Source organism: Eutrigla gurnardus, assembly GCF_963514095.1.
Source record: "Eutrigla gurnardus genome assembly, chromosome: 4".
In the NCBI taxonomy this organism is placed as follows: Eukaryota; Metazoa; Chordata; class Actinopteri; order Perciformes; family Triglidae; genus Eutrigla; species Eutrigla gurnardus.
Genome location: NC_139918.1, coordinates 28,451,957 through 28,573,852, shown reverse-complemented (window position 1 = coordinate 28,573,852; position 121,896 = coordinate 28,451,957). Strand labels below are relative to the sequence as shown.

Sequence of the window (121,896 nt, the reverse complement as noted above, 5' to 3'; positions counted from 1 at the left end):
CTTTGCTGGCCATTAGGGGGCGACTCCTCAGGTTGCAAAAATAAATCTGATTGAATAGAAGTTAATGAGAAAATGTCCTTACTTCTCACCTGATTTATTATCTCAGTAAACATTGTAAACATGAGTTTATGGTTTATAACCTCTAGTTTGAGACCATAAACTCATGCTTTAGGGCGGGGCAACCCCGTGATTGACAGCTCCCTTCTACACTACTAAGATGACTTTAACACTTAACTGTTAAGTTGAAGTTAGCAGCTTCACACCAGGTAAGGTTGCTTGTGTTCATCAGATCCACCCGTCGCTCCTCCACAGTCCAAATATGGTCACTTCCTTCACTGGTTGCAAAAAAAAAACCAAGATGGCGACGGGTCAAAATGTCAAACTCTGGGCTTCAAAACCTAGTCCACAAACCAACAGGTGGAAGTCACGATGACTACGACCTGTCCTCATACACAGCCTACGATGAAAACTTGTATCTCCAGCCTTTTGACATTTCAGCGACCGAGAACCAGGTCTACAGATCGGATCCTCTAAAAGCCCGAGGGTGGAGGTTGCTCTCTTTTATGCACCCTGGCAACGAAATGAGCTGTTTTACCTCTGAAGTCCTCCTTTCTTTGATCGGCTCTTCTACAAACTGCCCTGAAGGAAACACGTTTTACATAATCGTCGGCTTAGGTGAGAAGTGTTGTTGACGTTGCTGGTTTGCCTGAAGGACTCTCTCAAGGTTTTCCTTTGTATCTTGTATCCTGGTCTTGACCAGGACAGAAGAGATCCTAAATAACACCACTGTTATCTGTGTATGTTTGGTCATCGGAGAGCCTGAATGTTGACGTGTGATCCCTAAAGCTTCTTAACTCTTCACACATTTGTTGTTATCGAAGCTGAAGTCAAGTGAACCCTGATGACATCATCTGGGGTTATTTTCTTGACTTGTTAAAGCTCCTGCAGAGCCACATCACACATCACACAACAGATTTCACAGGCCAATAAACCGACCGTTGCCAACAATTCACAACCTTCTCTTCGGGGAGTTGCAGGCCGCTCTCCCGTTGTTACATTTAAACGTATGTGAAAGAAAAACCCTCGTAAACACGACTCCCGATGACACCGTTTATTGTGTAAAGTCAATTTTATTTATTCTGATTCATAGAAGCATTTTTTTTTTTTTTTTTTAGAAAATATACTCATTTTCAGGCCTGCAAAATTAGATTAAAACTGTAAGTGATCCACTGACAGACTTAAATACTCTAGCAGAGATGGGAAGTGCAATATAACACATTTCTCAATGTCAGCACACACACACACACACACACGCACACACACACACACACACACACACACGCGCGCAAAGCATACTCACAAACACGGTTATCAAATGATATATTATCACAAATAAAAACATGATTGTTTACTGGAGTTACCACGATGGTTAGTGCAGTTTCAAAGTTGGGTATTTACATCTCCACTCGAATAAATACAGTACAAACTCACTTTTAAGTAGTCACAGATTGTCAGTAAAAGGGATGACGGACAGCATTTTTCAAATATTAAATTATGTTTGCACAAATGCATAAAACGGTTCATGATGAGCGTTACTGGAGAGACATGGAACTACCGCGTGTTACTGCAGGTCTGAGCTTCCCCGACGCCTGAGAGAAGAAAACATCGCAACCCGACAGGAAGCAGAACGGCACATGCATTTTCTGCAACGAATACACGGATTAAAACGGAAAAATAAAAAGCAGCTGCTGACGCTTCGTCAGTCGAGTCCAGGCGTTTTTTTTTAAAAGCTCGTCTCTCTCCAGTCCTCTTTGATCCACTCGTTCCTTCCCAGCAAGTTCCTTCTAGTCCACTGGTAACGTCATAACACGTCTCTGTTGCCCAGCTGAGGACTCTCATAACCTAAGGAAGCAAACACAGGAGCACTTTGAATTGCTACTAATTCATATTTAGATTATGTTACATGTCACGTGCAGAACAAAGTCACCCGGACCTGCAGCCTCCTTTTAGCTGCAGAGCAGAGCGGATCATTTAGCTGATCGATGTTCATCCTACAGGTCATCAAAGTCTAAATGTGTCCCAGCGTTCGGTTTGTACTCGGATCCCTCTCGGTCGCTTCTTTGCAACGAATATGCTTCAAAATGGCAGTCCACAAACCAACGTCCGCTTTAGGACCGCAGCTATTGGTTATTTTAACAACCAGGTATTCTATCCATTCATTGAGTAAAGTAAATACACGGAGCAGGAAAATAACACAAATAAAAATGTACAAAAAAATAAAAATCAACATTCGTTTCTGCATAAATTGCACATCGAGTGCATTTAGAATAGAATAATAGAATAGAATGAAGTGCCATATTACATAAAACATTTTCTGAAATGCTAACAAATGAATTTGCATCGATGCTTTTCAGTAATGGAGTTTGTTTCTTGTTCTGTTGCCCCAAAGTGGTCACGAAACTCAATTTGTCTTTACTAGTATTCAGATTTCATCCTGAACAGCAGATGTTCTCTTACAAAATAGAGAACATGGAATCTCTCATGATTTTATATAACCTAGTTTTTATGTATCTATAGTTTTAGTTATGTGAAGCAGCGTGTGAGGAGATGCACATTTTTATATGATGTGAATCCAAATGAATGAATCCTCACTGTGATGGATAATCTGCCTGTTGTCCATCTGCCTGATGCATTAGACCAAAACGTGGACGCCCAGCGTTCACACTTTTTATACCACTGGCTCTGTGCCATCCTGTGGACCTTGTTATCATTCTCACAGCGACGGTAATTGAGCGCCGTGCAGCAGGTTTTTGATTTACAGGTCTGTATTACTGAGGTAATTGGCAGCGGTTTTGCCTGGTTGTTAGCCTGGAGTTCCACCGCCACGAGGTTTCCATCCTCGAACGGCTCGGTGAGGAAAACCGCTGACGAATCGGCCGAAAGCACGTCTGCCAATTATCTAAATAATGCAATATAGCATCAGAAAGGGAATCTGGATAAATCAAAGCAGGCGTGACAGAAAGGTGAAGGGTCCCGTGTAATAGCACACTTATCAAACTTCTGGAAAACAGCCAAATTACATCTTTACCTTATATTTATGATCTTTGGTCAGCCATTCATAAAACACCGGGACAAGCATGCGTTCCACACGTCAGCTGTGATTCATCCATGTGCGATGAAGAAAGTCTACAGTCGAGTTTTTGCACGTTCAGCTGTAAAAATACGCTTTTGATTTACTTTAGAAACCGACTTTCTTTCTACTTTTATTCAAATTAAAACTGATGAACCGATGAAAATCAGTGTTTTGCATTAAAACTGTGCAAAAGCTCAACGGGTGCTGGACGGGCGACATGCCACACACATTTGCAGTAAGTGAAACAGATACATACACCTGGTCCCAGCAGGGCAGTCCAGAGATCTGTTTCTGTACTGGGGGAAACGGGGCTTTTTCATGGGGAATCTGGGATCTGAGGGCCTCTCCAGATCGTAGGGGCTGTCCCGTTCCATGCCTGAGGGGAAATGGCATGAGAACACACACAGAGAGGGGGGGGGGGGGGGGGTGCAGGGTGGATACAAAAGCCAGGAAGCTCTACAGGCTTGGGAGCACATCAAATAAGGGGCTCGAGCTGCTTGCGTTTGATAAAAAAAACAACAAAGGCGTCTCGCCGTTGTTGTGAATTATGATCAAAAAAGGAGCAAGATCTGCATTCGCCTCACACAGAAGTACACAACATGCACGTTTTGCGTGTCAAACTGTGTGCACAACAGCTGGGGGGGGGGGTGGAGGGGGCTGTCAGACGTGCAGTACCTATGTCGAAGGAGTTGGACTTCCTGGTGTGATGCGACGCTGCTGGGAATCCATTACGACCTCCTTCCTCATCTGGATGGAACAGTCATAATAATCATCATCATCATAAACAGCATCATCATATTCTGTCCAAATGGCCTCGCAGACATCATCGTCATACATTATTCTGTTTGGATTCTAATAAGGTAGTAGCTCAGATATCAGCATCAACCGTGACTGGAGAGAAGAATAAACGAGTCATGCAATGAGGGGGTCGTCGCTGCAGCACCTTGGTTGACGGGGGCCGCAGAGACCGGGGGGCTTTCCCGCTCCGGGGTTCCCTCCTCTGGGATGACTGGCTGAGCGGGAGGCGAGCTCCTCTGGTCTTTGGTCGCTCCGTCACCTGGACTGACGGGTGAGCTTTTGGGAGAGGTCGCGACCTTTTCTGGAGAGGTCTTGTCTCTCGGGAGGTCGAGACACGGCTGAAGGAAGAACACATCATTTGTGCGTGTTATGTCATGGCGTCAGCGTCCGCTCCCCCCCCCCTGACCGTTTCACATGCAGCGCACGTACCTTATTGGGTGGAAGAGGACGCTGTCCCTCCGGCCCTCTCGCTCTTTGCCTTTCTTCATGCCTTCTTTCACTCTGCTCTTCCTCTCCTTGCAGCCTTCCTGCCTCTTCTGGGGAGACAAAACACGGTCGGACAAAGTCCTTAAAATGATCCATCAGAGCTTTAATGGAACATTTAAAGTAAAAAGAAAACCCCTTCAGCACAAACACAGAGTCCGTAGTTCATTCTGTAATTGGAAATGTTTAAGCCTCGACTGAAAACGCTGCCTTATAAAACAATAAAGTGGCTACAATTATGAACTGGATTAACATGTTTATGTTAAGTGAATCTTGTCATATGCAGATGGGATGATCACGGAAGAAAACAATAGCAGGAGCTACTATAAACTGTGCACATATTGCAGGTTCTTAAAGTTTACATTCCTGCAGCGTTTGTCCACTAATTCAATCTGATTGAATATGAATTTCCACATTGATTTTACGTCTGGCCTCCAGCTACTGTACTGATCTCTTAATTCCCTTTGAGCCGGAGTGGAGTTTAAACTGCAGGAAGACTTGCTCATTCCAAAGTGGACTTGAAACCAACAATAGCCCTGAACAATGACCCTCTCTCTTTGGGGCATTTTACCCCCCGAGACTAAGCCAATCAAATCTCTGTCCACCATTACCGTGATCTCTCATTAAACTCACCGACAGACTTGTTAGACTTGGCTCTATTAATGATGCTGATCTACGTTTTGCTTTTACCCGAGTATAGTTTTCAAAGTTATATATATATTTTTTAAATGTATCAGTGAGAACCAGTATTATAAGTTCTCATCTACTCCCTTTTGTGTACTATGTAGATGTGGTAATCCATCAATAATGCAACATCATTGTTAGTAATTATCATCGATCTTCACGTTACACTAATTATGACTGAGCATCACTATTTAGCTGATTATTATTCATCATGTTGTGATGCTCTAAACTTAAAATTATATAATTAGAAAAAAGATGCATTTATCAAATAATGCTGTCAATCTGTAATAATCATTTCCTCAATATTATAAAAATAGGTCAGATTTAGAAAGTCACGTATGCAGTTTGTATGTTTGTCCAGCATATGGCAACGGCTGTTCAACCTGAGCCAGAGCAATGAGAAAATACTGTCTAGGTTGCAGTACCTAAACTCTCCTGCAGGTGTCTCTGCCTCATGACGGCCAGACTGGGCTTGGTGCTCTGTGGGGGCGGCTCTGGCCTCGGCCCACAGGGGGCCAGGCCTCCGCCGCCGCCGCCGCCCCGCTCCCGGTCCTCCTCGGTGTCGGTCTGGGAGTCGGTCAGCGGTACGATCCTCTCCTGCCTCCCCGCGTCCATCTGTCTGTCCGTCTGCTGTTTGGAGGACGGCACGTGGCCGTTGGTGCGAGTTTCTGCGGGGACGTCTGAGATGGGGGTCGATCTGTCAGCGTCCGGGTCCGTCTCTTTGATGTCGCAGGTGCTGCTCTCGTCCGAGTCGTCGATCTCAGCCCCGATGCAGCTGTACACCATGCTGACCAGGTCTGTGGACTAAAGACGGAAAAAAGAAAGAAGAAAGAAAGAAGAAAGAAAGGAGTCTTCAAAGGAAAGTCATTCAACTTCACACGGCTCGTAATAGGCCGTCTAGAATTCCCTGCTGTCGATGATGATGTAATGACTCACTTAACTCTCCGGTCTGGTGGTAACAGTGGGGAGAGTGAAGGCTACAGTTAACATTTCATTTGCTAATTCCGGTGAATTCAATCACACAGAAATTTAATTATCCCTCATTTTCCCGGGGACGCCCTCGAAGACAAGACAGGCCTCCACTCTGAGAACCGGAGGGATTTGTTCGACTTGAACTCTCTCCCTCTCGCTTTGTATAAGTACCTTTGAGCAGGTATTTAAAATAGGTCACACAGTCCTCCAAACCTCCAAGCAGCACACTTCCAAACAGATGGAGAGTAAGAAACACAGCATGCATCTGTGCACGTTGAATCTAAAGGAAAGTTCCCTCTTTATGAGCTAGATAGAGGTAAGATATGGTACTGAATCAGCTGAACGTTTGCATTCACTTGACTGTTTGCGCTATTTGGAAAATGATACACTTGAGGACAGTAATGCACCCTTGGAGTGTGAATTTCTCACTGTACCTGTCTTTGGATGAGGCAGGAGGGACTGGCGGGCCTCAGCCCGTGAATGGAGACGCCCTGCATGGGCCGGGGCGAAGGCATGCTCCCGTTTGCTCCGAGAACGGCGCCCTCCGTCCTCCCGGCTTCCTTAGCGTGCTGAATCATGGAGTAGACGTTCTCCGAGGCGCTGCTGGAACACACACACACACACACACACAAACACACAGAGGAAATGTTGATGAGTGAATGATATTGATTCACATTTATGGGAGTTGAAGTGTGACGTGTGAGGCAGGGCGATGACGCGAGGAAGTGTTGGGTTACGTAACTTGCCCTTCACTTGACCTTTAGGCAACTGCGTCACCAGCTTTGAGCATCACTTTGAGTTAAAGTAAAACACATACGTAGCTCTCACTGAGCGTCCCCATGATTGCACCTCCTTTCAAAAAGGTGTACGTTTACAAAGAGCACTCCCCCTAGTAATTCATCTTTGTAATTTATTTTACAAAAGAAGTTCTCCTCCTCACGATGCTGCCGTCTAACCACGGTGCTGTTATATAACCTTAAGAGTATGCGATGCCATGAATTCAAAAGCGCAGTAAAACAGTTGGAGACAGCTAAATATTTTCTCCCATTAAAATATTTATGAAGCTATGAAGTGACGTTAATGCCTGGCGCTGGATTCATTTAACAGCCATCTCATTCTCCGGGCACTTAAACGTTACTCCACCTCGTTTCCACTCGGCCGCCGAGCCCATCACTTACTCCGAGTCCTGATTGGAGATGGTGGAGTTGCGGTTCTTGCGGAAACCGGAGAAAATGGACAACACGCTGCGTCTCTTCTTCCTCCTCAGCGACTGGCCCTGATGGAGGGACGACAGCTGGCTGGAGGGGAGAGGAGGAGGAGGGGTTAAGACGACAGTAAAAGGTTAATGCAAGTAGCCCTCAGCCATGATCAACAAGTATACTTTCTATGCAAATCATCATCGGCTTGAACCATGAATGAGCTGTTTAACAATAACACTGTTTATTAATTCTGAGTGAGCCTGTACAGATGGTGAAATATATTTGACAGAAGGCAGTATGCACAGTTTATGCTGCCTCAATGAATCTATTTCATGCACTGCTGGTGAGAATATAAAGAGGTAGGGAACTACTATGTCCATGTGGTTTGGTTAGTCGTTATTATTTTACAATCTAAACCAATGCTATATCCAAATAAAGTTGCTAATAAATGGCAACTTAAAGTTGACCTTTAACATGTTAAAATCATCATTACACCAACTTAAGCCTCAGCTGCAGCACCGTACAGCTCATAATGACAAAATATCGATTTTAAAATGAGAAAGGGGAGGAGCTTCGGTTGTTGGCAAAGCCTCTGATTTAGTTTGTTCATCTACGCCATTTCTTTTTTTACTAAGTATGACATATTTTGAACTTACTGTAACAGATATACTGAGCATGGATCTTATTTAAGACTCATATAAGGTCACGTAGGAAAACAAGCTGTAAACACAACGTTGACATATCATTTACCTTTTAGGTCAATATGGAAAACTTCTTAGCAAACTATAGAACATTAGCATGAGCATTTTTGAAGCTGACGCACCAATATTCACCGTAGAAAACGACATGAATGGGTGCTATGAGGGAACCAAAACAATGAGCTAAAAGATGCTAAAATGCTCCATGAATAATTGCTCATGAAAGCAAATAGTCGTGTTTCTTAAGTTACAGTTTTGCAAAAGATCTGCATACAGATATCCAGTCTGGACTCTGATACACAGAAAGCAACGAGGCTGGACAGTCAACAAGATTTATGATTTATTTTATAATAATGTGAACAAATAGAACACATTAGGGCTCCAATCACTCAGCATGCTGTCCATTCATCATTGATACATAATATGAGTAGAAAACCAAGAGAAGGACACTGAACGGTCCTGCTTTTAGTGCCTATTTTTGGTGCAGCACGCTGATAGTTATTTAACTTTTTAATTTGCAGACGAAGCCTACAGTACGATTGTGCAGCACTGTAGGTAACATTATGGATAAGTACCGTAAAAAAACATTTTAGCAGCCGTAGCATTTTCCCCATTCACTCCTCCAGCCCTCTGGATGAAATGATTCTGTTCACCTCATTACAATGTACGGAAACATTCCTATTTTATTTATACGGATCGTATTCGCATTCAACAAAGGGAGAAAAAAAACAAGCTTTTCATGATTTGCTTAGTATTTTGCAAAAAGGACATCTTTATGTGTTAATTATGAGAAGACTTTCCCATAATCGTGATGAAAATGGACCATTTAGGAAGACAGCGTGTGATGACACTGCCTATTTGCTCCCATTTCCTTCTTTGTCACTGACTGCGTGTCAATATTCATACTGAATGTCAACATTACCCAGTGATTGTAAGTTATGAGAGTTGTTATGGGGGGAAAACACAGCAATGTATAAAACCTGCATTAAAATGATTTTTGCCTACTTGTGGCCCGTGGAGAGGATTTATTATCACATTTCAACCTGACGTGGCAAACCGTTTATTTATCATCTTATTTCGTCATCGAGCAGACGCTGGGCCACATTAGCATTTGTTTGAGGCCAGCTGGTGACTGTGTGAGTGTCAAAACTGCAGGTTCTTTCATTGCTAATTCTTCATTGCGTCCCCTAGATAATAATGTGTTTCTGAGGGTTAAAGTGTGTATTCATGAGTTGTCGAACATATTGAATGCATTTCCTTTACGCAAATCCATTTTAATCTGCCTTTGCTGCAGCATTGCTGTGTGTGTGTGGTTATTTTTTTTGTTGCATGTTTCCGTCAGCTGTAAATTGTTGAAATAGTAATAATGATCCTGCAAAGTGGTTCTGTGAGTTACCTGTCAGGGAGAACTCTCTTGCTGTAGAAATCAGGCAGTCCATCCTCCAGCATATTGACTCCTCCATTCTCTGAGCTATGCTGCTACACACACACACACACACACACACACACACACACACACACACACACACACACACACACACACACACACACACACACACACACACACACACACACACACACACACACACACAGAGATAATAAACAGATAGCAATGATCAATCCTTTTAGTCGACAAAAAACTAAAAGTCTGACAAAAAGGTATTATCTTTTAAAATAGCTGGCTGGCAGAACCGAAGTCTGTTTATAAAACAACTCATCAACTGAGTTTGCATACAGATTTAGAAAAAAAGCTTTTTTTTTTGTGTTACTAACAAAGTCTCAAATCAAACAAGCTGCTAAGTTAGAGGCTGCCCCGCGGCCCCCTGGGAGATGGCGGCGCATGATTAACATTTGAGTCACAGAGACACATGCGACAGCTTCTACTTTAAAAGGAAACTTATTTTTGGAAAGTGCCACTGGCGTGGAAAACGAGATAAATAACAACAGTTCACACGTCGCTGTCGAGAAAGATAAAAGAAACCCTTGAGAACTAAAACATGTTGAGTTTACTTTCTCACCTCGACACCCAGCTGAGCTCTGTCGCTGCAGCGTAGATACAAAAGTGGAGTTAAACACAAACAGTGGCGTCCTTTAACGTCCGTGTGCCTTTTAAAAAGCAGCCACTACAAATCTCAAACATTCACGGTGGATAAACTACATTTCAGAGCTCACGCGAAAGGTGTTTCCTGCCTGCTGAGGTTCAAAGTAAGGTCAAAGGTCACCACCACAACTCACAGATTCTGGGGGAGGGTGCCCTGCTCTGTGTCTCCGCGGCGGGCGAGGCCTGACGTGGGTCACGTGACGCAGGGGCGAGCCGTTGGTGGGCAGGGTGGCCAGGCACTCCCATGATGCCGAGTGGGGGAGAGGGGCGGAGTGCGGTGGAGCAGAGGGGGTGGGGGAGGGGCTGGGCTCATCACCCAGACCTACGACCAGACGATACAAGAACAGTGTTTGTGTCACGTTATTACTTATCAAAGAATTCTTACATTACATGTTTCTAAAATAGAGAAATAAATATGAAGGTATATGAATCTGAATGGTCCTGTAGCGGCTCTGAGGCAGAAAGGTTATTAATATGGTAACTCTAGTATTGTTTGACCATCAGTTCAGCCTGAGAGTGGTATCAGAGATAAAAGGCCGTGTCATTACCTACAAAGGGTTAAAACTTCAATTTTAAGATAATACAATTAAGTACACAATGACTACTAGTATAAGCCAGAAACGTTATAAGCCAACTTAAATATTTAAAGACATTATCCCTCAGGCTCATTACAAATAGTTAATCGACCCCGGACTCTTTTCTTATTAGAGTAAATACATCCCGCTATGTAAGTTCAATTAGTGGAGGAACAAAAACTCACTCTGTCTGGTGGAGACGGGACGGATCCTTCTAGTTCTGGCGCTCCGCTTCTTAATGGCCATTGTGTCCTTTTGTCAAAGGAGATGAATGTAATCAGAACATAACTTATCAAACACTTTATCAGAATATGTTAACGCAGATGAGACAATGACACACAAAAAGCACAAAATATATTGCATTTTCAACATGAAATAAAATACCGTGAAAAAAACATTCACATAACTGTCCTTCACCATCAACACTGATAACATGCTGGGCTTTTATTTCAGAGGAAATGACTTGCTTAACAGTAGGATAAGAAGAACAACAACAAGGTGCGAAGGGAGACGGGGAATCAGCATCGTCTTTGCTGCAGGAAGCCACAGGGATTATGGGAAATGTGAGCTACGTCCCAAATCTTTTGTACTTTAAGCACATACTGCCAGATGCCCTTATAATGTATGTTCTGTTGCATGCAGTGTGCAAACATTAGGGACAAACTGCTTCCTGACACTGCAGCTCATTTACTCGCTGCAGAGGATCGTGGGTCAGAACAGCCAGAAAAGCAACAAGATGTGACTGAATGCAGTCGTACATCCTGGTACTTTTGGCATACAGGACTATGCTATATATTGGGACATGCAAACTTTTTTTTTGGCGTACTAAATCATGCTGTAGTATTGGAGCACATTTTTGAAAAATACTATTTTAATACATTATAAATACAAAGCATTGTGGGACAGATGGAGGTTTTCTTTTTGCAGCATATCATGTATTAGCATAAAGCAATAACATTAATGTGGGCAAGAAAAACAACAACACATTGTCCATTATTGATCTTTTTTTGATGAATTCATTCTACAAGTGTTCAGGGGACATTTTCAAATTGCTGATTTTCTCCCTTCAACAGCCCAAAATCACCATCCATTCACAGGATTTGCTACTGAGGAAACGTAGCAGCGTACGTTTCAGAAGCTGAAACGTTTTTCCACTTCTGATAACGAACGCTGCTCATTCACTGGGTGCAGATCGACCCATCGGTTTCCTCGGCAACGCTCCATAATCATACAGTACATGTGTGCCTTTTACTATAGACACTTATGAGCAGCGTGTTCTCAGACATACTTACTATTCCCAAGTTGACGCCAAAGTCCTCATCGGGGAAATCCAGAGACTCGACTATTCTGGAATGTCTGACTGTGCGTCGGCCCGTCCCGACGTCGTCCCAGCGCTTCGCCTGAGAAACCTGCCGCAGCTGATGCAACACACACACACACACACACACATCAGAACACATGCAACGACATACATCTCAGCACAATCTCACAGAAGGAGTGCGTCCATCTCCCTGTACAGAAAAAGCTCACTTTGCTCAAGTTTGCAAAGCCCACGGAGAATATGAATAAAACACTATCTTCATAATCAAAGCGAAGCGAAGGATGATAGAGGACTAAACTCGCACTGCAGCAACACAGAGAAAGGACAATGAGATGTAACGGCGGAGGAAGTGTATGGAATGCAAAACGAAGCGGGGCCGGCAGCGTTATTGCCAGAAGTCTATTTTTGCCTCCTCTTTTTCCCACTTGGAGGATTTAATAAACCTGCGGGATCTAATCGTGTCCTTAACGCACACAAATACTCATCATCAATTTGCACCGCCATTGATTCTCAACTAAATTGATCCATAATCATTGCAATTTTCTCGTTGACTTTTGGCATTTCTGGGGCCGACACCGCGGCGCTGATGCAGCTTGGTAACATCTTTATCGATAATGTGTGCCATCATAAAAACAAAATGCGTTCAAAGCACACTGATGTATTCCACAGCAGACACCATGCTTTAAAATGCAGTTTGTCCAGATAAATCAATGACTCATGGTGGTAAAGAAACACTGACTCCCAAAATGAAATGAATCATGATGTCTATGCAAACACACCGGACTGAATCAGTAAGTGAACCTGTTGAAGCAGCAGCAGGTTACTCATGGGTTATGCTTATATATGGAAACAATACAAATATGTTGTTTTTTTTGGTGAGCAGAAATAACATAAATTAGATTTGGAAACAGCGGACGCTGTTTTACAAAGAGTGGAAGCAAGGAGAAGAAGCCCCGAGGCAGAGAGGACGTGGGCATCCTGTCAATCACCGCTAAAGCCCTTCTGGAAGGGAGCTCGGATCGATGTAAGGGTGGTGCTTCTGTGAGTCGGCGTACATTTCCACAGATTTGATCTTTTTCCTCCCAGGACGCCTTTGAGAATGCAGATTTGAAATACACGTCTTCACTTTCTTCCCGACATAAGACAGGTGACCAGCAACGTCTCGTTAAATTCCCAGTCTGCAACATTTTTTGATCATATTCACTGAAGCCGACACTATGCTCCGATAGAACAACATAAATCTGTTTTAGAAAAAAAAGTGCCTCTACGTGCACGTAGAGCCTGTTGTTTGTTTTGCAAAGATCGACAGCGCCCGGATCATCCTGTCCAATCAGCACGCAGGGCTGTGTTCGTGCACACACAGAGCCCCTCCCCCCTCGGGTCGTTCCACTATCACAGGGGGGAGGTGGAGGGAAGTAGCAACAAGCTTCCAATTCCTGGTTAAAAACCGAAATAAGGAGATCCAAAATAACCAAGGAAAAGAAAACACCGGTGGAAAAGAAGGAAAAAGTGATAAAACCAGAGTCAACATCGGACCGGCGTTTCAAAGGTGGCGTGATCTAAGGGATTTCAAAGGGCACGAAGTCGAGGGGGAGGAGCTCGGTGGTCGTGGGGGAGGAGCCTGAGAGTTGGAAACATTCAAAATCTGACAGAGTGACCTCAATCCGCCGGACTTGCCGACCGGGACTTTAAAGTAAATGGACTTGCATTTATACGGTGCTTTTTCTAGTCTTTCCGCCCACTCGAGGCTCTTTGCGCTACAAGTCTACGTTGACACATTCACACACATTCATACACTGATGGCAGAGGAGCCCATCAGGATCTAATAATCTAACTCATTCACACACATTCACACCCAGTATCTTGCCCAAGGACTGGAGGAGCCGGGAATCGAACATCCGATCTTCCGCCAGGAGGACGACTCGCTCTATGTCTGTAACGATGGATCATAAGATTTAAATACCATCAAATCCCGTGCAGCCGATGATCCTAAAATCGTCTTTGCTGTGAAGAGATTCCAGATTCAAACACGTTTGTTCTACATTTCTACAAAGAAGTCATGCAGAAAAGCGGTATTACCAGTACCAGGGTTTTATGGGTGGTGTACAGCTCTTGGAGAATCTGATCCACGATGGAGTTGGTCAGATAGGAGACCACAGACAACTTGACCTCCCTGAGAAGAGCACAGCAAAGGAGTTAACAATTAAAAATCAGCATCCTAACTGAAAGTTGATGTTTCTCCGGCTCTCTTTCTTACTCCAGGGCTCTGTTGATATCCTCGGCCGCTCTCTCCATCAGGGCGTTGTGGATGGCGGCGCGAGGGATCGACACTTGTTCGGAGATGGAGGAGAGAGGCGTGCTGAGTCTCTCGGCGGCCGAGCAGGACATCGGACACAGCTCGCGGCACAGCGACACCATCGAGTCCACCACCACCTGCACAGGTGAACCAGGAATCATTCTTTTTTAAACACATTCTCAACAAAAACCCAATTTGTTTCTTTTGTTCCAAAAGGATTTCATTATTCATGCACAGTTTCTTTATCTGCTCGCTTAGATTTCCATCCAGCTCCTTCTCTCTGGCTCGTCGTCATCTTTTATTTATGTGCATTGCAGCAATTCATTCATCTATGTATAAACTATTAACAATTCAGATGATCCGTTCACCGTCTTCCACATCCAACTTTACCGGTTTCACTCCAAAGTTGGGAGATTTGTGCATGACCTGAATTATTGCATATTGATCTTGACCTTTGCGAGCGGAAAGCACAAACAAAAATGTAAATGCTGCTCACGTTAGTTGAAATCCAACAGAAAGCGCCCCACGTTCCTCCTCGGGGGTGTGGTACTTTTTTTTTTTTTAATCACTCGACTGCATTGTGCTACTGAATCCCAATGGGAGCAGAAGCCGACTAGAACATATTAAACTGTTCCCTGTGAATTTAAATGCTATATTTCTTTTGAAGTCAGGGCACCCGTGCTGCACGCACACAGTCCCACGCTATTAATGGGGCAATTTAAATGCAACCAGTCCGGAGCTGCGCCACTGTTCAAAGTATGGATGCATTGGGGGAACGGCTGTTGTCTGTGATTAGGAACACGGCCCCATCGCTGACTCACCTGCAGCTCTTTGTCAGCAGCCTTGGCCAGTTCTCCAGCCAGGGTGTCCAGTCGCTGTTTGACGGGGCCGTCCACCGACAACACGTGGGCCAACTCGCACAGGGAGGGATACAGCTGATGCACACACAGACACACACATCAGGGCGGGGAAGAGGAGAGGTTAGAGTCAGGTAGGTTCTCACCTAGCTGAAAGTGAGCCCAATCTATGCATAATACCGTTAGATTATCATTATTATTAATGTGTGGTTATAGGAAAACAAATCATCCTATTCTAGAAGCTGGTCATACGTTGTGTGGGTGAAATCATTATCATTGATCATTTTTGTTTAAAAGCCATTAACACATTTTGGGTTGCCAGGTTGTGAAAAATCTCTCCTCAGTCTCCCTCAACTTTGCTCATTAGAAAGTGAGAAAACTGTCAGCCTTATTATTATGACTTTAAGCAACAAGAAACTTAAAAGTCTTGACTCTGGAGCTCGATATGTGTTAATCACGCACGTTGTCTTGTCATTAGCTCTTAAAAATAGCCACCAGCTGCTGCTTTACCTGCGTTTCATTATCAGTATTTGGAGCTGCAGCCGCTGAGCTTTAAGCTCGGCTTCATCACAGAGAAAAACAGCTCCAAACGGGGAGCGCTGCTCCACCTGCTCTCCTTTGATGTGCAACCCACAGTCATTAGTCTAATTAGAGCTGACAGGAGGCAGTTCTCCTCTCCTGTGAAGTGTTGGACAGTACGTGACTATTACAGGTGAAACGTGTATTTAGTGGATATCTCATCAGAAAAACATCCAACCGCTTAATCCAAGTGACAAAAGAAAAAAGGTGTGTGTGCATCGCCAATTTCGGTCGCGCCTATGGCATTAAATACTGCGTAAATGAGCCTAGCGGATAGAAGAGTACTCCTTACTGATCGCTCGTATTATTCTGCAGCTCCCAACAGAACACTGTGGTTGAATATCAGCCTGCCTGCACCTTTTTCAGCCGGAAATGTTTGAAACAGACAACAGCGAATGACAGCAGAGTGCAGAAAAGACTCACGCTGAGCTGAAATTAAACTACCCGTGTGTCTGCGCTGTCATGGCAACCTTCGCCATGTGGGTTTGTATTTTCTGTCGGTTCTCATGTTGCAGCGATGCACAGATTGCAATTGTCTTGTCCGATTCTCTTTCTAACGACTATAATTACAAGCATGGGTCCACACAAACCTTTTTTTTTTTATTATTATTATTTTTTAATCACCCTCCTGGAAGAATCCTGAAAAAACTATCCTGAAGTCATCATCAACTGTCAAAAGTTCTAAATATTATCCTTTTACTATCCTATTGTCATCTCTATTGGATATTTGCATATTAAACACACAATATAAATTAGGAAATAAAGATTTAACACTTGCTTTCATTAAAAGAAGATCTTGCCAACAGCACATTTAATGATATATATAATAAGCTGCTCAGAGCGAGTGTTAGGAAGTTAAACCGGTGATTAGTTCCTCTCTTATATCTTTTTTATATTGCTGTGAATACTTCTCCCTCAAACCACTGTATTTATTCAAGGTTCTTGATCTCTAGTTGTAATTAATTTTCTTTACTTAAAATTGAAACACTAATAACTTCCAGGCTTCCACTTAATACTTAAATATACATAAATGCATAAAACGTCACATATAAATATGGTCAATGCAACTCTAAATCAAGTATCCTTTCAACTTTATCGTTAACTTTTGTTAATGGATTTCATGACTCGACTATTAATTAGGAATGTAAAGGGCCTGAAACTGAGACCTAAACCACGTCCACAGTCTCATGTGGTGGTCTGACTCACAACCTGGACACCTACAAGTTGTTCTGATTACTGTTATATATAGATCTAAGTGGATGGTTAATTAACCATTTACTATGTCATTAGTTACAACTTTTTAACCCTTTATAAAGGGTGAAATCTCAGTCAGCATAATAATTGATCCCTGTGGCCTCAAGTAAAAGTAGGAGTGAGATCTACAATAATTCACACTGAAATGTTGAGAAGTATTAAGTACCTTAAATGGAACTTCAATCATGTAAAGTACACTTAAAATAATATTTGCTCTCTTTCTAGCTCCGTTTTCGTCTCTACCAACTTCTGAGGAAAATATCTGACTCTTCAGCTGCTAAATGCAACAATATGTTCACCAGCTAGTCGCTAACATAGTCTGCCACTCGATGATGGGCATCCGGTGGGTTTATGAGCTTTTTAGTTGAAAACAGCCGTCTGCTTTGGCTGAAAACAACACTGGAGGGAGCGGGAGAACAAAGCAAAGCAGTCAAATTGTGGGCTCGAAAACCAAAACAAGGAGCCAAAAACAAAAGCTATAAAAAGCCTAGTAGAGCTGAGAGGAAATGCAGTCAGGTGATAAATATCCGAGGATTTATATGAGCCTTTTCACAAGAAGCCATGCCATGCATTGTACATATAAAACTATGATGGCCCTTTGAAGTACAGTACTTGAGTAAAGGTGGTTTAGTCATCTGATACCACTGGTTAAAATATGGAACATAATACTTCATGTGTCTGAATCACACACAAGAAATGGAGTCCACTCACAGCTCTGGAGTCCCTGGCCTCTTTGAGGATTTGTCGGGCCGTCTGCACCTCCTCTCCTTCCTCGCAGCCTTTCAGGACACACACCTGCTGCTGCACCCTCACACACAGCCGCTCCATCACCTACGCACGCATCAAAAACACACGCAAACCGCACACAAACGGATCGGTTAAAAATACACATCAGAGACCAAGAAACCTTGACTTGTTTTTGCACAGATGACAGACACGCACCTGTTCGGCGGTGCTGGTGACGAGGCCTTGGTGCAGCCGGAGAGCCTGTTTCTGGGAGAAACGCTGAGTCTGGTTGTTCCTCAGCAGGGCACGCTGGATCTGTCACACAGCGAGCGCACACACGGAAAAAACAAACAATAAGAGAGAGGAGAGGTGAGGATGACAGGTGTTTACAAAGCACAGTGTGCCGGAGACAGGAGACGAGTCCATTTGCATGGTAATAAGGAGAGCGAAGAGATTTCTGATCCCCCTCCCGAAAAAAAAAAAAAGCCCCGGATGCCTTTGATTTATTTTCTTGACTCAGCAGGAGGAAGTGTTCGCGGCTTAATCGTCTTATATAAAAGAAAGATGGAATCAAGGGCTTTGCAAACAATGTGCACACGAACAACAACCCTAACCCAAATAAAAGCCTCGCATGCTGCAGATAACGCTCGTTAGATGAGAACCAGAAAACGATCCATTAGGCTAATACCATCAGAAATCCATCTCTGATGTTAGAAAGCCCCTACAGTCAGAATATGTTAAACCAAAGTAAGAAAATATATTGTTTTTTTATGTTTCTGGAGATCACAAATACACCTAATACACCAAATACACCAAGCTAAGTGACAAACAGCATTTAGCCAGCGGTTGGCTGCTATCAACAAAAATGACACCATTCAGCATCTAAAATGGTAATTTGTTTTTCCTGTCTAGCGACGTGAGTAAGCCCATTTATTGAAATTGTTTATAGATTTTAACAAAGGCATGGTGCTAAATATGAGACGTATCCAAGCTAATGTTTGCTGTCTGCAGACACCTCTTTTGTGTCTTTGTTGTCGGCTGCTGTCTGGCTGTCAGGAAATGTCACCGTCATGCCGATGAGGAGGAGGTTACCGCTTAATGCAAATGTGGCTTGAAATTAAACGTTTTCATTGGCTGTATCGCAAACACAGAGCGTACACGAAGAGACGGGGAACAATGTTCAAGAAATGTGAGTGGGCACCGACATCGATATTCTGAGCACATCTGAGTGGTGCAGCAAGAAAAAGCAGCATGTTAGCTGTAAGAAGAGATCCATCACTTTACAGCGCCGGTTCTTAAAATGACAGAACGCACACGGGGAGAATCGCCACCGTCGGAGCCACAGATGTTCTCAGGTTGACGTGAACTGTCTGGAGAAGCTGCATTTCATGCAACATGGAAAACAGTGATGTGTTGCCTGTTTTTTCAGCATGCAGCTGCTAGAAGAAAATCTACATGAATTAAACCTCTGACTAACGAGTTTACCACTTTAAGTGAAACCTGCAGCATCCTGGTGTCGAGACGATTCACCCAAACAGCTAGTGAACATGTGTCTTTAGGGCTGCAACAGATTTTCATTAGATTAACCTGCAAATTATTTTATTAATTAATCATTTGGTCTAACAAATGTCAGGAAACTTCTTTGTCTATACAACAGAGCGAAACCCAAAAATATCCAATTTTAGACAAATAAAAGCAGCAAATGCTAAAAAATAAACAAAATAATGAGCACGATGGTCGGGCGTTTAAGTCCAAGTGCGTTACATAAATTGTCATTATGACATCTGTAATATTTATACTTTCTTTTTACCCGAGGCTTGAATTTGAATCCATCACATTTAATAGTAAATATCTCTTCCTCGTCCTTATTGAAAGGGAGTGGAATCATAAGGACTTTTTATTACCTGCCACGACAAATTTAGACATCGCCAAACTGAAGGAACAAAAAAAAAAAAGCTCCTCCCACCTTTGTCAGGGCTTGGTCCGTCTTCTCTGGGGCGCCGCGGTACGCCTGAGTGACATCACTGAGGGGGAGGGGCATGTACTGAAGGGTAAAGTTGCTAATGGAGATGGAAGGAAGAGCAAGAGGGGGGGGGGGGGGGGGGGGGGCGGGGGCGGGGGGGGGGGGGGCGGGGGGGGGAAACAAGATAATATTACCCTTGCAGTAACAAACAGGAACAATTGTGATGTTAACAAGAACAAACAGGAAACACCCGCGGCTCTTACTACAGTTACTCAAATTCCCTAATATGCAAATTAACCCACACAAAACCTTCTCTGCTGCAAACACGGGGAAAAAATGACAGTTTGACTGGCGTGCGCGTCACAGGAGTGATGAAACGCTGTGTAATAGTAAACATTGTACAGAGATGGTTATCTGCCTTTCATATGGGAGTGAGTGTGTGTGTGTGTGTGTGTGTGTGTGTGTGTGTGTGTGTGTGTGTGCAGCCCCTCTTCAAACATGTTTTTCTTTTTCTTTGTGGCGTGTGGTGTGCTCGTCTTACTGCTCCAGTGCTCTCGCCACATCTTGGAAGCCTGTCGCTGTGGTGTTGTTGCGATCCCACGTCACACTCCTGAGAGGGATCAAAACAGCAGGAAAAGAGGGGGAGACAGGCACACAGAGGAGGGAGAAGAGGAAGAAGATGAGTCACCTTCTGATGTTCCCCAAAAGAGACACACACACAGGGCACAGACAGGAGTTACTGTATGTATCTGACCCAGGCAGCTGCACAAACACATCACAGATGGATTAACAAGACATTTGTCTGCGTTTTCCTCCGTGCTACATGCATAGAATGAGTCCATATCACAACATTAAGAATGCATGAGCAACTGCTGTGCACCTAATGAGCTTCTGTTATTTCACCATGCACGTTCTCCACCTACACTGTCTCCCTCCTCTTTTTAATATATCAGTCATTTTCTCACCCACCATCTCGCTCTCTCTCCTCCTTCCCTCGACTCGCTCTGCCCCAGAAATTCAATCAGCTAGACCCAAATCCTGGCTCCTTAGGTGGTCTCCCTCTCCCGTCCCTTCATAACTTTCTCCCTCTCTAGTCCATTTCCCCTTCTAAATACATCCATCCTACCCCCCCCCTCCTTTTTCCTGCCCTGCTTTCCCCTCACTCTTTCTGCCTATCTCAAGTGTTTCCATCGGCTCCATCCTTTCCTCCTCCTCCTCCAAAACACACGTCTTCACTCGTTCTCTTCTTTTCTGCAGTAATACATTGTACGCCGGAAGGCCATTTCCTCTCCTTTTCCTCGCTATCCCCCCAACTCTTCTGCGTTAGCATCTTATCTCTCCTACATGGTTCACTTTCCTCTCCCTCTATCTTTGAAGCACTGAACTCGCAGCTCTGCCTCTCAGCGACCTCACTATATCCTCTCCTCAAACCATACCCAACATATTCATTTTCACTCTGACGCTATTCTTTCATCTGTCTAACACATCTTCTTTTTCCCCCCTCTTCATTATCCTGCTTTGTAACAACGTTCTCTGATCTGCCATGAAATCCCTCCTAGGCTCCCTTTTAAATCACACACACCTGAGTGTTGTGTTGATCTGCAGGGCTTTGCTGAGCATCTTTGCCCCGGAGTCCTCCAGGAGGTTCCCGCTCAGGTCGACCTTGCGAAGGCAGGTGTTGGAGCCCAAAGCGTTGACCAGCACCGTCCCCCGCTGGCGAAGCCTCGAGTCGGCCAGAGAGAGGGACTGCAGGGCCTGGAGGAGGCAGGAAGAGAGAAATAGTAGAGTAGAGTATGGAGGGTGGATGATGACGTGGAAATAAGGACTTTAAAGGGTGAAATAAATGTGAGGATTTATTTTTCTAAATATCGGGTGGTGTTGAAGTTTTACAACCTGATTTTCATCCACATTCTTGTATTATTGGGTTTTTCTGAAATCAACCTACTTATGCAGATGTAATAATCAACTTCTTATTCTCACAAAACTTTTATGAGCATTACTTTTTCCATCAGGGACGTATCTACTATGAACTGTAGTGAACGGAGTCTTCTTGCACATTACAACGTTTGACCACAAGGGGAAATGAACCAACTTATTTAAAAACATTGGATCCGTTCCATTAAAACCCTTTTGAATTGCTAATGGCAACAAATAACACATTATGTGAAGTCCCTGCTCGGTTTAAATCAATAGTTTGAAAAGTTTGAATTAGTTTTAAAGATCCTCATTAGCTTCTGCCTGTCTTAGACAGTAGCTATTCTTCTTGGGGTCTCTTTAATTGTTACATAAAATGGATTACATATATCCGTTAGACTTGTAGTCAAGACCGCCTAAACCGAGACCAAGACACTACCAAGACCAGACAGTATCAAGACCAAGACACTACCAAGACCAAGACCAAGACAGACCAAGTCAAGACCAAGACCAGTTCAGCTCGAGACCGAGACCGAGACCGAGACCAAAAAAAAAAGTTGTTTTTGCCATTTTGCATGAGTTGTAGAACATAAGCACCATATTGGGTTCAGCTGCTTAGTATATGAGAAATGTATTATTTCAACTACAGGCACAATAATACAGTGACAGTACATGTCTTGTGTGTGAACTCACTATAAATGTTTTCATCAATTGACTAAAAATCTAATATGTGTAGCAATTGCATGACCACACCGTACTACACTATTTGAGGATTGACTCTTGAGTGCTGTTAAGGACTGACATGACTATAGTCCTAAAGTCATCTAACAAAATAACAAGCCCCCAACACCACCCTGCACCTTAAAAAAAAAGTCTAATGAATTGGAAATATGTCACCAATTTAAATTTTCCTTAATTTGTAGATAAAATGTTAATTCTAAATATTATTATATTATAATATCAGCATCACTGAAATGGCATAGGCCATTGCCCACTGGCAAACAATCTCTTTATGGTCTGTAAAACCGAACCTGATGACTGACGAATTCGCCGACATTTTGCGTCCTCCTTCATAGATCTTGACCGTGCTTCAGAGGCTTCAGAGGGGGGAGGGGGGAGGAGGAGGGAGGGGAAGCGTGAGAGGACAAGCGCCGCCGTCTGTGTCACAAAATGTATGTGATTGGTACTTGAAGGGGGCGTATAATGATAGCTGTATTTTAAAAAAAAACTGTCCTTGCCTGCCTGGATAGGTTACATTCCCTTCGAGACCGCGCTGCCAGTCCGAGACATTGCGAGACCGAGAGACCCGAGACCGAGACAAGACCGAGACCAAAGACTGTCGAGGCCGTGACAAGACCAAGACCACGAAAAAGCGGTCTTGAGACCGGTCTCGAGACCAAGACCGGTCTCGAGAACTACAAGTCTAATATCCGTAACATTCATCCTCACAGTACATCAAAAATACGACACAAACAAAAACATACATACTCACAACATAACAAAAAATCAACACAATACACCACACGACAAACAACACAAGCTAATACATTCAGTAGCTCAACTAAACATTTCATCACTTTCTGAAATCAAAAACCCCGGTAATGAATTCCAAGCCACAATTGCTCGATAATGCACTGTCCTCTGTATTAAACTAGCTCTACAGGGAGGCAGCTCTCATGTCTGTATGCTAAATATGAAGCTGGAGCTAGCAGCTGGTTAGCTCAGGCTAGAATAAAGAGTGGAAGGAAGGAGGAAGGGTTTTTGTGCAGCTCAAACAAACACAACATTAGTTAGCTAGAGATGCTGGTTGGTGGATTTGATCACCTTTGAGGCAGCAGCTTCCACTCTTTTCTCTAAGCTAACCGTCGAGTTAATGAGCAGGTCAATCTCTGACAAACTCTGTGTACTTCCCTAAAACTCTAAACCCCGTCTGTGATCGGTGAGTGTGCTTGCACACAGTCGTCCCACAGAAGAGCATCATTGTGAGCGATCACCATCAACAGTGGTAAATAATTGAGTACGCTACTTGTCATGCTGGATCTGCAGAGTGGAGAGAGCGCCGGGAGCATTCTGAATACACTGAAACCAAATGAATCTTCTGCCGAGCACATAGACACCATGAGGCCTGTGTGTGTGTGTGTGTGTGTGTGTGTGTGTGTGTGTGGCAGGTGGGAGACGGCACTTAAATGCACATGAACGCCGAAACGAGAATTTAAACGGCGACGAGTGCGTGTTTGTGCGTGGCGCCACAAATCTGCGTGGTGTGTGTGGGCGGTGCATCCGTGTACAATACGTTACATAATATTTCCAACTCACACACTCTTCCTCTTGCACCAAGTGAACCAGTTTCTGCAGAATTTCTTCCAGCACCCTGAGGAGGCGGAGGGGAAGAGGGGGGGAATAAAAAAACACATTCATCAGCAGCATCGTCTTCACAAAACCATCTGTAGTGTCGGCTGCCTGCGTGGACCGTACCTGCCCTTGATGTTGAAGTTCTTCCCCAGCATCAGGTGTTTGAGGGAGGGGTGCCTGGAGAACGCTGGGATGACGGCCAGCAAATCAGCATCCAAACCTGCACACAAAACAACACAACACAACGCATTGCGGGAGTATGAGTGCAACGCCAGCAACGCTACGCTCTCCGGAGGCTCGGTGAAAACTCGCTTCCAAGGAGATGTTTAATTACATCTTCCTCATACCAAAGAGAACGAGCATGAAACTTTAAGAGAGTTAAAGAGATACATCGGATGTTTTGAGGTGAGATAATTAGCAAGAGTCGGTGTATGGCAAGACAAGAGTAGAGGCACACGAGCAAAGCAATGTACTGCTGTGGACGGGGGGAAGCAAAACATAATCAACCACTGGAATAATCAGGTGGTCCGATCCCCAGCTCCTCCAGTGCTTATAGCATGCCTCAGTGGCAAAATACTGAACGTTAGATGAGATTAGATCCTGGTGGGCAGGAAGCACCTTGCATGGCAGCCTCTCTGTGTGTGTGAATGGGTAAATGTAGACTCGATGTAGTTCAAAGAGGCTTGAGTGGTTGGAAAGACTAGAAAAGCTCTATAGAAATACATTTAGAATATTTTCAGCCCTTTACCTTGACGTCCGACAGCTCAGTCTGTAGATAACTGAAGTGGTTCTACTACTCTCTTCAAAGACTCCTCTGAAAACACGGACTTTACCTTCCAGAACATGGAAGTCGCCGATCAATCGCTCCTTCGACCGGTGGCTTAGAGAGATGACTATAGCAGCTTTCCTGTCAGACAGCAATGTAATACGTTTTGCTGCTGCCCTCGTCCACAGCAGTACATTGATCTGCTCCCGTGTCTGTACTCCTGTCTGTTTTTTGTTGACCTCCATCTAATGTAGTAATACACCGACGGTGCATAAGCACCTCCGACAGCCCCACTTCAAAAAACCCAAACTATCCGTTTAATATTAGACAAACAGGATGAGATGTGAAACGTCGAATCAAACTAAAACAAGTCATTTCTTAACGACACAATATTTCTGGGCTGTCACGCCAGTGACTCATCAGATGCTCTGCCAGGTGCTTTGAAAGCTAGTTTTCTTTTTCATCTCAGGGTCCATTTTGGAACAAAATCTCCCTGCCCACTGAAATGCTGAAATACTCTTAATTATCCCCCCCCATACAGACTCACACCCACTCACATTTTCAATAGCTCAAGTGGAAACCATGGGGAGACATTTCAGCCACAGAGACTTAAATGCCTCATTCAGAGAGCGAAAAATATCTATGGTTAAATAAACTTTCATGGCTGTGAGTTTAGCTCCAAACTCCTGAAACACTTGTAGTATATTGAACATCATGATAGTATAGTAGTTGTACTACAAGTTTTTGTTCCTCAGTGTTTGGTGCTGTTGACTAAGCTTTAATGATCATGTATGTTTATTAATTAATTAAACATGTTCCTTGACACATACATACATACTGACTGAATTCTTGTTGTGGTTGTTAAAACGTTGGGATATTCATTTTTAAAATGACTTTTGAATATTAAAAGCTAGTGGGACTCTCATTTAGTGTCACGCTTTAACGAGGGTACTCCAACTACTTAATAATGCACGTCTATGACTTTGGGCCTGTGGCTCCGGGGTTAGAGCAGGACGCTTATTAATCACAAGGTTTCGATCCAGTGGATTTGCATGTCAAAGTTTCCTTGAGCTAAACCCCAAGTTACTTTCTGGCCCACTTCTCCTTAAGGCTGAGGATGGGTTAAATGCAGAGGTTGATGATTGTATGTGTCGATAAAGTTTAAAAGAACGGTCAAAATCTGTGCAGCAGAGGCTGATAAACGCTGATATATTGTCAGGAATGGGCCAAACTCCTACGATTCTAGAAATGCAACCCAGTAGCTTTCTTTTAGCTTGTGTAGCCAAGTTTTTGCAATAACGTATATAACATGATAACGTTGATGACATCACTCTGACATCATCATGTCAACGCTCCTCCTGGAACAGCAGAAGCAACGACTGTTCTCTGCGGAGAGCCACTTTAGTTTGTGGCATATAATGTGCAGATTATGTTGAGATTCACATTCGTGCATTTCAAATGGAAAACGGTGCATGCTGGCGTCCAAACCATCACGGAGGGGATCACAAGAGTTTGAAATACTTTAAATGTGGAATGTGTCCTCATCTGAAAATAAACAGCGGACCAGCTAAGTGCATCCTGCGCGGGCGTGTGCAGAAGCGTCTCTCACCATTATCAGAGATATCTAAAGTCCCCACACAGGCAACTCGAGGAAACAGCTCCTGAATCACCCCGGCGCCCGCTGACCTCAACTGTGGGAGGAAGACAGCGAGGAGTGAGACACGACGGGATGGCCACGGACATGCATCTCCAAAGAGGGCGAGGGGAATAAACCATCAGCACAGACTAACGGAGCATACCTCACAGCTGCTGATGTCCAGGTGTAAATCAGAGATATGAGGGTTATTGGACAGACCTAAGAACAGAGCCCTGAAGGAAACCACAGGCGGGGCAGCATGGGAAAAGAGAGACAGAGCGGGGGGGTGAAGCGGGGAGAAAGAGAGGAGGAGATTGGAGAGATTTATGGAAAGGCAGATAAGGAAAGAGAGGCGAGAACAGAATTATAGGTAGATAAGAAATGGAGAGAAAAAAAGCACAATTAATGGACAAAGGCATGTGGCAAATGACAAATATAGAAAATTAAACAACAGAGAAAGAAATATCAATCACACATAATTCCAACAGCTTCTTTATCCTCCCTCCAGCAACCTGAACAGATCATCCTGCCCCTCCCCCACCCACATTCTCCTCTGCACACCTCAAAGTTTGAGAGCTCATCTTAAAGGATTTACGCAAAAGTAGCTTAAAAAAAAAAAAGAGATCTACCTCCTCACAGGAAATCACCTTTAAAAAAGAAACCCAAAAATGTTCAATACTTATTCAGGGGAAGTGGCCAAACACACACACACACACATACACACACACCAAGCCCAGCTGGATACGAGAACAAAACTCCATTTGCACATCAAGGCTCTGCTGGAAGTTGATCTCATGCAACGAATCCACGTTTAAGAGTGATGCACCATGAGGAGGTAACGAGGAGAAGTGCTAAGTGGGGAGTCCACTCTGTCCATCTTGGCTCGGAGCCATCATGCAGCAAGCAATCATCTCTATTGTTGTTGGCAGTTTGCTTAGTTTACTCCGCTATTGATTTTGTTTTTTTTGGCTTTGAGCAGCTAACAGCGGGTTACGCACCAAAAAATAAAAAAAACTGTAAATGGAGTGACAATCCATCTATTCTCCGATGGGAAAAACTTTTTTTGTTTTGTTCAGCCGCTCTTTGAGCCGCTTCCTGAAGTCCTGCACAAAGACACGTCAGCACGGCGGACGCCAGCCAATAGGAGGGCATCAATCCATGTCCTCTTATTGAAGGCCAGTCTACCAACATAATAGAGAACGACTCCGCTGTGGAAACAGCGTTTGAACCCAAGTGTAAGCCTTGATGATTAAATCTCACCGATGGGTTGGATGAAAACTCCACTCCATATGGCATAAGCTATTTTAGAGTTCAACCCTGACACAATGAAACCTGGGAGGATTTTTACATCATCTGCTCTCTAGCGGTTTACTGAGGGTTAGATATACAATTGGAAAAGCCATCAGCGGTGATCCTTCCTGTGTGTCATTTAGACAATACTATAGAAAAAGAAGCACCTCACGGCCGCACAAGTGGACGCGTTTTTCACCCAGGTGGGAATTCATCCGTTAACGAATGACTAAACACCGTCAGCAGCACAAACGCTCGTTGCCACGGCGATGCAGCATCATTAAAAAACGGTCTGGGAACACGATTGAAAAGAGGTGGACGCTGTATAATAATGCGCTTCATATAAATGAGTTACATCGTGAAGCATCTACAGATAAACAGGTCTCCACATTTACGTGGGCATAGAGCTGCAACACGGGCTCTAACATTACAACGAGGAAACGCCTCCGTATCGGGTTCATTTACAGCATTTCATCTCTTAATGGGCTTATTATGCGTGTTTCATTTACACCCATGCGTTCATGGAATGCACGACAGAAATGATAATATTGTTTTCAGAGCAACGCATTAATTTCATTAATCATTTCAAGCCCCTGTATAATATTCCAATTAGGCTTTAAGCATCTTGTAAGACCTGCGTCTACACCTACTGGCTTCATCAACATCATTAAACATTATAATACAGCAACAAACTTTGTTCTGGCTTCAACAACAGTCTATTCATCTTTATCACGCAATAGCAGCGCACTATAACATCCTCTTGGCTGTTTTTCAGTGCAGTTTATTTTGCCAACTCTGCATCCCGTCCAGAGGTTGTCTGGATAAAGAGGAAGTCATTGTTTGCCAGTTGGCCGTCACAAAGGGGTGATTCACACGGGTCAAAGCTGATCACCGCCAACTGGAATATTCATGATTCACGAATGCAGCGGCAAATACAAACACGACCACAAGATGCAGATACCAAATATTATACTAGTTCAGCACAGAGAGTTACCACCATACCATTTTAATGACGCCACTTCCCTATGTGGCATATTGGATTGGTGCATTTCTAATGTCAGACACGAACATCTGATGTATATAGGAAGACATCATTAAATGTATTCCTTTCACATTTTATTACGTAAGCTTTCCATCACAACTCCCCGATTTATTCTGTACTGCAGGAATTCTTTAAACTTGAATATGTCCCTTGACCTCCTTGATTTTTGAGAGTTCTTTTGACGTGCTTCTTGGATTGATTTGTTTATTTTGCACCTTTTTATCTTTAGAGCTGGATTTTGTAAATAGCATATTCATCACTTATCACCTCCCAAGGTAGTTTGGGGGATTTTTTGCTGATGGACTTATATACAATACAAATGATGACACACGCAAAAGGGTCAAACTGAATGAGGTTACTGGAAGAATTACAGATGCTCCGTTATGTCCGTTTGTGGTTCAGACACTAGAAGTGATTTGCATTAAATACAGGGTTGTTTACATTCTTCCCTGTGACAGTATTCGCCTCATTTGTGCCTCCCGGCAAATTATTTGCATCGACTTTGCGTCCAATTGTGCTGGTCAAGGAATTAGCTTCTCGTTTGGTGTTCCTCGTTAGCGTTACTCCCTCAAGCAGAGGAGGCAAGGAAGAGACGAGAGGAGTCAAGGCAACAAGCATTTAACAAATTGAGACTCATTTCGGAGCCAGCATTTTTAAAGCCACACCAGTTAAATTATTATTATCTCCTTATGGTGCATTTTAGGAATTGAGACATCCTTCAACGTGGCGCGCCAAGATAGATTTCTGGGTCACTGGCAGGAGGACGAGGAGGCACAAAATAAATAATAGTAAATAAACAAGAAGAGCAGAGTGACTCACCTCAGTGAATCCGGAGGGACTTTCACCGAGGCCAGGCTGACGTGGGTCAGGCTGAACGCGGAGCTGAAGAACTGGCGGAAAGTCGGCAGAGAATCTCTCGCTTTCCTGGGAAAACAAAAAGGAACGTTTTTTTTTTTTTTTAAAGTGTGTGGAAGTGGGGAGGAAAGATCAGCAGTGGAGGCATGAAAGATAAGAGCACCGGTAATCAGGCAAGGTGGACAGAAAAATGAAAGGAGGTGCTGAAATGAGATCAGATAAGGAGACTGACCGAGACAAGACAGCAGATGACGGGAGGGAACGCTGATAGGAAGTGACGGGAACATTTTTTGCAGCAGACGAGCGGAGAAGTGACAAGAGGGGGTGACGGAACAATAGAGAGCGAGAGAAGGGTAAAGGAGACAGATGCTGGCGCTGACATTTGGGTCAGCATTATATCAAGCAGACGCACTGAAAAGGTGAAGTTGGTATTAATTACTGCCACCGGTTGGAAAAAGGTAACGCTGGCCAATTATCCAACCATCTGCCTGGCATATAAAGTGCATTAGCCTGCCATCAGAGGACTCTGGCACAGTGTGCATGTACAACATCCCTCTGAGCCATAAGAGGACCATTGTCTGCGTTCGCAGGAGCGATTCAGTACGCGGGTTCCGATCTGTGTTTAGAACTCAGCCAATCTGCCATTTCAGCCCTCAGTGCACACATAATATACCAGAGGGGTGGCAGAGGAGGAGGAGGGGAGGTCTGGATAGAGAGAGAGGGAGAAAGTGATGAGATAAAGGGAGGGGGGAATCATCTTGCAGAAAAATGAGGTTTATTTTTCAGGAAAACTACCTGCTCTCTCTCTTCTGGCAGCTATTTGTTTACTTTAGCAGCACAGAAGGCGGCGTTTTTATTTCTTCCCACCCCCGTCCTGATAAACAAGTATACTTTCAGAAATGAGCCACTTTGAAAACCGCATTAAATAGGACTCATCATTCCATAACGCACAATGCAGAAGTCGCTCTCTCCAGAAAAATCCAAGAACAGCGAAGAGAGACAGATTATAATTCTCTATAATTATTCTATTTTATGGAAACCCTTTCTCAAGGCGGACATTTTTACTCGTAACCATAGAAGCACTGGTGTATCCGATTTGGCTAACGAGGGTTTCGGTTCCATAAATGGAACGCGGCCATCAGCTCCAGCTGTGCGCTTCCCCGCTATAACATGTCAAACGGTCTGCAAAACGCAAAGCAACATGTTTTGCTTTGATTAGACTCGTTTCCTCGCACCACGCCGTCGATTAACAGCAGATGGCGGAGCGAATCGCTCTCCTTCTAAATAAAGACACACATCACAGAGTAATGGAGTGATAAAGGGAAACGGCCGTGCTGGCGGCTCGGCGACGACCGAACTTAGGCACGGTGATGCTTCCAGCTACACTCACGATGACGAAGGAAAACACGGACTATTAGCTAGCGTGTTTCACGGCATGTTCACTTTCTGCTTTTAGCATGTTAGTGTCTTAGCCGCCGTCGATTAGCACACGCAGGATGGCGTGTTGCGGGTTATTTGTCGTAAGAGGTGATGGAAAAAGTTCAGTTGAAAAGTGAAGCTGTTGTCATGGCGACACATGAGGAGCAGTCATGGGATGTTGGACAAAACTCAACAATAATTCTTGGGTCTGGACCGACAAGCAGACATGACTGTCCCTGACCACGCTGTGTGTGTCGTCTACTTCTCTATATGGAAGGATGGTTTGTACAGTATGTATTACCATGGATACAGTGACCTTTACCATTTTAAATCCTGCTGACACTCCAAGTACGCTCTCATCTATCAGCTGGATTTTCACTTCTGCACAGTTGCTGATTTATATACAAGAAGAAAAAACTTTCTTATGAAGTCAAATGTTGAAGCGTATTTGATTATATATAATATTTACAAGGCATTTGCCTTGCCTATACATTTCAAATATATGCTTCAGATCATTTGAGTTCTCTCTTGAGAACTGATGATTCAACTCTGTTCGGTTTTATTTGAAGTGACTCGTCAACTGGCTCTTCGACTTCCAACACTTCCACTGACGCCTGAACTCCTTTCAGCCAAACACCAACTAACACTTCAACCACTTTCTTCAGGCTTACACTTAAACTTCTGTGACACTTTAACTATTTTAAGAGTTTCTACTTTAACTGGCACATTATTTCCCATGCTTCTATTTACTCCGATACAAAGACACAACATGACTCGAGACTAGGGGTGGCTAAAAATACCGATACGGCAATATATCACGATACTTTGCCGCCCAATACAATATTGATTTTTCAACTCCAAAGAAAAAAAAAAAGATTCATGTTTAGACGCGTTGTGAATGCAGTACTTTATCATTTTTCATTGTTTTTCAATATTTATTCCAGTGAATTTCATGGTAATTAATAAAATGGAGAGGCTGTTTTGAATTAAATAGTTTTGACTCAATTTGTCCTCTGATCAATATCATCTGATGTACATATACAGGTACTTGTGTTTTCATCTTTATTTATATCACAATATTGTGGTACGTATCGTATCGTGAGGTTCTTGCCAATGCTCACCCCTACTCGAGACTAAAGTGAGACTTAGACATTTAAATGTAATTCGTGAGCACACCATTCTTTCCCAGAATTTAAAGCCCTACGTGGTACCATTTCTCATCATTAGCATCACTTCATTCATTTGATACAGAAAAACTTCCATTCAGACTGAGGATTTCCTTCAAAATAAAAAGTCACATCATTAAACTGACCTCTAATCTCCACGATGCAACACATCACCTGCTGCCTTCAGCAGCGTATTTGTAGGAAGTCTGCACCTCCGGCACGTCACAACCCAAAAAGCTGCTCTGCACTCTCCTCTCTGATTGCAGAGCCGACTTTCTTGTGTGCCCATGTGTTTGGCACAGCTGTTTAATTGGTATGAGAGCAGTAATGTGACTGGCTGAGAATATAATGAATAATCACTACACCCCACCGATTTCTATTCCGCTTCATCAAATTCCTTTGTGCATGTTGCGCCAGTGACTAGAAGCCCTTATTGTCCTTGTGCACATGAACCACTGATTTACACCGACTTATGATTGCACTGTTAAAGACCATCAGCATTTGATTAAGGGTTTTGTAACTTGACAATAATAGCAGCTACAATCACCCCTTTCATAATGCTCCGACATTCAACCCCGCACAGATAAAACCGTGTTAGCTCGGTTCAAAGATGTACATAGCGGGAGGAAAGGAATAAAAGACAACGTGAGATAAGGAAGGGAGAAGAAAAATTGAGTTAGAAAGGGTAAAAAATGGAAAAGGTCATAAGGGAGTGAGCAATGGAGGGAGGCAAAAAGAGAAACCAAGATGAAGACTTTAAGATAGCAGGGAGGGGAAACCAGGGTGCTACATTACAAGCTCCTGTCATTGTTATTGTGATAACCTCCCAGCGTGTAGGAACACCAGCTCTTCTTTGACACATTTGTAATGATTAGCATGCGGCCTGTCAGGTCTCCGCTGATACAGAAAGGCTTCCGTCGCATAAGCAGATACTGTCACCGCGTCTCTCACTAAACCTTCTCCAGGGAGCCGTATCAGCAACTTGTTACCACACATGCACATGTGTGTAACTATCTACATGAACTGCTCATTGATTATAGCAAGCGCCACATGTGTGTGTGTGTGTGTGTGTGTGTGTGTGTGTAACTCCAGTGAGCGTGTTGGGTGAAGGAGGCAGTCCGCTCCATATTCATGAGCTGCAGCCGTTTTTATCAGCTCGGTTCAGGTTTGTGGCTCCGTGTTGTCACCACAACACGGCAGCCGCCTGACCGGCAGCAGTGAGCCGGCAAGTATTTAATGGCAGAAGAGCCATGACCGGAAGAAGTGGGATGAACTATGAAGAGAGGGAGGCAGAGGAGGGGGGGGATGTGAGGAGGAAGAGCAGCCGTAAAGGCGATGAAAGTTTGAGGATATGGCGAGGGAAGAGGAGTGATGAGGGCGAGAGGAAGAGGAGAAGGTATACAAGCGGAAAATGAGGAGGAAGGAAGGAGGGGAGTAAAAGGAAGTAATGGTGATGATAGAGTGAAGGAGGGGGTAAGCGAGAGGAGAGGGATAAGAGAAGAAAACACAGCCGTGGAGAGGGGAAAGATAAAAGCGGACAGAGAAGATGGATGGAGCTCCGGCAAAGAGGAGGGTGGAATGCTGGGAAATTCAATCTGCCTGAGCTCCAGCAAGAATTCACATCATAAAAATAAAGAACGAAGGCGGGGAAAAAAGGTGAACAAGAGGTGCAGCCAGACGGAAGCAGAAAGTAAAAGATGGATTGAGAGATGCAACAAATATAAAAAGATCGAGAGAGGGAGGGAGGGAGAGAGAAATGCAAGCGTGGGAGCCTGGGGATTGGAACAATAATTCCCATCTAAAATTAGTCTCATTTTTCACCAACTTCTTCCTCTGTAATTCTGTAATGCAATATGCTGAGCAGGGGGAAGCTCCTGGGCTCCCGAGGGACACGACATGATGAGAGCCGGAGCCTTCTGCCTGCTAGCTAGGTAAACACAGACGCACACAAGCACCCACACATTCATAGCAACAACAAAAAAAAAAAAGACTTATGGGCATGCAAACAAGTGCTTGACAGATGGAAAACTTGTTAGCAAACAGACACGCGTGTACATTAAAAGACAGATGGGAACACATTCTGCACACACACACACACACACATGCAGTGAGCCAGAACAAATTAAGGGGGCGAGTAGAGCGCGCACGCTAATTCCATCAGTGAAGTCCAGAGCTAAACACTAATCTACCGCGAGAAAATAAATGAGGATGCTCCCTCTGGTCCATGCCTCCTGACTGGAATTCCTCCGGAGCGGTTTGGCTGAGTCAGAAGAAAGAAAAACATGCGTAGCGCCCACCTGTGAGAGAAGGAGTTCTTGGAGAGGTTCAGGTAGGAGAGGTCAGCACAGCAGCCTCGCAGCAAGGCCCCGAACAACTGGCAGAGAGAAACACACACGGAGAACAAGAGATAAATGGGTTGTGTAATGTTCACTACAGCAAAATGCGAGTGTGTTGTATAACAGTTATATTGGCTCTTGGAACACTGCATAAATGATTAAAGCTGACACAAATGCAATTTCAACACACACACACACACACACACACACACACACGCACGAAAAAGAAATGATGCTGCTGTTTTTCTTTCTTGGCAGAGGCATCGTCAATTAAAGTTCCCTAAATGTATCATGCTAGCATTATATATTGCATTAAATAATAGAATGTCGTAGCAGCCTGACTCTGCAGATTGGTGCAGGGAGAAGGGGGGAGGAAAAAAAACAAAACATGGACCAGAACAAATGACATGTAGCTGAGGGTCAAACCGGGACAAAGCATTTTCTGCAATTTGTTTAAGGATTTACTTGATCCTCGTTTGTGCCATATGGTTATGAAGCAGCCAAGGAACATGGAATCATCTGAAATCAATGTAATATTCTCTGATATATGTCTTTCTGCAGGTGAAAACAAACATGCACATACGTCTGCTGGCTCATTAGTCGCCGACGGGCTTAACTAAGACGCTACATTATTATTACTGTGTGCACTTGAGCAAGGCACTCAACCTTAAAACGTTCTTTTGTCCCGAGACACTAAATTATGGCGTCTCAGTGGGAAACACACTCATAAGGGCATCTGGCTCAGGTGGTCATTGACGGGATGTTTACACTTTGGGATCAGCTTGTATGCAGCGGTCAAGAGTAGCATCTAAGTACTTAAACTCGTTTTAGGGGTTTAGGGGTATATATTTTTTTTTTTCCGCACACAAAAGTCTTCTGGTTAAAAGAGTGACATAAACGATGTAATTCGACTGTATCCTAGGAAGGTGATCGCCCTCACGTTGACACCAGTAATGGCTGCAAGAAGATGTGGATCTATTGGTTTGTCGAGCATCTCCATTGGGACCTTAAAAACGGAGGACGTGTTATCTGAATGTATCAGAATGTATGAGCTAGTGTTGCAGATTCATTCCAAACCACCGACAACATCCATCTTTGAGATCCGGACATTAGACAGATGAAGTCCGTGGGCTGCCTTGAATTGAATCTGAACCACCCAGATTCATATTAAGCTTTAAAAAAAGGTATGATAAACTACATTAAAGATCAAACAGGTGTGTACTTAAAGTAAATATTCCTGATTTTACTTCTCTGTTTCTGCACCGACTGAACAACGTGTGAAACTATTCAGATGAAGGCGTGTTGGTCGTGAACCCAAATACTGGAGAGATTTTGATCTGATGATGGCGCTATGGGAAAAGTTAAGGGTTCACCAAAGTGATGGCAGTTCACCCTGAGGGGGACATGAACGCATCTACCACGTTTCATGCCAATGAACCTGGTAGTCGTTGGGAGACGTTTCCATCTCAGATGCACAAATGTCAACCTCATGGTGGCGCTAGAGGAAAGGAAAAACAGCCCAACACTGCCACCTACAGCATTGAGCCGTGCCATAGATGAGTTTCAATGTTTGCATTAAAAAAAAATAAAAAATAAAAAATCTATACTCTTAATGGGAAATGTCGAAATGAAAAACAGACATATTAAAAAAAAAAAAAAAAACATGTATCTGGATTTATTTAGGCTGTAATAGAAAGAAATTACATTTTTTCCCATATTCTTGCCCATTTTGGGATTAATGCCTGCGAGCTCCAGCAGCTGAATGAAATATAGCAGCCACAGCGTTTCTACCAATCTTTTCAAGTGTGTGTGGAAAGGGCTCATCTGTCAGCGAAGGTCTACGGATTCCCGTTAGTGCGACCGAATGGGCAATAAGAAGACTAATTGTATTACACTGAATCAGAATCAAGCTGAAACCGTACCGGCAAAAAAAAAAGAAAGAAGAATTACTTACATTCTTCAATTTGTTATGTTGAATATCCATCAAATGTCAACTTGCACATTAAATATGGTGGGAAAAAATGGAAAACTTCTAGAGGAAATTAATTGTGCCGTGTCGCCTAAACTTTCCCTGCTTATACGATAACGTGACATCATGAAGCCGTGCGGCTATTCATCTGCCATCCATCAAAGTGCATATCCAATCAAGGTCTCATCTTGTGAAGATATGGCTCACTTTCAAACTGGGTTCTGGACTCGAAATGAATCCGACTGTGACCCAATTAATCTTGATTTAAAGATGAGATGTGTGTGTTTGTCGGACGGGAGGGAGGGAGCTCTCGGCAAATGCGATCGACATCCAAACCCCGAGCATCTCGTTGCCTGCGAGAGGTTAAACTATCGGACAAATCCATTTTTCCCTGGCAGCGTGATCCATCACGCAAATTGACTAATCGACCGTTGTCGGTACATCAACGCAGATTAAAAACGGGAGCTTATTAATAATTCAATCCAACAGGCTAACACTTAAAAAAAGAGAGAGACAAATTCGCCCTCAGACAGTTCCTATCTAAAAGGATAAATGACAATAAACAAAACAGGACGTGAAGCAGCTATCACACAGAGCACTCTTTTAGTCTCAAGGGGATTTTAAAAGAGGAACAGGGGGAGACAAAGTTTGAGAACTTGCAAATAAAGCAGAACAGATGCAATGACTTCCACTCAAGCACATAATTCAATACAGAATTGATGGCCCACATTTAAAGGGAGGGAGGAGGACTGGTTTCCTCCTGAAACTGATGCCTGCTTGACAAGCTGCATCTCCCTGGGGTTTAAAGCTGCTCGAGTGAAGGACAGCGAGGAAAGTAAGCAGACGCACTTGCGGTAAACTGCAAAGCATTGTGGTACAGAAAACCAGGGGTGGAAGTATGGGAAGTATTCTGATCCTGAACTTAAGGTGGAAGGCAGCGATTCTGGAGCGATTGTTTGATATTTGAACCGATACCCAAACAGCTGCCCCTGCCCTGTGGACGAGCAACGCCGCCGGCTGCTGATTGGCTGGTATAGCATTATACGAACTGTATATCATAAGCGGATGTAGTTACTGTCAACAAGACATTTTTAGGTGACCAAAATGTTACAATTAACTTTCATGAATTGAAAAGCGTTAAAAGTTCGAAGAAGGAAATACAGACAACTCCCAGACGAGGCACCGACCTGTCAATAAAAGGTAGCCCTGCTTTAAGGCATGTTTGACTCTAAATGGACCATAATGTACTAAATGAACATCATGCTGGATTGAAGAAGACTTGAAACTAGAGATTGAGACCATAAACTCATGTTAACAATGTTCACTGAGATAATACATCACGTGAGAAGTAGGGTCATTTTCTCAGACTTATTTTTGCAACCAGACTTGCCGTCCCCTGCTGGCTATTAGAATAGTAAGTTTTGGTGTTGTTCGTGTATGAACACTAGTTGGGGTTTTTCCCAGCGAACACACATAACGGGCAGCTAGCGGCCCATGAGGAGCTATTAGCTGAATTTCAGACCAAAAGTGTAAAAAACAACAACACTCCATTACAAGTAAGAGTTCTGCAACAGTAGTAACACTATTATCAACAAAATGTACAAAAGACAAAGTACTCATTATATAGAATGGCTCCTTGTAGTGTTAGGTACACATTATAATATTATTATCACTGTTGCATTAATGGTGGAGCTGCATTTTTTGTCAGGGTGGAGATTATTTGAGCTACTTTATGAAATAACAGGCATTTTGAAGATCATTGATTTAAAATATTATTTATGATGTGCTTTTCTTGGAACTAGCCTGTCAGTGTATTGACATTCTATAAATACCTCTTTATACGGTAGTTTTCATCGTTTTGTGCACTGGATTAAAATGTGCTCGACATCTACAGCTGCATTAGAGCTGCACCAATCCACTGCTTATGCAAATGGAAGACTTCCTACTTTTATTGTGAATAATTCACAAGAAACACAATGCATTAGTCATTGAGGTGAGTACTGAGAGTGATAGTTGCATCTACAACAGAAAACAGCCGTCATTTAAGGTATTATGTTCACGAAATGTTCTAGAAATCTGTGTCTGTAACTTGAAACAAGAAAGAAGCGGTTGCAGCACTGGAATTAGGAAAAAAATGATTGATTACATTTTTTAAAAAGGCTGAAATTATCCTATAATGTACTTTTAAATTTGTTTTCCAGAATCAGACTTGATAAAAGGGAACAATGTATCAAAATGTCCCTCTGAAATAAAGTACAAATACCTCAAACAAGTACAGTATTTGAGTAAATGTCTTACGGTTACATCGCACCACTGGGAGGAACACCGTACTGAATCAGCAAAAGCATTAAATCAAGTAAGCAGCGAGTGTGGGTCTAAAACACGCAGACCAGCATATATATGCTTGATTTGTAATCTGATGAGGCATCGTGGCGATAGAAAGTGTGTGTTCAGACACCAGCCTCCATGTCAGCAAGCAGCGTCCTGCTGAGGTGTCACCGAGCAACGGCACAGCTCAGAGTAGATCCGACCTCCCAGCAGTGAAATAGGATATTTATGCCTGTTCCGTCCAACCTTGCATGTCTTTACTGCACGTGGTGCAACACGGCGATGACACAGCAGCAGCGACGGGGACATGAACAATAGATGTGCCGGCACTTTACACAAACCTCTACATCCTCCGGAGGGACCCGGAAGCTAAAAACAACCCCAAGAAGTTCCTGCAGCAACCAGCAGGGGCAGACACACTCAAGCGTGGTCACTTGAACCCGTTCAGAGAGAATGCTCCGTCATCGTTTCAGTCCTATCTGCTAATGTGGCGACGGTGACACAGTTCTGTCACACCAGCGGAGACGCCACATTTAAACCCAGTAACAACAGACAAAGCCATCCTCCTAAAGTGGAAAAGACGTGAACACACACATGAATCAAAAAAAGCCCCGGTGTGCTGTTCACACAATGTATCGTTTGTATAATTCATAAGAAGGGTGTATATTTCAACTGTAGAGCGCTCTAAGAGCTTTTACCATCGCTCAAAGCACAGAGGAGATGGCAGAAGGACTGTATACTGAGGTAACATTGTTTTTGTGCGGTGGGCAATTCATATTCAGAACGGCACCCGCCTCTGTTTCTTGGCCCGAATCCCATCCTAGATATGAGATCAGACAGCGATGGGCGGGATAGGGACTGTAACGGAGACAATGAGTACCAACCGAGTCCACGGTGCAGTCGGTCCCGGACAGGTCCAAGTGGACCAGGCAGTTGGGCTGGGCCAGGAACAGGTACAGGTTCTGCACGGGAAGAACGAGAGAATGAACATGAAAAGATGTATATGTATATATTATATTCAGCAACCTTTTGGGATTTAAAAACGTTGAATCAAAGAAGATTTAATGTGGCTTTTTATGACATTATTGAACAGAAAAATACCCTTTCATGTCAAAATGAAAAACAGATCTTTACAAAGTGATCTAAATGAATCCCTGATGCTGTAGCGAATGTGAATTTACATTTCTATGAAAGTAATGACATCACCCTAAACAAAATGAACCAAAAAAAACAACCTTTTTGTTGTTGTGGTTATATAAACGTAATTTATGCTGTTATCTGCTAGACTGCCTGATAATGCAAGTGTGTGCTGCCTTTGGGTGCAGTAAGCCGGAGAGCAAGCATTTTACCTCCGTGAATTATTTTTTTCTTTCAAAAGGGTAAACGCCATCAACAAATTTATATTAGATACTAAAATGTTGTGAATTTTGGACATTTTTGCATCCAACTTTTTTTCAATAAATTTTGAGTTTTGCCCTGAAGTTTTGGATCACACGAGTCAGAAACAGAGATGCAATGATCTGGCTGTGGGTATTGGCTGATACCAAGCACTGATCCGATATCAGTTTTAAATTAATAAGCTGTATGCCACATTGTGAGCGACTGGCATCATCCTTTAACCTGTGAAGCAATATCAGGCTGGACTTAACGTTGATTTCCCAACTTTGTAGAACAATATGGGAATTATACATATAAAGATGTACTGAATTATTATTTATTAAAATAATGGTATTGGATACCAGACCACTGATACCCAATCCAGCTGTTTGAGTTTGTATCGGACCGATACAGCATCGCCACCACCGGAATCTAATCCTACAGATAACATAACACTAAGGCCGGAGCGCTGGGGAGTCTGAAAAGTTCAGAGATTTCCTCTGAAAACTCCAGAACTTCGAGTGGCTGCACAAAAAAGTTGAAGTGCTATAAATAACACTTTAAGGACAACCTTAGTCTTTATCTGTGACTTTGTAGAAATACCGGGTTTAAACAGAATGAATAGACATCCAATAAAAAAGAAAAAAAAAAAAGCTGCACAGCATTCGAATGTCAACTTTATGAATGAAGCTTCAAGGCTTTGAAATATTCAGTGCACCCCTATGAATTACAGATATAAAAGCATAAAAATTCAGCCCCTGAAAATCCCGTGGAGTAAAGCCGAATCAATCATTAAGAAATGGCAGGAGTGCGGCACAGCTGTGAGTGTGCCTTGAGTCTCCCGTCCTCAAAAAGGGAGTTTTGAGTGTGTACGGAGGAGACCGGCAAGGGAGGCCATGGAAGAGACCTCTGACAACTTTGAAGGAGCTCCAAGCTTCAGAGGCACAGATTGCAGTGAGCCAGGTGATTTGCCTGTCACGGCTTTATGGGATGGCGGCAAAGAGAAAGACACGTTTGTCAGAAGGCATGTGAGTGTCTGGAAGAAGGGATCCGCGGTCGGATAAGAGCTTTTTTTTTTTTTCTATACCCATCATAGCATCATAAACATCCTGCAGCATCCCCAGCGTGAAGCATGGTGGTGGGGGAATACTACTCTGCAGTGGGTCTGATGCAGTCTGTAAAATAACCCTTTCTATCCGGTGAAACAAGCGTGAAGCTGCACAGGTGAAAGAAAAACAACGATGTGAATGTCCTTGAGAGTCCACGTCTCCATCCGATCCTTGAAAGTGCCATTCAACATTCTTTGCAAGGAAGAATGGAGACAAATATATTGTGCAACCGCGTATTTTCTATAATCTGTTTCCATTTCGACATGTCTTTTTCTGTTTCCCGTGAATAAATGATGTAAAACAGTTCTCAGGTTTCCATTTGTCCTGCCCAAAGTAACTGAATGTGTGTGCATTGAAAACAGGTGGATGAAAACAAACTCCAGCGTCTCCTTTGTGTTGTTTGCGTTGCTCACCGTGGCGTCCTCTCCCGATAGAACGCCGGGGTTTTTGCTGAGATCGAGATGCAGCAGAGAATTGGAGTAGTCGTCACTCGAACACAACGCCTGGGACAGAGTAACCACACCTAGTGGGAGGAGAAGGGATGGAGAGTTTGGATAAACAAGTTTTATGCATCCTTGAGTCATTCAATTATCTTATAATCATCTTTTTTTCTTCCAGTGGGCCAATTAAATGCTCTGGACATTACTTATTAGCAACTAATGAATACAAAAACTACATAATGAAAGATGATGAGCAAGCTATGTGGCAACAAAAAATAATTGAGCAGAGACTAGTGAGCTCCTATGGCAGGCTAGTATCAAAAGAGCTTTTGGAGGAAGCCAGTCCCACATATCCCACGATCCAAGTGGACCCTGAATGCCAGAACAAAAGAAAATCACTCTCTCAAATCAGATCACTACACAATTACACCCACGGGCCCGATGGAACCCCTCATTAAAATCCTTTACCCTGCGAGACTGATGCAAAGCACAGCGCGGCTTCGGCAAGTTGAGGATTAAGTAGAGACCCAATAACAACACGGGAGAAATATCGAGCAGCGGCAACACATTTAAAAAAAAAATAAAAACTCTGCAACCATTTTTTTTTAATCTGTGTGCGATTCACTCTGCGATCTATCATCGATTATAACCAGCAAGTTGCAGGAAGTAGATTTTTCCTGTTCTCAAGCATTCGGGGGGGTTGGGGGTGGATCCAAGCTACTGGAAGTGCTGCACCCGAAAGCTGGCAGGGCGTTAAGCTCTTCATCCCTAATTTGTAGCGATTAGGAGCGAAATGAGGGGAAGAGGAGACAGGGTGTCTAATCCCCCACTTCATCTATCTATCAGACTTTTAGAAGCCATCCGCTCTCTGTGTGACAATGTCAAAGTGAGGGGGAGCGACCATGTGAGAGCATGCGTGATGCATCTGCCTGTTTGACAGCCTGTGTGTGTGTGTGTGTGTGTGTGTGTGTGCACGTGTTTGTGTCGGCATGTGTAGGTGTTTTAAGACAGAGGGAGGCACAGATAGATAGAGAGAGAGAGAGAGAGAGAGAGATCTATAAATATTCAGTAAAAGAAAAAAAAAAGAAGCTCAGCCCCTGCAAAGTCACACCTGCTTCCACCATTCAAGGTCAGCAGCATCACTGCATTCCTCCTGAATCACCGTGTCAACCCGTCGGCTTGTAAAATGACGCCCCCCCCCCCCCTCCCCCCCCACCCGTTCATAACGTACACTAAAAGGGTATCGAGGTCGCTGTCCGCGGCACAAACCCAATACTCGGCTTTCAGCTTTAGAATTATGTTTCATCACCTCCTCAGCCCTACGAAGGCAGGGGGAACTTACTACAGAAGCAGAGGAGGTGTGTGTGTGTGTGTGTGTGTGTGTGTGTGTGTTTGTGTGTGTGCGTGTGTGTGTGTGTGTGTGTGTGTGTGTGTGCTCTTAAGCTGGCCAACAAAACGTCTAACAGATAGAAAGGTTGCAATGCCTCTTTTTTATGATGGTTATTTTAGCCCTCAAAATACTGCAAAAAAAAAAAAGAAGCAGAATCTGCTATGTATAATCTTCCCAGAATGCAAAGGGGAAATGCAGTATCTACAAACAGGCTGGATGCATTCCTTTAGCTTTCTAGTCTATTTTGATAATAGTTTCTTCTAAACTAATGTTCCTATAGGGCTTCACCACACCAGAACTCATTAATTTCATTAAGTCAAACAGCAGTTGCCGGTACTTTGCTGCACCTCGGTGCCAGTTAACGCCAAAGTGGTTTCAGCAGACCAGATATTACCAAACAGCAGTGCAGTTACTGCAGTCTGCACATTTTCTTTTAATATAGTTGTATGGTTTCGCAGAGATGCAGAGACCTCTCTCAAATCACAAATCACCTTAAGTGTATGTTGACTTTTGGGCCTTTCACTTAATTCTACACTTCCCCATCTATTATGAACTGAAACTTGTGTTGTGATGAACGAACAGTCTGGTAATGAGACTCACCAACAACGTCTCCTTGTGCTGCTGAATGGAATCTGGGTTTTGCCTAAATGTTAAAAGGCCCACTGAAGTTTAAATACATTCAGCATTACACACAGCAGGACTGATATGACAAGATTCATATTTTTTCTGCCTGCTTGTTATTATGGGGATTTCTCAGATTTGTACCTTAGATTCAAAGTCTTGCAGAAATGTAAATGGTGCCATTATTATATGCATGGATGCCTTCAGGTGGTGGCAATGAACCACATTTAAGTGTATCATAAGTTACATTACGCAATCATTCTCATGTGGAATTCAGAAAAACATAATAGGAATATTTAGTTACTAATGCAGACAGCATATTTAGGTGACATACAGTATATTCATGGGGTATTATTGTGATGTGGGACTTAATGCTTCATGGTTGAACTTCTCCCCTCTTTGCCCCCTCAATACCACAACCTGCCAGCAGGTTTCAAAGACCAGTTTTTACTGCCAAAAATACACCATTTGATCATCGTCCGATAATATAACACATAAATGTGTCAGATCTTAAAATAGTGATATATTCAATCATTATGACTTCATTCGACTTGTCACAGCCATAAACTGTTTAACTAACCAAATCGTGTCAAAGAAAACATTAAATTCTGCACGACTCAGCAAAACGCGAAGGCCAGGAATGACTCCCCTGGGACTAAAGGTAATGTGACGAGCATCCAGTGAAACTTTAGGCTGCTGAAGAAAGGAACTTGGGCACTTGATTCACTGGTTTCAAATGATGGAATTCAGCATTGGTTTTTTCTCTATTGCGAGTGTTGAACACACAAGAACCTCTCTCCTCCGGGGCTATTTAAAAGATTAGTTCACCAAAATGACATCCGGATTTTCCGTCCCTTTCCAGAATCAGAGTCCACGATACAGTGGAGGTGAATAGATAATCCACAGGATTAACGGTAAATACTTTTCATGGGAATGTTTCCAGAAGAAAACAGAGGGGGAAGCAGAAATGATCACCTCACTCCAACTGATTGTCAAATGTTGCCAACACTGTATTTTCACAAAATCATCATCCACAGAATAGTAATAATTTTTAAAGGTTAAAACACTCGGATCTTAACACAAATCTGACCAAACATGTAGTTACTGTGTTTGCCTACGTAGGGCAGCATGCTACTGTCCTGCAAATCAAATTACGTAACCTAAATCAGATCATTCAGAGGGCACCATTACCCATAAATGTGATAAAAGATTTAAAAAAGTGATGCAAAATACACTATTATGCTCAAACATACTATTCCGATCATTCTATTAACGTATGGATTCACATCTGTATCGATATGACCCGGGTGAAGCTGCTGTAACACCAGTGGATGGCTGCGTGGTCCGGGATAAAAGCAACAGAATTGGGACACTGCACTAATGCTTATGTGGGATTTTAAGGGCAACAAAAACAGATAAACTACTTATGATTCTGACCTGATTATGGTTTGGTAGATGGGTCATACAGTACATGCATTGCTCTGTTTATTTATGCAAGTAAATAGGAGCCCAAATAAAACTGCATTTGGGGAAGCAGGGCAGCCGTGTGGTTCCAGAGGCTGCCTCTGAATAGAAGAAACCCAGATTCACAGAAAGTTTCGCCTCTGCTCTGCTGTAGTGTCTTTGAGCAACTTGCGTAACTTTGTACCAGCCCCAACATGTAATTAGTTCAGATTTACATGTGAACAAATTTGGAGAAAAGCGCTTTATAAATGAGGCCATTTACCATTTTAGGAAGAGAAACCTACCTTTGGAGGAAAGGGAGGTCTTGGAGAGGTTGAGGAGGCGGAGTCCCTTGTTGAGGCGACACACTTGTTGAATCAGGTTGGAAACACCTGGTTGGAGGTAAGGAGGGGGGCAAAGAGGAAGAGAAGATTAAGCACAAAAACACACATCTAGAGCCAAAACAATCAACATTAAACATAAATAAATTGGCTACTATTTTGAGGATAGTCCTCTCTTTTTGTAATCCAGTATTAAATGTGCACATTTGTACGTTTTCTTCACTGTCTGTGAGAGTGAATGTTGGTGGGACAACATGCTCTGGGACACGATTGACCGTTTTGTGTTATTCACTTTTTTATTTCAAATGATGCTTCGATTAAATCGAGGAAATGGCTGACATCATCGATAATGACTTACAGCTTTTACACTTCACGAGCTATGAGACCTCACTGAGCTTTGCCACGAGCTAAAAATGCAATATCTCTCCCAATACACCCTCTCCAAAACATACAGATATAGATATATATGTACCCACAAGCATACTACAGCTAAAAAAAAAAACATCACACCAACACACCTAACAATCTCACTTTCTCCCACATACCCACTACCAGAAACTAACCCATAGAAATACCAAACGCCAAGGCAAACCAAATAACACACAGACTTTCAGCTCAGAAATTAGATTAAACACGAGCCATGACTATTTATTAAACAAGGAATGAAAATGGAATTCTTTCTGTGTCGGCCAGGAACGTGTATGTGCAGAACTCTGCTTTTACAAGGCATCGTTACCATTGTGAGCCGACAGAGCACTGAAGGCCATTCTTTACTATGATTATCTGTGTTGTCGTGATGGTTAAGGCTGCAGCACTTTTGTGGCTGTACTCACAATAAAGTGAAGTAGACACACACACACACACGCACACACACACACACACAGTGTGAAGGAGGTGCAGGGCGGGAGAAGAGGCTGGAGAGTGGTTCATATTTTACACCAGTGACGGAGCCGCACACAATTAAAACGTACGTTTCTCTACGTGTGCGTGGAGAAGTTCAGTTTGTGAGGCAAGTTGTGGGCAAGAGTCAAGAATTTTTTAGAAAAAAAAAAAGACGACCACTAACAGACATACAGCATCAAAGATAGATGAGAGAGAAGAGGAGAAGAAACACAAAATAAGGGTTCTGTGAGGACAGACATTGATTTTGAGTTCTTTGCGAGCAAACAAAAGCAGCGGCGAGGTTAAAGCGAAAGAACAATGAGCAGCGCCCTGAGAGAGACAGCAGCGGGAGGGCGGGAGAGATAGAGATAGAGAGAGAGAGAGAGAGAGAGAGAGAGAGAGAGTTCACAGAGTCCAGACCGGTACCTTGGTTATCGAGCGTGTTATGAGCCAGGCTGAGAGAGTGAATCACAGAGGCCGGGTTCTCCGACAGCGCTGACGCCATCTTCTGCGGAAAATCTCTGGAGACGAAAGAACGTTAAAAAGCAAAATTATGTTTTCTGTAAAAAAAAGAAAGAAAGAAGAGAATTGCTTATTCAATACAAAATAAATGTCTCCAATTTATCTGAATCCACCTGGCAAAGGTTCGTGCTGTAAAGGAAGTTCAAATATACACGTCAAGTAAAAGTGGAGTTAGTTCTGAATGTCCCCTTCTCTATGATATCAGATGAGGTTAGTGTTGGGACAAAATAGTTCTAAAATGCATTAAAAGTTACCTTACTCTTCAATATTTCCTGGTTGAAATAATACTTTCGCTATCGGCAAAGGTTCAGATTTTTCAAGGTGTTTATATCAGGAAAAATATTTTTCGGTAAGATATTGACACCGGTATCAAAACCTTGGACGTGTTATTAAATTAGTTTGAAGGGGGAACCCTTCCAAATGAGATCTGAATTCTGCAGGCATTGTATGAATGTTCTACGGATTCTCAGTGCACAAGTAGATTGTTTGGGTTCATTGTGACTGTGAAAGCTATGATGAACCCACTGTACACTTCCTACCCAGAACTTAATGGAAGACAGAAAAAAAACATCACATCTGGATGGTGCAAAAGAGACAATTTCCCTTTCATTCAGGCTGCTCAAAAACATAATTTAATGTGGTTGACAAAGACAGATTTAATCAGTGGGAATCCCCCTTCAGGTGTCGCAAATCTTCCAAGAATGAGCATTTGATGGATGTGTCAGGATTAGTGCAACTACTCTCTTGTAAACAAGTGTTTGGAAGAAAATGCCCATGAATTCAAGAGATTTTCTTTTTCTGTGCTGTACTTTCACATCTGTTCTTGCAAATTCCTTTTAAATCTCTTAAAAATAACACGATTGAAATTCCATTCCAAACAGTGCATTTGAGTGGGAGTCTATTGAGTCATATACTTTAACACTGTTTCAGTTTGTGACTTAGTTGAAGGTATTTGGTTATTCTTCCTTCACCGTGAGCCTTTGGTGCAGTGCTTGTGGAGAGCTTCTAATAAAATGGCTCTGTCTCTCTTGGAAGTGATTTAACACGGGGCCAAGTATAAAAACTTTGTAACCTCATCATTATGCTGCAGTTAATCATCTTGCCTCCAGGCAGCCAATTCATCTCAATTAATACTAAATAAGGAAACTGCTCCGCTAAATGATAGTAGCCATGCATATAAGGTGAAAAGTCTTGCCAGGTGAAGCCCAAAGATTTCACTAATGGGGAAACAATACACCTGCCAGGGGCAGACAGCAGGGACCTTTACTGGATGAAAGAGTGGCGGTTAAGAGAGGTAGAAAAGAGAGAGAGAAAAGGGGGAGGAGAGACAGAGTTGGAAAGGTTGAGAAAGGAGAGCGGGGAGGTGAGGAGGAGTGGAGAGCTGAGATGAACTGAGGTGAGGAGGTGAGACGAAAGAGATGGAAGTGAGAAGAGCACAAGCAAAGCAGAAAAAAAGGAGTGGGAGAGATATATATAAGACCGGAGCAAAGGACAAAAGAGGAGAGGTGAAGGAGTGTTTGAGAGGCCGGAGGTGTGAGGGGACGGAGAAAAGGAGAGGAAATTAGATTCACAGGAAGGTGGCAGGCAGCGCTGATGATGTCAGGGGGAAAAAAAGGAAACCTACGATTTGAGTCCTGCATTCTCCAGAGTGAGCTCCTCCAGACTGTTGGACTTGCTGACTGTGTGCAGGACCTGGTCCACCACCTCCGACCCCTGGAGACGAAACCCCACAGGGATCAGACGTTTCAAACAGAAGACGGATGTCGGCAGGGCGAGCGAAACGCAAGCAGTATTCAGAGGCACAGGAAATCTGATTATGTTTTTAGTAGCATTCAATTTTGTGGAGATAAAATGAAGAAGCTTGTTCAATGTAATAAATGTAATCTGATAACAAACAAGTCCGGCAAGAAGGTTGATAAAAGAGACAAAAAAAACATAGTTACAATGCGCATGTCTTTGCAGTGCAGCTTGGTGAACCAGGTGTTGTACGCAATGGATGCCACGATCACCGCCAAGTCCCTGAAATGGAAACACACACCATTCCATGTCACTGATCCATAAATCCACATTATCACGGGCCAAACTTTTTCTTTGCTCCCCCATTTGGTAAAAAGCAGTCCATCATAGTGACAGGGAGTATACTATGGGCAGGGCTGCTTTCTAAAAGATGACTGATACTGCAGCCCTGCTGAGAAGAAGCAGAAAATAAGAGAGGGAGAGAGACACAGAGAGAGAGAGGCAGAGAGAGAGAGAAAAAAAAGATGTAAAGATCAATGCCTGGGTCAGTGGATTACTCAATAAAGCCACCATTTGATCCCAGCTACAGACCTCAAACACGGCTACATCCACTGCTACGACACACAGCCCACAGACGTCCTGTGTGTGTGTGTGTGTGTGTGTGTGTGTGGGGAGAAAGAAAGGAGTAGTGAGAGATTTTTTAGAATCCTCCAAGGTCCAACTAAAGCCACGCTGCTGCTACACCTGCTATACATCATCTGACAAACAAGCAGCAACAGAAAGAGGGAGAGGGAGAAAGAGAGAGAATAAGCCCAGAGTGGAAGAAAGAAAAAAAAGAAGGGTAGCGAGACAGAGGGGAAATACAAAGTGAGAAAGAGAGGAAGAGAAATCTAGCCAGGGAGGAGTCCTGTTGCCAGTGACTGCAGCAGCCAGGACATTACAGTGTATCTCAGGGGAGTAAAATGGCTACAGGCTGTGTTCCTTTTTCATTACCAATGCCAGCCATCAGACCAGTCCACTCTGACTGCCTGCAGGTCGGTGTGTGTGTGTGTGTGAGCAGATGATGCACGTGTCAGGATTCATCATCAACACCGACTGTTGATTCATGTTTTGACAGCAGGACATGAAATTGACCTCTGCGTCGTCTCACTTCCTGCAGCGTGGCGGCGTTTATGCGCGTCGTCTTGTACGTGAGCATGAGGACGCGTCGGCGCGGCAACGCAATCTGCCAGCTCCTTCACACGGATCGATCTCGGTGGGGGGGAAACCGGAAGCCAATGTTAACATTCGGGCTGCCTGCTGGTGTTAATGCATTCAGCATTTTGGGACGTAAGCGTCTTCGCTTTCTCGCGGGAGAGTGAGATCAGACAGTTGGCTCGGTCCAAAAAGGTAAATGAATCTGCCTAACAGATCGATTCGCTGCAGGGTTGTTTGTTGGGAGTGTCACTAATGGCCCATTGACCTCACTGAGATTAACATATTATTGTTCCATCATGGTCGGGATGTGCAGCTTCATTGGCCACTGCAGCGTAACGGGTTTGTCCAAAAGTCGATTGGTTCAGCTCCAGACCCGATCTGGTATGAATGCAGCCTAAAACCTCACCAGACTGCAGCGAGGGCAGAGGCTGCGCCTGGCGACTTCATTAAACCACAATACAGGATGTAAATGTTGAGCTGTAGAGGTGCTGGAGAACTGAATTTGGTACTTTTACACCAGATTCCAGTCTGTATACGAAGCTTAGTTAATGGTTCTGACATATTGAAATGTCTGTCACCTGTATGCAGCACCAAATATACGATCCCAACACGTGCTACGGTGCTAGCATGAGCTGCCCACTTCCATGTCCGTTTTTATACTCCGAACATGACCTTCTAGAAAACCCTGAAGGCTCCGACATTTACACCAGCCCACACTACGCACAAAAGACAACTGTGTTTTGGATATTTTTAGACTTCACCAGGATTAGGGTGAAGATAGGGTTCTCTTGAGACGCTACAGGAGAAAAAGGTCATGGGGTCCTTCAAATCAAAGTCTCTCTGGGTCCACGACTGTGCCTGGCACATTTCATGGCAATAGACCTATTAGATTATGTAATAGCGTGAGCATAAAGCTAAGGGAAGGATATTAAGTGTCCACAATAAACAAGGTTCATTCTGACTAGGGAGCATGGATATGCTATATGCCCATTCAGTGTACAAATGACAATTTTTGTCTCATTGTCTTTGTGAGGAAACCCTAGCCATGGAAGGCGCATATTCTGACCAAATTGGTGGCACTGGATTTGAAAAGGTCAGAAGTCCAAAACCATCCTCTTGGGATTATAAATATTCCTAGAAATTTTACAGCAATCTGGCCGGTTGTAGGACCTAAAGGACCATCTTCACCATTTGGTAAGTGCAGCGATAAACTGTGTGGTGATTAATCAATGCCAGGGTCTCACCCCGTACGGGCCGTGACTCCGGTCCTGTAGCGGTGACAGCTGAGGCAGATGGTAGCAGTGAGCTGTGGAGCTGCCTTCCTGTCTCACTGACAGGAAGGAACTAAGCAGACCGAGAGTTGGAGAAAAGTTGGACACGCCACCCAGACTTATCAGTGAGCAAGTGTGTATGTGTCTGTATGCAGAGGAGGGACTGTCAAGCCAAGAGGTGCCCCAACGCGTTCTCTGGGCAGTAAGGCGTAAAAATGTCTCTCACACACACAACACACACACATGCAGAGGCCCCTCTGCACCATGGTGTCAACCCACAGTGATTCAGAGAAAGAGGGAGTGATTCAGAGAAAAGAAGGGCTCAGGAAAATGAAAAAAGGGGAGAAAATAAAGGAAGTGGACGGAAACAGGATGAGACAAGGCCAGAGAAAAAGGTGTCCGCTTTCAGTCGGGACGATGTTTGGACGAACAGCAGTCAGCAGAAAAGGCATTGCCCTGTCGCTCGTGGTAACGGTAGACGGGCTCCAATCGAGAGGATGGAAATGTGGAAGGACATGTAGGGGCTGAAGGGAGCAAACGCAACACAAATAGCTTCTGGCACACGATCATGGAAAGACCAATCCCTTAGATCCTTTCTCCAGCCATTTGCACCCGTTCTCGATCATTTCCTCGCATCATTTTTTTGGGATCCCTAGTGTACTTTTGTTAAAACTTTGCTGCCTGTTTCAATTTGGACTTTGGGTTAAAACTTTCGGATAGCTGGGAGAAGAGTCTTCTTCTCTTCTATTGTGTGCTCAAGGGAACAATATGTTAAAGAAGATCTAAAACCAAACCCCCCAAAAAACAGCATGGGCAGGCAGCTGCAAAGGCTTTCTCTGTATTACACAAACTATATAAAATATTAGAGGAAAAACAACGGTGGTGACGCAGTGATTTTGGGTTTCAACATAAAAGACATTAATATATTCATGAGTTGCTGCTGCAATCATGTCTCTATGAATGGCTTCTTTTTTTCAATTTAGCAGCATAGCAAGGCTTCGCCCTTATAATGAAAAACGCATTTTTAAGTGCGAATACATCCTCTCCGGTCTGCAGCGTAGTTTCTACACAGGAAAAGTAGAAACAATTCCCCAGGGTTTTCTAGGGACAAAACATTCCTCACATAAAAGACAAGTTAGCTGGGTTGAATGTTCCATTTGCATGTCAGCTGTCAAATCTTTTTATGATCAGCAGCACTCGAGCGACACATACGCTCTTCCTCAATATGTCTAGGGGAAGGAAATGGGGGACTTAAAAAAAGATGCCAGCAGGGAGGTAGAGGAGGAGACATATGGCATTTTACAGCCGTTTCCGAGCCCTGCATTCTGACAAGCTTATCATTCCCCTTCTCTATGATCTTCCAAACTACTGAGAGATCTGAACAGAGAAAGGACAGCAAGTGAGCCAGATAGAGAGAGAGAGAGAGGGAGGCAGACCAATACACTTAACATTCTTAAGGGAGGATATACAGCCACTGTAACGTCAGATGAGACAAGGGCTGACAGATGAGATGCATTTTTGCAAAACGTCATGATGCAGAATGAGGACGAAAACTCTTTCAAAAACTACAGAGTAGTCAGAAAGTATTAGGACAATGATGTGTTCCTATTGTTCTGGTTCTGTACTCCGGCCCGGTGGATTTCAGATGAAATGACAGGGAGGTTTTAAGTGCTGAATTTCAGCTTCAGTTACATTCCCGAGGTCCCACGGCATGGGCATCGACCACTGGGGACGGCGAACGCTCCTTGAGTAGCTACTCTGTCAGAGATTCAGTGGAGGAGCATATATCATGTATCCGTTTACGATGCACCCAAACAAAGGGGAGGGGGGGGAAGTGCATCACATGCTTTACTAAAGTAGGTTGATATTAAATTCATGCTCAAGTTACAGCGGTATTGGTTGCTGTCTTCCACAACATGCCCAGTATTGTGCACACACACGTTTCCTGTCCATGTCTTATGGATACAGGTGGGGGAAACAATCTTTTCACATTTGTTATCTTCTACAATTTTGAATCTACTGATTACAAAAGAAGATTTTTGTACATTGTTGTCCTCCCCTTGTTATGCAGACGGATTGGAAAAGTGTGCCTCGAGAGAAAAGTGGAGCTCCAGGACTGTTTAACACGTTAACATATATGAGACATTTGCTAACCTACCTCTCACTAATAGCACAACGGTTGCATTCACCAGCTTTTGTTTTAAATGCTCTTGTTTGACCAGCTATTGCACTCTGCCGTCGTCATGGCGAGTGTGTTTACTTTCGTACGTCATCACTCTTAACAAACTGTACAAATGTCTCGAGGCCTTGCGAGAGGAAGTGAAGAGTATTTGGGAATTCTGCAAACAAGGAGTCTCACAACTTTAATTGGACAACGAGAATTACACTCCACGGCCTGTTTCATATACATTGTTGTGGACAACATTGGGTTTGCCCTGCTACTAGCCTTGCAGTCTATTTTCCACTGCAGGGAAAATGTTTTTAATAAAAACACCCTTTTTCCCCCACCAACCTCTGTTGCTACAAAACCCTGTGTGGGAAAGGTGGAATTGATTTGCTATAGAGTCAAAAAAGACAGGCCAATCATTTGTTCCCCCAGAATGAGTCCCCGTCCACTCGGTTTTGCTCACCGTTACTTCACCTTGTTTGACCTTCATTTTTACAATGATGTGTGAATGATGAGTTTGACACTAGATGGTTGTTCCTCCACTGGGGAAGGGGGAAAGTTTCTATGATGTCACCTTAAAACCGTGTGTAAACAAGTGTGACATGGAGACCTGGGAGCTCAAGGTGCAAATTGCACTTTTCAGTGACGTAAGAGACAACTTGTTTTCACTTGCATATTCATAAATCATGAAACGTGTTAGGGAATAACATCTACATTGAGCTAAAGACAGGAAAAAATAAAGAAGGCTGCAATGCAGTTTGGGAAAAGCATCACAAAGGACTAAACCAGATAACTACTGTGCATTAAAGACAGCCAATGAAATGTCCCCTGATGCAGATGTATACATTCTCAAATTAAGGCTGAGAGTCAGCACTTTATCCTTGTATCCACTGCTTCAATTAAAATCTAATGTGCTGAGGTACAGACACACACACACACAGCACTGTATGCTGCTGCAGTCTAACTTCAGTATAGGTTCATTATGTCTTTTCAATCAGTGCATCCTGGCAAACGGTAATCAGCCTGGTTTTGGTAAAGATGTCAATAAACTGTGTCACCTGCTGTCAAGATGGCTGAAATCCACTAGATTGAACTCCCTGTTGTCCTGAGAGTGGTAGATGGTGTCGACATCCTGGAACGGAGGAGGGGAATAAGAGGAGAAAGGAGAGAGACGAGGAAAAAGACAGAACATTACAGGGAGAGATATGGGACAGTAACAGTAATAAAGTTTAGTTCCCTCAGAGGTACAAGAGCCGGGAGTATTGTAAACAACACAGAAGTGGTTTTGTCCGGCCGGTATAGTGTCCTCACCCACTGCACTTCTTCTTTGCAGCCAATTCCGTTGTAGTCACAAAGAGCTGCGTAGGTCTCCGAAAAACCCCCTTAAAGGTTGAGAGGAGAAGACAACAAATCAATCCGAGCCAGACCAGAACAGATGAGAAAGGGCAAGATAGAGGGATGGAATGTGAGACTGAAAAGGAGGAAGAGTGCAGGCCAGAGATGAAAGAGGAAGTCAGAAAGGAGGGAGAGAGAGAGGGAGCGAGAGATTAGCTGTAAATATTGGAGGTGCGATGAAAGTATTGCAGCATGAAAGAACACTTCTTGTAGATTAATGGGATTACCAGCAGAATGGGAGTGCATCCAGAAACTTAGGTCTTCTGACCCACTTAAGGATGAGTCGTGATTTGGCGCGAGTCAGTGAGTCTGCGAGTGGATGGACTTCTGAAGTGAAACTGTATATGTCTGTATGTGTTGTGCGACTCACCGCATGTTTTCTGGGCCTCTAATGAGGATTCAGAGTTTGGCGAAAACTTGTGACTTCCTTCAGTCGCGTCTCCCTCTGCCCGACAAATAGGAGGACTGGAAGACAAAGAGGAAAAGGGAAAATCGGATCAAACAATAGAAGCTACAGTCATGCTAGCGGCTCCGTAAAGAGCTAGTGCCCCCTGCTAGCACCCTTAATTAGGCACAGCGGTGCGTTGAACTAAATGCTCAAGTCAGCATGCCAATATGCTCACGATGAGGGCCTCAGTGTGTGATTTGTAGAAAAAATGGTCTAGTTATTGTCATGACAGCATGCAACCTGCACCTCAAACTGAACCCGCAGATGTTTCAGGACCTGAAGATAACGACGGACGCTAGAGGAAAAGTCACGGGATCACCAAAGGCAGTAGGGAGTCATGAGGACTTCAGTCCAGATCAGGACATTTCATCTCATAAACATTGAGTCATGGTGCCCAGAGGGATGAATCCTAATGACGTTCATTATATTTCAGTAGGCTTCATTATCAATAATTTCAGGAGGGACACTATTGTTGAATTTTGAGAAGCAGTGGTGTAATTAAAAAAAAAACCCCATCAGGTCCCAATTACAGGTTGCAGGGGGAAAAAGTAAATGTTATGCTTCCCAATCCCTCAGCTGCTATCGCTGAAGTGCCCCTAAGCAAGGCACTGAACTCCCAACTGCATAAATGGAGCACTGGTGCCCAAGAGACGCCATGAAGTACGACGTCGGAAGGCTGCTTCCAGGTACGAAAGATTCAAGAGTATAACACACTGACTCTGTGTTAGTACCCTTCCTGCAAACAGGAAATAAAAATATATTCTCAGACAACCCCGTAAATAAGGCTTCTAAAAAGGGCATTTGACTTACAAAGACTCGGATCCGAACTGTGTTGCTAACCAAAGCACAGCTGCATACTACCTTCAAAACAGTCTTGCTTATGCTTATTTGTAGCAGACTTGTGCTCCATTGATTATAGCTGCTCCAGTCAGAATTAAGATGGAAAGTCTGCAAAGTCAAAAGTGCTTACGTCACTGGTTTGGATTGTGAATAAATAACACGCAAACTGTAAATGTGGATCCCTGGGAAACTTTTTAAGCTACCGCCACTCCCTGCTGCAACTAATTATAGAATAAAAAGCAGATTCCTCTGCATACTGATTGTTTTTTTCCCCCACATATATCTCTCCGACGAGCATCCAGTGAGCAGAAAACCTGAAGTCTGAAAGAAAATACTGTGTTTGCACATAACACTGTGCTCTACCTGCTTCGGCATTTTGATAGGATTACACCACTACACCGTCGCATTCAACACACACCATCCTTAATCCCATTTGTCAACAAATCACACACAACACCTAACCACATCCGTGACCTTAATCCCCCACCTTATCTCGACAATCATCATCCGCCTCTGGAGCGTGCCCGTTATCTCGATACTATCTGCATTGTGTACTTCAATAGAGCGGCACCAATCAGTTACAAGGCTGCAAAATCAAACCCAACACAACTGCCCTCCCCTCTCTCTCTTTATTCTCTTTAAATGTTCTCACTGGAAGCAATCATCTGCCGCGGCCCCTAATGGAAAAGAGCCATTCTGAAAGATGATAGAGTGCGGAGATAGCCTTGTGCAGGTCAATAGTCTGAGCACAGTCAATCCCATTGCTCTTAGAAATTGTAGATGAGACCCAAGAGAGAGGGGAATACACTCTGCCTTGCTTGCCTGATCATCCGTACATTCACGTGGCGATGCGACTGCAACTTTCCAGGGCTTGAACTTGACTCTATCCAGGCTTTTCTTTAGTGCGTGTCCTCTGTGCTTCCCTCTTTAGAAAGAGCAGAGGACGTACACAGCTTCACTTCAGATGTGTAAGGATGGCTTTCTGCCTGGAGGCCTGGGTTTGCTGCTCCGTCAGGGACTGTATGTTCTACTACTCGTTGCTTAAACCAAATAAGCTGCTTTTAAAAAAAGAATACAAAAAAAGGGCAAACACAATGCCTGCAGGTAACAGCCTACTCAGTGTCAGATGGCTGATTTAATCCCACTGATTGCTGGGTGTCAAAGCCTGCCGTGACACAGAAATGGGTTGAAAGCAGAAACTCCAGCAAACACAAGGATGCATTTGGCTGCTGAAGTGAAAAGCTGCACGAAAGTGAAGCTGCCAACTTGTGCCAACGCACTGTCGAGTGCTGTTAACGTCGGCCAACTTGTCTTCGCTGCTCAGCGAGTACAACACAAAAACAGAAAGACTTGCTTCTTTGCTCGAGGAGGAGAGGCTGCTCAGGGATGCTTACGCATAAATGGAGTTGTTGAAGACTCGGGAGAGGGCGTAGTTGATGTGGCTGACCATGTGATCCAGCTGGTCCTGGGTCTGTAGTCTCAGCGAGTAGGTGGTCTTGTCTGTATCGATTACAACCTGTAGATACGAACATGGCAGGGGTTTTTTTAAACACTTTATGCTGCTGTGAAAAACTGCAGGAAACTATTTGAGTTGCAGAGTGTCACCTGGTGTTCTGGATAGGTGTTCATCGCGCGGATTTCCAAAAAGTTGAAGGTGACCTCCATCTGAAAACGGCAAAAAAAATAATAATTGTGGTCCACAATGAGGATTCTTTTTATTTTATCTTTTTATTCTTAAAACTTAGGTCATATTTTAATGGTTTGGGCCTTATTATATCAATAAATTAATATTATACTGGCAGGAATAACTGCTGAGTTCTGGGAACACATTAACGTAGTTTAAAAGAAGTCAGAAACACAAGCATTCGGATAATCATTCGTGTTTAAACCAAACCTAGAGGTGGGCTGAACCGAACAGAAAACATGCAAAAAATATGACCCTGTTCGCTGTGAACATCAATCAACACAAAAGCAATGAGAGGGATTATTAATATGTTGGGTGCTCTCCGTCTCAGTTTCAGCAGTTGGCTTGCTGACTCCCAGTCCAGCTGATGCCAGGGAGGGAGCAACTCAGGAGAGCTGCAGACTGAGGCTTTGATCAAATTTGGGTATTTTGTGCGCAAGGTTACTCTCAAAAGGGAAAGTCGACCAAAAGACTTGTGTAGAGGAAAAACAAAACAATTGGGACAGTCAAAATGCAAGCCCCATTAATTCTACAGGTACTTGGAGACACTGAATGTAACGTTGTAATGTTTAAAGTTAAAAATAAACCTAAATTCTTTAAGACAACATTTTCGCAAATATGCTTATTTCTTTCTTGCAGAGAGTTAGTGGAGAAGATATATCCCACTTTCATGTCTGTAAAGTAAGTATTAATCCACAGTAGGGATGTCACAGTAAGCGATAATTCGTTACCATGGCGATGCCAAATTTCTGAAAACTGACGACGTTCGTTTTCTACATTAGGGCTCGAGACTAATGGGATGTTAAATCCGAAAGGATGAGGAAACTCACTATTGATGCACATCCTATTTGTGCCTAATAATGCCACATCCAGCTACGAATCAGTGTTCAAACGTTAGCATAGGAGGTTGCATTGAGTTTCTTAACGATGTGTTCAAGTTCTATTCAGTAAAAATGAGTATTACGTGAAGGTAAAATATAATGCTATCATACTGTGTTCAAATGTAATCTTTTAAAATGTAATTTATAAACCTGAATAAAGTTGTTTGAATATGATGTTTTCACAGCAATATAAAAAGGATACTGGAGAGGAATTATGACCTTTTAGACTCCCTCAAAGTGTTTGTATTTATTTTGTTTTTCGAGAATGGTGGAATTTTACTGTTATTGGTATGGACTAATACATTTCTGATATTGTGACATCGCTAAACAACTAGCAGCCGGTTAGCTTAGCTTAGGACAAAGACTGGAAGCTACAAGAATAAACTGTCTATCAGTTCTCACTGTTTAATGCACTTACAAAGTGTAAAAACAACAATGAGCTTAGCTAAGCAACTGCTGCCGCTAAAATCTAAGAGTAGTATAGATCTTCTCATCCAACTCTCCTTAAGTATTTGGCAAAATGTCAAACTATTGATTTAAACCTAACTTTATACAACCGGCAACCTTATCTTCTTCATTGGATTGCCATCAATGTAAAAGATAATCACTACAATCTTCATCATCATCTCTTCTGTCCTACTCTGAAAGTCTGCTGCTTTTTTTTGGTCATATTTCTTGGGAATTTCAACGAGATCAAGGCCGGCAAGTGAGAGCCATACATTTCCACTGGGAGCGAGGGGGGGTGCATTTACCTTGGTGGGCACTTTGACAGCAAAGAGATACAGTCTCCATGTTGCCAGGACCTGAGGGGAGAGAACACATTCATTTCTTTTTTCTGTCACAGAGCAGGAAATGCAAATCGAAGCAAAAAAATATCACAGCACAAACACCCCATAAAGATGGCAAATCATCTCGGCGGCTCATCCCAATGACTGGTAAGTCATGCTAAGTACTCCAGACATTAGCAAGCTAATAAACGACGAGGGCGCACTCGTGTAAGAAATGCTGCGGCGAGATTGAGAGTCACATGACACTCCGATTTGAAGTTGTGTTGATGAAGCTAAGTAGCACTTTATTCAGCAGACGCCACATTGCGTCAGGGAGCAAAACGAATGTTAAGATAATAAGGGGAACGAGGACAAAGAGGACAAAAGAGGACGGGAAGAGCAAGCGAAAAGAGAGGTGTGCTTCTACCAAAAGAGAGGAATTACCATTTTAAAGGTTCTGGGGTAAAGTAAGAGACAGAAAATGTGAATATATTCACATCTGCCTATGTAATTAATCTCATTCATAATTCAATCCATAATTAGCATACCCCATACATGCACTGTGCATCTCTATCCCTTCCTAGCTCTCACTCCAATTCTTGGCCACACTTGGGTTTTTGCTCTTTCAAATTCCCTCCTTTGCATTCCGTCATCTCTCTTCATCTCCATGGAAATCGGTTCATTTTCCCTCCATCTTCATTCTTAATCCCTAATCCCTCCATCTCACTGCGGGCCACAGTGCCCTGTCTGGTTTTGCTCCCGCCTTAACACCTCACTCCATCCCCTCTTGCCCTCGCCACCTCCCTCTTCCTCCTCCTTCTCCTCCCAACTCCCCTGTCTCCTTCACCCGTTTCAGTTTTTCTTTTCTTTTTCTGCTCCGTCGCTTTCAATTCCTCAAGGCCTCTCTGTGCTGAATGGCTAATGGCGCCCCGCTGTGTGGCGGCGAGAGGAAGAAAGGAAATGAAACATACAAAGAAAGAGGGAGAGAGACAGGAGGAGACGATAGAAGGACAGAGACACCAGATTTCTCCCCTGATAATGAAGCCTTCAGATACTACACCTACTCCCGGCAAAGCTGGCGTCTCAGATCAAACCTGTGTCTTAACCGTAACGACATCCGTAACAGACTCCCACGGAGAAGAAACAGAAGAGTGAGAGCAATGAAAACAACAGAATAAAAAAAAAGGGAGGAGACGGGGTGATACTCCCACCAAGAGAATAACATTTCCACACTAAGCTGGTGGAGGGGGCCTTCGCAGCAGATTGTTAGTCCAATCACAGCTCTTTGACAAGTTTGAAAACTCTTACATAAATCCAGGAAGGTGCGGAGGGAATGTGATGGGAACTTGAGGCGCACTGAAAGAGGAAGAGGAGTGAGGTGAAATATAGTGATGAAAAATGAAAGGATCTTCTCGATCTCGTAAGGTAAACAGAGGCATCAATAATGCAGAATCTCTGACGGGTGCCGATTTGATCCTCTGATGCTGAACAAGACCTCTTGTACAGGGTTCGTCCCCACTTGATATATCATTTACAGCCCACTGAAGAATCATTAGAGACAATCAATACTCAAGACTGTTATTTTTTTGCCTATTCGGATGTGATACCTGCAACAGTGAAGAAAAATCTAAGGGCTATCTATTCAACATACGGGTGGTATCAGATACAGGGTGCGTGTCATTGCAACAATGTCTACCTTCCAATTTAAAAAGGTCACTTCATGTTTCACCCGCAGAAATTCAATCAAAATCATATTTTTAAGTCTAGTTTCTTCCATTTTACATGCAAAACCACACGGTGTTGGACCCTGAGCTCTGCCGACACGCTGATGACCTACACTCATACTGTGCCTGAACGCATCCTGCGTGGACACAGACGGAGGACTGGACCCGCTGTGTGTACGTAGTGTTGGATTTTAAAAGCTGCATCAACAAATACTTAATTACTCAATTAACTGTTGGTACACCGTATTGCAAAGCAGCAGTTGTACGCTGGCATCTCACTCCCCAAAAATACATTTGATATTTTAAAAAGGTAAGGTAAGATTCTTTTTAATGTCAAAAGGCCAACAGAGATGAGTCCGTGAGTCAAATAATTATGTGCCAGTGTTCATCAACGTTAGCTACGCACATCGTTTTCCAGCCCAGTCCAGGGTTCTGACTGACAGCTCGCAAATGAGAAATAATAGTCAGAAGCCCTTAATTCTACTTATCATATTTATATCACTGGTGACCTGGTACGGCATCCCACCTGCCTCACAAAGCAGCCACACCCTCAGTTATGCCTCTCTTTAAGCCTTAATATCATCTTAACGGGCGAGTTATGTATATCCCCTCCCATGCAGTTGTCATGGACAGGGAAATTGGCTTTAAAGACTTAAACCGTTTGTTTACCAGGCTGTAAACATGTTGATTTCTGGTGTAGATTTGGGCATTTAACATGGGAATCGTGTATGAGCTTGTCATATCAGTCTGTGAAACCATAACATTAGCAAAGCAGCTAAACGGGAGACTGAGAGCTGTCAACTAGTTAAATTATAAAACATTCAACGCTAAATAAAATTACACTTTTGAATGCGATGACTAGAATAATGAAAAATGTAAGTACAACAGTAATATTGTCCTTATAATAAAATGTGAAGTTAAAGTTAATTATTATAGTATGATAGATTCAGATTAAATACAAATTTGAAGATACTGATATACTGAATATTTGTCACTTTCTTGCCCTATTTTTCTTCAATAAGATTTCAGAATTTCTATGGAGGAATGAATAAATTTTGGTACATGTCTACAATTATAATAATTATGATAATATAATATAATTCTCATACTTGCAATATTGCTGTATAGCTCTCATGAGTGTACATTTTTACGATATAGGTTATTTAAAACCTTGGGTGCAACCCTCCAGACAAGTACCACTCAGCCCACTTGACCCCCTCCAGGTCAGTCTTGGCTGCACAAATACGCTGCAGAGAAATGAGCTGTCTGAAACCGGTGAAACAACTAGAGTTTCTTCCTGAAGCATCAAGTCATAAGGATACATTACTCAGCTATTAATATTAATTGACGCAAATAGCAAGAGCTAAAGTCAAGCCCCACTAGCCACAAACGTTAAATGTTTCCCCTCATGTGGCATTCTGGCAACATTCCCCTATACAGATCACTCGGAAATCCTAAAAGCCTCTACGAAAGATTCATTTTCCACCCAGGAAATCCTCCAAGATGAGATGGTCGACTTGTTTGACCTGCTCGGCCAAGAACATGGCAAGCGGCAATCTCGAAAAGTGATGAGGAGGACTGCTTGGGGAAGACGATTCAGGGGGGGTTTGGTTGCAGATGTGCCCTTGCTGTGGCGGTACAGTGTCAGAAGCACTGGTTCAAAGAGCCAGCCGGTCCCCTGAAGCATACTACGGAGCCAGCAGGGTGGGAGAGTGCGTGTACAGTACGTTCACGCAAACAAATGCATCTCTTTTTCTGCTGTGTGTGTGTGTGTGTGTGTGTGTGTGTGTGCATGTAGAGAGGGCAGAGGGCGGGGGCTTATATTAATCATAAGCCGTCAGGCTCTGGGTCTCGCACTTCAAACGAGATGCTGCAAATCAAAGTGCGTCTCCGGGTCGTGTGTGTTGCAGCGTTGCCTCTGAGGGAACAAGCTGAGGATCAGTGCCAGATTTGGCCGCCTGTGGTATTTCTGGCTCGGCCACAAGGGCATTTTAAAACACACACACGCACATCATACACACAGCACAAAATCAGAAACATTCCAATACAGACATTTGCATAAGTCCGGCATGCTAGTGTAACACACACACACACACACACACGTTTGGACTCTCATGCACGTATAATGATGCACAATAGCTTGCTAAGCTGGCTTTGGACTACACTCGCCTGTCTCTCGCTCTCTCTCCCTGTCACTCACTCTCTCTCTCTCACACACACACACACACACAGTCGGCTACCATCGCTCAAGTGGACTCAGCATCACAAGAGCACAACCATGCCATCAGTCAATCTGTCAGCTTACGTGCATGTGTGTCTGTGTAAGTGACAGGGGGCTTGAAAGCACAGATGCCCCAGGTCCTGCTATATAAGTGGACTTTAGAGTGGTTGGGGAAAAAAAAAAAAAAAAAAAAGATAGAGAGAAATAAGAGGAAAGAAATGCAAAGCCCAAAAACACTTCTTGTTCCAGATTCTCTCATAAGAACCAACCAGTGGGAGAGCGTCTAAATCAAAGAGTTGGCAAAGAGAGTGCTCTGAAACCCAAAATGACCTCTTCAAAAAAACAAAAAACAGACAGACGGACAGAGAGAGGTAGATAACAGGAAGGGGCTGTGTGGTTGTACTATAGATGGATGTTAGAGATGAGATGAGAGGGTATATGGAGGAGAAGTAGGGGCTAGGATTGAAAAAGAAAAGAACATGAGCAAATGTGAGAAAGTGGGATGAGATAGAGCCAAGCAGTGAATGTGAGAGGATTGAAATGGATGAGGAAAGGAGAGAGAGAGAGAGAGAGAGAGAGAGAGAGAGGAGGAGGATAAGGTCAATGAGGGCAAGCGAGCCAAGGAGAGAGAGAAAATGAAAAGGATGGAGAGATAAAACGGAGGCAGATACACTTTGAGTTGCCTCTCAGCCCTGACAATAAACACAGTCACACTTTCTCCGCTTCTCACGGGGGGGAAGAGAGAAGGTCAGCTTCATCACCCGTCCACCAAAGGCTACCGACATGATAATCAAAAGGAAGCCCTAATTACAGTGCACACAGTCAGATGTGACTCCCGAACACTTGCAGAGAAAATGACTCCACGCTGAGCATCTCGCAGTGAAAAGCTGTGGAAAGAAAATTGTGGATGATGCAGTGGTAATGTTTGCCATTACACACACACACACACACACACACACACACACACACACACACACACACACACACACACACACACACACACACACACACACACACACACACACACACACACACACACACACACACACACACACACACACAAATGTAAGTGTTGAGAAAATTCCACCGCTAGCACGGGGCTGTCTGTGCATTACTGCTTTGCTTGGTTTTCTTTCACAGTCCAACGCACAGCTGGAGTCCCTGCAACAAAGCGGAGCTGAATGCAAGGCCTCGTTTTGCCTTTTAAAATGTACGGTACATGTTGATTGTGCGTTACGTCACCCTTCGCTGAGCCTTTCCCCATCGCTAAGCTCGTTCCATTTTGGCTAAATAAGAAACACGTAAAAAAAAAAAAAAAGGGGTGGAGGATGGCTTGAGGAAAGAAGCTGTGCTGAAGTCTGGTGGTACAGCAGCTAGTAATTCTGTTTTGCTTGCCAGACGGCAGTGAGGTGAACAGCTTGTGGCTGGAGTGGGTTTTGACTTTTAATATCCTTTGAACTCTTCACGGGCACCTCTCGTCATCGATATCGCTGGTTTTTTCGAATAGATAGGGTACCGATGATGTTCAGGGCGGTATTAATCACCCTGCTGTGGAGTCTCTGGTCCCGGGCCATGCACATCCCACGCCAGTTTGTAATGTTTCCAGTCAGGATGCCATTGACCTCTGTAAAAGTTAACAACTTTGCAGGGGAATTTTGCCTTTTTTGAGTTTTCCTTGAGAAATTCAGCTGTTTATGAGCTTTTTTCCCACCGAGATGGAGATGTGTGAAGCCCATGCCAGGTTGTTTATGATGATGATCACCAGGGACTTTACACATTAGGTTGTTCTATGATTTCCTCTCTACGTGAATGTTTTTGATCTTTCCAATGACGTCGACGGCACAGAACTTGAGCTGTCAAATAGTTTGGAATACCACTTTAATGCCCATTCTCACACCAAAGACATGAATTTACCACCGCCGAATTACCCCAGGGTGAGTGAATCAGTTAAGCACAGAAAAAAGTCAGTGATGCGGTTTACGTCGGACAGAGCACTGAGGAACTGAAGCAATTATACAATTCCAAAGAGCGATAAAATTAAATAATTAAAAAGATGCACAGCGGGGAGATAGGAAACACTAACTCATGCAGGAGAGGTTAAAAAGCCCCAAGGAGTAAAAGATACACAAAGGCTTGTAAAAAAAAAAAAAAAAAAAAGACAGAAAGGAAAAAATAACGGCAAGAAAACTACACAAGCATTGATAAGTCAGTTAAGCAAACTGAGGGTCGAGTTTAGGGAATTGGAACAACAAAGCCACATTCAATCATGAACCTTTGTGGACAAAGGCAAACCTCTCATCACTGGAGAATCCTAGATTTGATGTGCATAGGGAAACAAGTCAGCATTAGTTTGTAGAAAGCCACAAAACGAGGATCCATCACCCAAAATACACTGTTATTAAATATTTCTCTGCACCTCGTGTCGAAATTGCTCTTCCATTAAAAGAGACGTGCGACTAAAAAATGTCTTTTATTTCCTCTTAATGGAGAGAAAACATGCAGATGACTCAAAGTGCACTTTAACTGTAAATAGCTTTAACCGTTAGTGCCCAAAGGAACTCAGAGAACTGTCTTTATGGATAAATGAAATAAGAAGGATCATGGATACTTGTTTTTCATGTGGAATAAAGCAACAATTTTTAATAATTTATGGTGGGCAATAATTTGTTTAGAGTACTTCCACCAACTTTCTGAATAACATCCCTGCCGTTAACAAGCAAAAACAGACACGCCCAGTGAGCACGCAACCACAACCGAGTCCTTAAACGCTGCACCGCTAACTCGACCTCAAACCTCAGTCCTACCAGAGTCTCACGAGTGAGCCGCCGCGTGACCTAAGCGGAAATAAGCGTCTGAAGCGACCGGAGTGTGTTCAGGACTGTCAAAGAGTGGCAATCTCAGCCAGTAATAGAGCCATTATTATTAGGTGGGAGCACTGGAACCGCAGAGTCAACTGAGGATGAAACAGAGTGACCGATCGGGATAAATAAGTGGCGGAAGAATCAGATCGGCAACTGGGGCATCACAACACATCAGCGATTTCCTTCCCCCCTCTCCTCCCCGCACTCATTCCCCCATTCCCTTTCCTCTTGTGGGGTTAGCTCCCCTCCTCTTCCATAAAAAACATCCCCCCTCTCTTCCTTTGAAGATGCTTTGTTTTCTGAGTTGCCTCTAATCTTCAAATAGGGTGATCTAATAATGGCTGTATGAGTTTGTATGCGGGCAAGTTTGCAGGCTCTGAACCATGCATGTCTGTGTAGATGCCTCGTGCACATGTCAAACTGTACGCCTGTGTGTGTGTGTGTGTGTGTGTGTGTGTGTGTGTGTGTGTGTCTGTGCATGCATGCTCCATGATGGAAACATGGATGTTGATGTTCCCCAACGCATTGCCTTGGGTGCTGTTTGGATGTCATGCTGAACCCTCCCTGTGTCTGTCTGAGATGGGTGGAGGGACTCAGGGTGTGTGTGTGTGTATGTACATATATGTGCGTGTGTGTGTGCAGCATGATGGCTGGTACAGTCAACACACACAGACAGCCGGATACCAGCAGTCTCCGGAGGGAAAAGAAAGCAAAAAGAAAGATGTGTGTGTATGTATAGCTTCAATATAAATAAATATGGCTTCTATCCACAAACTTAACAAATCAAAGGAATGTAGAAGAAAGCTGTGATCCTGCTCAGATTTTACCTGCTAAATCTATTTCAGCCGTGAAGGGAGGATCCAAATGAAAGGGAGGATAAAAGAGGTAGAAGGAGGCCAAAAGCCTTCCGACTTAGCAAAAAGACTAATTTTCACCTCAGTATTGGAACGCAATCATAAAATAGTCAGGTTTCTCTAACTATCCTGTGTGACATTTTTAAGCATGAGTGGATGTTTTATGCACAATACACAGAGACTGAAACAAACAGTCTATTTACAAACTCCCTCATCTGTTCACCCTTCATATAGCCAAACAAATGTATCCATTAGAGTGAAAAGATTGCCTTTTAGAGGGGGAGACCTTGACAAGGAGCTAGAATGAATGCTTATATCCATCTCCGCCTCTCTTCCCTTAAAAGAATTTGGAGCAGTGGCAGCAGCAGCAGCCAAGGCCCATTTGGATAGTAAAAAAAAAAAAACCCTCATAAGGCGGAGACCTAATTGAATTGCTTCTGATGGAAAGAGGAGCTCGATACCCTTTTACGGGTTTGAGTAAAGATGGAGGGAAGAGGAAAGGGCAAAAAGGGGAGAGGCAGAGAGAAAGTGAGAGGCGACTGGCGTGGTGGTGGTGGTGGTGGGGGGGGGGGTGACGACGGGGGGAGGATAATCGAGATGGACAGATAAGGAGGGAGGGAGAGGAAACAAAGGGAGGAGAAGATAAAAATAGAGGGGGGTTGGTAATGATGGAGATAGATGGAGGCATGGAGGGAGACGGACAAGAAACAATAGCAGAGATGGAAAAACTGAGAAAAGTACTGATTAATAGTTTTGATTCGCTTATCAGCTCATCTATTTTGCCGTCTTCAGGGGAAGGAAATGAGCTCGCACATAGCAACTGCGTGTGTGTAACCGATCAGTCACTAATGTGGCTGACTAATAGACAATTTCTCAATAACAGAGGTGGCCTTGGCTCGCACAATCTCCTTGAACACATCGCAGGCTACCCACACTCCCTCTGGCATACAGTCACACAAGCTTCTTCTTCAGATGAAAAAAGAAAGAAAGAAAGAGAATCAGGCCCCTGTATGTACACCATGTCAGGCTTACACGCACATACACACACACACACACACAACTCTTGCCCGTGGCATTAAGGCCACCCTGCCACATCTAATAAAGTCTGAGGATGGACTCAGTAGGCCATGTCCACTTCGCTCTGCTTAGGCAGCATCTGTCTTAAGCCTGATTTTCAACACGTCTGCTGTGTGTCGCAGGGTGCGTAATCTGTGACTTCTTATGGCTCTTTCAATTTGTTGCAATTAACTTCCATTGATTTCCATTTTGTCTGAAAAGGAGCCGGTGCCATTCTGTTCCCTATTCAACACCTCGCGCGTGAAAGACGGTTTCACTTTAACTATGAATATCTCTTTCTTGTGACCTGGTGTGACAGAGGACGGTGGGGGGGGGAGGGAGGGAGAGGGGGAGGGTTGGTTGTGAGGGTGTTGGCGTCTCTCACCAGAATCCTGTCCTCTGTCTTGCCGCTCCTGGTGTCCTGCTTGATGGCTCGCACAAACTTAATGGCTTGCTTGTCCAGCACCTTCCTGATGCTCTCTGGAGAAAAGAGCATAGAAAATTACATAATGTAAACACATAACAGAATGAAAAGCACCGCCCTGAGATGCACTCAGAAACACTGTAAAAAGCTTTTACAGTGGAAATCCATAAGTTTAAGTATACGGCTGGGTGACAAATGAGAAAGGGGGGGTGGGGGGGGGGGGGGAGAAAACATGAATAAATGAGTGGAAAAACATTAAGGATGTACTGATTTTATCTGCCGATACCACTTCTGATATCTTAAATCAGGATATTAGATGATACCGGTCCAATACCAGGGCTCCCCTTTACACCTGGCTAAATGGATCCCATAAAGTCATTCCTTGACGTGTTATGTCCTCTACGTGAGGACATAATTACACATCGCTTTACACACACATTACTATTCATGAAGTGACTCAATGCAACAAATGAACGGAGCAAAAAAGAAAACATTGGGGCTTTTGCTGCGACAATGCCGAGAATGAATAGAAACTGTTAGCAAATATTGATGGATAAGACAATAAACAAGCTGGTTGTGTGGGTGCTGAAAATTCAGTCAGCAGCTCAGTGCAACCGTGTAAAAGTGGAATGGCTGAATGTTATAATGGCACGGAGTAAAAAGCGAACTCGCCTGCTTTATAAAAGGAAGTATGACTCAACGAAATAGACCCATATACGTAACAAATGAATAACGCTCCAGAAAATGATTTGAATGGTATGACCTTCAAAAATCAACAGATCACCTGAACACCTGGGTGGGTGACGTGTCAGACAGCACTCATTCAAACACCGGGAAGAATGGTTCACTTCCTCAGCAGGTATAATTTGCCCAAAGTCAAGTATGAACCGTCAGGTTCAACATTTAAGCCAAAATGGACAAGAAGTGCTAGAAATCCACAATGATGGACAACTATATTCTTTACAATCAATTCATCATTTAAGTAACTTTTTTAAGTCGATCTACAATAAAAAGATACCTTTTATTACTCTTTTAGATCAAATAATATTGTGCATCTATTTAACAATATGTACAGAAGAAAATCTATTTCTTCGTATTTTTATATCAAAATCCGATACATGGCTCCCTGCTTACATCAGCTAGTACCAACCAATAATATCATGACAGCCATCCATCAATCAATCAGCTGGAGTAGGTTGTGAGCTAATCTTTTCAAAGATCAATGCTGGCAAATACCAGATGGGAAAGGCCTCCACATGCAATGTGTGGGGAAAGAAATTATCTGCCGGCAGCACATCAGATTCGGGGTTTCACAGTGTCAAACTGTCTACCTATATGGCAAGTGCAGTGGTTACTGAATTCAATGAAAATATGAGTTAAATGGAAAATAGTGGACCAAAATGGCAAAAAGGTGGAGGGGGAAAAGGTCACGTTTATTATTCAAAAGGGGGAATAGTTCAGATGGAAATTGCCAGGGCTGAATTTTGTTCTAACCCTGGGGAGTTCTACTGCTAATGCCTTTTGTGGCTCCAGAGAGAAGTGTGTGAAGTTTGAAAAATGGTGGGAGGTTAAAAAGAAGCGAGCATCCCAGACCTCTGTGGCCGATCCCCATCTCTACAGGAGGCTAGCCGCCGGAGGCTACGTTAGCCGCTATGACACACATATCACAATAACACACAGTGCACGTCCGAAACCTCGAAACAAACAGCAATCGAGTTACATCGTGGGTTATTTAGGCGCGAGGGAGAAGAACACGGAGTAAATCAGATGATATCTGTGCTTGTGCTCTGTTGTTGTCCATCACGAGCCAATGCTGTCGGAGTGCAAAAATGGGTGGAGTGGGATACTAAGCTAAGCTCAGCCAAGGAACACCGACGCTGTTCGGGAGGATTGTTGCGGCCAAAAACCTCCCAGGATGGACATCGGAGGCGACGTGCTCATGTCCGACCAAAGTCTCATTGCTCGGACGTTATTTTAATAAGAATAACACATTATTTTTGGGAGCGGGAGGGACGCATGTGCATGAAAGAGAGAGACAAAGAAAGAGAGAGAGAAAGCCAGACTGGAGCATCACTTCTTGACAGGCTTTGAGTGGGAACTAATAAGAAATGGCATATTTCCCTATGTTTGTTCTTATTTATAGTGTAATCATTTTGTTTACCTGCACGCACAACGACAACCTCTGCAGTTTGTTCTATTTTCAGGACAACACATGAATATGGGCAGGTGCATCCGTTTTAAACCATTTATCCATTTAAATTAAAAAATAATTGAATATGTTGCAAATAGCTTTTTATGTTAATTTATAATTAATTTAGGCTACCAGGTAGATAGTGCACTGTGGCTGACTGGGTGGCGACAGTCCGATAATATTGGACACTTTTCGGAGCTGATAATATGAAAATGAATAAGTGGCGGTTTTGCTTGAGATATTCCATTAATATGATTTCTACAGTGTTTTAATACAGCATTGTACCAGGCACCCAAAATGTGCCCACATCTCAGTCAAATCACCATGTTGATGCTGATGAATCAGTCGCCGTGTTTGATCTTTGATCTTCAGCTTAGGGATAGACAATTGGATTATTCCATTAAAAGACAGCCGCACAGGGGTGAACAGTCACAGAGACGGGTAGACAGCGACAAAGATGCAAACTTGAGGACAACCAGACACACACACTGCAACCGCTAGCTGAAGGGGACTCATAACTGGGTTATTTTTAGCCTCAAAAGGGAGAAAAAAAAGAAGCATCGGTTCATCTCAATGGAACAGACCACAAGCTCCAGAGCTGCAATCTGTAGGGGCCTCTTATTCCATCCCACCACATGGCCCTGTTGATGCTCACTGAACCGCAATGGGAGGCCTCCTCCATTTACATCTCCTCAAACATAATACAACATGCTATTCACGCACACAATGTCAACCTACATGCTCAGACTGCACAAACACACACATATGCCTTCAAGCTGTGTGAATATATATTCGCGGTCCACATTTCGAACGGGGGCCACCCCGGTTGCTAAATATGGGCCCGACCAGATGGTGATACAGCGCGTCATGCTGTGTCACGATTCTCCATTGTGTCACAATCTCCCAAACTCTCACTCTCACTACGGCACAGCCATAATTCTCACTTTCCGCATCCAGCAACAACCATGAAGTTGGCTCTCGCACTCGGGTGAGCAGCAGCAGATGTGGGGAGGGCGAGGAAGGGAACGAGCGGGGTGAGGTGTTGGTGAGGTGTTGGTTTGGGGAAGGGGAGGGGGGGTGGATGGATGGATCACACCGACAGATCGAAGGAAGGATCAGCCAGAGACAAACAGAGAATTATTGACGTTAAGCTGGGTAAAACCCAATCGCTTAAACCTTTTAACACACTCCGTGGTGCCCCTGAGGCCGAGCGGGGTGACCTCGGCATCTGCTCCCGATGGGGATGAAGAGGGGCAGAAGGGTTGAGGAAGGAGAGGCAGGACGGGGTCAGTCCCTCCACTTTTCCCACATCAATCCCTTCCCACATCCCCACTGCCTTTTTGACACTTTGATGGATCTGTTCACTCCCCCCCATCTCCTCCCACCCGGCTCCTCCTCCACTGGCAGGTGTGTTAATAGTCTAAAGCCGCCTGGCTCTTATCACCAGGCCAGACAGACGGAGCTTGACCAGGTTGAGCTGGTAAACGGCGGGATTTAACTCGCCTCGTCTGGATAATTAGCAGTGAGAGACACACACCTTCTGTATCACCACATCATCCCAACATGGTGTGTGTGCGTGTGTGTGTGCGCGCGCAGCTGAACCCATGCTGCCAGCTTCTTGCACGCAAAGCGTTCCCAGTGGCACAATAACTCCCACGCGCGCACACACGCAGAGCTGAAAGAGATGAAAACTCTAACGAATGCACTCGAGAGATCCGCGACGCGCGCACGCACGCACACACGCGCGCGCGCACAGCAACACTTAGGGGAGAGAAAAAAAAATAATGAAACAAAAATAACTGACAGCACTACAGGACCCCTGTGCGCGATAAATCCCACGGCAGATCTGTAGCCTGCGCCAAATCAATCGGAAAGTGAACACTGCCGCTCCGAGATCGATGGGATTACAATCTTCACCAGCCTCCAACAGCCATTAACTCTTGGTTTTGCCTCGGGAGGCATTTTTCCTGCGCTTTCCTGCGGCGATAACTCCTCTCAAATCAAACGCGCTGCAAAGATTTAAAGAGCAGCTGAGTAAAGATCAAACTAAAGCCCACGCGTCCTCGAAGACGCCCTTGTCTTTCCCGGTTGGAGGTTAAAACATACTTCATATTTAAAGAACAAAAAGAAGAAAAGAAGAAAAGAAAAACTCGCTCACCTGTGATTTCCCTGCTGACGTTGACGAAGCCCGCCGCTGCGGTCTCCTTTGCGGCCATGGTGCGCTCCTCCCGCCGGGTCCGGTACCTTCTCCTTGCTCCGCTATCTGTGGCGGCTCTTCTTCGCCCCCCTTTTTTTTCTCTCCTCCTCAACTCCGCGCCTGCAGGTGCTCCGGGCGCAGCAACAGTCCGGACAGTGTGATGTGAAGCGATACTGTAGTGCGCACTGGCAAATACCCGAGAAGCGCCTCCGACTTCAGCGCTCAAGCACAGGAGAGGGAGGGAGGGAGGGGGAGAGAGAGGGAGGGAGAGAGGGGGGAGAGAGAGAGTATATAGAGTTAGTATATAGTTAAATTACATTGAGGTCCCCAAACAGAGAGGGTTCCCTTCAAGTAATATCTTGTAGTATTGGAAATGATATATCATGGATACAAAATTGGATATGCAGCACTGACACCGTTTCATGCGTTTTAAATAGTCTCCCAGGTTGGCTGACTAAACGGGGATATGAGATTAATAAACAATAAAACAACGCGCGGCAGGAACAAATCCCAGAAAGATCCAGTTAATCAGAATGACAGCAATGTCATGTCAATGAATAATCAATTAAAAAATAATGTTAAAAGGGGGTTTGAAAGGGGCAAGCACCCATAATGTCCCTGATTCACAGAATCAATTAATTACTGACAACACTAGGTGACCAAATCAGACTTTAGTCATTTTTTAGAGTTGGAGGCTAACATTCTGTTGTCTGTAGTTGCTGTTACAAGCAACCGATTGTTAAATATTAAACAGATGACAAAATATATTAATTAACACAACTCAATCGATTGCTATGAAATTCTCAATAAGCGTTTTAATTATTTTATAAATTGCTTAATCGCCTTTTTTCCCCCAAAGCCGCTTTTACGTCTTAGTTTAACTACATGTCAATGAAGCTGTCACCTGGACACGCCCCTCTCAGCTGTCAGCCAATCACTAAAGCAGCCTCGCCAACCGTTATCAAAATGTAGCCGGCTAACGTTAGCTTTAGCGAACGAGCCGCGGCGGTAGTTAAACACAGTGTACAATTAAGAGTACAAAAACTACACTTGTCTTTTTAGTTAGCCAAACATTGCTCCAGCTAGCTAGTTTTTCTCGTGAGCCTGTATTTATAACCCAGCGTTGAAATGAAGAGCGAGTGACGTCACAGCTAGCTGGTGAATTCAGTTTTACCTTCGCAGCGCGTTGTGGTTCTAAAAGTGTTCCCGGAGAAAGACACACAACTCGGTGATGAGTAGAAGCCGCTCCCTCGCACAGTCATTCACCGAAAACCGAAAGAGTTAAAAGTCTAAAAGTTGTTTTAGCTAGCCTGTTGCTATGCTATTTCAGCGGCACAGGTTGTACGGTAACTCAGTTGGATTAGCTAGCTAGTTCACTGGCAATTGGTTAGCTCGCCGGGAAGCCGAGGAGGACGCATGTGATTGGCTGAAAGGTGAAGGGGTCGGTCACGTGACGACCCGACTGTCACGAACGGTGATAGCTAAAAAACAAACCCTTGGTTGGTGTCTATTGTTAAAATAAAAAATATGAAATAATGTTTCATAAATATTTATAATATGTTTTCAATGTATTATTAATTTTTAATTCAATTCCCCCCGGCCAATAATTGTATTTCATAGTGTCCTATTTTAAGGTGTAACAATGGGGTTCAGTCAAAAGTTTATGAGAGAGAACACAGTACAACAAAATCTGAAATAAACCTTTAAATGTAATTACAGAAGGATTAATAATATACAATCCTGTAACAATGACAATAAAAGCAAGTCTAAGTCTAAGTCTAATATATAAGATTTTCATCCAGCAACACCTTAAAAGAACCCAAGCACCGTCTAAAGTCATAAAAATTAATGAGAACCATAAAGCACTTAATGCAAATGATGGTATATGGGGTTTACCCATCAATATTCTAAAATGTACCAAAACATCAGCAGCCAAAAGAGCAGATTTGAAGGAAAGGCAGAGGCAGCAGCATTTATAAAGCTCTTGTTCTCCACTGAAGCTGTCTGATCATCAAATGGAGGTCAGAATACCTGATTTTTTCTTAATTTCCTTTGGGACTGTTGATGACAATCTGGTCATGATGGCCCCGAATACTTCTGCCTGATAAACAGAACACTTAAAATGTATTCTCTGAATGAAAAAAAAAAATCACTTAACCTTCAAATTCATCCAAAAATACCCAAAATTGGATAAATAGAAAGCCTTTCATGTGTAAGCATTCACCTGAATTTCCCTGTTTCTGCCTCTTTTTTGGCAGCAAATAACAAATAATGTTTTTGAAGAATGTTTAAATAGCTCTTCACAGAAAAGTGATGGTTTTATCGTGTCAGAGCAGAGAGCCGATTTGATGCTTTTGATGAATGTGTTTTCAAGGCAATATCTCTGTAATGATGTGAGGACATTGAGGGACTAGTGTAATATATCAAACAGCTTCATCCAGTGCCTTCTCTTTTCCTCAGAGTTGTGAGATCACCACTCACGGCTGTGATAGGATTTGCGATGGAGAATCGGGAGGCCGGGGCTCGAAGCTCAAGCTGTAAGTAACAATGATATACGATTCACCCACTCATCTCAGTGGCTGCTACTTGTCAATGTCATCGCTTATGCAACACAGTTCAGCTGTTTTTTCAGAGATGCAGCCAGAATTAGACCAGGATGTTTTACCCTTTTTTAGTACCCCGTTTAAATCTTCCTAATATGACAAATGTGCTCACGACAAATTAATTTGGAGGGTGCAGCTGCGTCTGGTGTCATTTGCGAAAAATAATTGGGCCCTCGAAGCAGCGAGAGTGCAGCGTGCATGCGTTTATGTGTACGTTTGCGCATGTGTGTGTGTGAGACCTTTGTGTCTGCGTCTCTCTGATACTTCACTCCGATGAAAGAAGATCCAGTGGGGGGCATTATGCCGGAGAGGGGAAGAGAGACAGAGGGGGGTGGGGGCGTTGAAGGAGAAAGGCGGAGGGGCCAAGACAACGAGAAGAGGAGGTTCACATTCTGGGGGAGTGCCTCCAGGTCTCATCGGGTTAAAAACTTCAGCACTGTTCAAAGAAGCACTTGAAAGGACATTTCATTATTTATTCATCAATGCAGCATCGCATAGACAGGAGTCAAGATGCTCAATATGCCCTCAATTACTTGTCTGTCTAGCTCGTGTATATATACACTTATACGTGCATCAATCTGCCAACATCAAGTAATGCCGGATTAAAAAGGTTTCTTACCACTCCGGCAGCAACGCCTTTAAAGCAGACAAAGGGGGAGAAAATCAGTTTGTGCTCAACTTTAACTTTCAACTTTCAACTTTATTAATTCCCGAGGGACAATTTCTGTTTTGCAGCAAGACAAAAAGAGCACATGTAAGGCTTTCATCAAGGGATTGAGGTCCCCGGCAATTACAAAGATACAAGAATGAAACGCCCCACCTCAGCAGACATTCGGAAGTCATTTGGCAAGAGATAACTACACAACACAGAACAACATCTGTGCACTGAAGAATTCACATATCACAGAAGCACTTAGAGATGGAGAGAGAGAGAAGACACGGGCAACCGCATTCGGCCTATAACAGCCAAGGGATATAAAAGTGTTAGCAGCCACCGCATCACTGTTCTTCCCGACGTCAGTAATAACTCAAGATGATGCTTCAAAGCAGGTTTTTTTCCCCCGATCCGTCTCCAACCTTCACCAGAGGCTGGGCTCTGCTCGGTGTGTAGAATGTGCCAGAGTGACGCACGGCGTTCAGGCCGTGCAGCAGAGCTGTGCTACACTGCCCTCATCTGGTTGAACACAGTAAGTGTTGTTCTGTGTTGACAGATGCTGAACTGCAAGGTGGTGCAGACATCCCCTTACTGTCACCAAACCATGGTGGCGGAGGAACTACTCACATCCTTTATTGGAGTCAATGCACTACATACAACACTCCATCTAAAGTTAAACTCCTGTAAACAATTATTTAAAGTATCAAAAGTATGTGTTCTGCAGAAGTGTATGTAGTTTAGTCCAGTGGTTCCCAACCATACAGAAGGTTGGTTTTTGGATAACGGCTTTGAAGCCTCGAGTTCCACGTTTTAGCCGCCTTTATCTTGGATTTTTTGCAACCAGTGAAGGAAGTGACCATATTTGGGCTGCGGAGGAGCGACGGGTGGATCTGATGAACACAAGCAGCAGAGCAGCAACCTTACAGGATCTGGATCCATTTGGATTCTGGTGTGAAACTGCTAACAAAGTTAGCTTCAGAGTTCAAGGTTACAATCATCTTAGAAGCTAACTGCATTGGTAGCATTGTAGCGACCCGTCAATAACAAGATAGCCACACCTGAAAGCACACCCTGCTTTATGGTTTGACTCTAAATGAACCATAATTTACTAAATGAACATCATGCTTGATTGTAGAAGATGATAATAGGGTAATTTGTCATTGACTTCCATGCAATCAGACTTCTTTTTGGAACCACAGTTGCCGCCACCTGATGGCCAGTAGAGATAATGCAAGTTTAAGGCACTTCAGCCTTGGCTTCTCTCTTCAGAACCGGAGGTTGCCGCAGGGAGGGATCGGGCCCAGCGCCGGGACAGCAGCCCAGTCTGTACCTTTAACACACTCAATTATCATAATGGGAAAAAGACAGCATGACTTAAAATCAGTCACTATAAATCTACTCTGTACTTACTAATGACCTGATGTCTTAACTTGTTTGTTTTGTTAGTTTAAGATAGTTAAAACAATGTTTTCTTACCTCCCTTATTTTGAACGTTACTTTGTTGAAAATGCTTTTAAGCATTTGTCATCTCTAATTGTTTTGAGACTACGGGTGCTAATTAGCTGTCGAGCAAATTTACACTGACGATGTTAACGTCAGTGTTGACGAATGTGCACTCTCCCATTTAAATAATGCAAACAAAGTAGCCCAGTTTTTTATTCATACATATGTATAAATATATATTCAGTGGAAACAAGTCCTATTAGTCTTCTGTTTTATAGTATAATTAGCTTTTAAAAAATCTTTTCCAGGAGAATTTGAGAGGGAAAAAATGTTTTAGTCGCACCCAGCGTGTCGTCAATCTCAATGATAGGTATGTACTAATTGGAGAAGAGGAGTGGAATAAAGCCTAATTTTTCACTGGGGAAACCATCTAAATTGTATTAAAAAGTAGTGCAATTAGCAGAACTATTTATACGTGCCCGAGCAAGGAAAAAGGATTCTAGGTTGGTGGGAAACGATCCCAATCTGGCAACAGCGGTCAGGCTCCCTCCAAAGGGTTTCAGGGTAAATCTAAAGGGTCGTAAGATGATTAATGGAGCCGGAGAAGAAGGAAAAGTATAGTTCGGCTCCACAAAGTTGTATTTCTTTCTTTTATGTTGGAAAAATTCACCTTTTATTTAAATGAAATCTAAGAGGGGTAATAAGAGGAATGTTTATTTAGTGGAACTTCTAAGAGCGGCGGTATAGTCAGGAGTGCTTGTCAGACGCACACACACACACACACACACACACACACACACACACACACACACACACACACACACACACACACACACACACTTTCCCATGTCTCCACCTGACAGCTTTCCAAAACCAAAACATCTAACATCCACATCTGCTTCCTGCTGTGATTGGACAGCTGTGCAGAGGTGAGAAAGTGAGCCAGGGTTTGAACTTCTCTCTCAAGCTCCCTTTTTAGCATTTCAGAGCTATTCCTGTGCAACCGAGTGCATCACCATGAATGTCTTCCAGGAGAACCCATATTTAATATCCCCAAATTTAAATGATATTGAAATCTGCACACTACATGAATAAATGCTTTCCACCACTCCAGGGGTTTGACTACCATCTATATTTCCTGGGCCTTTCCAGCAGCATACACTTTAGTTGACCTTCACAGTAATGACTCATACTTGAGGAGCCAGTTGCTAAATGAGCCTGTATGCAGATTAAGAGGGGAGTGTGAAACAGCTGGCTACATGGAGACAGCTTGGCTGCCTGCATGTGCTGCACAGCCACCAGAGGCTACACACTCGCCCTGGTCGGCGTTCCTGTTGTTACAAGGCTTTATGTTCGTCCCCCTCCCCTCTTTACTGCATTGGCGCCTCGAGAAAAAAATAAGTAAAGATAGCGAGTCAGTGACTTATTGGAACTAAAGCTACGGATCACTTCTAAGACCGGTGATTTGAGCTCTCTGGCTTTCTATCTCGTGGCTCCACTGATCTGTTAATGTCACACACCAAACAACCGAGGAGCGTATTGATCGAACACGATGCCTAAAGGGCTTCACTGTCCTTTTCCTCTTTTTTTCCCCCTCAACCGTTAAGGTCTTGGATGTCACATAGCAGGCAGGATTTGACATCATGCCAGAATGAGCCGCGCTGAGACCTTCACTTGAATAATTTTGCTGTCAAGACACTCATGCATCATTTTATGGCAACAATCGTTTTAGAGTTTGGTAGTGTGACTCCGGGCGCAGACTTGTAAAAAAAAGAAAAAAAAGAAAGAAAGAAGGAAGAAAAGGCATGGCAGAGAAAGTCTAGGAGCTCACAGGCCTTCGACGCAACCTTGGATACGGAACATTTGAACGAACATGAACACATTGAGAGAAACATCGTGAAATCACACAAATCTAAATGCTAATGCTGGAGGAGGCTGGAGAGGAGGGGGCCGCATGAAGAGATGGTGCAGCAGAATGCAGAAGGAATGAGTCATGTTGGACACCTCTGTTCATAGACTGTATATTAGTGGACAAATCAACATAACGTCACCCATTGGTTTCTACGGTTTTGACTCATATTTACAAAGTTTACTGAGATAATAAATCAAGTGAGAAGTCGGGTCAGACACATTTGAGAAGTTTCAGTTGGTTGCCATCTTCAGCCTCACTGCTAGATGCCGCCAAATCCTACACACTGTCCCCTTTAACTCATCTCGCAACCTCCAGGTATGACAAGTGAAGCCAAGCTGAAGTGCCTTAAACTTGCATTCTCTCGACTGGCCATCAGGGGGCGAACAGAAGTCCGATTGCTTCTTTCCTAGGAGAAAATTACCCTACTTGTGATTTGATTTATTATCTCAGTAAACATTGTAAACATGAGTTTATGGTCTCGATCTCTAGTTTTCCAGCAGCCAGATTCAAACAAGCCCTTGTATTGGCATGAGGGGGAAAATGCAGATTTAAGTCTTCTGTGGATCTTCACAGTCTAGAAGTCTGACCAATGCCATTGATTGGATTGTTCTTTAACTTCCACAAAGTTTGTTTGCAAAGTCATCTGAGTTGAAATACCGACAGCTAACAGAATAAAGCAGCAACACTTCTCTTTGTTGTGCCTTGGGCATATACATTTATTCTCTCTGTTTAACCTTTACTCCACCCACGAGGTCATCACATATTTGCTTTCTTCTCGGTTTGTTTTGGTATTTTGAAATGGTATAATCGGCATACATCACCACCATCAGACTCTTATATGCTAATATGTCAGTACTTTGACTGCAGTATAGTGGACAACTGAGAGGACCATCACACTGTTGAGTTATCTTCTGCTAATTCTGACACCCGCGGAGGCCACCTGCCTGCCTGGACTCCTCACTCTAGCTCTAACCGTAGTGACGCACTCATTTTCATTTTATTTTCCATTTCTATTGAGTGAAGAAGACCCTGAAGAAAGAATTCTGTGGCATTCAGCAGCAAAGTAAGAAAAAAATTATTACATCCTGGTCCTTCACATAATGGAAGAAGCGTTTGGAAAATATGTTGCAAACAAGTGAATAAAGCAAGAGGCAGTGTGGTTGTAATGGATTAAAAAAACGTTTTTCAAGCAACAGAGAGGTGAAATTACAGGATGTGCACAACTCGCATGAGTTTAGGGGGAAGAATTTAAGAGCATTCGGTAGATACAGTTTTTCACAATAATGTTAACACACGCAAAGTGCAAATTCAGCACAATTTGCACAACCTTCACTTCATCTACCAATAACTCGACCCAATTCATCACTACTTCACACTCCCTTATCTGCATTACACTCTGACTGTCCTTCTTTACACTCTGATGTCAATTACATATCACCTTGTTGTCAAAACACTACACACAATGTTCAGTTGTTGCACACACTTCTCAATAAAAATCTCAGAGCATCAACCTTCAACACACAAAAATTCAAATCTCTAAACATTCAGTCAGGTGTCTTAAACCCCCGTTTTGTTTGGGGAACGATGGAGAACTTTGAAGAGAGAGACAACCAGAGAAGGAGAGGGGTAAGAGTGAGAGGAGGAGGAGAAAGAGGAGGACACTAAGGAGGAGGTAGAGGAGGACAAGGAGGAGGAAGAGGAGGACAATAAGGAGGAGGTAGAGGAAGACAAGGAGGAGGAAGAGGAGGACACTAAGGAGGAGGTAGAGGAGGACAAGGAGGAGGAAGAGGAGGACACTAAGGAGGAGGTAGAGGAGGACAAGGAGGAGGAAGAGGAGGACAATAAGGAGGAGGTAGAGGAGGACAAGGAGGAGGAAGAGGAGGACAATAAGGAGGAGGTAGAGGAAGAGGAGGACAAGGAGGAGGACAAATATGAGGAAGAGGAGGACAAGGAGGAGTAGGAGGACAAAGATGAGGAAGAGGATGACAAGGAGGAGTAGGAGGACAAAGATGAGGAAGAGGACAAGGAGGAGGAGGGAGAGGAAGGAGGAAGATGAGGACAAGGAGGAGGAAGAGGAGGACAATGAGGAGGACAAGGGGGACAAATATGTGGAAGAGGAGGACAAGGAGGAGTATGAGGACAAAGATGAGGAAGAGCATGACAAGGAGGAGTAGGGGGACAAAGATGAGGAAGAGGAGGACAAGAAGGAGTAGGAGGACAAGGGGGAGGAAGAGGAGGACAAGAAGGAGGAGGGAGAGGAAGGAGGAAGATGAGGACAAGGAGGAAGAAGAGGAGGACAAGGAGAAGGACAAGGAGGAGGACAAGAAGAAGGAGGTAGAGGAAGATGGCAAGGAAGGAAAAGGACAAGGAGGAGGAAGAAGAGGACAAGAAGGAGGAGGGAGAGGAAGAGTAGGTGGACAAGGAGGAGGAAGAGGAGGAGGACAAGGAGGAGAAGGCCAAACAAAAGGATGTCTGATTGATCTTTGTAAAGGGGGGTGGAGGGATGGGTGTTGAGCAGACCCGTTTACTGTACTTGTTCTCTGTGTACCGAAATAAAACGTTTGCATATTATGTGCTGTTTTATGTTTGACTATGAGACAAGTAGACCTCATTCTCTGGAGTCATCGTCATTCATATGGAGCGTTCCATTTCTATGATTGTGTTTTCAACGTTGCCCTTCAGTGTGCAACAAATGCTCAGTTGAGTGTGCTCAGTGGATGCTGTGTGTGTGTCACTTGAAAACGTGGCTGTGTACCAAAACACGAGTTCCACGTTGTGAAGAGATTTGATGGCAAAGAGTCGTCTTGTGTCTGAGCTTCCTGTGTGTGAGGTTCTCAGTTTGGAGAACGCCGTTGTCGTTTTGAGAAACGTGTGTTAACAATTGTGAAAAAACTGTAAATACACTCAACGCTGAATTAAAACACGTTAAATCACGCTTTTCCAAATAGCTCAAGCGGAAGAGCAAATGTTTATGCATTTCAGGACGGAGCTCACAGCTGTGTGTGATCGTCGCCGTAGCAGCGCTGCTGATAACCACATCCACAACAGTGGGTTGGTAGAACACCTGCGGTATTTAAAAGCCCCCTCAGTCTGTCTTACATGTGAGCTTTCAGATGTGTGTGTGTGTGTGTGTGTTGCAGAATCGGATATAGAGAATGCAAATGCATGACATCTATAATGCCGTATGGGCGTGTGTGGGGGGGTCATGACTGTTGCAGATGTGATTATGCAAAGGGTGGCGGGGGGCGGGGGGGGGGGGACGAGTATGGCACACACGTATGTTCTGTATTACATTTCAGCGAAACATCCATGTTTATTGAAGCTTGCAACAAAAAGGACTTGGGGGGGGAAATGTCAATAGTACGAGTCAGTTCATGTGAAACCACAACTTTTATTCAATATTATAACATATCAGGTTTGTTCTGAAACATGTTTTCACAATTACAAGTAAATATTTGAATGAATGTGGCATTTAAGTAAAAATAAATCACATTTGATGAACAGTATTCCCTCAGATCTGCGACCAGCCCAGTCAGGCGTAACCGCAGTTCTTCATTCATGTACTCATTAATTTTTCTCTGCCCATCTGCTGCTTCTCAGGAGCCCGTCCCAGCATGCAACTGGATAGGAAGCATGACGAGCTCAGTAACGCCGTCTATAATCTGGGAGCGTAGGCTGATGAGTCTGAACTCATTCCTGGTAACAAACATTTATTGCAACGAGCGAAAAAACAGAACGGCGTTCCGTGTAAACCGGTTGATCCGGTGGGATTCTCTGTGGATCTGGATCTGCACCCTGAACACAGAAAGGAGGTAGCACGGCAATGAAAACTTAATTTGGTGAGTAAACAGCAAACCAAAACAGTTTACTCTCACACATCAGCGCGTCTCCCGACACCACAGAACTACTAATCATTTACAGCATGGAGATTTCAGTGTTGATGATGTTTTTTGTAAATGGAGGAAGTAAAGTACCTTCTGTTTCTACACAAAGACGATCCGCAGCTTCTTTTTTCATCCTGACGTACATAATCACCAGAATCCATATACAATATAAGGAAGAACACCTGAATAATGACACACTTTTTACTTTATTTAATCGCAAACAGTAAATCAATGGTTGCCTTTAAAAGTGATTTCAAATGATGCAATTAAAAATGTAATTATAAGTTTATAATAGTGTGACAATCATTAATTCTGTTCCATTATTCTGCCTAAAAAATAAACAAAATTACTTTTTCATATAGACGACCTATATGAATTTGTAAAAAAGCTAAATTCTACTTCTTTTTTAAATTCTGTTAATTTGTTTTTCTACTTCAACACTCATCGTTTCTGAGCTCTGAATGCAAATATCCATCTTTATTAAAGACATGCAACCCTGGGGCCACTGAAGTATAAATGTCTAATCAAGCTCCGGTGAAGTTATTATGTCGTTCACACTCCTTTCTAGCTCTGTTTTGGTCTCCACCAACTCCTCAGGGAAATATTAAATCAAATTAATTTGTCACATACATAATGATATGAGAGCAACATGCTGTGGAATGTATTTCTTCCTATCGCTCCATAAAGCAGGTTAAAAAAAAAGGAAGAACTAGAATAAAATACTTTATAAAGAAGAAACTATTCAATGCTGCAGCAGAACAACATGGATGACAGGTGGATGGATTATATTAGTGACCTGTGGGTGTGGAGGTCAGCGGTTTAGGACCCAGATGTGGGATGTGGGATGGTGCGTTCAGGCGACTCCACCACCACCATGTGATCCCTCTTTTTGATCTCCTTTATACAGTGAAGTTATAGAGTGGATTTGTCTGAGCTTCTTTGTGCTGAGACAGCTGTCTGCTGCTTCTAGAAACGATGATGAGAGAGCGTAGCCGGGCCGGTCGCCAAGGTGGGCGGGGGTGTGGGGGGGGGGGCACTGGTGTGAAGTGCAGTCAAGTAACAAGAATGAAATGAGACTGATTAACTTTGCTGCACCACAGACACGTTAACCTCAGAGTCACTGAGGAGGCTGCAGCAACCCCCCCCCACCCTCCCTCAGGTGGGGAAGGCATATTGTGCATTCTCCCCCGGTCCCTGTCACCCTCCATATCTTCTGTTTTATTTATTACGAGTGGCACAAGCTCTCCAGATGGTTTCCTTAAAGTAAAGTTGGTAGCCCGCGGTGTCCTGCAGCCATTTGTCTGCGCGTCTATTGATCTGTTGTGGCAGGGAGGAGGTTTGGAACGGATTCAGGCGGCCAACGTCGCTCGGACAAAGTGCAGTTCAAACGCAGCTTTCAACCAGCAAGCGGCACGCGGTTTATCATGAGCGACGGCTCGCCGCTGCCAGTGTAGTTCTACTGACAACCAAAGTAGACATTCTGCATTTATTTCACTGTGCTTTGCTGACAAAACATGCAGCGCTGTCAAGATGGGATCTGGTCATGACTCGGGAGAATGCAGGACTGAACCCAAACAGAGACGATGTCGACAGTCTGAAGGGGAGTGAGCGGAAACCTGGAGGCTGGCGAGGGGAAGTGATAACAGATGAATAGGTGTGAAGGTCAGGTGACTGAGGGGAGAGAGTCTGAGGGCCTCTGGTGGACAGGTAGAGAATAGCAATGAACAGGTTTGGGGGAAGTAGATGTGGCTGAGGTCTAATTGGCTAAATTACAAATGCATTACCTGCATTAATCAAGAAAGTCACAGAAGAAAAACTGTGAATCATGATGCAGCAGCCTGAACTCAAATTAAATAATAAAAATCCAACTTCATTAATACCTCCCTGAACACAATCAATGGTCTGCTAACAGCTAACTTTATCATCTATCATTATTTTGCGATCAATAATGACTTCATCAAAGTGTGCAACAGAAGATCCCAAAATGTCTGGATCCAGATTCCTTACCTGGACAAACAGAGGATTCTATGAATGCTGGTTGTGGAGCCGGTGTGGCAGCAGGTGAGTCTTGATTGAATGATTGGCAGCAGGTGTGATCAGGGGAGGAGGAGCAAACCTGTCAGCCAATCCCTGAAGAGAACACACATTCACAGACAGGAAGGGAAAGACAAAACACAAAGGAGTCCCGCCATCATCCCACAGTTTCTACAGGCCTTAGTTAGTGTTTTAGCCCCTTGGTTGCATATGGTGCCGCTTGTGTTCGTCAGATCCAGCCGTCGCTCCTCCACAGTCCAAATATGGTCACTTCCAAAATTTCAAGATGGCGACGGTCAGGATTGAGTATATGTGGGAGCTTTGTTGTTCTACCACATTCATCCTTTAAATAAAGGTGAAAATGCCAAATAATAATTACAGAGAAGCAACAGAAAAGAGCTATAGCATCATTTCATTACAGGAATGTGTGAATCCTACGTTTTGCAGCTACATCACAGTCACAGTGAAGCTGAATGTGTCTGTACAGTGATTGTTATTAGGCCGAGTTTCCATCACCGGGCTGATTGACACCGAAAACAATGAGCCACATCCTTCTCCCTCGACACACTCGACGTGTCTCCTCCAACCAGGAACGAGACAAATGACTTTGTTAGCATTCAGTATCAACAAGTCTCACGATGTCGCACCGCTGACGAGCTGTAAGAGCCTCGTGAGAGCCGGGATCGTCAACACGCCAAAGACAAATCATCGCTTTGAGTGACGCGGCGGCTTCGACTCCGGCTCCTTAAACCGGAGACGATCAATCCATTTTAATGTCACTCACCGGAGTTGGAAGTTTGACTGTCACATTCTCACACTCTTGAATCCACTTGGTTCAATTCTTTATTCTCATATGGACACAAAAATCATTTTCACAATGTTCCTTTAATGGCAAAGATTTTTTTTTCTACAGATTCCCCCCAAATTGTTGATTTTCTTTCGCTGATGCAACCGCAGGCTGTGTGATTTCTACTTCAGTTTTTCATCTAATGGAGTCGAGGGGGTTTTGATAGAAGTCTCTAGGTGGGAAAGTAAACCGCGGGAGGTTTGATGTGGTGAAAATGATCCAAGATGTTGTTTTTTCTGCTGCAAGGATCTGCCCTTCAGGCTCGTCTGTGTCCCCCAAAGAGCTTCTTCAGGATAAACTGGTCAAACTGGAAAAAGAAAGGTGCTACAGAGTCTAAGACACCTGTTTCACCTCATATTCATTAAAAAAAAAAACGATGTCTGGAAGCAAAGCAATAACACATTAAATCTGGAGTTTCTCCACATGTATTTCTTCGGGGTGCTTTAGACCTTAAAACGGGATTAATGATTCATTATGGGGAAGATTTATATGCAGCGCAGCCGTCGCCACTTATTTAAACATCAAAGTAAAGAGGTGGTTCTGGGAGATGATGTATCACCAGCACTGTTGTTTTAAGGAGTTCTAGTGCAAACAGTTAATATTACATACTGTGAGAGAGCTCATTTTAAAGCCGCTGTACCTTTTTGATGCTTTGCAGCAGAAGCACAGTTTGAAGACAAAGTCACTAATCAATCAAACGGGGCCCTCCGAATCAAATTACTTTTCAATAACCAGCAGGCAGCAAAACAAACGGGGGAGGAATTGTTCTCTTAGGCTTTTGTACAAGTGACAAATGTCCCTTCCCTTTATTTAAGTGTCTGGCTTCAGCAGAAGTGGAGGAGACATGGAGGGAAGTGTGAAAAACAAAACATATTGGTGTCTTTACAATGACAACAAAAGACAAAACTTCCCTTCTTTTTTTTTTTTTTTTACCAAAAAGTATATTAAACATTTCCTCTCTCAAGGACTCGTCTCCTGCAGTGATTATGAATGATTTACTTTCTTTCAGCTTGTTTGAGAAAAAAAAAATGTTTTATGAAATGATCATGGTTATTAGATGTATCCTTGAAATTAATAATGTAAAAAAAATCAAATCATCCTGCACTGTTGTTGCACTGTGTGTGTGTGTATATGTGTATGTAATCCCCAGCTTAAATCGAGTCATCATTAGACAGGCTTGCATATTAATTTTTAATAGAGTGGATGGGTGGATGCCAAGTCCGGCAATTCATGGAAATGTCCTAGAATGTAGAAGACATAAGCTACACGATAAACCAGTAATGGAAACCAAAAGAGCAAATGAGAGACTAAACCCTACAGGCTGAAATATTCACTGAGTGTGGTGGTGCTGAATGGAATAAACGCCACACTAAAGATCACACTGTTTTATAGCCTTTATCTATAATAATGCAAATCATTTGGCCCTGGAAAGGTGGCGCTGTTAGCGACGGCCATTCAAATGGTTTATCCCCTGGCATTCTGCCTTTTCCTTTACGTGCCACGCTGTCTGCTGTGTGAAAGAGGACTGTTGATGGAGAGACCGAAATGAAAAGGATTCAGGCTCCCCAGAGGATGAGTTCCTTTGGATAACACATAAAAAAATGTGGTGCCAGATGAAATATCAGGTGGCACCAGAATATTTAGGACTCATCCAATCAGGAGCATGGAAATCCAGAGGAAGAGTAGATGCATTGGACACCCGGAGGGGTCATCCTCTGGGGACCTTGGGAATTATACAGGTAAGCAAGCTATAGCTGCAGTAACGTTAGCACAATCCGCGTTTATTTTCTATCTTAGAACAATATCACCAGTTGACATTCGGACTGATGACATGTCTGCTAATGTCAAGGAAAAGAAGCCATTAGTTCTTGAAATAGACGATGTGGACAAATATATCAGAGGAGAGAGGACTTTGACATGATGACGTTTCTAGGAGAAAAGAAAGAAAATGTTAGTCATTCAAAAATGAATATTTTCAAGGTCCCCAGAAGATGAATCCTATTCCAAATGAATGAAAAACAAATGTTCTTGACCTGAATCGTCTTCTGGGGGTCACGACCATTTCGTAGGAAAGAAAGAATGCGACCAGCTTTAAACGGCTGCATTTTAATGGTCACTGCTACTTAAATTGAGATGATGTTGTGAATTAGAAGTAGATTCTGATGGAGGTCTCCAGAAAGACCTCGTCCTCTGGGCACTGGAACACAATGAGCTTGTGATTTAGCCAACTACCATGAGGCAATTTGTTGATGAAGAGCCTGGAGGCGATGCTAGCAGCATGGTCAGAGGGCTGCAGGAAGATAAAGACTCATCCTCTGGGAACCATGACATTTGGAGTAAATCTCAAAGAAAATTGGCTTTCCAAAACTTTATCATGAAGAGAAGGATATCTTTTCTTTTTGGAAGATTAGTTTTTGGGGTGTATTTTCACCTTTATTTGACAGTACAAGCAGAGTGCCGGAGGGATGTTTTAATGCGATGGTGTTACTAGATCAAAGGTCAGAAGGTCAATGAATTTGCAATAAATCATCTTCTGTGGACCATAAATGTCCTACGGGCAAGAATGTAGCAGCTGCTTGTGTATTCAGCCCGGACCTGCAGGAACTTTACTTAAAAGTTACCCAACGTCCAGGTTCACTTATTATCATGACTTTGTTTGAGTGGTAGTACAGCCAGCAGTTAATAAATGGCTTGAATAATGATTGAAATTATAAAACCTTAAAAATAAATATATGCTAATTGGGGAATTAAAACTAAATGACTGTTAACGTTTTCTGGGGACCATCTGGAATTCACCCAAGTGTTCCCAGAGCGTTCCCTGCTTTTAGGAGGAAATACTTTTAAATATCCACTTTGGGAAGAATTTATTGTGCCCCTAATTGTGGACTAAGTGCTCCGCTTTTATTCGTCTGTGGCAGTTCTTAATTTAAACTTTCTGAAGCCCCCCCCTCGTTCACAATCTCCTCCCTCTCTGCCCTTAATTTCTATTGACAGCTCGCTTTGCCCATCCTTCACAGCGGCCATCAAGAAAGCAGCTGCGGTCTATATTTTTTCCATCGCTGCCACAGCAGGCGATCAGAAGAGAAGGATTTCAGACAGCTGGCTTATAAAACCTACCGAGTGTGCGGAGAAAAATTAAATCACTATCTTGAGCCCGACTGGAGTATTGTGTTTAGTCCTCAAAGGAGATTCTTCTTGACCTCTTGAAGTCAGGTCTAATGTGGGGAATTGAATTACTGTGGCTTTGAGTCGGAGAAGAAGTGAGTAGAATACAAACTAACAAATAGAGAAATAGAAAACCAAGCCGACTACTGCTGCACCTTTTTCTAAATGAGAGTCCAAATTAAATGTGGGTTCAAAGACACAGTCAGTAATTTACTTGGACTGCTAGGAGCGCCAGCAAAAACAAAATCTGTCATCTTTCATGTTTTCTTCCACCGGCGAAGATATAAACTGAAACACGGCAGCAGCATGAGAAGTTTCTTCTGTCATGTTGCGAAACGCCCGAGGAAAAAAACCTCACATGCCAGTTGCTCAGCGTGCCTCCCTTTATGTTATTTAGAAGCAAATATTGGATGTGATTGTTTGAGATGAAGTCTAAAGCCGGGGTTTGGAGGAGAGCAGATTGATGGACAGAGGATGAAGGAGACTGATCTCTGACTGGAAGGTTTCTGAGGAAAGAAGATTGAGAGAAAATACCTTGAAAAAAAAAAAAAAAAAGGCTTAGCAGATGAGGGCAAAAGAGCCATGAAGAAAAAGTCTTGAAAAATGTAAAGATCCTTGATCCAAATGTAAAGAGGGTTAAAAGGAGGATTAAAAACAGCTCATTCCTAATAGCTGACAGAAAAAGACTAACACTCGATGTTTGTGATGCCATTTAAGGTGCGATGACATCAGATTTGGATTGGATTTATAAGCTGAACTCCTCAATTATGTTAATGTCCTGGTCAGACGGTTGCAGGTCCCTCTGGGTCCATCAGATCGATATCTTACAACAACTGCTTCTAAACAAATATATTATTTCAGAAATCAACTGGAGAAAAAAACTTGCATTATTCTGCTTAGAGTCTCTGAGACCAAAGCTGTTAAATATCCTCTATAATTGTCACCAGATAGGTAATAAGTCTTGGTTTAATGTGGATGAATGATTTTGCAATCATTACAAATACATATTCAATACCTTGAAGTGAGTTTTAACGTGTCAAAGCAGTTCCTCACTTCCTGATTTCAGGATTTCTTGTTTTGTTCAGCAATTTTACACCCTTTTTTAAACCCTGTAACACATAATATTTGTTCTTTTTTAATCATGCAGCAGCTCAGCTAGAATGATTACACATGATGTTCAAGTAAAGAACCAACCAACCTTAATTTTTTTCCTCATGCAGATCGAATCCCTTCCCTCACATCTGATTTGATTAATGCAATAAATCCCTTTAACGAGCCATTCAACCAAATTGAAAAATTCTTTACGTCGAGGTGCTCTGAAGCTCGAACCGACTCCCGGCGTGTTAATCTCCCAACAAGGAGGTTGGATTTCCTCGCCGCAGCATTTTACTCTGTGAAGTCTCTGAGGAAATAGATTCCTTTTTTCTTTTCTTTTTTCTCTCCTCACATTACAAAGACACGCAGGTCAGCCAGACGGCAGAATTTTAATTGATCCAAGGTGTGGATGTGAGCCATAGATAGACAGTTACAAGCGAGTTAGCTCTGTAATGAACAGATGATCTGTGAAGGGTGTTCCCCATTGCATGCTGGGACGGGCCCTGGAGCCAGACAGCCTGTGAATGGATGTACTGTAAGCAGGGAGAGAGAAGGTCCAACTTGGCTTTTAGAGGTTTACTGTTCCAGCAGGGGGCAGCAGACACACATCTCTGTGTGCAGCCGGCCTGTTTATGTAAGTGCGGCTGGACGCGCGGCGGTTTGAGTCTCAGCAGGACCGTCGATGCTTCACTGAAGTGTCCTACATTTACCACCACATGGCAGATGAGAGCTGGTCCATTAGTGCAATTGGTAGGAATTTAAGAAACAGCGTGATGCATTCACTGATGCAGACTGATGGCTTTATTTATTTACTCTAACTGAGAGTAATGCCACACACAAAAACGTCGTGTGATTGAAATGTTCACGTGTGGTTTAAAGGGTGCTCTGCTGCACCTGTAGATACACCTGGCAGTGATGTCACGGTGTACCGAGTGCACTTCTGCATCACTGCAGATGCAGATGTATCAGATCAGCTGAAAGTCAGCAAAAATTCATTCATATTTATAACTTATATTGATAAATAGTGGCGTAATAATAATAATAATAATAGATTGTATTTGCAGTGCACGTTTCATTCAGTGAATATCAGAGTGCTTAAATTATAAGATATCTAAAAGAAATAAGCATAAAAGCATTGCATCATATCACAGAGGAGCACAATTTATCAGTCAAAAGCCTTTGTAGAGATTGGAACCAGCTTTGTGAAGGCCTCGCCCCTTAATGCATCATAGTTTCACCCATAAATTAACGCTTACAATCCTTACACAAAGGAGCGACATCGTGATCAGCACCACGGACAGCGCTACACACCCAGCGTTTCTATAATACTCCACACTTGATTGATTTGTTGACGTCTAACTCGCTAACTGACGTATTGACTTATATTGATGAGTTTCATATTCCATCCACCGATAAGGAAAAGCCTCTCCGCTCACTATTTGTCGCTGTCCTTTGACGGTGGGTGCTGAATTAATGTGGCCTCGGCGTGTTGCGAAAGATAGGGGAAGGGCCTCAAAAAAAACAAAAAAAAAACAGCCATAGCCCCGGGGCCCTCGAGTAATATTAAAGCCATTCTGTTTGTAGGGACTCACACTGCACAGCCAATTACTGTTAGTTTTAATTCTAATGGAGATCCCAAAGATTTCTGGAAGAAAACCCACAACAAGTTAAGTTGAATTTGAGGGGAACTTAGTACAAACGATGCGCGACACATCTGAAATATTTCCATTTGATAAATGCTGCAGGCGTAAACATGGTGGGGCTTGGGAGTAAATATTTCACTCACATGGTGCGGCTTCAGCTTCAGAGCTGGCGAAGCTGCTTCACATTATTTACACAGTATATCTATACGTGATGCTGTTAGACAGATTACTTTAACATACTTGCAGCAATCTAAAGGGGACATGAAGGGGAATGGGATGATAAGGAATGTTGATGGATGTGTCCACATTTTTCTCACCAAGGTGGTTTTATTAAACTGTCATGTGACGTTGCGTGTTGCAAATACAGCAAATACTGAGGACTGGTTTGTGTACGGTGGTGTAATCGATGATGGCAGAACATAATGTGCGTTGATATACACACAGAGACCAGCAATACGGTAAGGAAAAAACAATAAGTCAGCAAAAAAACGAAACATTGCAGGCCCTGCAATCAATACAACGGTAGAGAATTAATTGTTAATTGAAGTAATGGGCAGCGTATTACAGCTAGGAAGTATTATTTCTCAGCCTGCATGGTACGGCCTCCAGGCAGTCAGGACAGAAGAAATACATAGAGAAAAAGAAATGGAACATATTTACAGTAATATATGAATTAAATATTAAAACAGACGTTGGATGCAATGGACAAAAAAAACAAAACAATATGGCCTTACACCAAACGACTGTGTCTCTCTCTCTCTCTTCTTGCTCACATGTGACATTTTAAAATATTATACTGCACTAAACAAACCAAAGTGCCCTTTTCTAGTCTTACATCATTTTTGTTACCAATGTACTCCAGACGATATAGTTCAACGTACGCTCACACGACGGTTCGTATGATAAAATACGAAAAGTAAACTTCTTCCTGCGAATGTCCAGCAGCGTGACCCGAGGTGTTTGGGCAACAAAACTTCTTGGTTGGGTCGAGGGAAAAGATCGTGTTTTGAGTTAAAATAACTTCGGTAGTGGCATTACGTTATTTAAAGGTGCAGTGTGTAGCATATGAATGAGATCTGTTAGCAGAAATGGAATATTATACACATAACTCTACTTTCCTTCGGTGTATTATCACCTGAAAGAACTGTAATCATTTCTACGGTAGCCCAAAGCGGACAAACCAAACACTGGCTCTACAGAGGGCGTTTTTGGCATTATTACACCACAGGACGCGCTTGGAAAGGGAGGGGTGTGTGGCGGTATATGGACGGTTGTAATCCGCAGCCTCACTTAAACACACACAATGCACCTTTAAGTATGATCGTAGAGCTTTTCGACCCTCCACGTCACCTGTCTTGGCTCACGATTAAGTATACGAATGATTTTCCGTAGGCGTAGCGGTGTACGAGAAGAGCCTGCAGGTGGCCAGATACGGGGTTTATTTGGCTCGGGCTCTTGTGCTGCATAGAAAAATTCCGCCAGATGACAAGGGAATCCGTAATGGTCAGACACACAGTTTGAGTGTCTGTCGGTATTTAGTGAGTGGGCAGTTGATCAAACGCTGGCTCCGTCTTTTTCCGCAGCCCTCAGCTGTTAACTTCCCTCCGTGATCTATGTAGGACAATAAGGAGGCACAGCTGATGAGAATAAATCCCCATGAACATCCCACTAACGGCATAACATCCCCCTCAACTTATTATTCCACTCACTTCATTGAACAATTAACCAATCTGACACAGAGGGCTAATGAACACACTTAACTCTCTCTCTCTGTGTTTGTGTGTCCGTAATTGGATATCATGTTCTATTTTTCTTTTCGCCTCTAACGATCGCGTGTGTAAATAGAGTCTGTCGCCTCCCAACACACACACACACACACACACAGGCAGACTTCTCTCCCGAGTCTTGAGCCGCCACAACAACATTACGGCAGATATGATCACCCTGCTCGGAGCGCTGGAGCGACTCAGCTCCCAGGAAACCTCGCGGAGCAGATAAATACAACCGAGGTCCAGACACTATCTCCCGCCCTCGCCATTTACAAAATATCCCACAGCCGCGTCTGTCAGTATGTTCTCTGCAAATAAGGCAGCAGCTGGACAGCTGAACAAATAATCTATTCTGCAAGGAGGGAAATATAGTTTCACTTAGGCCAGGCTGCCTTTGTAGACATCCTGTCTCAGGATTAGGGCCTTGGCTATATAGTCCTGGGTCCCCCCCTATGGTTCAAACCTCTTCTCTTCAGCTCATTACTTCCACATAACCGCAGAAGGATTTTGATGGTTTCTGATAGGATAGCGAACGATAGCTACGGGGAGAAAAGACATCTGTCTGTAAAGGGATGGAAACGAGGCGCTTGCAGGAAAAGTGAGTTTCCTGGATCCATCTTTGAACCGTGCCAGAACACAATTGTTTTTATTTACAGCCCATTCCCTTCCACACAGCTGCTGAAGGGTGTGCTGTGGTATGTTAATGTGGGGGGGAGAGAGGGGGGGGCGTCGGGCCGCGTGCTTAGCAGAGTCTGTGAATGATTACTGTCTGGTATTAGGCAAATTCTCCGCGCTTATGGGGACATGATAAGGGATTATGTCGCCTCATGTAACACCATGTCACCGAAAAAGCAAGACAAGAAGCACTTCCAACGAAGATTTCTGACTAATAATGGCCCTTTCACCCCGCCTCACCCCCTCCCTCCCTCCCTCCCTCCCTCTGAGCCCCAGTTTGCCAACAAGGCAGAAATCAGAATCGCACGATCACCACCATCTCACAAACGTCAGACTTTCATTCCAGCGTCCACCATCAACCAGCAGGGCGCTTAAATTATCCACCTCCTCCATCCATCCCCCTCCCTGCCTCTGAAGTGTAAATACCTCTGGTGTAATTTACCCTGAAGTTCTCATTCGCTAATTACCCCCCATCTAATCCCCCCACACCTTGCCAAAACCAACCCCCTGCTCCAGGTCTCCCCCCGTTACACTATGGATTCCCTGTCGGCTTGCTATGGGGAGATCGAACTCTAATTAAGATTGTTAATGAAGATTTAATTTTCCACTTGGAATGAGCCAGTGAACTCTGAGAGCCGTCCCGAGCGAAACGCGTGAGCCGGAGAAAAGATGGAGACGAAACGAGGAGGAGGAATCTGGGGGTCTGTTTGAAAAACCACATGGGGACGGGTGGAGTTAAGTGTTACTTCAGACCGTTTCCAACATCTGGCATCGTTTTTTAGTGGTTACAATTAGCGGTCGCTCTCGGGACAAATGACTCACAAAGGTGTTTGTCGCCGCCGGGTCGGGATGGAAACATGACTCCGGGGTGGACGCTCATTTTATCCAACCTTTTTGTGGTGGGATGCTATGTGACACGCATGGAAATGAATATATAATCAACTAGGAAGGTGCAGGCGGTAGAGGGCAGATCTCCACCAGGCGTGTCTGCTACAACCATCGTGTGATTGAATGAATGCAACCCATAATTAGAGGCGTCGGTCAACCTATCCCCGTACCATCATTGGAGGAAGTCGGAGAGCCAGAAGAGAACCGCTAACACGGGGAGAACATGCCAACTCCATACAGAAGGAACCCGAAAACCCGGACTGGAAACCGGGGATTCCTCTCGTAAGCAGTGATATTCTTTTTATTTTACTTTTATTTAAGCAGGAAGTCCCATTGAGATCCAAAATATCTCCTTTACGAGGGAGATCTGGCCAAAGTAGGTGGTATATGTCCAGGACTTTTATTGTGAGTATTTTCCTGAATTATTAAATAAATAAAAGTACTTCATGGCCGTTTGCCATTCATTAAATATATTTCCATTGATATTTCTCAATCGCGTTGCTCTCTCTACTCTCTACTCTCAAGCGTCCGTCGTCTTTCCTTCATTGCAATGCATGATTGTACATAATGCTCATCTAGAGACCATCGGTTGTACACTGTACAACCATCACGTTAGCTGTTGGACAAACACAAAAAAGCGAGCAAACTGTTTCACCCCACTGTGTCATCGCTAGCGGCTTTTAACCCCTCCGCCCCGAACATTAGCGCTATTAATAGGGCTGGGAAGTCTCCCATCCACAGGTTGAACCCGAGGTTATCGGATGTGTTCCAATTCTCCCCTTTCACGTCTTCCCTGTGTTTCCAGGCTGCCTTTAAAGCCGCATATACGTACTTGAAAATGCAAAGCTGGCACAAGCTCAGACGCACACCGACCCGAGCATCGCGTACACTCACGCTGAGCTGGATAGCCACAGGGATTCTGTGTCAGGAAGGTTCAAACAGAATGAGGAATCTCACACACACACACACATATTCACACACACAACCCCTCGTGTCCCATGATGCAATCCTGCAGTGTGTGTGTGTGGCTCTCCAGCACAGTCACTCCCTGACGTGCGGCATTAACGGAGCTCATTTTATCTCCAGCTCCGCCATTAAACTATGATCAATTATGCATGCTGTAATTATTGACAGTGCCATGACAGCAGCAACTCACCTAGAATGCTGCATTGCGGTGTTGATGCTTTAAGCCCGACTGATAGACTCACATATAGGGGCCGTAAATCGATGAGAATGTTTGGGGTTAATGCCAGTCAAAGCTCTGGGTTTTTTTTGCCTTCACATCGTCTTTAGGAAACAGGATGTTAGCCTCCGTAGGGGGGGGGGGGGAATCGGCCCCATGAATCTCATAATTATGGGAATGTACAGACACACGAGAGGCGGCTCGGGCTTTTTCTTTTCCTTGCGCTCAGCAGAATCAGCTCTAACCCAATCACAAATACTGTTTTATGTAATGCAACAGACTTGCATATTAACTGTTAATACGGTTCCCCTTCTTATCCGTCCCCCCCTCCTGACTCCAGGCGGGTATTATCATTGTAATCAAGCGGAGACCCAGCTAACACGATCATTCTCTAAACCATCATGTAGGAATAATCCCCTTCTTCATATTTGATTATTGTAATAAATCTTTTTAACCAGCTACGCAGTCGAACGCCGCACATCACCCCGATCCATCACGGAGCCGGGGCGAAGGCTGGAGGAGGGCTACAAGGAGAGGTGGAAGGTGGTGGGGGATTATTTAGCATTGGATTATTTGGTTGCAGCTGTCAGGTCCGTCGTATTTGCTTCTGCTTTTGAGTTTGAAATGTCCTTTTTTGCTTTTTCTTTTTCCTCGACGAACAAACTGAAAACCCCCCTCCCCCGTCTGTCTGAAAGCGTGATTGCTCTGCAGAGCTCTTCGTCTGTCCTCTATTTTACTGACCTCACATCCACCCACCGGGCTGGATCAGACCAGACAAGGTGTTCCTTCATCCTGCGGTCAGACACACACACACAGTCTGTGGTTCGGAAATTTCAAGTGGCCAATTTGACGAGATGCATCCACCTTCCTCACAATAACACTCACAAGTTGAGCACACATTTGTATGCACCGCACAGAACATCTCTCAATCTCTCTCTCTCTCTCTCTCTCTCTTCCTCTTACAAACACAAACACACACACACACACACACACACACACACACACACACACACACACACACACACACACACACACACACACACACACACACACACACACACACACACACACACACACATGAGCAGCAGAAGCCTGATTATCCAGAAACTCGAGAGACTGCAGGAAGAAGCACAGAGAGCAGTTCTGACTCATCTCTTTGAAATAGTTGCTTTTTTATTCAAATTTACAAAAAGAAAAAGTACAACAGAAATAAATACACTTTGTTCGGCACGCAATTGTGGAATTGTATCAACATCGTGCAGGGGTAATGAAGTCATGGGGGGTGGGGGCGGAGTGAGGGGGCACAGAACCTGATGCGGTCTACCTGTTTTTGGGTCAAGAGGACTCCTGGGGTCATCACGTTCAACCCGCACCCTTAAACTCATTATCAACATATCTGAATGCAGAGATACCTGCTCTCATCCTGTCAATGTGACCTCAGTATCCTCAGGTCATAGTTTATTATTGGGTTGTTTCTTGGAAGGGGCAGAGGACCTGCCAGGTCCACTTCAGCCCCGTTACAGGGGGTCCTTGCATCTGAGCAGGTTTTAAGTGTGATGGAGAGCTGCAGGAGTGCCGCAGAGTCTGCAGGCTTTGGTTCTATTTAAAACGACTGATTCAACTAATCAGGCTTTTTGATTGGGCCAATTTGCCGGGCTCAGGAGGAGGTGGCAAAATCACCTCTCGTCAAGTGGCTCAGTCACCGCAGCACTCCAGAAACTCTGAAATAAGTCAAATGAGCAGAGGCATCGCTTTTGATTTTGACCAATCAAGCAAGAGGCGGAACTTTGAATTAGGCCAATCAGCGGAGATGAAACACCTGGAGCAATCAAGACTGCTGGAATAAACCATATAATTGGAAAAGCAAAAAAAAAAGGTCACTTATTGGTATACCGTGCTAATTGCTCTTGCAATGGCTGCCCCAGACTTGGCGATACTGTTATGGAAATGAGGTTTGTGTGTGTGTGTGTGTCTCAGAAGGATGGCACATTCCATGTGTGGAGGGAAACATTGCCCAGATGATGCACCGGCAGAGCAGCACATTAGTGCCGCTGACAATGACTCTCATCCTCATAACAAGTTCCAAGTTCTTTGGCAGTCATTTCAGGTGTACCGGCGAAATTATCATTCCAGACATAAATTCATTCCGTCTCTTCTAAATCGCCTGACATTTTCACGCCAATAAAAATCAGGTTTTAAAGGGATAATTTGTGTTTATTACAGCTTGGGGCTTTCCGTGAGTTACGATAACATTGTAGTAAGGACTATGGCAACATCGCTACAATAAAGTCGGACAGGGTGAGAAAGACTAGAGGCCAGACGAATGCAGTAGGGCTTCTATCCAGTTAAAATCCAAACGAGATTTAATACACTTTCATTTACACGCACCTACGTAGATGACACGCTGGTTTATAAAACACAAATCTAATTGCAATCTGTACTAAGTACCTTAAATCAAATTTGAAACAGGAAGTTGATGTCTAAACGTATTTACAACCACAGAAGTAGAACAGGAGTAGAACGGACAATCTCACGCTAATCAACGTAGCAGGATCGTCAGCGCGGCGGCTATTTTTACGCATATCCTTGCATTGTGTGTTGTAGCGTTGGAGCATTGTAACTTCTGTATAAAGTAAACCAACGTATGGCGAGTTGGGGAGTCCCTGTGGTGAGACTTTTGCGAGGGAGTGTAACGTTAGCACAGAGAACCGGACGAAATTAGTCAAATTAAACAGTTTGATACTCCACACTCTCTCATCACAGTGTAGGGAAACACACCGCTTAGCATTAAAGTATGGTGGAATTAGCAAGCTAGATAGCTCGCAAGCTAACTAACAAGCTAAGGTGACAAAGCACCTTAGCTCCTCAGCTAGCACAGTAGCATGTTAACTAGCTAGTTGACCTTTCCTCTCGCTAACAACTAACAGCAAACACAATTTTCTGTTCAACTTCTTGGTTCTACTCCTATTTTATTTTACCGTGCACAAACAGAACGTTTTTGTAAACTTTGGCTAACCTGGCATTTGCTAAATACTCGTTAGCTTGCGATTCTTCTGTCATTCCCGAATGAAACAACACAACTAAGACCCAAGTTGTAATAAAGTTGAATTATCCTTTAAAGGTTGGCCTACAGTATACGATGTATTGCTGCGCATGTTAAGTAGGTCGTATACAACTCGATTGGTGTTGCAGAGCTGATTCAAAGGTTCGGGTAGCTTTAGGGTGCTGAGGTTTTGTTCATCAGCAACATTTCTTCTGACTCAGATCCCCCGCTGAGGTTCTGCACCCCCCCTTCCCCCCCACTCTTCTCCGGTTATTGTGCAGTATTTGTACATTGGTCCTGATACCACCCAGTTTGCACAGTGGCCCTGTGCAGCCAAGCCTGTGGCTCAGATAAAGGGTCCGAAGGTGTGTGTGTGTGGGGTTCGTTTGGGTCAGTGTGCACTGACTTCCTGACCGCTGGACTGAAGTGTTGACTGAAGCTCGACTACAAGATTATGTGCAGACCCACACTGGTGGACGATAGCGAAGCTGGCAGCTTGAACCGCGTGGGCGGCTTTACAACGAACCGGTGACAAAACGGTGACATTTCATCGATGGCACACAGAAGAAGTCCACATTCAAGGTTTTAGGGGCATGTGGTAAAGAAATGTCCTCGCTGGACTCCAGGAAAAAAAGTCTGTTCGGTTATTATCCATTTACTTCTGTGGATTCGTCGAGGCAAAGCAAAAAATACAATATTAATATGGTCATTGAGTCGGCTGAAATGCATGAAAGAGGATGTTTGATGGACAGTCACTTACCCGTACTCTTATTAAAAATCTTACTCTTAAATGTACACTTTATTATATTTCTAGAGATAAGTAGCCGCCCATTAAACGTTCTTTCATATCTCTCAGAGCAACGCTAATGACGGAGCTGTCCTCGAAACTTATTAAAAAATCCATTTTAGTGTATTATTCCACATTTGCAGAATAGTAATGCAGATTTTTAGGGAAAATACAGATTTTTTTTTTTTTTTTTTAGCCCAATAAAGGACTTTTTCCCCTCCCTTCACTCTACTGGATTTTCATCCTCACTGGGATCCTCGCTGGGGAAGACTCGGCTCTGAGCTTTCCTCTAACTCATATTTTGCACAACAAACTTCTGCCAGAGGCCACATGTATAATTGAATCCCTGGCTTGTCCATCTCAGACGAGCGAGACCACAAACCAAAACCTTTTATTACACAGGCGTAATATACATGGTGTCAAAGTCCAGCTCAGTTAATCCGTTTCTACTCTACAGCACATAAAGACCAGTTCTGTTTTAGATTTGCTTTTTTTCCCTTCTTTTATATACTCTCTTTTAGCAATAATATTCAGTGGTATTTACATTTGAAATGCTTTTACATACAGTCAAACATTGTGTCTTCTTGTTTAATTGACATCTTATAAAAACAACTGTAATCTTTGACATTATTATCTATTATTGAACATCACACAGTACAAAAGTGCATTCCGGCTGAAAACTCCAGCTCATTTGCATCCCGACCTTTTAGCAACGTGGGAGTCTCTGTGGTGTTGTTTCCCCCGCCAGAGCTTCATTACACATCTACGGACTTTTTCATTCTTGGGGAAAGTGTTTTCGAGTGATCGAAAATGGAACTGATTGACTTTTAAGGGTTCAGACGTACAGTCATGCATACTTTTGTCCTCAAGACGTGTCAAGTGAGACGATGGTGGGGGGGGGTTAAGAAAAATGGGAGACTTCTTCCATAAAAACATTTAAAGAGACAAATAACGGAGTCATCCGTTACTCCACATAGTAGATGGGAAACTCGTGGATGGGTTCGCTTTTATAATTTACTGTAGTACAATCAAAGCCGTATGGTGCTCATCAGTCCTTGTGTGTGTGTGTGTGTGTGTGTGTGTGTGTGTGAATCTTTGTAAACATAACAACACTCGACTACAAAAAGCTTGAGGGATGAGAGTGGTGGTGGTGGTGGTGGTGGTGGTGGTGGGGGGGCGGGGGATCACATCCCTATATCACTTACATTTTTCACAATGTCTGTTTTCCTCGTGGGCTGACGGAGGAGGGAGAATCTTTTGCGGGATTTAAATGATTCATCATTTTCATTTGGAATGAAGTAGTGAGCTGAATAATTCACTTTTTCCGCCACTGCAGATGGAATAAAAAAGTAACAGTTTCTGTACAATCGTTTCCCGACCGCTTCTCTCTCTCTCTATACATCCATCCCATGCCCCGCCCACTACCCATTCAAATACATACATCATCATCTCTCCTGTGTGTTTTCCTGGTGTCTGAACTTCCTTCGTAAATGTTAACGCTGCACCGAAAACTAATGTTGCGGCTTCCGTCTCATCTTTAAATTGTCTCTGGGTGCTTCATGAATCCTCCCCGCCACCATTACTCCGTCTTTAAATATGCACACGGATATGCACCCACATGTACAAGTGCGTTTATGTGCTCCCGCCCGCACATCCTGTATTCCCACAAACACACACACGAACAAAAAAAAGAGCAGATCGACACACACACACACACACACACACACACACACACACACACACACACACACACAGGGCGGGAAAAACGTCTTTCTTCTCGTTTCCTGCTGTTTCTCATTCCATACGTGCGAGGTTGAATTAAATCGAGTCTTGGATGTTTGGGTTGTTTTTCTTTGTCCAAAAGCGTTTAACAAATTGTTGCTGCCCTGAGCAGAAGCAGCGTCTGCATTGTCTCAGTATCTGTGCTCAACCGTATCAGCGTCTCAACACTTATTGCTTTAAATTACATCAATCACTCCCTCCCCTGCCCCCGCACTCTCCTCCCTCCCCAGGCTCATTTTTCTCTGTCTCTTTTTATTACTTTGCCTCTTCATCTTTCTCTCCTTTAACTTCTCTTCACATTATTCTAGCTCTGGTTGCCTTTTCATCATCCTCCTATTCCCTCTTACCCCCTTTGCCCCTATTTGTTTCATTTTTATCATCCTCAGTCTTTCCCCTCTTCCCCAGCCGGCTCCCCTCCCTCTTTCTTCTCAGACTTCTCGAGCTCGTCTTTCGCGTCGTTCTCCCGTTTGTCGCCCGCGTCATCGTCGTCCTTCTCTTCCCTCTCTTTCTCCCTGTCTTTGAAGAGCTGAGCTAATTTCTGGAACTGGGAACCCCACTCTTCCAGGCCGGCCCCCCACTCCTCCTTGTCGGCATCCTTCTCCCCCTCGCTCTCCAGGGAGCTGAGGGATCCGGCCCGCGACCCTGTGCCCTCGAGGCCGTACACCTGCACGGAGTCGTACGGCGGCTGCGACGGGTCAAAGGTGACCTGGGCGAGACGCAGACGCAGGAACTCGCCCACCCTCAGTGCAAGGGAGGGACCCCCGTGCCCCGGAATTCCTCTCACAGCCTCCATTCCAGGAACCCAGCCGGCCCCGAAGCCCATCACTCCGCCGTACGCTCCCCGATGCTGCCCCGGGAAGGGAAAAAGCTGGGGGGTCATATCCCTCCTGCCTAAAACATACCCCCCCAAACCCATCCGATCACGCCAGTCCCCAATAAAGCCAGCTGCTTCTGGGTAGACGGACGATATCCCTCCGCCCTCCCTGTCGGGCCTCGCCACCACAAAGTTGCTCCCCATCTCGAGTCCTCCTTTCCCCAGGGTGCCGGGGTAGTCCCTCTGTCCAGACATCTCCCCCTGCAGGACAGTGGCGTAGTTGCGTCCACTGGCAGGATGTCCATCTGCGGAGTTGCCCCCGTTTCCATTCCCGCTCCCCCCTCCCCCACCTCCTCCCCCGTTGGAGTCAGATTCAGCCTGACCAGAGCCGTTGCGTTTCGGGGAGGAGCCCCCGCGGGAGGCCCTGCGAGCCGCCATGGGGAGGGTGGCCGAGTCGCACGCCCAGCCTCCCGCGCCGTGACCGTTGCCCATCGTGGAGCCGGAGCGGGTCATGACGAGGTGATGCTCCCTGGGTAACGTCTCCGACTGCACCTGGAGGGAACGTAGGCGAGCACGAGTGGTTTCAGTTCGGGGCAGGGGGAGGGTGCGGTACTGTTAGGGGTTTGGTCGTGGCGACACAACGTGGGGATTTAATGAGAGGCGGAACAAAAGCAAAAAAAAAAGATGGGTGTGAAGATAAAGTGCCCCAAAAGCATGATGATAAAAAATAATAATGATGAGGCGACGGAGAGACAGACATTGAGCAGAACAGAGAGGAAGATTGGAAGAAGCCATAGATATTAATTGAACACTAGAATGAGCTAACACTGCACTGTGAGAGGGAGATGGAGAGGGAAGTGATCGAGAGATAAAATGTTTGAAAATTAAATAAAGGAAGGTACAGACAGCCTTTCCATGGGCTAATAAATAAAACTAAACATAGAAAAGATAATGAACAGCAGGACATAAATGTGCTGATATCTCTGAATCATTGTTTTTCCTCCAGCATTGTGCTGGACAGTTTTTTTTTTTGCTACCGTTCAGAGATGAAAAATACCTTAATTACTTTCTCGCTTCCCGTTTGCTTATTCAATTCAATAATTAAGTCACTTATTCAACTTTAATGCTTTCACCAATGCAGCCATCTATCATTAGTTAAGTAATTAATTAAATTTGAATTCATTATTCAATTCGTCAATCACCTTTTCTCCTTCCTAAAACATCCATCCATCCATCCATCCATGTTTCAGAACACGCTCCACTCACATGCCAGTTTCACACCATTATCATTAGCATTCTATATTTGCTTAATTTGTTTCTCACTTTCTCGTTTATAGATTTAATTTAATAATGAAATTCATTCAACTTTAATGCTTTCTCCAATGCAGCCCATCTATCATTAATCAGATAGTTTATTCCATTTTAATTCATTATTCAACGTCCATCACCCTTTCCTGAAACATCCGTCCGCCTGTTAAACTGTGACGCAGTGAAGAATCCGTTCACATGCCAACTTTATGCCAAACACGCACATCTGCGTCGATATATAATACAAAAATCGATCATAACATCCTACTTGGATATTGCCATGTGAACAATAACAATTGAAATTTTCCGACTGGCATCTCTGAAGACCGGTTAGACTAGACCAAGGGCTAAAATAACATAACTCCTTGAATTTAGGGTGCAAAATATATATTTTTTTACTTTTTAACATTGGAGCTTCCTGTCGAAGCCAGAATGAGTCAATTAGATGAGCTAATGAACTCGTGATCCTTACCCAGTCCACGTCTTGGATGTGGTTCCCTTTGTCCTCGCCACTCCCCTCTGTGCAGTTGCTCGCCGTTCCCGTCCCCCCTCCTCTCTCCTGGCTGTCGCTGGTCCTCGGCGTCCCTCCGTCCGACGTGCTGACGGCGCTTTGGGGCGCGGTCCCGTCCCGGCTTCCCGCACGACTCCCCGTACGGCTTCCCCCGCTGAGGTCCGTGGGTGCTATGTACACGGCCCCGGACTCCATCGGTCCCACCATGGCCCCTTGGTTCTGGATGACCAGAGAGTGGTCCGGCTGGCCTCCGGGAAAGCGGTACCCCATCTCTGCCAGGCCTGGTTCGAACACTCCACCCGGAGCACGGCGGAGGACGGGCAACGTGTGGCTGCTGTAACACAGGCGACCGTAAAGAGGTCCTCCCGGTCCGGAGTAGTTGTGTTCCACGCCCGGGTTCTGAGCCCAGCTATAAGTGCGGGCTTTCTCCTGGTTTTGATGGGCGTAACGTCTGTGAGACACGAAGCAGGACATCCAGTTAGCTATATTATCATCAGTCAGGTGCCATTTTTGACTTTGCTAACATTAGCTAGCTATGCTAATGTCATTAGCAAACTAAAGTTACTATAACAACAAGGGAAAAAATATGATATTTCATGTTAGCATTTCAGCTCATGCCAGTTTGCTAATGTTAGCTAGCTATGCTAATGTCATTATCAAACTAACATTAACATTACAACAAGGGGGAAAGAATATGTTAATCAATGTTATCATTGATCAGCTAACGGCAGATTGCTAACAACATTAGCATAGTTAGCAAACTTACACGCTTAATGGGTATTGCATTAGCATATTAGCATATCAGTATTATTATAAGCTTCATTAGCTGACTTTAGTTACAGTTACAGAATTGCAGTTGTATTGTTTACATAGGTTGTTTGGCTAATTCAAACTTACGAACACATGCTATCGTAACCTGAAAAAAATATCTAAAATAATATATACAAATTAACAGCAGACTCCAGTGATTTAGTTAGAATTCAAGATATCTTGCCTATGAGCCTCTAGTGTGAAGACCAAATACAAACATTTGTGTCGGGGTTCTGTTGAACATTGTGGTCAGTGAACCCAAAACAAGACAACATCATTAGCGTTACTTTCTCAGACTTCACAAAAACTCACGACAACTGTTGCTAACTTGCTACAGCTTCAAAGTTGCCCTAAAGTTGAACCCCCTGCTTCTCCGTGACAACAGAGCCAAGAAACAGAGCCAAGAAGAATAAAACACTAAGAACATTACAAAGGTAATGCTATTGCGAGGATATTGCAATGGATTGCATTAGATTTAAATGTTTTTTTTTTCATGTCGGGTGCACCTTCATGAATTGCGGGAAGCTATTTTCGATAAACTGAAATTGACGCCTTTGTACTTGTTTATGGCCTCCCCATATGGCTCGCCTGAGTTCGGCGGAGCTAATTATTAGTCCAAAGGCAATAACAATGTCTCGCAGAGGCATCAAAGTGGGTGCAAACTGCTCTCTGATGTGGCGGAGCAGAAACCAGCTTTAACAAAAAATGAGCACAACAAAGTGGTCTCCGAGGACGGCGGAGCTTGATAGCCTTCCGTCTGGCGTTTTTGATCGGTGACTGATTATAATCTGGGAGTTACGGCTCGATCGTTTACTTAAGTGGATCAATTAAGTGCTGGACCGGGATAAAAGCTTTTACTCTGAAGGGGGGGGTAAATCTGTTTCCTCCCAACTTCCTTTTAACGTGTAATGAGAAGCCAGCGTGATTAAAACAACACTTCTATATGAGTGCATGTGACACGTGCACACTCCTGACACTCACACGTTCCTGCTGTCCAGCGTGCGGTAGCCGCGTGAGCGCGAGCTGTGCGGCGCGCTCTGCAGCGCGGCGATGTCGAAGGCGGCCGTGTCGGCCTCGCCGCCGCCCTCGTCGTCGTACGTGATGATGTTCTCGCGCACGTCGTCCTCCTCCAGCGGCGACAGCGAGTCGCGCTTCTGGCGGCGCAGCGACAGCGACAGGGCACTCACGGCTGCAGAGGGGCGGCGGAGGGAATAAAGGTTATTGAGGCATACGAAGAGAAATTGGAAAAAGGGGATGATTAACAAGGGTTGGGGGGAAAGGGGGGCAAGGGTCACCGGGGAAATAAAAAGAGAAGGAGGAAGTGGAAGGGAGAAATATTCAGGCAGACAAAGAGGTGAGGCAAAACAAATAGAGAAGAGGCCTTGGGTTAGAGGGCTGCTATATCATATCAGCAGGCGACATGCCTCCACTGTGTAATTGACTTTGAGCTCCAGTCAGGCAAATGGACGCTTTATTCTCCCAAGACCCCACAAATCTTATTCCACATTCCTAAAGCAGGGGAGCTATTTGACCCTGTGGGCAAAGAACCGAGCTACGGAAGATCCTTCCGACACGGCTACCTGCGATTAAAACAAAACCCAATGCTATTTGATGATTTTCTTTTTGTTAAACTCAAAAATTCATCATGCATAAAGTGGCGGAAACATTTTATTCATATAAAATTCATACAGGGAATATATAAATGTATGTATAAAGGCAAACATGACTTTTAAGTTCCTTTCCAACAATGGATTTTTGATACATTTCTAGTCGACCACTCTATGTATTTTATCAAATTGATGTTTTATTGTTATTTGTTTTGTTTTTATATCTTTACCTTTAAGAAACATGCTATATAAATCCAGTTGTATTACACATATGTGAATGCCAATGCTAAGTAGGCCATATCTCCCCTTTTAGAACGCTGTGCAAACTTTATTTTCACTGTTAGCGTGCGTTTAAATGTTTGAATAGACTCCTCCGCCTTTGTGCAAATACATCAATAGATTACAGAGCGTTAGCGCAGCGGCTTCAAGTGGTTTCTCGCTTCTGCAAAAAACATTTTATCTGTGAAAGGAACAAAGTCCTGGAACTCGCTAACTGATCCATTTAACTTTGCCGCACACTTCACTTTAAAGAGAGCTTTTAATGTGTGCTTTATTGCATCTCTCGGTATTCAGTTTGCCTTTTTTATTCTCTCTCACTGTGCTCGTCTCTTCGTTTCATCAAAGCCTTTCCAGGGATGAGCAAACAGGCATCCGCTATGAACACGGCCACACCGGCATCCAATAGCCGTTTGGAGGTTGTCCATGTGTATCTGTCCATTTCAAATAAACTATAAATAAATCAATTAACTGTAACAGAATGTGGAGGAAAAACATGCTTATATTTCTTGCAGTACGTGCATACATGCGGTGGTTAAAAGGTGTCGGAGCTTGCCGTTATTTGATTTTCCCTGAAACTAATCCAATGATTCCTGACAGGAGTGGGAAATCTCTAATCTCTCGCAGCAATTTGAGGGATCACCTTCATGCTAGACGAACATGTATTTCCCTCTCCGACGGAGCCCAGAGAGCGGTTAGCACACGGCTCCTCCTCATGTATGCCAAGCCCCTTTCTAATAAACCAGATGGGATCCTGATGGAGCCGTCTGTAAGGCCATTTGGCAATTTTGTGGAGTCGGGGCCCAGTTATACTGATCAGGATTAGCACGAACCTCGAATAGACAAGGAAGACTAAATTGTCCTGGCACAAACTCTGAAGGCGAAAGCCTCTGAAGTTGCGTTCATGCCCTTGTTACTTAGCAGAGTTCTCACCGCCACTCGGCGTGCTCACCTTCACGCCGTGTTGCGTTCCCCGTCTTGATTGAACCGGCCTCTTCCAGAATGATAATGCGCCCATCAACAAGGCATGAGTAGTGATCCAGCGGACTGAATAGAAATGACAATGATGCTGGCCGAGAGCCAAAGCCTCCTCAGCACCTACGGCTTTATCCAATTGAGCATTTGAGACTTTCTGCAAAAGGCGGCAGTGGTCGTTTTATTATGCCGCCGTCAAAAACCCCCAAAACCCCGCAGGGCTCAGATAATCACTCAGGATTGTTATTTTAGCAGTGATTAGTGCGCGACCTTGCCAGAGGAGGTAAACGGACCAAAATGGCGTGGAAAAGTAAACCCCGCTATTCAGCAGCTGTGACTAGGAGAAATATTTACGCTGCTGCCTCCGTTATTTTTATATGCAGATTAAACACCCAGGGATGAAGTGGAGGGTAAACAGCCCAAAACACTATTTACTCATCTTTTTTATTTGTAGATTAGCATTAAACTGTTATAGGAAGCACATCTTAATGATATAGCTTCATAAATAATGCTAAGTGCTGTCGTAAAACCACCATGTAGATTCCATAGAAGTACAGTGAGGGGTTTTTTTCAGGGCCAAAATAAATAAATTGTGCTTAATATATTTATTTTCACAGTTGTTATTGTCTTGTGGTGAAGTTGGACTTCATCGGTATGTATCTACATATATTAAACTCCATGGCTGTATTATAAACCTCCTACATAGTACCCCCGAACATTGTGTACAATATTTGTCAGTAACATTATAAAACTGTTGAATTGATTGATTTTGCAGTACGCTGAGGCGGACTTTAACCCATGAACTCTTAAAGCGCTGGACAAAAAAAACATCTCCTACCACCAGTGAAGTATTATTGAAAAAGTTATTGAGAAATGTTAGTTTACTTTATAAGACATTGGCAGGTAGCATCCTCCCCCTCAAACAATTCATTCCAACAGCTCATGGGGAAATAAGGCATCAACGTGGGAAATATTCTTCCCTTCAGTTACAGCAACAAAAAAACAGTGGAAATTCTATAAATATTGAAGAGTGGATCAGTTCAAAACTAACGTTCAAAGGCCGACAATGTCTCAAAGATGATCTCTCTCTCGCCGCTCTGTGAGTGCGGTCCGCCAGCATTTCCACTCTACAAAGGCTGATAACCACATATTGCTCTCTTTTTATAAAGTGTTGTGATATTTGAACAAACCATCCGTCAACGGGGCTCACAGCGGACCGGCTGACTCGCTGGATGGCTGAAGGCGCTAGCTTGCCAACCTACCAGTTGTGGAGCAACTCTCAAAATGTTACACTGTCGCCCATAACGTTGTCATATTTCGTTTTCAGACACAATCCTCTGTTTATTCCTATTTAAATGCATCAGTCATCACTTTTGACCAGGTGCAATGATTACATTCAGAACTGCTTTTAATGTATGATTTTAACCTGTATTTATTATTTTACTGTGCTTTAAAAAGACAAGACATTTGCAAATTCTTCCAACTTCATAGCGACCCTGTATTTGGAATCTCACTTCAAAAAATGTGACTTTAGTGTTGAGATAAAATGTGAAAATGGTAAAAACAAAGAAACAACAGGCTAATTGCTGGTTTTGCCCATTATTTCCAGTTCTAGCGCTCTGCATTGTGGGATACATAGCCGAGGTAGAATGGTTTGATTCATGCTGGAGATTTGATTCCAAATCTGTGTGATATTTTTGGCACACTGCAGATTTCCTGTATCCTACATGCTATTTCAGCCAAACCAGTACACACTGCTATAGAAGACAGTCTGAATGCAGCCGTACTCACCCAGCAGCGTCGCGACACAAGCCAGGATGGCCAGCAGGGCGGCAGTGCTGAGCCCGGGGGACGGCAGCGTGGACTGCTGAGGGAGACACACCGCCTCTCTCTCCCAGTCCCAGTCGCCCTCCGTCTGTTTGTCCTTCTCCTTCTCCCCGGCCCGAGCGCCTCCTCTCAGGCAGGGGCAGACGGACACGGTGACCGTCCCGGTGCTGGTGAGCCCCGACGTGCCGTCCCTCAGGACCAGCGGCACGTGGAGCGTCAGGGTGGAGGAGGCGGAGCGGGACAGCGGCTGGATCTGGGACAGCAGCACCAGGCTCGCCGTCGGGCCTGAGGGGAAGAGAGAAACCCGTCCGCCGTTAACTGCACGCCGCAATTTCCCATTTATTAACGGTGCTGTGTGGCAGCAGGAGGACACAGCGGTGGAATGATTGAAGTACATCACTGTGCTCATCTTTGTAGCCCCGATCAATAGCTGATTGATTTATGCCACAATGGGATAAGGGACGCACGGTCTCACACGTGGAATACATCAAAAGTTTAAATATTTCATGAGATTTCATCAATAAACCCTCGCATGTAACAATTTCGAAGGACGGAGCTGCAACAACACAGGAGCTCTGATCTCTTCTGCTCTGACTCTTACTTTGGGGCAAAAGAGCTGCGAAGCGTCAACGAGCGAGAAAATATTTCTTCTATAATTCACTGTAAAAGACTACAAAGAAACAAGGCCACAGACAAGAGCGCGCACACAAACATAGCGTGGAAAATATTTAATCAGTGGGAAAGCCGTGCAAACACCACTCAATTATGAAAAACAATCTTCTCCCATTCAAAATCACACGTTGAATCATTAGCGTCCTTTAACAAAGCCAACGCTGCTGCGTGCCTTTGTCGAGCCGTCCGAGTGAACTGCTCTGTTCTACGATCGGATGACACATCAAACGCCTTTGATTCCACATGTCGGCGTGTTTTTCCTCCAGATCCTCCGTCTAACCGGAGCGGGTCGGAATACACATGGACACATCCTGGCTGTCGGCTTGTGGTTCCCAAAAAATACATTTGAAAATCTCAACGCCATCGTCTCTTTTCCAGAAATAATGACCCGGTTTCTGAAGACTTTCCAAAGACCTTGTTGTGAGCGGTTTCATCTCCTCTTTGCTTTCAGCTACAGGTCCGACTCCAGTGCCATCGAGACCCGTTATCTTGGAGAGGAGGCCGACATCTCCAAAGCTAGGCAACTCACACCAAAACAACCCAGACTGATGGATAGCACTAAAGAGGAAAAAGCTGTATTTTTGACTTTGAGGTGAACTGTCCCTTTTTCAATGGGTCAAACGACTATAGTAGAATCCACACTGCTTCCTCATCTCTATGGCGTACTTATGTGGAGCATATTTCAGCTAGCTATTTTGGTTTTATGGCCCTCTACCATGGGTAAGTTAACTGTCAATCAGCCTTGTTTTCGGTAAAAAGAAGAAGAAAAAGCTCTCATTAAATCACTGTTTACAACCTGAGTTTGCAACCAGCTGGTGAAGAGACTGCCCATTTGTCCGACAACCCAAATATCGGAGAGTCCATTTGTCTAACAGCCCCGTTATCTTGCAAACAAATGACCAAAATACAGACACCCCACAGCACATAGCTCATAATCATGCAGCATGACGTCATTGGACCTTCCAGACTAGTCTTTGCTTGGCTTGAGCTGCACTTCTCCGGCTCTTCTTAACCTAATCGTTGCCTTCGTTGGTCGGCTTAGGCATGAGTAAGGCGGGTCACGTCTTAGCATGGCAGGAAAAACGTATCGCAACCACTCCGATGACGTTGATTTACTGTAATTAGCCACGTGCTTCTGTTCGTTACACAGATGTTGTGTTTTTTCTGAATCAGAACGATGGCACCTGTAGCATTTAGCTGCAGCCAAATCTTCACCTCGGAAGTTGGTGGAGACCAAAACAAAGCTACAAGAGTGGATAGATGATGTGCGTCGGAGACCTGACTTCTGATAAATGTTGCTCTCTGTCTTCTCTGGTGTGTAAATATGCTACCAAAACGTTCACCATAGCAGTTCTTTAGGTTTATGTGTCAATATTGTGTTTTTTTTTCTTCTTGTGCGGCCCCAAAAAAATCTAAATATGTATATATATGTAAGTTAATACAATAAATGGGACAAATCGACTTCTTACAGCTTGAAAGACAACTGACGATCACAAGCATGACACAGGAAATCAATTGAACCACCTTTAGACACGTTTTCCTCCCAGTAACGCTGTATGTTGCATGTGAGCTCCCCCGGTTTAATGCTATTTCCCTGGTTGACAGGTCAGTAATGTATCAAAGCGAAACAGCGAGAGGTGAAAGGGAGATGCTAGCTGATGTAATCAGGGAGATGCTGCACAGTAAAAGGAGCAGGTTTCAAAATACTTCGGCTCGGCAAATGTTTTATGTTTAATTCAGGATGTTTGTTTGGCCTCAAGGATACAAACAATGTGTTTTGCTGCGAAACACCCACTGCAAACGTTCCTGCGTTTTGTTTACAAGCAAAATCCTTTGGGCCATAATTGTGGGCAAATGATTTTGTCTTTATGTACTGAAAAAACAAAATGTGAGTGTGAATGTGAAATGCAGCGTGGTACACTTTTGTTGGGATTTGTTTGTTGGTGAATGCAGAAACTTTAAATTTATTTAGATAGTTTTATTCCCCCTAAAATAATCATTAACCTCAAGGATTCAATGCATATTATCATAAAATCTTCCTTGAATTAGCATGAAAGTGTGTGATTACGTGTTTGTGCTGTATTCGTTCTGTATATTCTGCTAAATGCCTTAAATGTAAATGTATATGCAGCAGATGTGCGTATTCGTGCAGGAAAAACGGGCCAAAGACGCAGACAGAGAACAAATACTAAGTAGCCAAATTCAATTGAGCTGAAGTGAATTGAATGAAGCAGCTCTGATTTCTTCAAAAAGCTTTTTCTTTGGACACAGTGAAGAATATGTGGCTGAGGGGAAGGAGAAGATGGATGTAGAGGATATGGGGAATGCAAACAAGAGGGACGGATAAAAGACGGGGAGCGTAACAAAGCAAAACAATGGGGCCACCGGAGTTGGGAGATGGATGGTGGAAGAGAGAGGCAGAGACAGAAAAAGGGGAAGGGGGGAGGCAGAGACAGAAACAGGGGATGGGGGGGAGGCAGAGAGCTGGAGGGGAGGAGGAGGAGGGGAACGGGAAGAGAGAATAGAGGGGGAAAAGAGGGAGATGGAAAGAGAAAAGACGGAATGAAAATGTGGGATTAAGAGCCTTAACGAAGTAGGAGAAAACACAGTGTGTGTCTGCCAAGGGAACAAAAAAAAGAAGGAGGAGGAATTAAGAGATATACAGAGAGAGGAGGAGATTGAGTGCCTACCACCGCTGTCCCTGACGCTGAAGTTGAGGGCAGCGCTGGACTCCGGAGGGATGCTGAAATACACCGTGCTGTCATTCCCTCCCTCATCTCTATCAATCGCCCGCAACACCTGCACCACCTGAAAGCCAGAGATAGAGAGAGCAGAGGAGATTGGCTGTGAGTGTGTGTGTGTGTGTGTGTGTGTGTGTGTGTGTGTGTGTGTGTGTTTGTGTGTGTGTGTTGAAGGTAATGGCAGAAACAGTTACAGAGAGTGCTTTTAGCTACAAACCATTAGCCGACGTCAGCAGGAATCAAAACAAGCCAAACAATTAGTCGAGAGACGAAACTTGCGTCTGATACTCGCACCCAATAAATCACAAATACAGACGCGGCGTCGCTTTCAATCGGGTAAAAGCGTCTGCGAGCGGCGAGCCCACGGTGGCCTTCTTAACCAAATTCATCTTAGAGGGGGGAAAAAGAAAAGTGGTAAAAAAGAGAAATCTACACCGTGCTTTATTTATTAATGAAAAAAAACCACACAAAACCTCCAGATCATCATTATGCAAGATGTCCTCTCACTGAAAACGCTTTCGAGTAGCTGGTTAGCCGAAGCGAGCGCTGAAGGGGATCGTGGAGTCGGTCTCCGGGCCTGGAGAACATTTGTTATGTACAGTCACATTGTGTTATCAGTCGCCGGGCGTGAATATTCAAACGAGTTTTCTGGCTAATGACTTGTCATGCAGGGAGAGAGAGAGAGACACAACCCCCAACACATCCGGCGATTCATAATCTCTCTTTCTCGCTCACACGACTCAAACGCAAACATGAACATCACAGGAATAAACAAATCAACGTCGCCCGCCACAGAACCACAGATTTAATGGCGAGAAACAACAAAGGCGCGGAGCGGAGCGATGAGAAAACACCAGCGAGAAAAAAAAAGAAGAAGAAAAAAAAACAACAGATGGGCCGAGAAGCCGAATTATGGGCGACGATGCCGGCATGCTGACGACGGAGGAGGAGGAGGAGGAGCAGGGAGAGAGAGGACGGCTCCCAGGGAGAGACTGAGGAGCATGGAGATGATGATTTCTATAATTGAGATAGAATCAAGTCAGAACACCGTGATGCAGAGAAATAGAAGAGCAAATAAAAGCGAGACGCGTTGGAAGGAAGTGAGGGAGAGCAGACTCCACTTTAATTACGATCTCTGAATAGCTGCCGCGTCCCGATAACGGGCCTGGCAGAGGATCCACCTGCCTCGGCGGTGAACAGGTACGCTGCGGCGTTACGTCTGAATAGATACAGCTGAGCGCTACTGAATTCTATATACGCCTTTTATTTAAATAGACGTGGCTTCGTATAATGTGCCTTCCTATTTGAGTGGAAGCAGCTTTGAAGTGTCTCTTTACAGGAGACGGCACCGTGTGCGTTCACAGATTGGCCGCGTTGGAATTATTTGATCGTGCGTGGTCGCAAGAGGATGTTCAGCTGGTATAATGTTCCACCTCATTCACTGTCTTTCTTTAGCATGTTAGCATATTAGCACGCTAGCATGCGAGGATTAGCGGTTAAGTAAGGCTGATGGCAACATTACAAGGTTTTTAGTAGTCCTTGGACAATATATCGGAATATCGATATCGTGATACGAAGTATCTGCGATACGTTATCGAAATTATAACATATTTTAGAAATTCTGTTAAACTGACACCACAATTCAGTGAATAATCACAGTATAATTCATTCATTCATTCATTGATTCCTGCTTTTGCCTTTCATACTGGTATTTTTTCCTCCTACAGATACACAGATATCGTGATGCATATCGTAGATGATTTCTTGCACTATATCGTGTATCGCAGTATCGTGATATCATCGTTATCGTGGGGAAAATATTGTGATATTATCGTATCGTGAGTGATTCCCACCCCTAGTTTTTAGGGTATTAGATCTAGGAAACGCTGAGAAGAAAAGGGATCCGCAAAGTTAGCGCAGTTCATCCTCTGGGGAGCACGAATGTCTGTACAAAACTTCAAGACGATCAATCCGATAGTTGAGATACTTCGGCCTTGATGACAGTGGTGAACTTACAAATCAAACCCACAAAAGGTAGGACTTGAAAATGTATTGATTTGCCTTCTTGACGAAGACTAAAAGTCGACTGATATTGATTTTTTAATGGCTGGTGTATTTAAAGTGTTATTTTTCCTCTTTTCTTAAAAAAAAAATCTGATAAAAAACAATTAAGGTTAAACAAATTTGCTGAACTTTATTGAACGTTTATTTAATTTCAGCTGTTATGTTCTGCATTGTCCCATTGTTGGCCTGCTTAAGTACATCTGCACTCTGTCTGGAGTGTTTATTTAAATCAACCAAATAAAGTTGGTGAATGAAAACTTGACTTAATGCATTCAATAACAGCATTTATCAGCAGATAGAAGGATCTCGTGTCTGAGAGAGAACGACAATGTAACGTTTCAGATTTCAAGGACAAAAACACAGAACAAACCACCACCATAACAGACAATAAGTCAATAAATAAAATGTATTCATGTGAGAAAATGTAAAGTTTATTGCAACCAGCAAAGGGAAGTGACCATATTTGGACTGCGGAGAAGCTTTGTCCTGTTCTTGCAGTGGAAAAGGACGAATAGTCTGCACCAATTTTCACCTTCGTGTTTCAGCAGAAGTTTAAAGAAGCTATTCAAATGATTTTTTTTTACCCATTTTGGAAGAGAACAATGCCACCTCAGTGAGACATCGGAAGGTCGCTTGAACACATACTGACCTGCCCGATGGTGGATGAGTCACACATGGCCGTCGTGTAGTGGCGGTCCAGCTCGGGTGCATTGTCATTCAGGTCTAGCGTCTCCACTGCGACCAGGACTCTGGACACCTGGCCAGGATTGTCTGGAAAAAGAGCGAATCAGAAACGGGCAGCTTACAATGCGGCGCTCTGAGATTCCTGCAGACAGACGTAAAAAAATGAATAAACCCAAATCCAATAAACAGCAGTGTGTGCACATAGAGGTGCCATGTTTAAACTCCATTAAATCCGTTCAATCGTCCTCAGAAGTGAGGTCAAGCTTTTCAGTCTTTGTCCAGAAACTCAATTTGTGAAATATACAGTCGCACATTTGGTTTAATTTGGCTTGTATCACAGCTCACAGGCTCCCAGCTGAGGTACGACACATTGTTCCACATCAAACTGTTCCATCCTTTGGAAATGTTAGTGTATTTCTAAGGGAAACAGAGAGAGGCATGCAGTTAAACGGATTGCCTGACCCCCCCATCCACTCGGATACGTGCAAACACTGGAGACATGAAGTCCTCCCGGCCGTGAAACGTCAAACATCTCTCAGCTGAACATTCACCGTCACATTCACAGCTTTTCTTCCGAGGGGTTAGGGACACAAATCCAGGCTCGCCAGAGCCATCTTCATTCATCTAAGCAGTTGACCCTGCAACACGGCGGACCACTCTGTAAATAAAAACCACATGCACATGCACATGCACGCTCCCAGCGCGGTTACACCGTGTCACGGGCGACAGCGACCACTTCCTCGCCGCTGAAAACTGAAAATGAGCTCTCGCTGTAGCGCCGACGGGGCCAGCGGGTCTGCCCGTGGCCGAGGCAGGGCTCCTACTGTGGTCTATGTCAACAAAGCCTCCGACAGTTTATTAGATAGAGCTCATTATTCAAGACAGGCAATTCCCTCCATGCTGCCTTCAAAGTCGTACCGCTGCCACAAGAAAACCCCCCAGAGTAGATTTTAAGTAAAGATTATCTTCATCCGGAGTGAGGCTCAGCAGGAAAACAACAACCTCCTCTCTTTGCACCCACTGGGCGGCATTCTCCAGCAACACTTTCACTTTAACACCCACTGGTTTGATTGACTTTTCGAGAGAAGAAGAAGAATTTGGCCAGGATTTAGGAGGCTGGCGTTAATCTAGAAGAATGTCATCCAGAATTAAAAAGGAAAAGACCTTTGCGACGCACACGTGTATGAGCGTTTGTTGATCTGGCACCCCTAAAGACACCGTTTGTAAACCATATGATGGTTTTCTAATCTGCTGCAAGGACGGTTACGCTTCGGTTTGGTCAAGGCACAAAAACAGATTCATTAAAGAGGACCAATTATGCTATTATGCATTCTTCCTGTTCCTGTTTCTGTGCTTGTAAAAGGTCTCCAGAGTGTCAAGGCCGTCTCTCCATCTGTAAAGTGGTGATGTCACTGACGCATTTGTGAAATATCTGCCCAGCCTTTGTAGTTTATCTAGAAAGGCTCAATCAAAGCTAGTCGGAGTGGAGCAGATCTGGGTTTTTTGGGAGGGAGGGGCAGTGTTTTCAAGCATGCACCAGAAAAGGAGCGTACGGTCCTCTTTAAGGAAAGATGTTTGGCATTAAAAGAGAATACATTTTATTACTGGTAGAAAATGTGATGCATAAGTTTGAAAAGCTGAAATATTTTCACACATTTCCACCCCAAGTCAACAGTCATCCTTTACAGAGCGAAAAGAAGTGTCTATTTTTTTACCACGTCTGATGAAAAATCAGGAATAAATGGACTACGGAGTAGACATGGGACCAAATCATTCAAGTCACATGTCAGCTCTGCTGCCAGCTGGCGCTCGGTGACATGAAGTTAGTTCTTCACGGTGATCTCCCGCCACTTGATTGGATCCTGTCAGGTCGCTTCTAACAGAGTGGATTTAAGTGTCGACTTACTGGGAACAAAAAGCGTTAGCTTGCAGGAAATGAAGGGAGGTGATTGATTTGTGGTACGACGGATCGCCTACAGATCCGGAGTTTCATCCGACAATCTAAAGGGTTTTTATGATCAAGACCCAAGACCATGAATCAGTGGGATTCACATCTCCAAAATCACCAGAGAGAACGCATACTGATAATCAATATGAAAGAAAATCTCCTTTACAGGCCCAATAATCAAATGTAACATCCAATAATATTCACCAAACAGAACTTGTGCTTGGTTGAAGTATTTTCATGTCATAAGGCTCAAGTCCAAGTCAAATCATACGTCATAGGTAGGGGTGGGTAAAATATCGATACGGCAATATATCGCGATACTTTGCCGCCCAATACAATATTGATTTTTCAACTCCATTGATTTTTTTTAAAAAACAAAAAGATTAATGTTTAGACGTGTTGTGCATACAGTACTTTATCCTTTTTCATTTTGTTTTCAATATTTATTCCAGTGAATTTCATGGGAATTAATAAAATGGAGAGGCTGTTTTTAATTAAATAGTTTTAACTCAATTTGTCTTCTGATCAATATCATCTGATGTACATATACAGGTACTTGTGTTTTCATCCTTATTTAAATCGCAATATCGTGATATCGTGATACGTATCGTATCCAAAGTATCGTGATACGTATCGTATCGTGAGGTTCTTGCCAATACTCACCCCTAGTCTTTGGTGTTCAATTCTAAGTCCTTCATGAACTTTGACAAGTCTAAACTCATCAAATATGTGACTCTGGTCTGCACCTCTGCTAACAAGTGTAGCAGAGGTTTAAAAGTTTGATATATCTTATGGCGCTCTGCCAAAGAGCTCCATACTTTCCATATTGTGAACCTGGACACTGAAGTGGATTTTGAGTCGTCCCACATCCACCTACTGTCCCCACATGTGTGTTAATCCGCAGTAGAAAATACTCCCCAGCAAATGCAAACTCTTTTCTGTTGTGTTGGGCAATATTCGCCCCCAAAAAAAAATACATTTCCTAGCTTTAAGAGATTATTTGGCCATTTAAAAACAATGGGCTCGGGAACGAGTGCCACTAGCAGATTAGGGAAATGGGAAAAAAGTCTCGGGGAGATGCACCTACGCATTGTTAGTTCTGGTCTTTTCATGGCATTTGTAGACAATAACAAAAACACACATTATTGCCAGCCTCCTTTTTCCCTTTAAACCGAACCACATTATGCGTTTTGCTTCTCATGCCGTCGCTGCTCTCTACTCCCCCCCTGTCACTGTCAAGGCCACGACTATGGCTCTCCAGGGGGATCTCCACACGGCTTATAGGGTGTTACCGATTCATGTGCTTCGACAGGGTCAACAGCAACACTTCTTGATTTATTCATTTGTTGCAACGTTCGTTCTTATCCTTGGAAACAGCAGCCGGGAAAACAACCTTTTCACGGTCGAAAGCTGCAGAACAGCCGACTAAATGGACCTCTCGATCGTCCCTTCATCTGCATTTTTATCCACCCGTGGCGTCTTTTTCCCCCCCAGATTGAAATACGACCCCGTGACTTGCCTCGGTGTGAGATTCGTTGCTTGGAATCAGGAAGGTGTTTACCGCTCGCGAAGCACCGGTGGTGTTCGATTCTGTTTTTTGCTTTTAATTCTCCGTTTCCAGTTGAATCCTTATGAGAGCAGATCTATCGCGGCATCAGATAACTCGCGCGGTATAGATCAATTGATCCTCGGGGCAAGCTGTAACAAACAATTTGCGGCGCCAACCGACCGACCCCCTCACGGCTCGGTGATTTGAGCACTAAGCCGCTTAGTGAACTGCATCACACGCGCCGGCTACTGAGCTTTTCAGATACCGCACCGTTTACAGTTTACACTTCCTTAAACCTCTTACGCCTTCGCATGCTCATCAGTGGGCGCAGGTAGTTAACCCCCCCCCCCCCAAAAAAAACACCTTGGTTTACAAAGGGTGACCTCTGACCTCTCTGGGTGGCGATGACCGTGATGTTGTGCCAGTGGTCGCGTTCCCGGTCCAGCTCCATGGCTGTGGTGATGAGGCCGGTGTCGGGGGTGATGCGGAACAGAGCCTCCGGGTCCGACTGAGGGTCGATGGAGAACCTGGAGAAGAGGAAGCAGGGTAGGGAGGAGGGGGAAATACAGAAAGAGTGAGTGAAGGGAAGAAGCAAGGCGAGATGGCGGCGGGGTGCAGAGTGACAGAAGCACACGGGGGCAAGTGTGTGAGGTGGCGATAAGGAAGTCTGCATTCAAAGGCCAAAAAGAATTAATATGGGGAGATTATCGCCGCTGATAGGAGCTCTTTTGAAGATTATCTAAATATCTCTATGAATATACCGACTATCATTCCTGCCCACACACTCACTCTTAGCACTTTTTCGCTGGTGCTAATTGGGACACGGCTTTCTGTGGTTGTAACGGGCGAATCGCTCGCCTCCCAGACAAAACCCGGGGCAAACACGAGCGAGCGAGATTGGAAAACTTCTGTGGAGACCTTCGGCTCGAGGGAACGCTAAGTGGGCTTTTGGTCGGCATGTATTCGTTAGCTCTTCAGCTCGTGTCTCCTTGCTTATTAGTTCAAGAGCTTCAAATCAAACAAACTACAAACCCTTCGCTGCAAACAATCAATATTTAAAAAACAAAACAAAAAATCCTCCCCAATTTACATTCAACAAACGAAGAATTACAACTCGCAGCAACCTTGTGAGCTTGATTTTCCATTTAGAAGTGAAAGCTAAGGATTGTGTTGATTATTTGAAGAATACTTTACTTGTGTTTCTTGGAGTTTCTTGGAGTTAGATGAGAAGATTGATACCACTTTAATGTCTGTTTGCTCAATATGAAGCTACAGCCAGCAGCCACTTAGCTTAGCTTAGCACAAAGGCTGGCAACAGGTAGCTTGGCTCCATCAAATGGTAACAAAAATCTCATGATTAATCAAGCTAGCTGTCCAGCTAACTTTAGCAATTATCATTTGTATCATAAAGTAATGGATGTATACTATGAGGACAGAGGCCTGTTCCTGTACCTGATGTTATTGGTGAGACCAGTATCGGGGTCTACGGCGCTGACCCGGCCCACGGTGCAGGCAGGCGGGCAGTTTTCCGACACGTCCATGTGGTATCGGGCTCGGGAGAACCTCGGAGGCTCGTCTGCGTCCAGCACCGCTACTCTGATGGAGGCCCGGTCCTTGAAGGGGCCTCGACGCAAGAAGCGAGGGTCCACTATGGGGTTGAGGACCTCCACCGAGAAGGAGTAGGAGCTCCGGCTCTCGTAGTCGACCGCCTGGGGGGGTGAGGCGTTAAAAACAACAGCAGAAGTATGAACAAGGTTTCAAAGCACATGATTTATACATAACTTTCCGGTCGTCTTTACTACGTCCCTAACTTTGGTGCTAACTTTGGTTACAGGTTTCCCCTTCCATCTTTGTGCTTTCAGCTTCCCTGTCAGGTTCAGACATTCGGCATGCCAGATATCTAAAAATCCGTCCGAGGTGCGCCGGCAAGCCTCTCGGCTCGTGTCTCCG

The 121,896-nt window shown here is 43.9% G+C and overlaps 2 protein-coding genes across 6 annotated transcripts in view; both read right to left on the bottom strand.

Annotated features, from left to right (window-relative positions):
• Positions 1–1,105: 1,105 nt before the first annotated feature.
• carmil3 (capping protein regulator and myosin 1 linker 3) lies at positions 1,106–72,900 on the bottom strand. Of its 5 annotated transcripts, none has more exons than XM_084007663.1 (40): positions 72,714–72,900; positions 68,326–68,420; positions 59,210–59,260; positions 57,498–57,557; positions 57,287–57,408; positions 54,975–55,069; positions 54,521–54,591; positions 54,268–54,341; positions 48,781–48,856; positions 48,462–48,550; positions 46,742–46,836; positions 45,398–45,484; positions 41,612–41,721; positions 39,597–39,674; positions 34,377–34,453; positions 29,459–29,563; positions 26,471–26,540; positions 26,281–26,362; positions 24,029–24,125; positions 23,870–23,924; positions 21,222–21,394; positions 20,181–20,249; positions 19,643–19,736; positions 17,893–17,991; positions 17,662–17,781; positions 15,082–15,195; positions 14,222–14,397; positions 14,050–14,137; positions 11,936–12,061; positions 10,829–10,895; positions 10,203–10,390; positions 9,364–9,446; positions 7,249–7,368; positions 6,505–6,670; positions 5,524–5,902; positions 4,361–4,467; positions 4,077–4,269; positions 3,809–3,880; positions 3,390–3,509; positions 1,106–1,902 (listed from the first exon to the last, which is right to left on the bottom strand). In XM_084007663.1, the coding sequence occupies exons 1-40, from the start codon at positions 72,769–72,771 to the stop codon at positions 1,862–1,864; spliced, it is 4,242 nt and encodes a 1,413-aa protein (XP_083863789.1). In that variant the 5' UTR covers positions 72,772–72,900; the 3' UTR covers positions 1,106–1,861. The 5 variants fall into 5 exon arrangements, with proteins under 5 accessions (XP_083863789.1, XP_083863790.1, XP_083863791.1 ...); XM_084007664.1 differs by having other exon boundaries at positions 9,364–9,443; XM_084007662.1 differs by having other exon boundaries at positions 1,107–1,902; positions 6,505–6,673; positions 9,364–9,443.
• A 29,642-nt stretch (positions 72,901–102,542) lies between these two features.
• cdh24b (cadherin 24, type 2b) overlaps positions 102,543–121,896 on the bottom strand; it is a gene marked incomplete at its 3' end in the record, with an annotated part of 80,271 nt that continues 60,917 nt past the window's right edge. The window contains exons 6-13 of the mRNA XM_084006927.1: positions 121,399–121,655; positions 120,337–120,473; positions 116,415–116,536; positions 113,651–113,768; positions 110,253–110,573; positions 106,585–106,792; positions 104,755–105,244; positions 102,543–103,526 (exon numbers count right to left, since the gene is read on the bottom strand). Of these exons, the coding sequence (XP_083863053.1) occupies positions 102,543–103,526; positions 104,755–105,244; positions 106,585–106,792; positions 110,253–110,573; positions 113,651–113,768; positions 116,415–116,536; positions 120,337–120,473; positions 121,399–121,655 (2,637 nt within the window). The remainder of the gene's footprint in view (positions 103,527–104,754; positions 105,245–106,584; positions 106,793–110,252; positions 110,574–113,650; positions 113,769–116,414; positions 116,537–120,336; positions 120,474–121,398; positions 121,656–121,896) is intronic.

What these genes read in the sequence shown, in the direction of transcription:
- carmil3 (XM_084007666.1), bottom strand. Translation starts at nt 72,771, where the DNA reads ATGGCCGCAAAGGAGACCGCAGCGGCGGGCTTCGTCAACGTCAGCAGG. An exon ending in TTCAACAACTCCATTTATGC is followed by an intron (nt 55,070 to 57,286) that starts GTAAGCATCCCT and finishes TTTGTCTTCCAG; the next exon opens with TCCTCCTATTTGTCGGGCAG. An exon ending in TCCCGTCTCCACCAGACAGA is followed by an intron (nt 10,391 to 10,828) that starts GTGAGTTTTTGT and finishes GTCTGGTCGTAG; the next exon opens with GTCTGGGTGATGAGCCCAGC.